We start from the raw sequence: 144,179 nt of genomic DNA on the forward strand, positions 1-144,179 counted from the left end.
TTAACAATTACACAGAGGTAAAAGAAAAAAAAGGGAAGGTGTGTGTATGTGTGTGTGTGGGGGGCGGGGGGAGGCAGACAACAATTGGGGTGGGGGTGGGGGTGGGGGAATAGGCATCGATTCTAATCAGACAAGTGGACCTATGATCCAAAAGAAGAAAAACAACACATGAAAACAATTCCAAACAATTCAACCAACATACAACACACAGAATAAAAAGGACTTCCATCAATTGTATGGTGCTTTAAACAGTATTTTCTAACTACATTTATCTCTCCTATCTTGTTTTCCTTAGATGTTATTACTGCTTCCTTTGCAGTTTAATCGGAGTCATTCATTTAGTCATTCGCTCTTATCTATTGTCTCTTCATATCATTATTTTGCAATTTTTGTTTTTTAGGCAATTTTTAATTTGTTCCCAATCTGTTTGTTTTTTGGCCTACCTTGGTTATGTGATAACAGATATGTTAGTTTATCCATGTTCATAACCTCTAGAATTTTATCTCGGGTCTGTTTTATCTCGGGTCCCTCCAATCTTTAGCGGATTTCATTCTCGTTGCCATTATTAAATAATTAAACAGAATTTCTTTATTTTTTGATTTTCTATATTGTATAGCCCTAGCAGGAAAATTTGGGGTCCAAATTAATTTTAATTTGTAGCATCTTTTGTCTCCTCTTGTGTATTTCCCTCCAGACATTTCTAGCCTTCTCACACGTCCACCAGCAGTGGAAGAAAGAACCCTCCTGTTCTCCACACTTCCAGCATTTGTTTGAGATTTTTTATAGTACCTTGATAATTTTTGGGGGGTCAAATACCATCTGTAAAACAAAATTATCCAGTTTTCTTTAAGGTCTGCCAAATATGTAAGTTTTAATCTATAATTCCATGCCTTTTCCCACTCTTCCATTCTTATTGGCTTCCCTATATTTTCTGCCCATTTGATCATGCACTCTTTTATTAATTCCTTTTCTGTCGCCCACTCTAATATATTTTTTTGTATATTTTGGTTATGATTTTAGTTTCCGATTTTATTATTTTATCCCAGAATGATTCTTTGTCCTCAAATCCTTCTTATCTGTATTAAAATAGTCCTTCAATTGTAAATATTGGAACCACCCTATGTTTTTGAATTTTTGGTTTATGTCTTCTTCTATTTTTAATTTGTAAGTTCCCTTTTCCTTAATCAGAATATCTTTGTATCTTTGGCCAATTTGCACCTCCAGTTTCCCTTTTATGGGAAGCCTCAAGAGGGGAGACCCATAACATAGTTTTTGTAAATAGATTTCCCTTGTATTTTTCCCAAATTTTTATTATTGAGGAGTGTATGAAGTGGTTTCCGAAGTTCTTTTCTACCCTTCTTTTCCCATACCATGCATATGTGTGCCATCCTGCTCTAAGATCTACTCCCTCTATTGTCAATAATCTGGTTTTTTGAAGCGTTGTCCAATCTCGAGTCCACATTAAACCGCAGACATTGTGATATAACTATAGATCAGAGAGGGCTAGTCCTCCTCTTCTCTTTTCGTCTATCATGTGAATTCTTTTTATTCTAGGTTTCTTATTTGTCCAAATGAATTTATTTATATCTTTATTCCAATTTTGAAATCTTTTTGCACTTCTAATTAATGGAATATTTTGAAAAGGAAATAGCACCTTAGGCAGAACTGACATTTGAATTACCGCAACTCTTCCTAGTAATGAAATTTTGAGTTTGATCCAATTTTCCAAATCTTTCTTAATGTCTTTCCATTTTGGATCATAATTGTTTTCAACCAATTGCAAATTTTTTGCCGTTAAAATTATTCGTAAATATCGAATTTTATTTCTAATTTGTATACCTGATATTTCTGCTAATTTGTCTTGTCTTTCCTTAGTCATATTTTCATTAATAACAAATTTTTATCTATATTTATTTTAAGTCCCGATATCTTTCCAAATTTTTTGAATTTGTCTAGCTAATTTCTTATTGTTTTTGTCAGTTTGTCAGTTCTTCTATTATGCAGATCATGTCATCTGCATAGCCCCATATTTTATAATTTTCTTTTTTTCTTTTTGTTCCTTTTAACTCTGGGTCTTCCCTAATAGTATTGAGACATTTTTCTAGTGCAAAAATAAATAATAATGGGGAGAGTGGGCAACCTTGCCTCGTTCCTTTTGAGATTTTAATAAATTTTGAATCTAATGTGTTTACCTTGATTTTTGCCTCTTCTTTTTCATAAATTCTGTTGATTGCATTGCTAAATTTATAACTCATATATAATTCTTTAATTAATAATTTGAAAAAAAAATCTCAATTTAAGTTGTCAAATGCTTTTTCCAATTATGCCGGCCACATGACCTTGGAGGTGTCTACGGACAGTGCTGGCTCTTCGGCTTAGAAATGGAGATGAGCACCACACCCCAGAGTCAGACATGATTGGACTTAACATCAGAAGAAAACCTTTACCTTTACTATATGATTGAGTAGCATTTTAATTCCACGATTTAACCATGGCTTTCGTTTTCTTCATCCAAGCTCCCCAATTCTGGGGGTCGGAATTTGGTCATAATCTCTGTCTTTTCAGGGGATATTGTTCTTGCTCTTTTTCTCTCCCTATCGATCTCTTCTTTTGTCTGTTCTGGTGTTTCAGCATCTCTCATTAGTCTTTTGCAGAATTCTTTTGCCTTTTCTTCAGATGTTATCCAGTATCTTTCTTGTTTGTAGGTCATCATAATTCCTTCTTTTCTTTCCCATCTAAAGGAATCATAAAGGAATCATAAAGGCCTCAACAACTATTGAGTAGTCTTGTGCATTTTGGGTGAATTGCTATCCATTTCTGCTTGTTTGATACTGGAAGCCCCCCATATCTGTTTTGCAGTGCCTCCTGAAAATGGGTGCACTGAAGAATGGGCGTTTTCATTCCGCATCCAAAAAAAGGTTCTTTTTGGCCCATTGGTGGCAATTGAGAACTTACAAAGCTCCCCTTTCACCTGGGAGTTTTTCCTTTCTTCCCTTCAAGGGAGCCTGGGTGTCAGCAAAGGGATTATGAAAGCACTTTATCCTGTCTGTTATGGGGGGGATGCCTTTCCACAGGCTCCCCTTCCATATCCTTCATTAAGACCTGAATTTGAAAAAGCATCAGAGTTGCCACTCTTTCTGGATCATTTCACTTTGTAGAAGAGATCAGATTTAATGCTTCTTAAAGCTGTTCTACTTTAGAGGAAAGGCAAGTGTGTGTCCCAGCAACAGCACCATGCCGCACAGCTTTCCAAGGCATTTTATGGAGGCCCAGGGAAGGAAGAACTATGACTTAGAGCTAAATGGAGTTATCCTCCCTGGACTACCTTAAAAATCCCTTATCTTGCCTGCAATCTCCTTTCTGCTTGAGGTTTTGCTTCCTTAAAGCTGTTTCTAATTTATACTCTAGAGGAGAGGTAGGCTTCTCTTTTTGTTTGCTGGGATTACTATTATTGGTAACAATAATTATTATCTTTTAGAAGTATTTTCTGAAGGAGAGGAAGGAAGGAGAAAAAGAAGCTAAAAGGGTGAAAGCCCCCAAGCGAACACATACCCCACCCACCGTCCCTCATGTTCCCAACTCCCAATCAGGAAAATAAAGGAAAATTTTTAAAAAGATTCAACTATGATGCCAAATAGGAGAGGAGGAGGTGAGATCGGCTCCTGCTTACTTTACTTGTGGGTGGGTTTTCATACTGGGAGAGCTCTTACCATTACATGCTCCTGGTGGTACAGAAGGTTCTGAAGGTACCGGAAGAAAATGAATCTGTGCACAAGTCTACTATCATGTCTAATGTCTTGTTCCATGTAGTAAATCTAGCTAGATCTTCTCTAGCAGATGGTTGTCCTGCCTCTTTTTGAAGCTGTCTCTGGGTACTTTTTTTGATTACCAAACTGCTTTTACCATCAATAGGTTCCTTCTAATGTGTAATTGAAATCTATTCTTTTGTAATTTTAAACCATTAAATCCAATTCTACCTTCTGGAGACAGCAGTTAATAGACCTATATCCTCTTCCATGTGACAGCTTTAAATATTTAGAGAATGCAATCATACCATCCCTCAATCTTCTCTTCGCCAGTCTGAACATGTCCAACCCCTTCAATCTTTCCACATCTTTCCACATATGTTTTCATACTTCTTATCATTATTGTCTCTGAATCCATTCCAGCATCAAAATGAATTCGGAGCTCAAAATAGTGTGCATACACTATGGTCCAACCATCCCATGGATTTTAGAAAATATCTGAAAAGAGCTAGTTTTTACTGTACTCCAAAAATGTTACACTCACAACACTGGATGATTATAGAACATAATAAGACAAGTAATTTTGTAAAATTGAGCACTCTACTAAAAGGATGTTGACATTTTCCATTGTGGTAGCACATTTCTAATGGGGCCACCAACCACTTATATAGCCCTAGAAATGGCAGAACAATATTGGCACCTATATATCTAGCAGTCTCTATCAAAAGTAATGATATGGTTGAATCTGAATGGACTTTGCCTAAAAACAAAAGCACGCAAAGGCCAATATACTCTCAACCTTACACATTGTTGTTTCCTGCATTTTTGTTTCTCATATCCACACCGGGAACACTCCCTTCAGTTTTCTTTTTCATTTGAAAATGAGCAAAAAAGAAAGAGGAAAAGCATCTTATGATACTTTTGTGACTAACATAATAACTTGTGGATTAGAATCCACTTCTTCAGGTGTACTAATGCCATATATTCTATCAGTGTACCTGAAGAAAGAAACTTTGCAGTGGTTCTCAACTTAGGGTCCCCAAATGTTTTTGGCCTACAACTCCCAGAAATCCCTGCCAGTTTACCAGCTGTTGGGATTTCTGGGAATTGAAGGCCAAAAACATCTGGGGACCCCAGGTTGAGAACCACAGCGAGTCTAACCCATCAAATATTGTGCTAAAATAAATCTGCTAGTCATAAAGAGCTCTTTCCCCTTATTTTTCTTTCTATGCTGAAACAGACTAGCATGGCTATGTATTAGAGCAGGGGTCCCCAAACTAAGGCCCGGGGGCCGGATGCGGCCCTCCAAGGTCATTAACCTGGCCCCCACCCTCAGTTTTATAATATAATATTTTATATCATTTTAAATAATGTAATATATTGTATATACATATAATATTGATAATAATATTATAATGTTATATGATATAATACTAATAATACCATATAATAATATTAATTATATGATGTATATTACATATAATATTACAGTATAGTGGTATAGTTCAATATAGTAATATATAATGCTAATATTTTGCTATGCTAATAATATAATATATTGTATGTACATACAGCTGCTCTGAGTCCCCTTCGGGGTGAGAAGGGCGGGATATAAATGTAATAAATAAATGTAGTAAATGAATAAATAAATAATTTTAGACAGGCTCGCCCAAAGTCTGAAATGACTTGAAGGCACACAACAACAACAACAACAACAACAATCCTAATTAACTTGACTATCTCATTGGCCAGAAGCAGGCCCACACTTCCCATTGAAATCCTGATAGGTTTATGTTGGTTACAATTGTTTTCATTTTTAAATATTGTATTGTATTGTTCTTTCATTGTTGTTATTGTTTTGCACTACAAATAAGACATGTGCAGTGTGCATAGGAATTTGTTCGGTTTTTTTTTTCTCCAAATGATAATTCGGCCCCTCCACAGTCTGAAGGATTGTGGACCGGCCCTCTGCTTTAAAAGTTTGAGGACCCCTGTATTAGAGGGTGATTACTTTGTTATTACCCTTACTATATCCTTGCTATAATGATGTATTTCTTTAACAATGTTTTCTTTTCCATCTACTCTTTAATCTTCTGTTTAATAATTTGTGTACTTATACCTGCCTTGGATGTTTTACTTTGCTTTGGGCAAAGTATTCCTGTTTGTTTTATAGCTCTGCTTTTTTGATGTAAGCAATCATAATTTCATCAAGCTCCTGTATAATGATTCTGTACAACTAGCTTCTATACTCCTGCACATTTGCTGATCTATTCTAGAAGCATTCATAATTTTTGTTGTTGCATGTCTTCATGTCATTTCTGATTTCGGTGTGACCTAAGGGGTTTTCTTTGCAGAATTTATTCAGAGGGGATTTGCCCTTGCCTTCTTTGGAGGCCAAAAGAGTGTGACTTTCTCAAAGTCACCCAAATGGGTTTCTGAGTCTGAGTGGAGATTCAAACTCTGGTCCTCCAGTGTCCTAAACTTGTATTCAAAACTATAACACACTGTCTTTTTTCGTTATTTTTATTTCCCATAAATGATTCAGATTCCTTCCATGATGAAATATAACTTTTTTGAAATTAAACAGCAAACTGGAAAAAAAGTCTACCATAAAAAACTATTGGCTCTCATACCAGTGGGCCAGTGAATCTTCCTAAGGTATTAGACAGAATTTAAAGGCACTATCCAGAGTAGTGAGCCAGCACGGCATAATGGTTTGAGAATAGGACTGCAAATCTGGAAACTAGGGTTCTAATCTCCACTTGACCATGAAATCTGTGGCAAATCACACTCTCTCAGCCTTATGGAAAGACAAATGTAAACCTTTTCTGAACAAATCTTGCCTGGAAAATCCTATGATAGGTTCACATCAGAGTCAAAATAAGCCAGAAAAGACATGAAGGCACACAGCAACATCCAAAGTAGTGATCTTATTGTGGGAATAGACACCTTGGTCTAAACTGCCGAGCAAATTCACATCTCTACAGATAGCCACTACTTATTAGTGCCCCTTCCCTTTACTGGGTTATATCTTCTATAAGAAGCAAGGATTGTGTTCAGGGTGTTTATATGTCATCTAATAGAAGGGCTGTTCTGAACAGAAGGCAGTCATCAATTGCACTGTTTTCCTGGATATTCTCCAAGAGCCAACATCTTAATGCTTAGGACCAATTCCTGAGTCTTTAGCTGTTGGTCCCTGGAGAATATCCAGGAAAGGCATAATTGCAAGCAATGACTATGCTATCAATATCTGGGCAATGCAAGTATCCTACAAGCAGGCCTTTAGCAAGGGGGGGGGGGGGTTAGGGGTTCAACCGCCCCCCCCCCCCCCGAAATTTTTCAAGTTATAAAAAAAAATCTCGTTTACTCATGAATTTTAACTGGTTAACCAAATCCCCATGCTAAGTCTATGAGATGCAAAACATTAAGAGTCCCTCCAGGCACTATCTCAAGCAGATATTGACAGGTTTGTAGCGGGGAGGGGTATGTGCTAGGGGTTCACCCCCCCCCCCCCGAAATTTTCAAAACCCCTCCCGAAATTTTTTTCTGGCTACGGCCCTGCCTACAAGAGATAGCTAAAGCACCGATCTATTGAAAATGCTGTTCAGTCAAGTTTTAAGGATAAAGAATGGATAGGAATGTGAGAACAAAGAGTGTTTATAGTTACCAGTGAATTTTCATTAGCAATTATGTCACTTGATTTGTTTACACTATACATTTATTCACTCATAGTATTCAAAGCATATATTTCCCTTTAAAATTACCCCCTACATACCGAGTCCCGAATGTTTGGCAACATCAATATATTGGCCATGGTGCATGGAAGGAGTGGGGAAGGTTTAGCTGTAGTCTTAATTGTAATGGATTTTTAATGTTTATTTTTATGCTTCATGACACACAGATGTAATTATTTTTAACTTTGTACTCATATTTACCTGCATTTGCTTTGTTTTTAATTTGTATTGTGTCATGTTTTCTGTTAGCTGCATTAAATCCTTATATCAAGAGAAAGGCAAGCAAAAATGAGGCAAATACATAAATAAACAAATGAAAGGAGAATCCTCCCATCCATACCTGCTTATTTCCATACTAAACTAGCAGAGGAATTTCATAAAGTTTAGGAACATTGGAGGAAAAAAAAGTACTGTGGCATTCTTTTGGCAAAGCTGGGTCAAATAAAATAGTCGTTTTTGCCTTTTTGTAAGCTAGAAAGAAGGGAGGGAGATATTTTATTGTGAAGTCTGCAAGCAGTGAATGGAATAAAGAAGATCTCAGTCTCATCAAAGATTCTCTGTACATATTTTTTACGTCCAGGTAAATCTTTGTCTTTTACCAGAATGGATTGAACTATGCCCTTGGCAACAATTGGCACATGAACTGTCCAAACTCGTCTCAGGAGAACAAGGTTCTGACTATGCAAAGGGATGATCTATATTTACAAATTATGTACTTAACCAAATCAATTGAAAGTGGTACCATGTTGAGACATTAGGCATCAGATAGACTTAAAGCAATTTCTTTGTACTGGACAAGGAGATTTTCCAGGAGGAAGTCATTTCCTGATCTTACCTCTCATTCCTGGTATTGCTCACTGTGAAATAGAAGGCTGTCAGCAGGTCTTTATTACCTGCCATTGCTGGTAATATTTTGGCCCACAGAACCAATGTATTAGGTGATTCTAGTGGAGCCTGCCAAGCGCCATCACATGACAGAGACCATGGCCCTACCCCATTCCTTCTTTGCCTTAGTCTTCTCAGAAAAAGAAAGTTGTCCACAACCTCAGCAACATGGAGTGGACAAAGGATTAGGGGAAATCCAACCCCAAATAGGGAAAGAAGTCATCTAGGAATACCTGGCAGCTCTAAATGAATTCAAGTCCCCGGGACCAGATCAACTACATCCAAGAGTATTGAAGGAACTAGCGGAAGTTATTTCGGAACCACTAGAATCATCTTTGAGAGTTTTGAATTTATCGAAAACAAATCATGCCAGACTAATCTGATCTCTTTTTGCAATAGAGTTACAAGCTGGGTAGATGCGGGGAACGCTGTGGATGTAGTGTATCTGTATTTCAGTAAAGCCTTCAACAAGGTCCCCCATGACCTTCTCGCAAACAAGCTAGTCAAATGTGGGCTAGGCAAAACTACGGTTAGGTGGATCTGTAATTGGTTAATCGAACAAACCCAAAGGGTGCTCACCAGTGCGTTTTCTTCATCCTGGAAAGAAGTCATGAGTGGAGTGCCATAAGAAGGGTTCCCTCCTGGGCCCAGTTCTGTTCAACATCTTTATTAATGACTTAGATGAAGGGTTAGAAGGCATGATCATCAAGTTTGCAGATGACACCTAACTGGGAGGGATAGCTAATATTCCAGAAGACAGGAACAGAATTCAAAACAATCTTAACACATTAGAGAGATGGGCTGAAACTAACAAAATGAAGTTCAACAGGGACAAATGCAAGATACTCCACTTAGGCAGAAAAAATGAAATACAAAGATACAGAATGGGGGATGCCTGGCTCAACAGCAGTATGTGTGAAAAAGACCTTGGAATCCTCGTGGACAACAAGTTAAACATGAGCCTACAATGTGATGCGGCGGCAAAAAAAGCCAATGGGATTTTGGACTGCATCAATAGGAGTATAGTGTCTAGATCTAGGGAAGTCATGCTATTCTGCCTTGGTCAGACCACACCTGGAATACTGTGTCCAATTCTGGACACCACAATTGAAGGGAGATGTTGACAAACTGGAATGTGTCCAGAGGAGGGCAACTAAAATGATTAAGGGTCTGGAGAACAAGCCCTATGAGGAGCAGCTTAAAGAGCTGGGTATGTTTAGCCTGCAGAAGAGAAGGCTGAGAGGAGACATGATAGCCATGTATAAATATGTGAGGGGAAGTCATAGGGAGGAGGGAGCAAGCTTGTTTTCTGCTGCCCTGCAGACTAGGACGTGGAACAATGGCTTCAAACTACAGGAAAGGAGATTCCACCTGAACATCAGGAAGAACTTCCTGACTGTGAGAGCTGTTTGGCAGTGGAACTCTCTCCCCCAGGCCGTGGTGGAGGCTCCTTCTTTGGAGGCTTTTAAGCAGAGGCTGGATGGCCATCTGTCGGGGGTGCTTTGAATGCGATTTCCTGCTTCTTAGCAGGGGGTTGGACTGGATGGCCCATGAGGTCTCTTCCAACTCTACTATTCTATGATTCTATGATTCTATAACATGAGACCTGAATATTATCTACTTGGAATGTTGAATAGAGAAATCATTCCCGATCGTAATGAAGAAAAATTATTTACCTCTCCTGCCACAGCGGCAAGAATGGTCTTTGCGAAAAGATGGAAGAGTGACAAAACTCCAGATACGAAGGACTGGTTACTTAAAGTCTTTGAAATAAAGGACATGGACAAAGAGTGTAGTGGGGGCTCCTTCTTTCGAGGCTTTTAAGCAGAGGCTGGGTGGCCATCTGTCAGGATGCTTTGAATGTAATTTTCCTGCTTCTTAGCAGAGGTTGGATGGCCCGTGAGGTCTCTTCCAACTTTAGGATTCTATGGCTGAAATGGCCATCACCAACAACGGAAGGTAAGTTGACTTTTGGTTAGTTCCATTGGAGCTACGCGCTGTTTTTGCCCCTTTCGGGGAAATGGCAATGCGGCAACTAGCACTTCCATTTCACTGGTGATTGAAATGGGGGGGGGGGGAGCATCTATATGATGAGATCTGTAATTTCTCTATTAATGGCATTACTATCATTTTAGCTTTTGTTTTGCACAGTTGTTTAATTTCTTTAATGGTGCAGTAAATATGAGAGTAAGCATTGACTGATACTCTTCATGGGCTGTTCCCAGATCAAAGTCCTTTAAAAGTATACATCCAATCACTGTTTAGAAACTTTACGGCACAATCCTAAATATGTCTTCTTTGAAGTATGTCCCAGTGAATTCAATGAGATATGTTTTCAGAGAGAGGGAGGGATAGGAGAAGAGAGAAGCAGCCTCAGGACCTTATCCCACTGAAAAGGCCAGAGTAGTCATCCCATTGCGTTCAGTGGTAATATTGTGCTGTAATCGGATGCTAGGAGCAGTTCCTTCCCTGTCTGTAATTTACTAGTGTGGATTTCCTGGTATCACACATTCCATGGCTGATTCGACTGTTTCAGATGGTGACTTCCTCTCAGCCTCACTCCTTTTATTGTAATGGCAGCCATGGAAGACTCTGAGCTGGAAGTTTAGTCTGTCTGTGACACATCCCCGCCCCCCTCCACAGATGTCATTGGGGAAAGCGATGAAATGAAGGTGGGAGAACAGAATGGGACCCATCAAACTACAAAGTGGAGGATTTGGCTGTGCCCCATTGCACTGAAGTTGATTACTGCCCATGTTTCTACAGGATGAGCAGTAGATAATTTCAAACAGGATTAGATAGGATGCCTACAGAAATGAAGGCTATCATTTGATCCTGTTTGAAAGAGCCCAAATTAGGACTTGTTAAAGCCATGATATAACATCCTTAGATTGATATTTAGGTCACTGTAGCCACTTCTTATAATCAATGAGGCAAGTGTTTATCAGCTGTATTTGGAAACTCAATTAACTTCACTAAATAGATTACTTTTGCCAATTTCATGGTGCTATTGCTGAAGCCACAGCCCCAGTCCTATCATCCTGTTTCCGTTCAACTCCATTAACACCATCATCATCCTTTGTAATCCGAATCTGAACAGGTCTTAGTTTCCCCTTCCTGAAGTCACCTTGGTACAAAGGGAATGTCTGGCATATTCACATGTTCACTGTATCATGTTATTTTGAGTCACACAACTGCAGCAGCTGCAGGGTTTTTTGGCTTCTTTCTGGCACACATACACCTGAATTTCCAAATTGACCAATAATCTTGCCACTTACTTGCTCTCCCATTAAATTGTTTCCTTATCCCCCATGTACAGAATGTAAAAAAATGGTGACACCATGTTTGTGATGACAAGGTAACCACCCACCAACCGGTCCCACCCACCAACTATACTACCTCAATTCCAATTGGGGGTGCAGGATGCAAGTTGCAACAACCCCCTGGTTTTCCTTGTACCATATATACTTAAGCCAAGTTTTTCAGCTCTTTTTTAGGGCTGAAAAAGCCCCCCTCATCTTATACTCGAGTGAGGGTCCTGGCCAGCTTATATTTGGGTTGGCTTATACTCTAGTATATAAGTAATCAGAGATGGACAGTCTTATTGAAGTCTTATTATTATCTTAAATTACAGTTTTACAGTATGTAAATATTCAAAAACATTTAACCTACTGATGCCTCACTTAATGTAATTTTATTGTTATCTATTTTTATTTTCATTTTTGAAATTGACCAGTAGCTGCTGCATTTCCCACCCTCGTCTTATACTCAAGTCAATACATTTTCTCTGTTTTTTGTGGTAAAATTAGGTGCCTCGGCTTATATTCAGGTCAGCTTATACTCAAGTACATACGTTAATTGAGAAGTTAAAAGGGACATTTTTATTCACTTCAAAGCCCTGCATTCACTTAAAAACCAAATGAACATTGTGGATTCAGCCTGGACCTCTTAAGGACAATTGATTTCATAGCTCTACTAATACATACATCCCAGATAGAAAAAGAGCAAAAGATAGGAATCTGTCATTAAAATTTACAAGCGAAAAGGAGATGCTTAAATGGCAGACTTTTATTAATATATTATCACTTTGGCGCCATCAGTGCTTTTATGTTTTTGTAAACATGTTTTTCATCTTCAACTAGAAGAGACTTGGCATTTTTGCAACATTAGGGGAGTTTTTATCCAACAAAATCTCATTTAGATGTGACTAAAGATAGATTTTTGTAAGAGGTAAACCTAGTAATTTACTGTTCGCATATTCTTCAGCGTTATCTACACAGTGTCAGTTAAGGGGGTTATTACTAGTTCTCATTGAATTTGAGTTGTCAAAGTGTTTATTAATAACAGTATACTTTTCATCTATATGTTTTCCTATCATTTTCTAAATGGATGAATATTGAATAACAATATTTTTGAAGACTGCATCCCTTCCAGTGAGAACACTCACATTTGAAAAGGGAAAGTGTAACGAAGTGTGATTCTTTATTTACAGATGCCATGTTTAACTGTGTTTTAAAAAGGGTTAATATTTCAGTTACTCAGCACTCAGAGGCTGGTTGCCATGGAGAAGTAGGTGGAGCCAACTGGGTTAGCTGAAGAGAGAGTAGAATTTGGAGGGAAAGTCAGTCAGTGTCGGTGGTCAGAGAACCACAGGGAAGGTTGATTTTAGTCTGGGCTCTGGTGATGTGATGTCTCATGGGCCATGTAGTCCTGTTCCTAGTACTGTTGTGACAGATGAAGAGGAAAACTTGGGTTTCCCACCGTTTCTGCCAGATTTGGAGCCCTTGCAGCTGCAGGATGTTTGCCCACAGGAAGACAGCCAAACAAGCCTTGAGTCGAAATCTCCCCCATTTTCTCGCCGCCTTTATTATAATCAAGATAAGACACGCGCGAGAGGCGACTCGCAGAAGCGCTCGGATAGCTGCCAGACAATTAGATGATTAAGTCTATTTCCCTTGGGAAAGTTTAAGGAGTCTTGCATCTGGACAGTATAGGTTTCGGTTCTTGTTCCCCAGAGAAAGTGTGCTTTGGCGGGAAAACAAGATCCTATATAGATGTTGGCCACAAAGAATTCCTTGCGGAGTCAATTCGTCAGCTCGTGGAGTGAGATCGCGTGTAGACTACGTACTCCAGTTCCCAGCTCCTGAATCAAGTTCCCAGCCCTGCCTTGTTCCACGGATCTCTATGGACTCAGTTCTTGTTCCACGAATGCCTTGTTTCTAGTTGGACCTTGCCAAGCCTCAAGTTTTGTCTTGCCTTGCATTTTAAACCCACGGACCCTGTTTCCCGGATTCCAGCCTTGTTTCCCTTGATCCGGATTTACCTTAAGCCTCAAAGACTATGGACAGTTCCCCACACTATTGCTTGCAAAATAGTGTGTGTTTCGGTAAAGTGGATTATAACTTTGGACTTTAATATATATTGGACATTGTTTTTCTGGACTATATTTGACCTTTCCTGAAAGGTCTACTTCTGAACTATATTCTACACTTATTTTTACTGACTTTATATATTTCTTTAATAAAGATATTAGATAGAATCTGGCCTCTGTGTATGGTTATTGGTGCTCTGCAGCCTGGGTCCTGACAGGTGAAGCTCAGGGAAGGCTGATCCTAAGTTAGGGGATCATGGATAAAATAAGTTTGGTGACTTATTTTAAGGTAGTTTGTAATTGGAGGAATTGCAGTTAAAACTGATTCTCAGTTGGAGAATCAGGGTGGCTCAAAGGTTGGATTTTGAGTCAAGTTTAAAATAAGTTTGGTGACTTATTTTAAGATAGTCTGTTTCCAGATAAGGAACAGATAGTCTGTGACTGAAATTTACAGGGTGACTGCAGGTTAAAGAAGTGGAGAAAAAATTGACATTTTAGGAAGTTTGAATCACCTCATTCTGTTATTGCAACTGTTAATCTAAGTGCCTCAAACAAGAAGAGAAGTTATTGTAACCATTAAGCTTGTGCCTCAATAAACATGTTATTGTTTTTCAAACATCTCAGTCTCTGTCATATACACATATTCATTAAGAATAAACAACAAGAAGAAAGAAAACCAAAATTTGAAAGCCTCCTCTCTAAGTAGCCAGTGGCTAAATCTTCCAATAGTGGTGGCAAGAGTTGATAATCCCCTTAATATCTGGTGGCCGCATTATAAACATCTTTACCTCTGGTGGCAGCTTTTAAATGAAAACATCTTTATACTGGTGGCAGCGGATATATAATATAAATATAATTAATTAATAGGAACTCCTCCACATCTCCGCAATTGGTGTCAGAGGTGGGATTTTAAAAATAAGATTTCTCCCCCTTTCTGACATCTTTACAATTGGTGGCAGCGGTGGGATTAAAAGGATCCCCCCCTGCCTGAGTTATTTGCAGAAAGGAAAGGAAGAAAAGCCCCAGGGAGATAGAAATATAAACACAGTTCATATTCTACCAAAACAGATAAAAAGATTTTAAAAGAGCTTGATAGAAAAGATCTCCATGAGCGGGGCTGGGAGCTGGAGTGGGGGTGGGGATAAGTTAATTGGGAGGAATTCAGAAAAATGCAGCTCTTATGCATAAGAGACAGAGAAATGTAGGAATATTCAAGACTAGGAGTTTTTCATCATATTTATTATGGTCTCTACATCCATGGGGACTTCATGCGACTGTGTGAAACTGCAAATAATAGTGAACCCTATGTTTTCAATGGGATGAATGAGGGAGGTATTAGGTAATGAAAAGAGGGCCTCACTTGTACAGGATGCACTCAGTGAATAAGTGAAGTTATGAATAAGCGAAATCATGTATATTATTTCATGAATACAAAGGTTATTTTAATGTAGGGGTGTGATAAGAAATATGTGAAATAGCCATGGCAGGATGATTCAGTCATTTTCTTCTTGTAAATGCAATCTGGATCAAATTGTTCTCAAGTAACACCTTTTCTTTATAACTGAGAACCTATCTGATGAATTAATAGAAACACTATAGGAAGAAGAGAATGTGCTCAAGTCACTGAAATAACACATTTAACATACCGCTGTTCTTATTTTCCTTATTCCTAGTTTTAAGCTGTCTTAAAGGAGCTGATTCAGGCCCATAGATTACAAAAATAAACCAAGTTGGGCCTACCCATGAGTATTCATCAGCAGTTAATCTAGATTACCCAGTCAAGGCTATTCTTGGCCACCCAGAAACTGAGAGGTGGACCTCTAGCAAGATGGGTCTTTCTCTCCAAAAACTGAGTTAAGGCCCCACATCTTCACTCTACCTGTCCCAGGCCATCAGAAACAAAGCAGAAACTCCTTTTGGCATGGCATTACAGTATTGCTTCCAGGAAACTTGAGCAAGTTCTGGGGAACGATAGAAAGAGTAGAGTAAGGACTTTGGTTTGACTCACAGAGCAATGGCTTTATCTTCTAATCATAATTGGACTCTTAGTTGCTGCTGCTGAGTATGTCAGATCATAAACCCATTCTGCCAAGTCTGTAGTCTCTTTCCTATAACTATAACACTAGTGACCACACTTCATGCAACCTTGCCAAGCAGGATTTTTTTTCAGTAGCTTTGGGGTTTCACTGCTATTGTAAAAACACGCACCTCCGGACAGAAGGAGCCAACCGGAGGGCCAGAAGGGAGCAATTGAATCCCCCTGCGAAGGACCAGTTGGTTCTGACTGGCATTCCTGCCAGGGGAGGGGCTAAAGAAACCTTGCTGCAGGTAGCCCCCTCCTCTCTGCATTCACTTCCCTGCAGCACAACCCACCCTCCCACCCTCAGTTCAATATGAGTTAAGCTGGTCGCATTAGGTCCGGGTAGGTTTTTCGCCTACCCCATATTGAAGCTGCTGGGAGTAAGGAATTTAAATGGGTGAGGGCTATATAAATAGGTGTCACTGGCAGGAAGTGGGGGAGAACTTGGATCGGCGTACACCTTGGCACCCTTCCATACTGGGATGAAAGGGGGGATTTTGGGTTATCTCTGTAGGCTCTATGGTTTAGGGGGTTCCCCAAAATATCTCCCTTAGGGCTTACCTTGGAGGGTTTGCCTCTCTCCTAGGGGGCTTTATGGTCCGGGGAAGAGGTGCCCAGGGATGGCCTTCCAATAATGACTGGCTGGGACAGCAAACCATCAATGTGGGGTACCCCCATGGTCAGGTGTTTCGCCCAGTGATTGGCTTGGCAGGTGGTCCCAAAAGATGCCTGGCCTCACCATTACCCATGTCGCAGTGCTCTCTCTCAGAGCCTCCGGTGGCGTAGTGGACTAAAGCCTCGTGACTTGGAGGTTGGGTTGCTGACCTGAAGCTGCCAGGTTCGAATCCCACCCAGGGAGAGCGCGGATGAGCTCCCTCTAATCAGCTCCAGCTCCATGCGGGGACATGAGAGAAGCCCCCCACAAGGAAGGTAAAAACATCAAAACATCCAAATGTCCCCTAAGCAACGTCCTTGCAGACGGTAAATTCTCTCACTCCTGAAGCGACTAAGGTTGCTACTGACACGAAAAAAAAGTGCTCTCCCCCACAACTAGTCAATTATCTCAATTAACAGTTTTATAAGTAGGTCAATAAATGACCCAATTATTTCTCCACATCTTGTGTCTGGTCTCTTTATTTCGCGGTGGGGATTCAAAATCTATATTTTCAACTATTTTAGTTTCCCAACAAGACAGATTCCAAAGCAGGACCGAATGAGGAGGTCTTGACTGCTGTGGGTGCATATTCAAAAGGAAAAATACTGACACTGGGATGCTATGTAGCTGTATTTAATGTGAGAAGGGGAGAATTTAATATGGGACACTGGACTTTTTAAAATGTTTAGTACAGATAATGATAAAGTTCAGACATCGATGGATTCCCAGTCAGCCAGACAGGTCTTATCTCTTTGCAGCTGCTTGCTTTTTTCATCTCTTGTGCCTGACATGGCAGAGAGAACTTCTCTGTCTCTCCAGCCAAGCTAGAGAAGTATTAGGTGCCTAGGCTTCAGTAAAGTTGGGAACCATGTCTGAGTGGGCACAGGACTGATAAGGATTTACCCCTTGTTGTAGTCCAGATATGGACCAGCACACTGTAGCTGCAAGTTACATAGTCCCATTTCAGTGAGACCTCTTATATCAATATCTTTTTCTTGTGTACATTCACTTCATTTCTGATTTACGGTGGCCCTAAAGTGAATCCATCACAGAATTTCCTTGCCAAGATTGTTCAGAGGGGGATGGCTGTCATCTCTGAGGCTAACAATGTAAAACTTGTCCACAGCTGAGCAGGTACTCAAACCCTGATCTCCAGCAGCATTGTCCATTGGTGGTGCAATGGGTTAAACCCTTGTGAACTGCTGACCTGAAGGTTGGGTTGCTGATCTGAAGGTTGCTGGTTTGAATCTGCGAGATGGAGTGAGCTTCTGTCTATCAGCTCTAGCTTGTGGGGACATGAGAGAAGCCTCTCAGTAATACATCTGGAGTCCCCTGGGCAACATCTCTGTAGATGGCCAATTCTCTCACACCAAGTCTCTTCTGACATGATAAAAATTGTCCAATGCCCAAACCACTACACCTTCCTTCCTTCCTCTGCATATATAAATTTTGGGGAGAACTAATCTGAGTTGGAATTTATCTGGGTTACTACATGTTTCTTTAGGAATCCAGTAAACCTGCCACATTTGCCATATTTAACTTTTGGAGATTTGATTATTTGTGGATTTGATTAATATAATCTCCCTAAGAATCTCTAGCTCCTCTTGTGTGACTCTATGATCTATAAAGTCATAGTTGGGAGGGGGGCTAGGGGTTCCTAGAGAAGTGTTCTCTCAGGCAATTCTTGTTTTTTAACTTTCAGAGTGGTCCTGCACCCGTGAATGTGGAGGACTGTCTGCACTTCTTGCTCCCATATTTGTGTATGCTGCTCATGAGTGCTTTGTTTGAACATGAAAAGATTATTCTTGAGTTAAAAATTGATTTGATGTTTGCTTTTCAAATATGCTAACTATATGATTTTCAAAAGCTTTTTCCATTTTATTAAAAATGCATTTCAACAGAGTAAACATGATTTAGGATAACAAGCATCCATTTATTGAGAACACAGTATTTCTAAAACACTGTAATTGCTCTAATAGTAGACAGATGAAGAAATAAATACTGATCTGCAGGTGTTTCCAATAAGCAATTGATGTTTTAGGAAGCATAGACACTATTTAGATCTTATACACCAAACAACAGTGGATGTCATAATGTCTTTAAGAAATTGTCTTTGGAACAAAGTGAGATATATTGTAACTCCAATGTAGAGTGACTGGACACTGCAAGGTCAGTGGGGCAATGAATCCATTTCAGGTTTAGGTCTATACTTTCAAGGAGTTGTCTAAGACTGGATCTAAACTGCCATATAATCTAGATTGTCAAATCAGATAATCCACATTATTATCTTTGAATTGATATGAGTCTACACTGCCATATAATCCAAATCAAAGATAATCTGGATTTTATATGGCAGTGTAGATCCAGCCTAAGTTTCCCAATCTAGCTGGAGGAATAGGGACCAGAATCTTGGATAGCGCTTTAGTTTAAACCAGAACACACACCAGACCCACTGACACTGTCTGACCAGTCCTACTGAGTGAAGAACTGTTATAGTCTGGCAAACTATGTGGGATGTTTCTTACTCTGAAATTCCCAGGAAAAGTGTTGTGATGGAGTCTTTGAGTAATGATACTAGTAGGTGCACTAGAAGAGGAAGAAAGACTACTCGTGAGCAAGACTCTGATGAGGAGCAACAAAGGAAGCGGATTCGGGAAATACTTATGGAGCCTACTGATGATGACACATTTGAGGGCTTTGAGGGGGATGATGGGGTTGAGAATCAGGAGGATGGGATGACAAGTTCAGAGGATGAGGTAATGGACTGGACTAAGGTGCGGGAGATCCAGGACATCTTTAGAGAACCCACAAGTAGCGACACGTTTGAGGGTTGGCACAGTGAGGATCCAGCTGGGTCTTGGGGAATTATGGGTTTGGATAAAAGATGGACTGGGTGGAGGGATCAGCAAGGGACTTCAGCTGAAAGGAGGTCTGGTGGGGCATTGTCTGATTCTAGCTCTGAGGAGGAATTGAGGCAACAGGCTGCAGCTGCTAGCAGGGTGTTGGCTGATTCTAGTTCTGAGGATGATTTGTGAATAAAAGTGGGTTTGGGAAAAGGATCACCTTTGCAGTCGGCAAAGTTTTGTGGGTGTTCGTGTGTTCACGTGAGCTGTTTGGGAAGACGTGCCTTGGAAAGACTTCTGTGAACGTAAGTTTAATCTGGATTATCCATGGCTGTGGGGGTTGGAACTGTGAGGGTTTTCTCTGGACTGCTTTGTGTTGATCTTATGCATTAGTTGCCGTGCTGCATTCTACGCTTTGGCTCTGTGTATGACCTGGACTGGATTTCGTATTGCTGACCCGGATTGGACTCAACAACATCAACATTGTGTTTGGGTGACTTCAACAGACGTCTTCGGGCCCTTGCTGGTCTTCAATTCCTTCCTGCTGACGTCCTGCTGGGAATTGGAGTGCCTTCTTTGTTGTTTTACAAAGTTTGTTTTTAAACTGGATTATACTCCAGTTTAATCTGGGTTATTTTCCAGGGTCTGGGTTTTGTATTGTTTGCTAGGAATTCTGTGTTTCACACTAAAGATTAAGTGTTTTGAGCCTTTTAAGTTTGTTTTTGGGCTCCTTTTGGTTGTGAACTAATAAACTGTATTTTTACTAACGTTTGGTCTGGCGCTTTAAGGAGTCTGTGTTGCAACAAATAGACTGTCATACATACAGATTCAGAGTCTGAAATTTGGCACGTAATGTACTTATAACAATAACAACTGCTAATATTAGTGGTCCTTCTGAGAAAGACCAATTATTCAGCATTCTAGATGCAAACAAATAGCTAAGCAGAAAATGTCAATAGGTGGTTGAAATTGGTAATACAGTGCTCCCTCACTTTTTGTGGGGGTTAGGTTCCAGGCCTGCCCGTGAAAACTGAAAAACCATGAAGTAGCGGCACTCTACTTATTTTAATATATAAACATTATTTGAATAGTTAAGTGGCTTTTCTCCCCTTGCAAACCCTGGAGGGAGTGAAGCCTTTCTTACCAGCACCGGCGGGCCCCTTGCTTTGTGGCTGCCATGTTGTCCTGGCTGCCTTTGCTCCTGAAGCCAGGGAAGAAGGAAGGCCGCTCCGCCCAGTAAGCGAGCGAGCAAGCAAAGGAGGGAGGGTGAGAGAGAGGGGGGGCAGGTGACAGCAGAGGCTCTACCTCACTCTACCTTTTTGTGCCACCCCCCAGCACCACCTCAGACTGAGGCACGAGCACTTTCAGACACGCAGGGGGCTCCTAACCTCACTTCGGGGTTCGCCCTGGCGGTGGCCATTTTTGGGCGTACAATTTCAGAGTCTCGCAAGAGCGCCCTGTGCGCAAGCCACACCTCCGAGGCATGGGGCGCTGTCATGATACTCTGAAATCGCATGTCCAAAAATGCCTGCTGCTGGGGCGAACCCAGAAGTGAGGGTAGGAGCTTCCCCCGCCACTATTAAAAGCAGCAATGGGGTGGGTAAGCAAACAAACAAATAAATAAATAATTCTGCGATAGCGCAAATCCGCGGAAAGCGAACCGCGAGATTGCGAGGGAACACTGTAATATCAATTTTGGTCGAGATCATTTGCTAACTGGAAGACTTGATGGAAATGAAGTCTGCTGAACTACACTGATAGATCCAGGATAGATTCAGGAGTGATGGTCCAAATTGTCTACTAGGAGACATGGGTTGCATTTCCCCTCTGCATATTGTGGACACCATGGGCTAATTTAGACCCAGGAGAGTTCTCTTTTGAAACATGGTGAAAATACTCCTACATTCCCAAGAGGCAATTGGGGGCAAACATTTACTTTTCCCTTTTTAATTTTTTTTACAGGACCAGATGTAACCCTCCAAAGTCTCCAAGGAAATTAATGTCATTTCACAGTCTTCCGCAATTCCCCACCTCTGTTGTAGGTGTTGCAGGTCCTATTTAAACACTGAAGCCATACAAAGTGTAGTATGTCTTCAGTCTATGGGCATCAAGACACCGGCAGTATACAGAATGACTAGAGGGACATTTGGTAACTTGGACAAATTCGTTCTCATTATGAGTCTTGAAATGTTATTTTGTTGACTGCATCTTCCAGGATCCTCAAAGTAGTCCTCTAGTCTTGCTGGCTATGGGATTCTAGGAGATTCAGCCTCCTAGTATTTGAATAGTTCAAATACTTTATATTGTTTTTAAATTTTGTATATTGTATATTGCTAATTTGTTTAACTGTTTTAACTCTTTTATTTTATTGTACTGTGGTGCATTGGCATCGAATTCTGCCAAACTTGTAAGTTGCCCTGAGTCCCCTCAGGTGAGAAGGGTGGGACAGAAATGATGGAAATGAATGAATGAATGAATGAATGAATAAACCTCCCTCCCCCCCTCAAAAAATCTTTCCCAAGCTTTGATCCTGGGTAGGCATGGTTAGATTTTTATTCAGGCTTAGCAATACAGAAATTTTACACATTTAACTTTTCATGCTAGGTCAATAGTTCAGCACGTAAGAGAACAGCAGTCCTCTTACAGAAATTCAGTCTGAGTTACACTGACAGCATGCTGTTCATACTACATAAAGAAGCTCTTTGGTTCATGAAATATCTGTATTTTTGTATGTTGGAGCCACACATCATATATAAATTTGCCCTGCTAAACTAAGAATGAAAAATAGCACCATCTACAAGCTAATTTGTTTATATAAACTAGAGTTATGCTCAATCAACATGCCCAACTCAATGATTCCGCCAGTTGTGAATTACTTTATGGGAAAATGGATAATATTGCACCAACCAAATTTTATTCACTGATCATACCATAAACCTTAATGGAATTAGAAATAAATTTTCTCGATGAATTCTGTTAATTTGTGAAAGAAAATCAACTACTTTTTCTGGCCTGATAAAGTAGAAACACAAATTAAGTGCTAATAAGCAAAACCTCTAAATTATGTGTTTGCTTCTTTGTGCAGGAAATCTTGGATTGATGTAAAATATGATGCTATATAATACCTAATATTCCTAATTGCCTTGTAGTAAATGTGATATACCCAAGCGTAAGCGTTTTTCAATGATTGATGAGACAGAGCTAAAAACATTCTTTATCTCAATTAATGTAAGATATTTTAAAGTGCTTGATATTATCCGTATACACCTATCATTAGCATGCCAGACAATTAGAAATATAATTTGATTTTTTTTTAAAAAAAATGTGGTCTACTTGTAATTTTGCATTTAATATTGGCTCCTTATAAAAATAATCTTGTAAGGTAAGAAAACAGCATTCACTTTGAAAGCTTTTAAAATATACATTCAAGTTATATTTCTAAAATGTCCCCAAAGACCTGTTAGGCCAAAAAATAATAATAGGAAGAAGCAAATGATATATGGTACTTATTACACATAAAAAGTCACAATGCTGCCAAATGTTAGGTTTCCACACAAAAACCACATGCTTATGCCCAATTACCATCATTAACTGCAAAGCTCAGATTACAAACCATTTGGGATCCTTAACCTCATATTATCGGTAATAGATATGTTATCATATATCCACATTTTCCACTACCAATAAACAAAACAAAGAAAGAATCCTGAATAATCCTGAACATCTAAACCCACTGTTGATGTTGCTTAGCATGACCTACCCACATTGTTATCATTCCCAGACCCAGGAAGAAGAGATCAGCTCTGTACAATGATCATGCCTCTTCTGACCATGGCAGGTTTGCATTGCTGAGACCTGAGTGGAAGATTTGGGAGGAGCTAGTTTCTCATACCTGTCCCCCTTTTGGGCATTTTGCACCATGTTAACATTGAAGAGAGGAGAACGTTGCCACTTGTATGAGTTACATTTTCCCTTTTTGATCTCTGGTCCAAGTGAGTACTTATTTGTAATGATGATATATTACTTCAGGCTATTGAAATAGACTGGAAATTCTGCTGGTACACTGTCTTTCCCACACTTCATTGGGAAATATGATAATGCTTGGTATAGGAAGAAGCTGGCATGGTATGCTTCACAGAAACTTGGCTGGGAGATAATAGTGGCCCAATATGGGCTCAATGTCTCCCACCAGGTAACTGTGCTAGTAAGGAGATGAGGGAAAGTGAGTGGGAGTGGTGGTGAAATAGCTATGGTTTATAAATATCATTTGACATTACCAGACTACGTATTTGGGAACCAAATCACATTGAATCTGAAGACCAGGGATAGACTGGAGATTCTGTTAAAGTATGAGCCATCCCACTGCTTATATCAGATTTTTCTGCCCAAACTCACTGAACTGGTTTCAGACTTCATGCTGTATTCAGTCATCCAGACTCCTGGTCTTGAGTGACCTTAACATTCTTTTTAAGGCCAGTCTGTCAAGGTTGGCTAAGTAGTTCATGACAAACATGGGCCCATTCTACTTGATCTCAGAGCCCACACACTAAGCAGGACATAACTTTAATAGTGGTCTCATTTCTAAACATATGGGTCTGTGGGTGGAGTAATTAACATCACAGTTACAGTGGTTGCTGGTTCTTGAATCTGTTCACCTTTTTGGCTAAATAATACTACTAAAATTGAGGTGTGCATTAGATTTAATGGCAAGTTAGAATCATGTACCTGAACCTGACTGCACTGTAAGGGCAAGGGAGATCCCAGCTGGGGAGAGAGGAGGGAGAGACACTGGTGGCCACAAAAAGGCTGGTGGGAAGGCCCGTCAGAGGAGTGCCCATACCTTCCTCTCCTTTTTGCCGTGTGATGGCAGAAAGGGCAGCGGGGCAACATGTGTTGCTGCATGTTGTCGCCTTTTCTGCCATCTGATGGGGAAGGGAAGGGGGGCCAAAAGGAAGGAAAGAGGTCACATGGGGCGCCACGAGCTGCCCCATGCATCTTCCCTTTCACCAGTGATTGCCGGCACAGTGGCACAGTCTGAAAGGGCTACATGAAGACATTCCTAGACACAATATAGAAAACATCTCTGTTCCTCTTAGGTGACAACATATGCAGTGAAGAAAGCCTTATTCTATAAGCATACTGTATCTGTAAATTCACATCCTGCTGAACTATTCAGGGTGGTGACAGTCTAATTCAGCCTCCTCCCTGCCAAATCAAGTTCTAGAATATTCTGTCATTCACTGTGGTGCTTTTAACAAGATAAAAACTATTCGATATGAGCCAAGTGAGATGCCATCATTATAAAAGAAGTGACAATGAGGTGTCCAGCACCTCTGTGAGTAGGAGTTTCAGTTGGTGAGAATCAAAGATATGAACTAACTGCTAGGATGAATGTGGAGGATAACCTGACCCTTTAATTTCTGTTCATGGCTGGTTGTCCAGGATGTAGCTGCAGTTCCTTCCAACTTCAGGCAGTTTGGAAGATGATTCAGGTTTCCTACTCCATTTCAAAGCAGCGTCAGAGAAATATATGAAGTTGGGACTGCTATGATTGTCTTAGTGGATTCTTTGTCTCAGCATTGACAGGGGGAGTACTCTTGGTACTTTTGCACCTCTCAGTGGCATTTAGAACTATCAACCATGGGTTCCTCCTGAAAAGCTTGTGGGATTTGGGAATTAGACGCACCGTGTTTCAGTAGTTTCAATCTATTTCTTGAGTAGGTTACATATGTTGATGGTGCTCGATGACAGCTAATCCTCAAAAAGCAGATGTTATGTGACATGCCAAAAGGTGTCATTTTCTCCCAATGCTGCTTGGCATTATACTGTCTTTAGAAGACTATGTGTGCAGCTTGAGAGTGTTTTTCAAAGTCCAGGAGCTCTATTTAAGAAAATAGATTTATTCACACCACAACTAATGTTGTTAGATCTGAAGAGGGACTAACTGCATCATGTATTTATATTTTTCCACTGGCTTTTATCCCATTTGTCAATAAGCAATACTGGTTCCTCTTGTGTGAGTTTTCCCCTCATTGGTTCATTAATTCAAACATCTCAAATACTCCTCTTTCTTCCATTCATCTGAGAACAACCTTGTAGCTATTGGCAGTTGTAAACGTCCATAAATATAAGAGGTGAAAATAAACAGCTCCAAGCTAATGGGAGAAAATGGCATTCTCCAGCAGCCTCAATATACCAGTATGATAGCATGATAAAAGATAATAACACACATCATCCAGCACACATAATACCTAGCCAAATGCAAGCATTGTACATGCAATAAATTGAGAAGAAACATGGTAGGGCTCATGTCTCTTATTAAGCTTGTACACGGATTCATTTTGGTCGATTCTCTTTGGCTAATTCGTCTTAACCATCTTGGTTGTCGGTAACAGCAAAGGCTCAGCTGCCACATTTTTTCTGTCTGGGATGGACCACATGGCAGCCGGTCTCAGCTCCTTCTCTCCTATTTAGCACCATGCAGCGTGCAAAAAGACTGCCGCACAGGGTTTCCCTGTGAGCCCTGCCCATTGGGCCAAACCGAATAGAAGAACGTCATGATGTGTCTTACACAAACTGTGTCTATTTAATGGGGTGATTGCCTTACCTAATGCCTTGCCTTGCTGCTCACTCGCAGCTCTGCTTTAGCTTTTTGCTTGGCTTCTAGCACTGAATCTTTTTTGATTTTCCTTTATTTTCTTGATTCTTTTTATTTAGTGGGATTGGGAGTTGGGCAAGTGCAGGACAAGTGGGTGGAGTGCACGTGTGCATTTGGGGACTTGGGAGAAAGAAAGAGCATCTCTTTGCTCTTTGTGTGCTTTTCTTTGAAAATATTTGGGTGGCTCTGAGAGCCTTGAGTCACACTTTAGCTTCTTTTTCTCCTCCCCTCCTCTCCTTCAGAAAATACTTTTAAAAGATGATGATGATGATGATAATAATAATAATAATAATAATAATAATAATAGCAAACAAACAAAAGCCTTATTCTCAGAAAAGTATGATCAGTTACCTAGATAAAGGTAAGGGTGTTCCCCTGACATTAAGTCTAGTCGTGTCTGACTCTGGGGGTTGGTGCTCATTTCCATTTCTAAGCCGAAGAGCCGGCATTATCAGTAGACACCTCCAAGTTCATGTGGCTGCATGGAGCGCTGTTACTTTTCTACCAGAGCTGTACCTATTGATCTACTCACATTTGCATGTTTTCGAACTGCTAAGTTGGCAGAAGTTGGGGCTAATAGTGGGAGCTCACCCCGCTCCCTGGATTCGAACTGCCAACCTTTTGGTCAGCAAGTTCTTCAGCTCAGAGGTTTAACACACTGTGCCACCAGGGGCTCACAGTTACCTTCCTACATATAATTTCATTCCTTTGAAAACAACTTATCTCTGCTTATATATCTCTGTGTGCTCTGCCTTCTGAATTTCAAATAATAATACAGTAGAGTCTTGCTTATCCAACCTTCGCTTATCCAACATTCTGTATTATCCAATGCAGTCTGCCTTTTAGTAGTCAATGTTTTTGTAGTCAATGTTTTCAATATATTGCAATATTTTGCTGCTAAATTCATAAATACAGTCATTACTACATAACGTTACCATGTACTGAACTGCTTTTTCTGTCTATTTGTTGTAAAACATGATGTTTTGCTGCTTAATTTGTAAAATCATAACGTAATTTGACTTTAATAAGCTTTTCCTTAATCCCTTGCTATTATCCAACATTTTCACTTATCCAGCGTTCTGCCGGCCCATTTATGTTGGATAAGCGAGAGACTACCGTAATACTAAAAATAAGTATTGGCTGCTGTTTGCCAGTAGTATTACTAAGAACAACGGCAAAACTTAATTTTGGGTATCAATCTGTGGGGAAACTTTGCCAGAACCCATCATTTCCCTTCCCCTCCTTAAGAAAATACTTTTAAATGCTGCTGCTGCTGCTGCTGCTGCTGATGATGATGATGATGATGATGATGATAATTGGAAACAATAGACATTGACAAAATTACGATCTGTCAACTGCAAAAGGCCACCCTACTGGGATCTGCACGCATCATCTGAAAATACATCACACAGTCCTAGACACTTGGGAAGTGTTCAACTTGTGATTTTGTGAAACGAAATCCAGCATATCTATCTTGTTTGCTGTGTCATACAATAAAATAATAATAATGATAATAATAATAATAATAATAATAATAATAATAATAATAATCCCAGCAAACAAAAAATAAGCCTAATTCTCAGAAAACTACTACCTAGTTACCTACCTACATATAATTTCATTCCTTTGTAAAAGGCAGGGTGGCCAGCCAACAACTCTGCCCCTGACCTGCTCTGAACCATTAAGACTCAAAATAATATGTTCCAAAAACGTGTTTCCCCCCAAATATGACTAGATTTCCCACAATATATTTTGAATTTTTTTCCCCCAGTGGATCATATAGGACTGTTTTTCTAATAACTGCTGCTGCTGGCTTCTTCTAGTGTGTTTTGTGAGAACAAGAAATGCAAAAGCTTTGTAAGAAGTTGTTTTTTATTAGTAAAGAAGAAAGTGTAATAGTGGAGGGGCACTGGTCTGTGTGATGTAGAAGTGCATCTCACATTTAGCAGGAAGGAATGGTGTCCTGCTGCTGCTTCTGGAGAAGGCACAGGGCAGGGCCAGTGGAGGGTAACTTTTGGAGAATTTTTTAAAGGAGATTTTATTTCTAAAAATAAAAGAAATTACTAAAAATCAGGGGATGATCCAAACGTTATGAAACTTGGTGGGCTAACAGTGTTATATGTGTCCTCCAAGTGTGGTCATTTTCATCTTGATAGCCCTAAAAATCACAGGAAGGGGAGCCCATGAGTCCCCCGATTGCTGTATTTTTCAGCTGTGGACCGAAAGAAGAAAAAATGTGGGTTGATTTTTATTATACTTGGAAGGGAAAGTCAAATTTGCTCATCAACTAGATTTGCATTCCTCCCTGTGATTTCTTTTCTAAAAAAGGAAAAGTACAGTGTTCCCCTGCTACTTTGCGGTTCGCTTATCGCAGACTCGCTGTTTAGCGGGAAAATTTATTTATTTATTTATTTATTCACCCGATTGCTGCTGCTTCTCCTCCTCAGGGCTGCCATACTGATAGAAATGGATTTCCTAATGTGACAAGGTCCCGAGTCTAACTAGCTCTATACAGACCCACACATTTGCATGATTTTGAATTGTTTTAAGGAGTTTTGATTGTTTATAATCTGTCTTTAAAAAAAAAGGTTGTTTAATATGTATTTAGCCTTCTAAAATCATTTTATTGTCTATATGACTTGAAACCATTCAGGTTGATTTTATTGTATGTTTTCCTGAAATCTTTAGATAGAGGGCTGGATAAATTAAAATTACAGTAGGAGGGTTGCAAGTTCAGGAAGATCTGTACCAATCTATAAAGGTCAAATGCAGACGTATGCTTTATTGAAAATGATCAGATCTCAGTGTTCCAACAACATGGCATGCAGGAGATTTCTGTGAAATGTGAGCTAGGTTTTGCCATGGCAGTTAATTCTTTGCTTCCTCTGTCTGTAAATTGATTAGAGGGGATGGATTTAATTAACCATGCTCATACACACAGAGAGCATTTGGCAACATCCTCCTTCTCAGCTTGGAGAAAAGCAGAGAGATAAAGAGATTAGTGTCTTCACCAACTGAGTGGGGAGAGATAGCAAACCTCAGATAAGCAAACTCATTTGGTAAGCAGTCGGCCCAATATTGACTATATTTATTCCCCAGTAATTGTGCTAAGAAAACAAAGATGAGGATCATTGCCTCACTTAAAGGTGAATAACTGGCAGCCATTTAGATGCTGTTAGACTCAGCTCCCATGGTTCATTGGTATTTGCTAAACTGGCTAGGGTCAATGGGAAATACAGTCCAACATCATTTGGAAAACTGCATGCTTTCCTACTCCTTGTCTAAGAGATTCCCCTATGCATTTTGTTGCAATAGTGAATGAGATGGATTCCTAATAGATACATATAAATCTTCCTGATGGTAAGACCTGTTTGGCAGTGGAATATGCCTTCAACGAGTATGATGGAGTCTTGCTTTCTTGAGGTTTTTAAAGGAGAAGCTGGATGGCCATCTGCTTTGATTGTGTATTTCTGCATGGTCAAAGAGGGTTGGACTGGATGGCCTTATTGGTATATCTCTATGATTCTATGATTTTTGGTGCACATTTACTTAAATGTAAGATCCTTTAATTTAGTAAGTCATATATCTGAGCAAATGGTTCAAACACTATACAATGGATGCAAGAATAGGAAAGATAGAGCTACTCCTTCGAAAAGAACATTTATCATTTTCTTATTATTTCAAACCACTTTTCAGAAATCTAAGATTAGTCGCAAGGATGTATCCACTTCAATAACCAATCAATGTCAGGTTTTCTTCAGGCAAAACATTCTTAAATACCAATCATTTTATTATGGCATTAACACAAGTGCTTTTCAGAGTAAGATTCCCCATTACAGTATTTGTTCCTCTGGCTAGATGTTATTTCTTCCTGTTTGCATGATAGCTCAGTAAAAACAGATCTCAACTGCTGGGACATGATCCACCAAATTGTGAGTGGGTTACCCTGCAGTTCAAATCTTTTTGATGCTGCGAAACGTCCTCACAGGCAGACCTTTATTTGGCAAGATAGTATGATAGCTCATCATGCGCCATATCTTGGTTTCCAGGAGGGCGAGCTTATTTACTTTGTTTTTGTTTTTAAGTAAACTTGAAACTAGTGGCAGTTAGTGGTTCAATCAGCTATTGAGTTGCATACCTTGAAACTATAAAATCTGACTTGCAAGTTGATGCAACAATCCTACACTTGATGGTCAGCAAATATCTGATGAATTGTATCTTTCTTCTCTCATAAAAATATGCCAAGGGTCAACAAAAATACAAAAAGTTTGTTTCTTATTTTTATTTTTGGATTGAAAATTTCCAGAAACTTAGACAAAATCTGCCTGGAAGTCCAAATGCTTGCTTGGAGCTCTGGATATATCTATTGGATGCCTGTCCATTTCCTGTATAGCAATTCCTTTGAAGGTTCACATTTGTGAATCCCCATTTCATGTTAAATCTATATGTATGTGCAAATAAAGGTTGTTATTGTAAAAATGCCATAAATCCCTAGTGCTGTACTTCTAAGAAACCAGAATCCTTGGAAATGCTTGTACCTCTGGAGTTCTCAACACTTTGAAGTACTGTGCATATGTATAAGAATATACTAATTTGGCATTCTATAAAAGCAAAGTAGAGTTTTCATATGCTCTTTCCTTCTCACGAAAGGCCAAAAAGGTATCCAGCTGTGTTGATCTACATCATGTTTCCATCTTTGTCAGAAGCAGGTCTTTTATGCAGCTAATACTCCTTTACAACCTTCTTTTTTCACCTGAGAGAGTGACATGCTTATTGGAAGAATGCGAAACCTTTATTTCTCCATAGGTTTTGCCTATAATTCTTATCAACCTCACCCGGCATGGCCTATTGTGAAGGACTGTGGAAGTTACCAATCAAATCATTTGGAAACAGAAGGTACATCTACACTGTAGCATCAATGCAGTTTGACCCCACTTCAGCAGCCACGGCTTAATGCTATAAAATTCTGGGATTTCTATTTGGTGAGACACCAGCCCTCTGTAGCAGAAAAGGCTAAAGACCTTGTAATGCTACAAGTCTCGTGATTCTACAGCATTTAATCATGGCAGTAAAAGTGGTGCCAAACTACAGTGCAGATGTGCACAGAGAAGTATGTTTTCTAGGCTGTATGGCCATATTCCAGAAGAGATGATTAGTTTGTTCAGGGTATTCACAGGGAAGCACTTTGTTGTCCTCTCTCTATGTTTTCTGTTCTTTGAGAAAACACTGGATAGTGGATACTCAAAATATATGTGAATTAGAAATCTTTTTTAAAAGACTCTTATGTTTACCCATTCATATAGTCATTTCAGGAGCATAAGTCTGATGTTTTGTGCTAGAGAATAGGGGCAATGAGTTTTTAATGACTAATCACTGCACATTGTCATGACAGTACAGACCTGGAAAATTAAAAAAATCTATATTTACTTTACATTTGTTCTTTGTACTTAAATATTTCTAGTGTTCAGTTTGAAATAATAGACATCTTTCAATCTGGGGCTTGAAGAGACAGACTGAATATTTTGAAAGTGTTGTGCTTTGTCCCACCCACTAGCCTACTTCATAATTTGGCAAATGCACAGACTTGTAAACATAGTTAAACTCACATTTAGGACCTCATCAAAGGGGGGGGGCAGGGTTCTTCGTTTTAGCATGCTGCTTGGATGGAGCCAGGACAGAGTCCGCCAGAGCCCATCACATGATGTAGGGCTATTTCCAGGGGAGCTCCATTGGGCTCCGTCCTGGCAGCATGCTAAAAGGAAGAAAAGAGGATATGGGTGACTACCCATATCCACATTGAAGAACCTGAGGACAGCGCAGGAGGAAGCCAGGGACAGGCAGAAAACATCGTGGAATGGAGCCCAAAACCCACAACAGTAAGAGGATAAAGCTGGGCACTACCCCACAGTTTTCTTCACTGTCCCATGGCTTCTGGACCTCCATCTAATGAGGTTCTTATTGAAAAAGCATCACTTTTCACATTGAAACAGTATACAACTGTACATGCTGCTGATTTCAGAAGGGGCCTGCCAAAGCCCCAGTAAACACAACTCTCTTCACATCTTTGAACAACATAAATTAATACTGCAATAAAAATTCTCAAGTTTCTTGGCTAGTCCAGTCGATGCTGACCTGCCTTTCTCTATCTCTCGCTCTTAGGCTCCTTTTCAAATGGTAGTGCTATGGCTTCACTTTAAATGCTCTCACAACATTCTACGGAATGCTGAGATTTGCAGTCAAGGGAAGAGCATGTGCAATTTTTACCTAGAGAACTCCTCTGGTGCCTGTTACTGAATTAAAAACCTCAGAATTCCCAGGGAGATGGCCTTGTCAGTTAAAACGTGCTATACACATTTTCAGGTTTAACTTTTGCAGAGTTAATTGGAGATTTGGTTAGTCTACCAAAGTGTGCTGGTGTCTCACCAAACTTCACGAAATTCCATAACATTTAACTAGGGCAGTTAAAGTGTTGTCATACTGCATTAATTCTACAATATAAATGCACTTTCAGACTTTTTTTTTTAAAAAAAGAATGTTCCACAGACTTTGAAAGGATCAAGGACAGCATGGGAAAGGTTACATGTGGTCCCAGGGCTATACTTGATCCATCACTGCCTTAGTGTGAGATCATAAAATTGTTTTATGTACCATAGTTGGAGCCAAGGACTGTATGGAGTTTGAGACTAAAGCAAGCTTATCTTTTTCCCAAGAGTTGGAAAAGCAACTTTTTTTGGGACAATTCCTCCTTTTAGGGAATTGAAAGTCTAGTTTCCCAGAGTCTTACTCCAACACAGAAACCAAGACACCACATCAACTCTCTGTGGTTGGCTGACCAGAGTAAAAATCACACGGTTCTCTGGAACTTGTTGAAGTGTACTTTTCTAGCATCCCTTCTTGGATATTCTGCTAAGGACTCCTGGACACGGTAGTTCAACAATATTTGGAGGGCTACACAAAAACAGCAGTCTATCTCTACTGCACAATTATAGCCTTTAGATACCACTTTAACCACCTCTGTTCACCTTATGGAATCATGAAGCTGTTGAGAAACTCATATATCCATCAAAGTGCAATATTAGATCTCCTGGCTCTGAGTTACTCTGATACTACAAAATCCCAGGATTCCCTAGATTGGAGATGTGACAGGTAAAGTGGTATCAAAGCACTATAATTGGGCAGCATGGATAAGCTGCAGCCACTTGCAATTCCAGTAACAAAGATGGGTTCAGGAATGTCCCTAAGCTCCTTCAAAGAGAGGTTATATCGGCACCTTTCAAGAATGCTTTAGCTGTATATACTTTCCTAGCAGGGGATCGGACTACTTGGCCCTTGTGGTCCCTTCCATCCCTAAACTCCTATGATTCTATGACTGCCCCAAGTGTACTGCAGTTCTGCCTTGGCCACTAGACTTTTCCAATTTGTATAGGCATTTCCCACTTTAGGAAGATGATATGGACATCCTTCCATGGCAGGAGTGTTTAGGAAATGGCAGTGGACAGCAAAGCAGGACAGCTGGACCTACATTGGATCCAAGGGGAGCAGGATGGCCACATTTAAAAGAGACAAAACTCATGTACCTTAAAGAACAAATTATACAAACTTCATCCCAACCTTTACTGGGACAATAGCACTCTCTTCTTTTTAGTGCTGCCTCACAATGAGAGGCAAATTTAATCCAGGACTGAATAAAATGAGGTCAGCTCATCTGCGGAAGCTCCACCTATCAAGAAAATCTGTAATTCCTTTACATTCTTCTGACTGAGCTACCACAGGGTTGTGGATCTTGGGAAAACATATTTTTGGATTATAGCTGTCAGCTATTCTCATGCTAACAGGACCTGTTTACTTATACACTGACTGGTTCACCACACTTAATTAAAGGCTGCAATACCATCAATACACAATTAAAAGGGTTTGACATATTACAATGAAAGTCCCTAAAAAGAAAGTGCAGGTATGGGCAGGTGTCTTCAAGTCTTCATTAAACCTTGCTCAATCACTTGTTTACATGCTTTATATCAGAGATGGGAAGCATGCAACCCTCTTGGTGTTTTGTGATTGTGGTTCCCAACAGCCCCAGCCAGCATAGCCAATAAAAGAAGTAGAAGTCCAATAAAACCTCAAGGACTACATGAATTCCATCCATTTTGTGGCCACTCTCTCAGGCACCTCTCTCTCTCTCTCTCTCTCTCTCTCTCTCTCTCTCTCTCTCTCTCTCTCTTTGCATTACCTTTATTACTTGCTAGCACAACCACTAAGCAGAGAGCAATGGATGGGCATGACTGATTTCAGTATGTGGTGCATCATGGCAAAAGTTGGTTACCATTGATAAAACTGAATGTGACCATTGACTGGTTGGTGCTCTTGAGGGAGGCCACCCGTGTGGTGCTTCTGCCCGTGCTCTGGGACCGAATGAGAGGCCGGCCTTTGCAACATATGAGCTGGTGATTAAACTGTTTCCGAAAGCTCTTGCTGAGCAGGTAGAGGGCAAAAGGATTGATGCAAGAGTTAGCGAATGCCAGGATTCGAGCACAGAGGGAGGTGATAAAGTGCAGGACAGAAGTGTCCACTTCAGAGTAATGGTATGACCGGTATATGTAGATGATGTGGTTAGGGAGCCAACAGATAGCAAAGATACAGACAAAAACCAGCACAGTCTTGGCTAGGCGTTTCCGGGATTCCATCTGAAAAGAACAAAGGGGATTTTATGTTAATAGCATGTAACATGGGAAGCTTGCTTTACTTTCCAATTATCTGAAGAAAATATAGGTGTCCTTGCACTATGTTAGCCATTATTGAAAATATAGTAGTGCTATATTTTTATAGTATATTGGAAAGAAAATGGTTTCTCTCAAAACAGATCCATTTCAAATACATCTACAAACAATTTCAAAACTGTGTTATACTGATAAGAAGCAGAGCTGCATGTAATTTACTCCCACATAAAGCTGCCCAGGACTGCAGCTTCAGAATCCACTGAACGTTATGATAGTCCCTATCAATGACAAAATATAGTGGGAAAATAATGAGACAGTATCTACATACTGGTGGCACAGTGTGTTAAAGCACTGAGCTGCTGAACTTGTTGACCAAAAGGTGCCAGGTTCAAATCCTGGGAGCGGAATGAGCGCCCGCTGTTAGCCCCAGCTCCTGCCAACCTAGCAGTTTGAAAACATGCAAATGTGAGTAGATCAATAGGTACCGCTCCGGCGGGAAGGTAACGGTGCTCCATGCAGTCATGCCGGCCACATGACCTTGGAGGTGTCTATGGACAACGCTGGCTCTTCGGCTTAGAAATGGAGATGAGCACCAACCCCCAGAGTCGATCATGATTGGACTTAACGTCAGAGAAAACCTTTACCTTTTATCTACATACCAATAATGCGCAGCTGCAAACGTTTGTCTATTGACTTGTCTATTTCAAACTAAGGGCAATGTGCCTCATAGTACTCACTGTCTTTCAGTATTGATAGTTTGAAAATTGTACAATGTAAGTGTAAGGTGGGCCAAGTCTGGAAAGTTATTTTATTTGAAGTCATTCATTAAATTAATAGTTTTCAAAAAACACCAAAGAAGCAATTAATTTGAAAACTGTATCAACAAAAGTATTGAGGTAGTAGCAAAGCTTGGAATCTTAATGTTAGGAAGTAATTAATTACAGTTATAGTTTAAAGCCCACAAAGTAGTTACGCTTTACCTTCTCAATTCTAAAAAGTAACAAGATCATTTCTTCTAGTTACTTTTTAAAAATCAGAATTGTTTACCTATAGAACAAATCACACACTTCTCTCTTCTACTTTGTTATTGTCTCTGTTCCAAGAAGAGAGTAAGACTGTAGTATGAGGAAAAGCATAAGATGCCCTTGAACTATGCCTTCCAGCTTTGGGGGATGGCACGTGTACCTTAGAATTTACTTGTGATCCCCATACAAATCATAATTGAGGCATACTTAATACTCTGGCCCTAGAAATGGTGAGGAATGTAAGGAGCTACAGTCCCAAAAACATCTGGATGGCCACTTGATTCCTATTCTTGAGCTAACAGTTCATCACAATGGTCAGCTATGAGTGCATTCAAAGCACAGTTCCACCCCCTGTTCATATATAATCATATCTCACCTAATTATTTTACTATTATTATTTGGGTCAAGCAGTCACTCTGCCCATCTCCTTTTTTATTCTCTGCTTGTTTTTTTCCTGATGTCTGCTTGTATGCATCTTCCAGTACCATTTCAGACAAGCTCTCTTATTTCTTTCTTTATTTATTTCTATCATTTCTACCCTGCCCTTCTCATCCAAGGAGACTCAGGGTGACTTACAAAAATGGCAGTTAATGCCAGTACACCAATATACAATAAAATAACATTTAAACAGTTAAAAAGTTTAAATAGTATCATAATTCCTTGCACATCCCCATCCTGTAATATATTCTGCTTCCAAAAAGAGGTTGGTCAATGTACCCTCAGATGTTGTTGAACTGCAACTCCATTATCTCTAACATTGGCTCTGCTAGCTAGCATTATTGGGAGGTGTATTGCAACAGCTTGTAGAGGTCCCTTGCTCTCCCTGTCTACTCCAAGTAGATCTTCCTTGAACCTACACAGCCTCAAAACACAATTTCAACCAGGACTTTCCCTTTGGCTTGCTATGGGCTAGTATGACAAATATCCAAATTTGCTCCCCGCAAATATGTGATGGTGGCACCCCAGGCCATTTTAGGCCCAGAAAAGGCTTGTTAAAAAGGAGCTGATGCCAAAATAAAATGGTTGTGATTCCTGGGTGTGTATATCACATACAGCCTATGGACACATTTTATCTCAATCCTGGTGGCAAGACTTAGGAACAGCAAGGAACTGTGTACAGGTAGGTGGGTTGGTGGTGAAATCACAGATGCATCATGACCTCATCACATGGCGCCGGTAGTGCTCCATTTCGTAGAGGGGAGTGGGGAACCCAAGGCCCCAGAGCCCATATTGGCCAGCTCCAGTGGAGGGCGATCAGATGGTGGAAGAGTGAGCACACGTGGTGTGCGCAGCTCCCCCCCCCCCCAATGCATTGCAATGGCAACATGGGACCCCTCCTGTGTTGCCCTGGTGGCTGCATGCAGCATCTCTGCCCTCCTTCACCCACGGAGCATTGCCAGCATGTTGTGATGGGAGCTGGCCAGCTCAGTGGGCAACTGGGGCTAAATCAATGCATGTTGCCAAATTTAGCCTGTGTGAAGAGGTCGTACGGCAATGATGTGTTTAAAATCTCAAAAAGTTGCTGTTCCACTTCGAAAGAGACAAGCAAGGTTATAATAAAGCCATATCAATGTACCAATGTCACTTTGAATCCTGCATGGAGTTGACCAAAAGATGAAGAAAAAGAAATGATTGGCAAGAACCTGCTGGCAACAAAGTATCATCAAGAGCTAATTAAAAATCAATCTCTGTGACCAGAGTTTTCTGCGAAAGGAAATTGCATGAGCTTTGAGCAGTAGTCTCTTAATTCAATGCTTGCCCTTCCACCACCTGTATCTACAATACTCGAAAGCCAGAAGGAAGGGCTCTGACAGAAACTGTAGGCAGTGTATAAACAGCACAAGTATTATGGCTGCAGGAAAACAAGTGCTACTCTGATTGCTGGGAAATCGTGTTTTCTTTTTTCAATACATGATATATTCAAACACAATGGACAAAATGCTTTACAAAAAGGATGCAAACTGCTTTGAGAAATGCCCACTAATTTTTTCAGTGTGAAGCTTTTATTTCTCTTATTTCACTTTCCTGTTTTTTAAACATATTCACAAAAGAACCAGCAATATATGCAGCAACTTCAAGTGCTATGGGTAAGCGAGGGAAACAAACTAGTTGACTGTTTCTAAAATCCTGCTGGCTCACACAACCCACAGGATGAGATGAGCTGGCTTTTGTTTTAAAGGTTTTCACAATTTCCCCTTAGGTTGGCCCATCCCTGGGACTTTTCAGGACAGCGGGACTTTTATCCAGTGGACCTAGAATGCTGGTTGCAGTTATACTTATGTAGGTAGGCAGGAGTCACTGGGACCATTGCTGGTGTGTGTGTGCCCCACCAGTTGGATTCCTCTTTCACTGTGGGAAGTCACCTATCCCAGGGGGTCCTGTCATACTACACAATTATAAGACCATCATTCCACTTTAACTACTATGGTTCCATCTCAGTGAATCATGATATTTGTGCCTAGGTAGAGGTATTTGGAATTCACATCCACACCAAACTACAAATCTCAGGATGTTGCCATAGCAGTTAATGTGAAATTATAGCATACTATCTTGATCTGGCAAGGACAGTCCTGCCATCATGCTTTTTTCGCTACTTTTAAAATGTTCCTGTTTCTCTTTTCTTCTGTCCTCCTGTGTCTTCCGTTTACTTCAGTTGCTTCAAACTGAATACAAAAATAAGCTGAACTCAGTTAAATCAGCAGGTTTATCAGAAGAGGCAGAATTGCTGCTTCAAAAAAGCAAAATCAAAGTTCTTCAGCATTTTCCCCATTAATAACTTTTATTATCTTGACCACACTCCAATGTTGCTTAGTCACACTTGTCCAGTTTTCACCTGTGGCATGTAATATAACCGTGTTGTTATTATGTAGAGTAGATAGGGGCAAGATAATGTCTGGCCTGGCACAAAAGTTTCTGGCTCCTGTCTATTCAGATACTTGTGGCCAAGGGGTGGGTTTTTCCTTTCTTGTGCTGGACTCAGCCATTCTAAGTCTATTTACTTACTTACTTACTTACTTACTTCCTTACAACATTTCTACCCCGCCTTTCTCATCCGAGGGGACTCAAGGCGGCTTACAAAACTGTCAAAATTCAATGCCGATAAAACAAACCACAGTAATAAAATAAAACTTATACATTTAAACACCTAAATATTATCAAATAAAAATAGTATACAAAATTTAAAACATAATATTGCTTAAGTCCATTTGTCTAATAACCGTGTGCGTCTAAACTACACATTTATGTCAGTCAAATCCCACTTTAATTGTTCCATCCTAATCAATCACGCAAACTGTTGTTTAATGGGGCACTTGTAATTCTCTGTTAGAGATTTCCACTGTGCTTTTTTGAACTTTGAGACCCAAGGTATCCTAATTTAACTCTCAATCCTTCTTCTTGCTAAAATTAAAACACAGAATATTGTTGGATGGAACATGGGGCACCTTTTGTTTCCTTGACACAATTTCTAGTGTTGAATTCTAATGTCACGGTAATTACCTGCCCGACATCCTGTAGATCTTTTGACTAGTAACTCTGCCCATCTGTAACTGAAGGACATTTTTAAGTTGTGCTATTCTCACTTCAGCACTTGGCAATTTTGCAAATAAAATTAGTCATACCTGTTTCCTAACATGCACATTCCCTTCCACTGGTAGGTTGTAGGCACTCCGGATCAGATTTTTGGCAATGAAATAATAATAGACCGAAATCACTGATAGGGGAATGACATAGTAGACAAGAAAGGAAGCCATTGATTGAATTTTGGGGTGCAGCTCATTGGTAAGAGGATAAGGTGTGCAACTGATGAATGTTTTATTAGTGCCTTTGTCATAAATAGGACGCAAGTCTGAAAACACGGCTTCAGGAACAGCAAGCAGCATGGAAAAAATCCAAATGAGAACAGCTTTCACACAAATCTTCAGCAGTGCATGGGATGCTTGGATGTCCATTGGTCTCACTATGGCTTTGTACCTAAGGGCAAGATAAATAATTGCATTAGGGATCATAGGGATGAATTTATTAAGATACAATCATTTTTGATGAGTCTCCTCACTGCACAAAAGAGATGTTTGGTCATCAAAGCTGTGTCTCATTTTCCTCCTCTCTAACCCTCTTCTTATATTGCAAGGCTCCACAAGACATTATGTTACATAAAATTCATTTTTTAAAAAGTCCTCATACAGGAGAGGGATTTGTAAATAAAATCAGAGGGAGGAGAGGCTTTAAAACTCTTTGACTGTGCCTGATGGTTCTTGCCTATTTCAGGATCACATGCATTTACTCATGTCAAAATGAAAATGATTACAGAACCTATCTGGAACACCATGTCAACAAGTTGGAACATGTCCACATAATGACAACCAAATATTATGCAGAAGAACTGCCCTGGTAGCAGTGGTCAGCATTTCTGAAATAGAAAGCCACATTGTCATATGGTAACCCCAATGATAGCATTAATTATCATGGAATTGTGATTGAAATTTATTTACTACTTTAAATATACTTACCATTTTTATTTAGAGTTCTATAGTGGTTATTATTATATTTGCCTCACTTATAAAGCATGGGCCCCACAAGAAGGTGTAATACATTCCCTTGTTGATAAATTGTAAATTTCCCAAGGTATACTCATATTATTATTATATTTTTAGCAATTTCTTAGTGATTTCTTCCTCAGTACTTCAGTTGTCCTTTTACTTTTTTATTTCTCTCTTTCACAGAAGCCATATTCTTTGGAAGCTTGTTTAGACCAAGTTAATGGTATTTTTTTGCCAGAGTATTGCCACAGAAATATTGTGATGTAGGCCTTTTCAGAGCTGGAGAAGGGAGAAAGCTGGTGGGCAGTACCCCTCTGACACCCGACCAACACTGGGTATACGTGCGAGTATAACTCCAAAAAGTTTTAAAGGAGAAAGGAGTGAAGAATATTTTAATTCCAATATTTCTTGAAATTAAAGGCACCCATTTAAGAGTAAGAAAATATTGCAGCTGATGGCAATCTGGATCAAATAAAGTATCATTTGCATGTGCAATCATGCATGCACAGAAACAAATTACAGTGACAGGTTCTGTTACCAAACACCAATACCCCTTCTTAATATAAAATGGGAAACTCAGTATCCATGGGAGTTATAGTTTCCCAGGGGCAAGGGACCTCCATGAGTTATTTATTTATTTATTTGCAGTATTTATATACTGTACCGCCCTTCTCAACCCTGAAGGGGACTCAGAGTGGTTCACAGTGTTGGCAACAATTCAATGCCCTCGATAAAAAACAGTATAAAACATCAAAGTTGGCCCTCCCCTAATAAAACATTAAACATTAATAAACACATCACATGAAATAACATCATATGTCACACAAAGAAAAAGCCATTGTCCTTAAACAGTCCTGGATCATTGCACTTTCAACTTTCACTTTAACTTTCAAGTGAGTTATCACGGCCCTCACCCCACTGAGTCTCCCCAGTCACACCAAGCACCACTGACCAGCAACACTAAGCCCCTTCTTTCTCCCCCAAACCCTATCACCCACACCACAGGCACCGACCTGATCAGCTGCTTTCCTAGGATGTTTCCACAGCAGCAAACGTTCAGAGCCCAGGAAAGATAGCCATGACCAGTGCCACAAAGTATCTATTGCACTCCCTAACCACAGATACAATGTAGCTGCCTATAACTATTTTATTTCTATTATTCATCCTGAATCAGCGCACATGCGCATCTTATAAAAAAACAATAAGATACAGCAATCAACTCTTTCCCAGCACAGGAGGGCTCGGACCCAAAACCTCCTTGTGGGTGATCACAGCCATCCCAGGGACAATGACCTGAGAGGAGACCCAGATGATCCATTCAAGTCTCCTGTTGACGCACCAGGGCTTGTTATTGTCCCTCTCCTGGGAGAGTACTTGGGTCTGGCAAGTCACCTTTGTTCGTGATTCCCAGACCCAATTCCAACATAATCCACTCATTCCGCTTTCCAAACTTTCTTTGTCTCGGGCCTAACATCATCATAATCTGCTGGGTGGACTTGACTCTACCACCCAAGCCCTCCCTTGCTCCCCCATTGGAGGCTCCAGGGCATCCCTGCACAGCTGGGTGTGGAATCCCGGCTTCGTCACCGACTGTGGATCTGTAATTGGTTAAGCGAACGAACCCAAAGGGTGCTCACCAATGCATCTTCTTCCTCTTGGAAAGAAGTCACGAGGGGTTAGAAGGCACGATCATCAAGTTTGCAGACAACACCAAACTGGGAGGGATAGCCAACACTCCAGAAGACAGGAGCAGCATTCAAAATGATCTTGGCAGACTAGAGAGATGGGCCGAAACTAACAAAATGAAGTTCAACAGGGACAAATGCAGGATACTCCATTTCAGCAGAAAAAATGGAATGCAAAGATACAGAATGAGGGATGCCTGGCTCGACAACAGTACCTGTGAAAAAGATCTTGGAGTCCTTGTGGACAACAAGTTAAACATGAGCCTACAATGTGATGCGGCTGCTAAAAAAGCCAATGGGATTTTGGCCTGCATCAATAGAAGTATAGTGTCTAGTGAAGCCATGCTCCCCCTCTATTCTGCCTTGGTCAGACCACACCTGGAATACTGTGTCCAATTCTGGGCACCTCAATTGAAGGGAGATGTCAACAAGCTAGAATGTGTCCAGAGGAGGGCAACTAAAATGATCAAGGGTCTGGAGAACAAGCCCTATGAGGAGCGGCTTAAAGAACTGGGCATGTTTAGCCTGCAGAAGAGAAGGCTGAGAGGAGACATGATAGCCATGTACAAATATGTGAGGTGAAGTCATAGAGAGGAGGGAGCAAACTTGTTTTCTGCTGCCCTTCAGACTAGGACACGGAACAATGGCTTCAAACTTCAGGAAAGGAGATTCCACCTGAACATCAGGAAGAATTTCCTCACTGTGAAGGCTGTTCGGCAGTGGAACTCTCTGCCCCGGAGTGTGGTGGAGGCTCCTTCTTTGGAGGCTTTTAAGCAGAGGCTGGATGGCCATCTGTCAGGGGTGCTTTGAATGTGATTTCCTGCTTCTTGGCAGGGGGTTGGACTGGATGGCCCATGAGGTCTCTTCCAACTCTACTATTCTGTGATTCTATTATTCTAACTCCAAGGCCAATCAGCAAGCGAACTGCCAGGATCCCGCCTCCTGACCAAGCAGGAGCCAGGAGGATGCCAGCTGACTTTTCTGCATGGATCAATGGGGATACAGGGAGGGAATTTCAAGCGACTGTCAATGTTAGTCTATGGAATATCCTGTGTAGAATGATGCCTGGCTTTTCCAAGCATCTTGTACACTTTTAGCCTTTGTTGCTGCGTGGGCGTCCCTTCTGCAGATTGAATAAAAACTTGTTTGCCTTTGCACTGGTGAGATCACGATTTCTTATATCGGAACATTCACGGTTAGCAGAATTCACCCAGCTTCTTCCCTCGGTATCTGTGAAGTAGCTAAAAACTTCAAATTTTCTGGCTTCAATTCCACAATTTTCCAACCCACTTGTCTTTTAATGGAAGAACTAATTAAAAACATAAATGTATATACTTGTCTGTGTGGCTTTGAGAAGATCTAGTTTTATCTGTCCCCATAGAATTGCTGAAACCTTGCTAAATTCAATGTTAAAGACTGAACTAATTCCTTTTTAAGGCCTTTTTGGAATATCCAATATGTTATTTTTAATTTATTTCCTAACTTGGCCATGAGCCTTTTAGATATGTAAGCTCTTCCTAGGAGTTCTGCTGCTTGGCGCAAGATTGCCACAGGTTTTTGTAGCAATAGAGCAGCTGAGCGGCTATTGGTCCTCTCTGTATTTCCCTTTAATGACATTACAGAAAATCAGATATTGAGAAAGTAGCAGAAAGACTAAAATGTTTAGAAGGGGAAGAGAGAAATTTGGAATGATTGGGGGATATTCCAAAAGCACTCAAGTTTTCACTTTGAAAGATCACATATGCGGTCTCCTATTTTCATAAAAGAAAGAAGGAAAAATAATAATGAGTCCCGTTGAACATCAACACATTTTTAAAGGTAAGATTAAATCCAAATTCATCTAGATACCAGTTCCTACTTGCATCAAAATACATAATATACCAAATCAAGAGCTAGCTAAATCTATTAAAATAAGAGTGTAACAACAGAAATCCTTTTGGAGACATTCTCATATTGGGGTCCTTTTTTGGTAACAGTGTATAATGCAGGGCATTTGTTTGACAAGTAATATTAGTCTGTACTGGACAAAATTATAGAGAACTCTAGGAAAATTGCCCAGGTCATTTTGTATACAGGATTATAATTGTATAAATTTGTAAATTATAAGACAGACAGCATGCTGTAATTTGTTAATTAAATGGCAGATGATTAATCAAATAAAACATCTGCTATCAGTGGATGTTTTATACCAGAGGACAAGTGTATAGCTGCAGATATAGTGGGCCAGGTCTGGCAAAATTACTTGCACTGGAAGAAAAAATTGCTTCCAGGTCCAATTCTTATTTGTTAGTGTTTCACTAATTCAGGAAGCCCTCAGTTTATCACCATATCTAGAAAGAAAAGGCAACATTCAAAAATGGTTTTAAGTCCCAGAAGAAGAAGAAGAAGAAGAAGAAGAAGAAGAAGAAGAAGAAGAAGAAGAAGAAGAAGAAGAAGAAGAAGAAGAAGAAGAAGATTTCCTGCTATTTATTCTGAGTTTTTACTAAACTTGGATTGTAATAGTGTTTTAAAATACATTTTATTGAATAAAATCTACAGAAAACCAAATAACAAAACAAACTACAACAGATACATTACAGAATAAAAGGAAAAAGGAAAAATGAGGTATACAATTTATCACACAAAGCTAAGCTACCAAAATATATAACCAAAACTATAACTGACAAAAGAGAAAAAATAGCTTCCAAATATCCTTTCTGAAGTTATAGTTTTACTTTTTGACCTCTACCTCTCTTTAATTTAGCTCTAAGTTAGAATTCATCTGTACCTTTAACTCATACTAATGAACAAAACCAGACAAAATCACCATAATTTTTCTTCAAAAAGCCAATCAGAAGTTTCCAGTCATGCATAAACATTGCTAATGATTTTTCTTAAATCTTTTTTCTATTTCTGAGAGTATGATAATTTTGCAGCTGTCAAGTATGGAAGTATTCTTTCATGGTTCCTTGATTATTTGTCAATCCAAAAAGAAAAAAGTTCAGATTTTAATTGGATATTGATCTTTCTGTTGTTGTTTTAAAAGTGTTCCTTTTGAGATAATTGGTATTGTTTAGAACAGGAAAAACTTTATATCAGTGGTTCTCAATGTGTGGGTCCCCAGGTGTTTTGGCCTACAACTTCCAGAAATCCCAGCCAGTTTACCGGCTATTACGATTTCTGGGAGTTGAAAAACAAAACATCTGGGGACCCACATGTTGAGATCCACTGCTTTGTAGGTAACACATTCATTTTTACTAACATGATTCTCCTTAACAGAGACAGATTTAAACTTTTTCATCTCTGCATATCATTCGAAATTTAGTTTTACTTCTTAATATAATTATTTTGATATAGCATACAATTTGAACATGACATTAAAATACCTTAATATTTTGCCTTTTCTCTTGTATAACTTTTTCATTAATTCAGTTTGCTCTTTTGAGTTCCTATTTTTAACATTAGTTTTGTTTATTCATTTTGAAATCTGCCAAATACCCAAGATTGCAGTAGCATTTTTTAAATCAATTAAGCAATCATACGGAGGACAGAAATCCTACAATTATAACTGTGCTTTCAACTCTGTATGGGAATTTCAGTTATTTAATTTATTGATTACTCTGCAAAAATGAAACTCTGTATCATCTCCACCACTTTCTCCACCATAAAGAGGGGATGGGGAGCATTAGAGAAGAATCATTCATGAGTACTTGTCGCACCTCAGGTTAGCTTCACCTTGCTAAAATACACCAAGCAGTACACAGGTTATAGTCTTTTGTAGTTTATTGGAAATAGGGAAAAGGATAGTTCTTAAAAGGCAAAAGTTCAGTTCCAAAAAATAGTTGCAAAACAAGGCTGTAAGAAATAATCCAAAGAAACACTTGGCATGAAATGAAGTCCTTTCAGTACATGACAAAGTCCCATGAGCGAGAATACATAAAGACTACAAGACAACCCAGGAAAGCAGAACTTGCTTCTTGATTCAAAGAGACATTGCTTTGACAAAGATTCCTCTCTCAGCAGACTGTTTTAATAGCATAACATGAAGGCATTCCTTTGCCCTTTGACCTCTCTTATTTGCTATTCTAAGACTTCTGCGAACCCCCCTAAATTCCAAGCGGCTGGCCCAGTCCAGTGATGCTGTATTGTCGTCAAGGCCAAACTGCTCGTTAGTGTTATCAGGCTGGGAGCTGCTCTCCCTTCCTGCTTCTTGCACCTTGAAACATCAGCATCAACAACACCATTTCCTCCTGTGGGAAAGCCTCCCTGTTCCCCATTTTCTACAGAGGGAACACCCCGCACCTGAATCCCATAATTCCCATCAGAGTCATCTTGAAACTCATCCTGAACCTGAATCCCAAAATCCTCATTAGAGTCACTCTGAGGCTGAGTCACAACAGTACTAGGCATGTGCGATCCATGAAAAAAAATGGTTCACTACCCGCTTCAAAAGTAGGGGGCGCTGGCACTTCGTTTCTAAAGTCATTTCCAAATTTTGAAGAAAAACATTCAAAACTTTCCGAAACTTCGTATGTACTTCGTTAATGGCAGATGTGCATGTGCATGAAAGAAAACATTATCGTCAATGGGGAAAATGGAAAGACCTCTATCTCCCTCATTTCTGAGCTATCCTAATGAAATTTGCTACAGTGGTAGAACACAAAAACCACTGTTAGCTCACCAAATCTAAGAACATTTGACTTATCCTCAGATTTTTGGCAAATTTTCAAATTTTTAATAAAAAACATTTTTTAATAATAACAAAAATCTGTTCCTGGTTTGAAAGTGTTATTTCCTGTTTCAATGGGTTGTCTTTACTTTGAAAGTCATTGTTCTACTTCAGAAACTTTGTTTTTGTGGCTGAAACATTGTTAAATTGGTGGACAGTGTCCCAGGAAACCATAATGTGCTATCATAGCACCATGTCCCTTGTACAAAGACAAAGTTTTGGCAGTGTAAAGCTTTGCCATGCTTCTATGACAGAACCAATTGGGAAATGACATTTATCCCAGGAACAGAAATCATCATACACCATCAAATCACTCCTGAGAGATGGTCATCAGCCCCTGAATAAGGAAATCTGTTCCTGGTTTGAAACTGTTTCATTGGATTTTCTGGGGCTGAGAGTGTGTGACTTGCCCAAGATCATCCAGTGGGTTTACATGGCTGAGTGGTTAATGAAGCCGCAATCGTAGTCCAACTCTCAAACTACTACACTACACCATGCTGTCCCAAAATGGGCCGCTGTTTCTTCCTATGAGGCTTAGCCCTCTTCTACTGGCTTTCTTACTTATGAGGCTTAGCCCGCTTCCGTTGTTACACTATGTTTTAGGGAACAACCTAAGTCTTTTGTTTTTTATGAATGCTCCCATGAGAAAATGTATAAGGATGTGGGTGAACTACAGTTCCCAAAAGTCTTGGGTCAACCCTCCCAAAACTCCCACAGGATTCACAACTGGCCATGTGCCAAGCTTGGTCCAAATCCATCACTTTTATTCTTATCTCAGATTATATGGTAGTGGGGACTCATATAATCCAGTTTAAATCAGATAATCTGGGATCAGATCCTGAGATATAGGGTGGTATCTCCAGCCTGATTACTCTTCCACACTCTATCGCAGGATCTGATACCAGATTATCTGCTTTGAACTGGATTATATGAATCCACACTGCCAGATAATCTGGGATAAGAAGATAATCTAGGAGTGGGTTTCTTCTAATGGGGTTTAGCCAGCTTCTAACCAGGAGTGGATGGGGCTTACACATGTCACATACACACAAATATAGAGTGAATTTTAAAAGGAATACTACTAAAACATAGATTTAAAATGCAACCTTTTCCCTTCCCAGAATGATAGTATTATATATATTTTAACATGAGTCCCTTTCCATCTAAAATCTAGAGAGAAAAGTGGGGTGCTAATAATAATAATAATAATAATAATAATAATAATAATAATAATAATAACCCCCCCGCAGGTGCCACCTTCACGTGGTGGGGGGGCTTAACTGCTCCAATGATGACTGAGGGCTGTGCTGGCGGTAGTGTAACTACCGGCAGGTCCAACCAAGCCAGAGAGGCCTCAGCTGAGGAGCAGAACCAAGAGCACCTAACCCATTAGCATTATGGAGAATCAAACCCAAACAAAGTCTATACTGGCTCGGTCGTCGCCCAGGATAAAAAGGACCGCGGTGGATGCTGCTGATTCTGGACATCCATCGACAAGTGGGCTACGGAATCATCAAAACCCAAATGAACAGTCACAGAAGCGGCAGAAATATACAATGCCAGAAAACCACACAATTATGAAGTGCTACTACAAATCTGAACCTCAAAGGCGTGGCTACCAAAAAAGGATGCATCAACTGTGGAAACAAGAGTACCCTGACTCACAGATAACAGAACCCCGACTGGCTGACCAACAAAGATTCATAATCAGAAACAAAGTGTTCAGTGAAGTTGAACTCGAAGAAATCCAGAAAATTTGCAAAGTAAATTACCATCAGACCACAGCACAGACAGCAGCAGAGACTCAAAGAACACTTGGAATGGTGGAACAGATTGAACCAGAAGGAAGTGTGGAGCTTTTGCAAGAATTTGAAAAACCAGCACTTGAAACATCTGCTGAACCACCAAGAACCTTGACAGCAAGACAACAAGAGCTCAAAGATAAGATCATGGCTCATGCTGCAGCAAATGCCATAAGAAAACGGCTCCCAACTCTAAAAACAGTGCCCAAGAGACACCTGGCGCCTCTCATGAAAGATGTGAATACAGTACTCTCCACTGTCCAAATAACATCAATTGAACAAACAAACCAGTATGCCTACAGTGCAGCAGTGATAGTAACAGAAGAGCTTGGGCTCCTACAACCTAGGCAGCCCCAAAGAAAATCGACTGGAAAACCAAAGTGGAAGGTCAGGCTAGAGTTGAAAATCAAAAAGCTTAGATCAGATGCAAGTAACCTGAAAAATATGAAAGAGAAGAAACTGAAGAATGACAAAATCAAGCAATACCTGATCCGAAAGTACTGGCTGAACACCAGAAAAATTGAAGAAGCTTTGGAAATCGTGAAAGAACAAATTACAGCAACAGCCAGAAAAATTGAAAGGTATGAAGCCAGAATCATCCAGTACAGACAAAATCAACTGTTTCAATCAGACCAAAGACGGTTCTACCAGAGCCTGAACCAAACAACAGACACAGTAACCATAAAGCTAGAGAAAACTGCAACAACGAAGTTCTGGAAAGAGCTTTGGGAAAATAATAAGAACTACAACAAAAACGCTGGGTGGATAAAGGAGTTTGAAGGAAAATTCTCACAGAACAAAATGGAACAGATGGAAATAACAACTGAAATGATCAGCAAACGAATGCAAAAAGTCAAGAACTGGACATCGCCTGGTAGTGATCAACTTCATGGATTTTGGCTCAAACATCTGATTAGTTTACATGAAAAAATGGCCCAACAATTCAATGAGATGCTGCAGAAAGGAAGTATCAGTGAATGGCTAACAACTGGAAGAACATACCTGATACAAAAGGATCCAGCAAAAGGAGCAGCACCAGGAAACTACAGGCCAATAACGTGTCTGCCCACTATGTTTAAACTACTGACTGGCATCATAGCTGACAGAATTCAAGACTATCTTGAAGAAAAAAACATCTTGCCAGATGAACAGAAAGGCAACAAACGGAAAAGCAGGGGCACAAAAGACCAGTTATTGATTGACAAAATGATTCTGGAGAACTGTAAGAGCCGAAAAGCTAATCTTCACATGACGTGGATTGACTACAAAAAGGCCTTTGACTCACTCCCACACAGCTGGATCATCAAGTGCCTGGACGCCATCGGGATTAGTAAAAACGTTGGCACCTTCATTGAAAACATGATGGAGCACTGGAAAACTGAACTGTTTGTTGGAAATGAAAGCTATGGACTTGTCAACATCAGGAGAGGAATTTTCCAGGGAGATTCATTGTCCCCTCTGCTTTTCATTATTGCCATGATCCCTCTGTCAACAATCTTACAAAAAACAAATCTCGGCTACCAAACATCTAAGAATTCTCACAAAATTTCACATTTGATGTACATGGATGACCTGAAGCTATATGGGAAAACGGAAACTGAAATCCAGTCTCTGACCAACACTGTCCGAATTTTTAGCACTGATATCAACATGGAGTTTGGTTTGGACAAATGTTCAACAGTGGCATTGAAGAAGGGAAAAATCATTGAAAGTGAGGACATAAATATGCCCAATGGCCAAACAATAAAGTGTCACCAGCCAGAGGCCTATAAATATCTGGGCATATTACAGCTGGACAACATCAAGCATGAACATGTGAAAACTGTGGCCAGCAAAGAATACATACAAAGGGTCAGAAAAATTCTCAAAAGCAAGCTCAATGGAGGCAACACCATCAAGGCCATAAACACCTGGGCCATACCTGTCATAAGATATACTGCTGGCATTATAAATTGGAGACAGGCGGAACTGGACAATTTGGACAGAAAAACAAGAAAACTCATGACCATTCATCATTCACTGCACCCTCGCAGTGATGTTGACCGGCTATATCTGCCTAGAAGATCAGGGGGCAGAGGACTCTTACAAGTAAAGCAAGCAGTCAAAGAAGAAGAACATGCCCTGGCAGAATATGTAAAGCAAAGTGAAGAACCTGCTTTGATTGAAGTCAAAAATCAGAAACTCCTCAAAGCACAGCAGACAAAAAACCAGTACAAGAAAACCACACTACAAACTAGAGCTGACAGCTGGCACAACAAAACATTGCATGGAAAGTTCCTTGACAAAATTGAAGGAAAAGCTGATAAGGAGAAGACCTGGCTATGGCTCACGAATGGGACCCTGAAGAAGGAAACAGAAGGCCTGATCCTTGCAGCCCAGGAGCAAGCCATCAGGACAAAGGCAATTAAGGCCAAGATCGAAAAATCAGCTGATGACCCAAAATGCAGACTGTGCAAGGAAGCTGACGAAACCATTGATCATATCCTCAGCTGCTGTAAGAAAATCGCACAGACAGACTACAAATAGAGGCACAACTGTGTGGCCCAAATGATCCATTGGAACTTATGCCTCAAATACCACCTCCCAGCAGAAAAGAACTGGTGGGATCACAAACCAGCAAAGGTCGTGGAAAATGAACACGCAAAGATACTGTGGGACTTCCGAATCCAGACTGACAAAGTTCTGGAACACAACACACCAGACATCACAGTTGTGGAAAAGAACAAGGTTTGGATAATTGATGTTGCCATCCCAGGTGACAGTCGCATTGATGAAAAACAACAGGAAAAACTCAGCCGCTATCAGGACCTCAAGATTGAACTTCAAAGACTCTGGCAGAAACCAGTGCAGGTGGTCCCGGTGGTGATGTGCACACTGGGTGCCGTCCCAAAAGATCTCAGCCGGCATTTGGAAACAATAGACATTGACAAAATCACGATCTGCCAACTGCAAAAGGCCATCCTACTGGGATCTGCACGCATCATCCGAAAATACATCACACAGTCCTAGACACTTGGGAAGTGTTCGACTTGTGATTTTGTGATATGAAATCCAGCATATCTTTCTTGTTTGCTGTGTCATGATAAAATAATAATCAGGGTAATTTAAAATAATAGAGGGGAGTTGTGGAAAATCCTTAGCAGGGTGATAGTTTGCTTTCCCTGTCCATTTCCAATTTTCTTCTCCCCCTGAAGTGGAAAGTCAGTCTCACACCAACCTGGGTGGAGAGTTCTAGTTTGGGGTTTTGCCAGCACATTGCAAGGGAGATACTGCAGAGGTTACAAAGCCAGGTTCCCTCCACTTCTGCAAGCTGGTTTAAGAGCCCCATAGAAATCTACCAGTCCAGGACAGGAAGGGGATTTCTCTTCTAATAGCAACAGCAGCCAGCCAACTATCAATGCCCTTTGCAAATGAGAGAGGCTTCCCTCCACTTGCAACCCTTTGCAAGCCACTTGCTCTGCTTCTGAAAGCTGATTTAAGAGCCCCATAGCAACCAACCACTCCAGGCCGGGAAGGGGATTTCTCTCCTAATAGCGACAGCAGCCAGCCAACCACCAATGCCCTTTGTAAACGAGAGAGGCTTCCCTCCGCTTGCAGCCCTTTGCAAGCCGTTTGCTCCGCTTCTGCAAGCCGATTTAAGAGTCACATAGCAACCAACCATTCCAGGATGGGAAGGGGATTTCTCTCCTGAATAGCAATGGTTGGTTGAATTAAAACACTTTCTCATATATCCGAAGGTTATCCAAAGGTATTTCGAGGCACGGGCACCAACACGTCGAATTGGAAGGTTAATTCCAAAGCGCCAAACTACCTCAGAACCCAGTTCAATATTAATACAATTAATGAATTTATTACGATTAACGACTTTTACGATTTTTTCGCTCAACCCTAGTGAGTACAGTTTCAGCAAGGAGAAATCTCTTTTTTAAAAAATGGCATGATTATCACTTGCTTCCCCCTGAGTTCTGTTTGCAATGCTTCTCTAGGGACCTCATCACCTTTTTGGCTGGAATTGCCACACATTGTGGTGAATCCAGTGGTGCCTGGTGGGGTGCATGGGGAACCCATCGCCCCACGCTCTGTATTGCTCGGCTTCCCCCTTATCTCATCCCACGTGGGGAAGCGTCCACTGCCCAGCTTCCCACGTTGATCTGTTTGCTCCTTCCCTTTTAGCACGGAGCCCCACCGAAAGTAGTTGTGTATTGTGGGATGGGAACCAGCAGGGTCTATGGCAAAAGGGAAGGAGAACCTGCATTGCTGCTGAATTCAGCCCTGTTTGATGAGGTTGCCCAGAGTGTGGTGGAGGCTCCTTCTTTAGAAGCTTTTAAACAGAGGCTGGATGGCCGTCATTTGGGGGTACTTTGAATGCAATTTTCCTGCTTCTTTGCAGGGGGTTGGACTGGATGGCCCACATGGTCTCTTCCAACTCTATGATTCTATGAGTAAAAACTATATTGAACTGCAACTTTAAACATAGCTCACCTTTTGCTATGCCGGCTAGGATAGTGAGACTGTTAGTGCAACAATATCTGGAGATCCAGGCGGTTCCCACTCCTGGCCTAAACAGGTGTACTCAAGATTCCAGCCAGGCAGCTCAATTGGTTTTGTTATGGCACTGGCAGTTCCATCAGGCACCCTTTCCCTTGATATTACAGAAATCCAATCAGGAATCTAGAATGGATTGCATGAAGAATCTGAGTGTGTTTCTTAGACATTCCTTCAGATTCCTCATTGAAATGTTAAGAATAATGAATGAAGGAACATGTTGCTCCTGAGATCTACAATTCTACTCAGAGACCAGTTTTTTGAGGAAGAAGAATTTTTCAATTTGGAAACAAAAATATCTTTAAAAAAGAAAGAAAAGTAGAGTAGTGGTTGGACTACTATTCTGGAGACCAGGGTTTGAATCTCCATTCAGCCATAAAATCCATTGGTGACCTTGGACAAGTCAACTCTCTTGATCTAAGAGGAAGGTAAGCGCAACCTTTTTCTGAACAAATGTTATCAAGAAAATTCCATTCTAAGTGATTGGGAGGAAATTTGGGAGAAGAAATATATATATATATATATATATATATATATATATATATATATATATATATATATACGGCCGCTACAGACATTCGAGAAAACTGGTACAAAATGCAATTCAGATGGTACCTCACTCCAGAAAAATTGGCAAAAATCAATAAAAATAATTCTAAATTATGTTGGAAATGTGGAGAAAAAATAGGAACTTTTTATCATTTATGGTGGTCCTGTGGGAAAATAAAAAAATACTGGACAACAATACACCAACTCATACAGGAAATATTTGGTAAGAAATTTAAAATTGAGCCAGAGATGTACCTACTAGGATTCACAAATCCTTTATTAAACAAAAGTCAAGATAGGCTTCTATTTTACATAAGCACGGCTGCAAGATTAACATTGGCAAAAGTATGGAAAGGGAAGGAAATCCCTACCATGGAAGACTGAATACTGAAAGTATTGGATATAATACAAACAGATAACCTAACTCAAAAGATAAGAGAAGGGAAAAACAGAACGGACTGGTCCAGTTTCATAGAATGGATTTTAAGATAGATCTGACTCATATACAAAGAAGTTCTTTTTTGGACTTTTTTTTTACTTCTGGGCAGAGAGAAATGGAAAATATGAATCTTCAAAAGAACAAAAGAAGAAATCCTAAAGTGCTGATGGGAAGTCTTCCACTGTTTTGTTTTTGTTTTTGTTTTGTCTCTCTTTCTCTCTCCCCCACTCACCCACCTCCCACTACCCCAACATTTCCCAGTTCACATGATCCTATTCTCCAACTGTGTCTTTATCCCTTTTTAATTATTTATTATCACTACCACTGTACTTGTGATTCACAAAAGAAATAAAAATTATTTACAAAAAAAAAGAAACAAAATTCCATTCATATTAGGGACACCATAAGAGAGAGAAAAATGAAGATACACAACAACAACAAATTCCATTAACTGTTATTTGTTTTCATACTGTATCTGAACCTGAAGATGGATTCAATCTGAGGATGGTGCAATATAACACACTCCGGACTCATGCTCAATCATTTTCTTTTTGCTCTAAAATCACTAAGGCAATAGTCTTAAGACCCACAGTAATTGCCAAGATTGATTTGTAGCGAAAGCCATCAGCTGGTTCACCCCAGAGAGTAGTGATTTAGCGAGTGAGGTCCCAGCCAACTGGACTGAAACAAGAAGTTACTACAGCAACCATTTATTTGAAGAAAACTGAAAGTGTATCTAGAATTGAACTATGTTGTGTAATAAGAAGCAAAGGAAACTTATCCAAGAAAGAGACACATTGTTTTGCTGACCCAAAACTGGCCAACAAAAAAAAGCAGATACATATGAATGTGTATAATGCAATTGTTTAAAATTAAGTCACCAATATTGTTTCTATGGAAAGATATTTTGGTGCCTATTTCTACCATGTACAAATTGTACTGAATTATTTGCAGGCAGAACTTGTGGTTTTCCAAGAAACCTGTGATTGACGTTGAGGGCTGAGAGCCAATGTGGTTTGAATTTTGGGCTGAGAGACTAGGGTTCAAATTCCCACTCAGCCATGGAAATTCCCACTTGTTTAGTAAAAGTCCAACATGGCCCACACTTTGGGCCCTGTCTGGATGGGTCTCATTTAAGAAAAGAAACCAGAGTATAAATATCATCATCATCATCATCATCAATAGATCTAAGAATGTTAGAAATTATGACAAGTTATTAATAAACATGACTTCATGAAACTTTTCCCTCCGTGGAACAACAAAGCATCTGAAGGGAATTTTTTTAAAAGACTAGGGCGCATCTATTACATTGTAGAATTTATGCACTTTGGCACCATTTTACCTGTCCTGGCTCAGTGCAATAGAATTTTAGGAGTTGTAGTTTTGCAAGGTCTTCAGTCTTCCCTGCCAAAGGGTGCTGGTGCGTCACCAAACTATAGATCACAGGATTCTATAGCCTTGAGCAATTAAAGTGGTGTAAAATTGCATTAATTCTACACTGTAGAGATACACCTTGAGATAGAGCCATAAGTAAGGATGTTGTACTCTTGGGACATACACTTGATGAATTATGAACTGCACGTGTACGATTATAAAGCCAATAAAGACATAGGTAGGGATGTATCACTCTCCAGGTAGGAGTGCCATCATCATAATTACTTCTCAGAAGAAGCCTCATTTGGCAAAGTGCCTGCTCTCAACAGCATGTTTACCATAATGATGAATCTAGTCTCAGACCCAGATACATGAGCTAAAAACACAGCAGTTTTTCTTCATAAGACTCCCAAATAATTGGCCTGTCAAAATGGATAATCTTATGGTATCACATCAATTAATCCTGTTCAAGGAGTTCCTTTTGCTTTTTTAAAAATATTGAGAGGCAAATCCCCTGAGATATGCCATGAAATGGAGTATGCTATAGAATCAATGCAGCGTGACACCACTTTAACTGACATGCTTAATGCTATGGGAGAATGAGAGTTACAGTAGAGTCTCACTTATCCAAGCTAAAGGGGCCGGCAGAAGCTTGGATAAGTGAATATCTTGGATAATAAGGAGGGATTAAGGAAAAGCCTATTAAACATCAAATTAGGTTATGATTTTACAAATTAAGCACCAAAACATCATGTTATACAACAAATTTGACAGAAAAAGTAGTTCAATACGCAGTAATCTTATGTTGTAACGACTGTATTTATGAATTTAGCACCAAAATATCACAATATATTGAAAACATTGACTACAAAAACGGCTTGGATAATCTAGAGGCTTGGATAAGTGAGGTTTGGAGAAGTGAGACTCTACTGTATCATTTTACAGGCTCTTTAGCCTTCTCTGCCAAAGAGTGCTGGTGGGTCACCAAACTACAACTCCCAATATTCCATAGCATTGACCCATGGCAGTTAAAGTGGTGTCAAACTGCGTTAATTCTGAAATGAAGGCTGTGTGCACCCTTTGTTTCACCCAAAAGAATGTCTCATTTTCTCATAAGTGAATAAACAGTAAACTAGAAAGGAGACCTCTCGGAGAACTAGGGTGTTGGTTTAAGAAGAATGGGTATAAGGCATGCTTATTCAAAAAAGCAAGTGCTGCTATGAACAAATTACCATATATTCTCGAGTATAAGCCGACCCGAATATAAACCGAGGCACCTAATTTTACCACAAAAAACTGGGAAAACTTATTGACTCGAGTATAAGCCGAGGGTGGGAAATGCAGCAGCTACTGGTAAATTTCAAAAATAAAATTAGATACCAATAAAATTACATTAATTGAGGCATCAGTGGGTTAAATGTTTTGAATATTTACTGTATTTCAAAGAAAAACAGTAAACTAACTCTATAAGTAGAAAAGCAACAATAACTTTATAATAATAATCATCATCATCAACATCATCTTCATTTGTACCCTGCCCTATCTATCTCCCCCTGGGGAACTCAGGCCAGCTTCCAACATGGTAACAGGCAAACATATAATGCCTACATAAACAATGCAGACCTAGATATAGATCTATCATTACAGTAGAGTCTCACTTATCCAACATAAACGGGCCGGCAGAATGTTGGATAAGCGAATATGTTGGATAATAAGGAGGCATTAAGGAAAAGCATATTAAACATCAAATTAGGTTATGATTTTACAAATTAAGCACCAGAACATCATGTTATACAACAAATTTGACAGAAAAAGCAGTTCAGTACGCAGTAATGTTATGTTGTAATTACTGTATTTACAAATTTAGCACCAAAATATCACGATGTATTGAAAACATTGACTACAAATATGCGTTGGATAATCCAGAACGTTGGATAAGTGAGTGTTGGATAAGTGAGACTCTACTGTATATATACTAATTTCACATGTGTATTTCCCCCTGAAACCTTTGCAAATCCTCTCTCTATGTGAATTTTCCTCCTGCAATATTTGTAAGCCATATTTATCAATGTTTATATCTATCTAGACATCTATGTGTGTGTGTGTGTATGCGCGCACGCATTTTCCCTCTGCACTTGCAAGCATGTGAGGGTAAAATTCATATAAAATTCATATATAAAATTAATGTATACATATAGGAACAGATATACAGGTACATGGAAATCTCTATCTATATTTACATAGGATTTGCAAAGACCTGTAAACATATGAGGGGAAAATTCATATATTAATGTATTTGTAGGGGGAACATCTATATAAATATTTAGAAGCTTTGGGGCATGCATTTACACAAGAAAGAAATGCAAGCAAAGCCCCCCTAAAAACAACTTTGTCCTCTATTCTCCTGCCCTTTCCCACCTCTTTTCTTTCTCCCTTTTTCAAACTCTAAAAGTAGCCAGAAAAGGCTTTTTAAAACTTCTCTCCTCCTCCCAAAAAAACCCACCTCATTTTTGTTTCCTTAGGAATAAAAAGAAATACACACCTTCTGTTGCTCTCTTTTCCCTCCTTCCCTCCCTTTGGACTCAAATGTTCTTGCAATAGTAGTAGTAGTAGTAGTAGTAGTAGTAATTTGCAAGAATATCTTTTTTCCTTCCCCTTCTACCCATGCAATCTGGCTTGCAAGGGTTTTCTCACATTCTCCTTTCGCTTTTGAAAACATTCACTTCTTGTCTCTGTCAGTCTCTCTTAAAAAAATAAGATAACCAGCCTGGAAGGAGAAGCGAAGAAGGGAGATTTTGGAAAAGAAAACATACTGTGGCCTCCAGGCTCCAGCTGCTGGCTTGACCTTGACCTGAATATAAGCCGGGGGAGGCTTTTTCAGCTCATAAATAAGGGCTGGAAAAGTCGGCTTATCTTTGAGTATATACGGTAATAAGTCCTGCAAATGGAAAATGGATAGAGAGACAAATGTTTTTTCCCCAGGTTTTTTTATTTACTCAAAAAGACAAAAACGCAGTTCTAGGTAAAACAGTCTTGTGGAAGCAGTTATAAACATTATAGTTCATATGTTTCCTAGATCAGGAGAGTTCTTTGTATGATTGGGGGAAAATGTCTTCTTGACAGATGCCTCTTACAAAAATATCTCAGTGAATGGAAAATATTCTTTTAACTTAGCCAGATTCCTTTGTTAAGACTCTACAGACTCTTGGAGTTTCAATGCAGTCTCTGCCTCCCTACTTATTAAATGGGATTATCTTTAAAGGATGGAATAGAGCTTAGAAATGTTACTATATTCAATTATAACTTTCAATATCTTCAGTTATTTATTTGTATAACTCCCTTTGCCCCTGTGGTAATTACAGAGCAATAGAGGCTGGGTCCTATCTCCAAAAAGTTTACAGTATTAAATATGACACAGAAGTAATACAGGTTGAGTATTTCTTGTCCAAAATCCATAGAACTAGAAATATTCTATATTTTAGTGTGCAGGTTGTTTTTTGGGGGTTTTTTAATTTTGGAATTCTTACATATACATAATTGATTGGTTTAAATAGCTGATTTTAAATTAGATATAACTGATTTTAATGTCTGTGTATATTTATAATTAATTTATGTCCCAGCATGGAGTGTTTGCCATATATATGTTGTGCTCCACCCTGAATCTCCTTTGGGGTGAGAAGGGCAGAATATATATGTTTTAAATAAATGAATCAACAAAAGATCAGCTTCAGCAATGTGAAAATATATTTTTGTAAAGGTGAGAGAAAGGAAAAGGGTCTGCTAGAATTGCCTGCATAAACAAGAGAATGTGAGGAAGAGGTACATGTGGGAATAAATGACATTACACCTGATAATATAAGTCTGTGGGTAAGGAACCAACAGAGCAGTACAGATATGTCATTGTGGTTTCCCATTGCTTCCATTTCAACACTTCTGAACACTTTTATGATAGTCTACAAATGTAACCAGATATGGTAATTAAAAGAGAAAAATATGAATGAGTCTGTATTGAAGGGAATATTTTGTGGAAACAAACTAGCGGAAGGCATACCAACAGTCAACTGAAATAAAATGATCACTTATCTGGAAAGGAGGATGGAAGTCACTTGAATTTCCTTAGAAGAGCCATTTGCTTTGCTTTTGGTGGGCTTTGCTTTTGGTGGAAACTATACTACACATTAACCCTCAATATCTGGACTAGTTCTCATCATCAGATAGGGGAGGGGAGGCAGATGCTTCTATTCTGGTTGTGTATAGTACATTGATTCCTAAAGAAGATCCATTCATTCTAATAACAAAAGGAACAATCTTGTTCAGTTGCTTGGAGATTACAGTTGGGCCTCCACTTTCACAGATCCTATATCCATGGATTCAACCACCCATGCTTCAACATATTTTTTAAAAATACAAAAGGTAAACTTTGATTTTGCTCATTTTATATGAGAGACACCATATTACTATGTCACTGTACAGTATATGATGAACCTCCAGCAACCACAAGTTTTGGATTCCATGTGGGGACCTGTGGTATCAAGAAATCATATCCCCTGAATTATGAATTATATAAAACTCAAATGAAGTTATATAAAATAATAACTACAGCCCCCAAGATCCAGCAGGTCGCTCCTTTTGTCTTTCTTTAGCCTTTGCCATAAAATCACCTTTAGAATGTTGGCCAGCCACACCTAGGACCCATTTCCCCATCTGCATAATCCATTCACAATAGACAGGGAGACAGGGGCAGGGGAAGAGTTTCAGCATATATATATGTCAGAGCGCTTCCCAAACCCATTGACAAATCTCATAGTCTCCACTGAGAAATATTTTACTACCATTGTTAAACCCCATGTCCCATTGATGAATTTCCTGTTTTCATTGAAAGGTTTTCCTGCTCCCATTGATAAAATCTAGACTATACACACTGGGGCTTAGCCTTTGGGCTTTGTGCTAGCCTTTCCTATTGTTTTGGTTATCACTTGCAATATTTATTATGTACACTGGACTTACCGTTTTGTGTTTGCCCTGGCTAAATCTTTAAGCCCATCTTGGACTCTTTTACGTATTGCCATACCGCATTCCTTCTGATAGTGCCCCTCTTGAGGATGGACCATTAAATGGACTGACACTTCAAATCTATGAATAACAGTTTATGAATTTCCCACCACCACCAAAGAGCCAATCACCAGAGCCATTTCACAGAGCTCCCAACCAACAGAAGTCCGGATCCTTGCCATCAGAAGCTGGTGCAAGTTTGCCAAAGTGAATAAAATGCTCTGTTTTTTCTATTGAGTTATGTCAGTACATTGAGTGCTTGTTCTGCTGACATCCTCACTGGCCATTGAGAATAAAAACATCTGCTTTTGCCTTCTAACCATATTTCTTTTGACCTTCAGAATGCTTGACATTCAGGGCCTCTGGGCCCACAGTTTTGCAGAGCTGAAATCACCTGAAACCAACCTCAGCAAATGTTAATGTATTCTTTCCCACTGTAAGTTAATAGTGAACTGGATCCTTTCAAATTGTCTTGGCCAAGTATTGCTTCATATAGACTTTATGCAATGTTCTAAGCCTTGCTCCAGATGTTGTTGGTAATCATCTATTAATATCCCTCACCATCCACTATGATAACTAGGTCTGGTAAGAGTTACAACTGAACAATATCTGGAGGACCACATAGGTTAGCTGATTCCCTAGGTACCAATCTGTTAAGAATTACACCATAATGTGAAACATCCCCTTGACACATACAGTGTGTAATTTTCTCCATCACAAAAAATATATTGAAAGAAAGCATTTCAGAGTATTCTGGAAATGAGATAGATAGACTGATTGATCGATAGACATGAGATGACAGACAGACAGACTGACTGACAGACAATAATGCCAACATAGTAACAGCTATCAGCTGTCAGTCCCCAAGCACTGCTATTTCTACTGTCCTGCCAGTTTTAGTTGATTGTGGCCGGGCTGTGGCGCAGGCTGGTTAGTAGCCAGCTGCAATAAATCACTATGACCAAGAGGTCATGAGTTCAAGGCCAGCCCGTGTTGGAGTGAGCACCCGACCATTAAAATAAAAAATAGCCCTGCTTGTTGTTGACCTAAGCAACCCAAAAAATAGTTGCATCTATCAAGTAGGAAATTTAGGTATCACTATGTAGGGAGGCTAATTTAACTAATTTACGACACCATAAAAATCATCCAGCAGCGTTTGGAATGAGGAAGTTGGCATCACAGTGAATGATGAAGCAGCTGCTCCCCCTGTGGCCGGAATCGAGCATACCCTCAGGAAGCTGGAAGCTGGAGAAGGTTAAATTGCCTCTGTGTCTCTGTCTCTGTCTCTATGTTCATATGGCATTGAATGTTTGCCTTGTATGTGTACATTGTGATCCGCCCTGAGTCCCCTTTGGGGTGAGAGGGGCGGAATATAACTACTGTAAATAAATAAATAAATAAATAATAGTGTAGGAGTGGGAAGTTGCAAAGAAAGAGGATATTTTCCTTTTTCAATCACCAGTAGGCTCCACATTTTGCCTTACTAGAAGCAATCCTGCATCACTTGTACTGGTCCTTTTAACAAATGATTGGTGTTTTGTTTTGTTTTGTTTGGAGGGGGCTCTGGAGGTTAGAAAAAGTAAAACACCCAATATCCAGCTGATTTGATTGTGATTTGACTGGTTTTGTGGGCGTGGGGAAAAAGGACTTCAGGGGCCACATGTTTTGGATCCTAAGGATGTATGTATTCATCGGCTACATTTTGCCCACTTGTGCGCTAAACTATTTAAGAACTTAGGAAAAAGATTCCTTTTCTGTATGTGCAGAAATATACAAATTATCTATTCTGATTACAACTGGTTTTTTTTTTTTTTTTTTAAAAAAAGGTTTTGACCTTTCATAAAGACAAAAGAAGGATAGCCATTATAAAAAATAAAATGGGAATATAAATGTATGCTCTATGATTATTAGGTGGAAGTATAAATATCTGTTAAGTAGAATTAAGGAAGTACAGTAGAGTCTCACTTATCCAACATAAACGGGCCGGCAGAACGTTGGATAAGCGAATATGTTGGATAATAAGGAGGGTTTAAGGAAAAGCCTATTGAATGTCAAATTACATTATGGTTTTACAAATTAAGCACCAAAACATCCTGTTTGAAATACAAAACCCCTGGAAGCTGGGAACACACTAATATACTGTAGATTAATCATCTCTAGAATCCCATATTGAGCAGAGCAATGGCAACACTGGGAAACAAAAATTTGCTAAATTGTCTCCAGAATCTCACCTGGAGCTGGGTGGCTCTGTGTTGGGAGGAGGGCTTGGCTTGTGCCTTCCAGCCTGGCAGAACGGGGCTGGGCTGGAGAGCCTCTGAAGGGAGGAGGGGGTCTCTTGTGTTTCTAGGGTGCTATGCCTCTAATGATTCTTGCTTGGGTTAAAAGAGGAGGAGGAGGAGGAAGACAGAAGTGCAAGTTGCTGCAAGGCTGACAGGGGTAAAAGAGGGAGAAGAGGGAGGAGGAGGAGGAGGAGGAAGAAGAGTGCGTGGGGGAGAAAAAGGAAGGAGAGAGAGAGGGGGGATCTGGAGCAAAATGTGTGTGTGTGTGCAGGAGGAAAGGGGGGTCCTCCGCCCACCCACCCAGGTAAGGAGATTACAGAAGGCAGCCAGCTGCTTTGGCTTCTCTCCCTCCCCATTCTTTCCTTCCAATCACGAGCCATTGATTTGGAAACAAGGCCGGTTTGGAGACACGAGGCTCTGCCTGCACCAAGAGAAAGAGGGAGGAAGAGCCATGCGTTTCCTTTTTTCCCCCTCCTCCCTCCCTCCCTCGCATATAAATGGCCCCCCATGGGATGATTCACCCCCCTTCCCTCCCTTCCCTTCGGAGATGCGCTTTTCTCCTTCCAGTTTTTTCGAAAGGGAAAGAGCCACAGCTCTCACCTTGGATTGAGTGAAGGATGCAATGTTTCCAATTGGCCACTAGATGGCGTCGGATAATACGGAGTGTCGGATAAGCGGAAGTCGGATAAGTGAGACTCTACTGTAAATGATATTTTAGTATCCTTGGTTTGGAAGGCAGGAAATCCATTTTTTAATTTCTTTTCATTTTTGTGCGTGGTGGGGTAGCGATAGTAGTAGTTTATAGGGAAGTTTGGATAGTGTTTTTCTTTTGTTCCTTTTTCTTATGTCTTTGTGTTTCGTGGATATTTTATATGTTGATAGAATGTAGTGTAGCATACTGTTTTTTCTTTTGTGTATTTTTTATATTTGTGTGTGTGAGTGTCAAGGACAGAACGCCACAAGATCAAAGATAACAGAGTTTATTGGATTTACAGAACTCAAAATGCCCGTAAAAGACAAGGGCTAGGCAACATTAGCCTTAAAAAGCAAAAAGGGGCAAGAAAAACGTTCAAAAGATAAACCGGATTAAACCGGAGTTTAATCCGGGTAAAATCAAAACAGCTTGCTTCAGCCTGGGAATAAACAAAACAGAAGCTGGGGAACAAAGAGTTCAAAAGAATGTAACTAATTGGCAGCAGATGCCTCTCTGCTGCCAGCACTATGTTTTGAGTAACTTAGAAGTCACTCCTCCACACAGCAGGCAAATTCCCAATACAAACACAACAGCCGAGGATTGAAGCAGTAGCGTAGTCCCAGTTCTTTCCGAAGGTCGATAGGCAGAAGCAGACGTTTGTAGTTCACCAAGTCCAGGTAGGAGAATCCGAGCCCGTAGTCAGTTCAGTCCGTAAATCCAGAGTAGCAGATGGCGTCCGTCAAGAAGACGACGGAAGGTCAAAGCTATTGAGATTAAGCAGAGGTTGCACAAACAAAAGCCCACACAATTCCTCCCGCCGTCTGAACCCAAATTCCAAAACAACTTACGTAATCAGCACACGAAACACACCCGTCTTCAGGAAAACGTCCCACACAGATCCCAAGCGTTTGTCCAGATTACCTTGCCCAACGCAATTTGCTATTGCTCCCAAACCCCATTTTATGCCAGTTACAAGTCCTCATCACTATCAGCTGTTCTCCTTAACCCGGGCGTTTCCTCATCACTTTCCTCATCAGAACTGGAACACCTCTGACTACGCCCCACAGCATCCCCAGCTGTGGATCCCGTCCCATCCCTCCAGCTTGTCCATGGGTCTAGTCCTGAAGGTCCCCAATCATCTTCCATCCCATCATTGCCAGTGGCACCCAATTCCTCCCTTACCCGAGTCCAATCCATCTCATCCTCTTCCGAGCTAACCAGCTCTTCCTCCATTCTCTCCGTAAACCCCTCAAAAGACTCCTCGTCAGATGGTTCTGCAAAGATATCTCGCAGCCTCTTTCTTTCTCGCTCCTCGAGAGTATCTGACTCTCGAGGAGTCTTACGCCCACGTCTGCCAGTAGCAGAGCCATGAGGCTCAATCATAACACTATCCCCTCTCACAAAGGCCTCCTCCCCCGAAGGCGGAGAGGTGGCAGTGATATCCTCCGCTATAGTACCACGACGACTGGAGGTATCTAATTTCAACAGCGAACGATGGAAAACTGGATGGACCTTTAAACTAGACGGTAAACGCAAACGAAACGCAACGGAAGAAATCTTTTTAACTATAGGAAAGGGACCCAAATACCGAGGCGCAAACTTTCCCCCAGCCTGTTTAATGTGCTTGGAAGACAACCACACCAAATCCCCTTCTTCCAACTCCTCCCCTGCCTGCCTGCGGCGGTCGGCCTGAGTCTTTTGCGTTGCCTTAGCTTCCAACAGTAAGCGACGGGCAACATCATGCAACGCAGCCATTTCCGAGGAGCGGTACACAGGGTCAGAGGAGACCACATTGGTCGACGGCGCCACACCTCCCCGTGGGTGAAAACCATAAGTCAGTTCAAATGGCGTATGCTGACTAGACGTGTGCACCGCATTGTTGTAAGCGAACTCCGCCACCGGTAGCCATTTCACCCAAGCAGTGGGTTGATCTAAACAAAAACAACGTAAATATTGCTCTAAGAGCCCATTAACCCGTTCCGACTGGCCATCCGTTTGCGGATGAAATGCTGAAGAGACGTTTAACTTGGTACCTAAGCACTCATGGAAGTGTTTCCAAAAGCGTGACACAAATTGTGGAGCCCTATCCGAAATAATCACCTCAGGAGCTCCGTGCAAACGATAGATGTGCTTAGTAAACAATAACGCCAACGTAGGGGCCGCCGGAATGGTCGAACAAGGAATAAAATGAGCCAGTTTGCTAAATAAATCCACCACCACCCAAATACAAGTACAACCCCCAGACTTAGGCAAATCCGAAATGAAATCCATGGAAATGATTTGCCATGGCCTCTCAGGAACAGGTAGAGACGACAACAACCCTCTAGGGCGCCCAACAGGCGTCTTACTCTGCTGGCAAACAGCGCAGCTGTCACAAAAGCGCAGAATGTCTTGCCGCATCTTCGGCCACCAGTAGCTCCTGGTGATGAGCTGCACGGTCTTGAATCTGCCAAAGTGCCCAGCCATGGGTTCGTCATGGTGGGCTCTAATCACCTCCAACCTGAGGGCCCCCACTGGTACATAGACCTGCCCCCTGCGTACCAATACTCCGTTTTGATCTTGCAGGTGAGGCAGTATTGTACGGTTACCTGCTGACAACAGCATGAGTTGTTCCTGAGTCCACACATCTTCTCTCTGAGCCTCAATGATCTGGTCATGTAACCCGAGCTCATTGTCTACAACACACAGAGAGGCAGTAGGCAAGATGGTCTGACATACTACCTGCTCATTGGTTTTAAACTCCGGCTTGCGGGACAAGGCATCGGCCCGCAAGTTTGCCTTCCCTTCCACGAATTGCACTTTGAAGTTAAACCTGGAGAAAAACAAAGCCCATCGGATTTGACGCTGGTTTAACTTTTTAGCTGTTTGCAAGTGCTCCAAATTCTTGTGATCAGACCTGACCACGATTTGGTGCCGCGCCCCTTCTAGCCAGTGCCGCCACACCTCAAACGCCACCTTAATCGCCAATAACTCCTTCTCCCATATGGTATAGTTCTGCTCAAATGGTGTTAGTTGCCGCGAGTAAAATCCACAGGGACGCAAGGTCCCTGAGGAATCTCTTTGAGACAATACAGCCCCCAACGCGTAGCTAGAAGCGTCCGCTTCTACCACAAACGGTTTGTCTACATCAGGATGTGTTAGTATGTTGTCTGACTGAAAGCTAGACTTTAGTTGCAAAAACGCGTCGTGAGCTTCCCGCCCCCACACAAATGGCTGTTTCTTACGCAGGAGCTGCGTCAAAGGCACCGTGAGCTTGGCAAAATTTGGGATAAACTCCCGGTAGTAATTAGCGAATCCTAAGAACCTTTGCACATCCTTCTTAGTCTTGAGCTCCTGCCATGAGTTGACTGCGTCAACCTTATGTGGGTCCATTTTAAGTTCCCTACCTGACACTACATGACCTAGGAACTCCACTTCAGGCACATGAAAGACGCACTTGGAAGCCTTGGCGAAGAGCCCATTAGCCCGCAGACGGTGCAGAACCTGCTTGACATGCTGACGATGTTCTTTCTCGTCCTTAGAAAAAATCAAGATATCATCCAAATAGATCACCACAAATTGGTCAATTAGGTCCCTAAACACATCGTTTATGAACCTCTGGAAGACCGCAGGTGCATTGCAAAGCCCAAAAGGCATGACTCGGAACTCGTGGCATCCGAAACACGTGTTAAATGCCGTCTTCCATTCATCACCTTCCCGTATTCTGATTAAGTTATACGCCCCCTGCAGGTCAAGCTTGGTAAAGACCTTAGCCCCTTGCACCCTTGATAGTAGTTCCGAGATTAAAGGTAGCAGGTACCTATCCCGAATTGTGTATTTGTTAAGGATCCGATAGTCGCAAACCAACCTGAGGTCCCCAGTCTTTTTGGCAACAAAGAATACCGGCGCCGCAGTTGGAGAGCTAGATGGACGAATAAACCCCTTGGCTAAATTCTCATCTAGGAACTCACGTAAAGCTTGCCTTTCCGGTACAGTCAAGGCGTACAGCCTTCCTGCTGGCAATCTCGCACCTTCCGCTAGTTTAATGGCGCAATCATACGGCCTGTGCGGCGGTAACTTGTCCGCTTCCTTTTTACAGAATACATCAGAAAACTCCCCATACTCAGCAGGCACTCCCTCCATATCAGGCTGAGTAGTGTTCAGAGTACAACATTCCTGCCTCTTTAAGGTCAGCTTACGCGTCACCCAGTCTACTTGTGGGTTTACTACAGCAAGCCAATCCATCCCCAGGATCACATCGTATCTGGGCAAACTGGTAATATCCCACACAAACGTCCCCGTTAGTCCCTGTACTTCCCACATTACTGCTGAGGTCTCATGGTTAACCACCCCAGTCTCCAGCAGTCTCCCATCCGCTCCTTCCACCCACACGTCGCATGCCTTGCGCACTATAGGAATGCCATGCTTCCTAGCAAACTCAATATCCACGTAAGAGACCGTAGCCCCTGAGTCCAGCAGTGCCAAAGTAGAAACAAGTTCCTTTCCCCCAACAGATAACGTAATGGGTACGAAAACATGCTTCTTCCCCTCAGTTGACTGCTTTAAAAGCCCTAATGCGTTGGACTCACGTCGCACTAAGGCTGGCCTTTTCCCGAAAGCTGGGAAGGTTTCACATTACAGTTTTTGGCAAAATGCCCAGCATTCCCACAGTACAAACACAACCCCAGCTGCCTCCTACGGTTCTTTTCTTCTGTAGACAGCTTTTTAAAGACCCCAAGCTCCATAGGCTCTTCCCCCATTACCACAGGTGCCTTGGTTACATGCATAGGTGGCGCACACATTGCTTTCGAGTGCTTACGGGACTCGAACCTGGCGTCCAAACGCAGCACTTTAGCTACTAAGGCATCCCAATTTTCGGCCGGCTCCAAGCGTGCCAATTCGTCCTGGAGATAATCACTTAAACCAGCAGTAAACAAAAGCATGAATGCATTTTCCCCCCAGTCCAGCTGGTGACGGTACAAATTAAACTTATTTAAGTAATCCAAAACAGTCCCCTTTCCCTGTTTCAGCCGATACAGAGCCCACCCAGCATTCTCCGTACGGAGGGGATCCCCAAAAGTGTCAGTTAGTAGCTTCTTGAAATTATTCAAATTGTCCTTGACTGGGTCATTTCCCAAAATCAAATTGGTGGCCCATTGTCCTGCGGGACCAGTCAACAAACTCAAAATAAATGCCACCTTGCTAGTGTCCGTAGGGTAAGCTTGAGCACTGAGCTGGGAAAAATAAAGCTCAACTTGTGCCAAAAAAGTTGGCAGTTTGCACCTGGATCCGTCAAAGCGTTCAGGGGTCAAAACATGTCCTTTAACAGAATGAGCTACTTGAGTAGCATTAAAGGCCATTTGTAATTGCTCAAATCTAGCCTTTAACTCATCCATCGTCTTCTTGACGAGATTTATTACTGCAGTAAAACTTTTTTATGGGCGTTGGGCAATCTGTCAAGGACAGAACGCCACAAAATCAAAGATAACAGAGTTTATTGGATTTACAGAACTCAAAATGTCCGTAAAAGACAAGGGCTAGGCAACATTAGCCTTAAAAAGCAAAAAGGGGCAAGAAAAACGTTCAAAAGATAAACCGGATTAAACCGGAGTTTAATCCGGGTAAAATCAAAACAGCTTGCTTCAGCCTGGGAATAAACAAAACAGAAGCTGGGGAACAAAGAGTTCAAAAGAATGTAACTAATTGGCAGCAGATGCCTCTCTGCTGCCAGCACTATGTTTTGAGTAACTTAGAAGTCACTCCTCCACACAGCAGGCAAATTCCCAATACAAACACAACAGCCGAGGATTGAAGCAGTAGCGTAGTCCCAGTTCTTTCCGAAGGTCGATAGGCAGAAGCAGACGTTTGTAGTTCACCAAGTCCAGGTAGGAGAATCCGAGCCCGTAGTCAGTTCAGTCCGTAAATCCAGAGTAGCAGATGGCGTCCGTCAAGAAGACGACGGAAGGTCAAAGCTATTGAGATTAAGCAGAGGTTGCACAAACAAAAGCCCACACAATTCCTCCCGCCGTCTGAACCCAAATTCCAAAACAACTTACGTAATCAGCACACGAAACACACCCGTCTTCAGGAAAACGTCCCACACAGATCCCAAGCGTTTGTCCAGATTACCTTGCCCAACGCAATTTGCTATTGCTCCCAAACCCCATTTTATGCCAGTTACAAGTCCTCATCACTATCAGCTGTTCTCCTTAACCCGGGCGTTTCCTCATCACTTTCCTCATCAGAACTGGAACACCTCTGACTACGCCCCACAGCATCCCCAGCTGTGGATCCCGTCCCATCCCTCCAGCTTGTCCATGGGTCTAGTCCTGAAGGTCCCCAATCATCTTCCATCCCATCATTGCCAGTGGCACCCAATTCCTCCCTTACCCGAGTCCAATCCATCTCATCCTCTTCCGAGCTAACCAGCTCTTCCTCCATTCTCTCCGTAAACCCCTCAAAAACTCCTCGTCAGATGGTTCTGCAAAGATATCTCGCAGCCTCTTTCTTTCTCGCTCCTCGAGAGTATCTGACTCTCGAGGAGTCTTACGCCCACGTCTGCCAGTAGCAGAGCCATGAGGCTCAATCATAACACTGAGAGAGAACAATACTTCTTTGGACTTCAGCACAGCAGCTGAGCTATGTGAGACATATAGCTCTGTGCCTTTATGGACCTTTTCACATGGTCCAAAATTTGGCGGGAGAGAGGGTTGCCTTTTTGCCATGGAGCCCACCGGCTCCCATCACACCCAGTAAAAGTACTTTCGAGGCAGCTCTGTGGCGGAACTGTCGCAAAAACCCTGCTGCTGCTGAAAAATTGCCAGTAGTACACAACGGGAAGCTCACCTTCTTTCCATTAGGAAAGATGTGTTGAGCCGGCTTGCTGAGGCTTCCCCCCCATGTGATGAGGTCAGGGCCGGCCGGAGATAAATTTTAATGTTAAGCGGGGGTGCTGAAAAGCGCCCCCCCCACCGGCGCCGCCTCCTGCGCCCTGGCCCCGCCTCCCACGCTGTGTGGGAGGCGGGGCCAGAGTTGGCCCTGCCCCCCCCGCCCAGCGTGCCCTGGCCCCGCCTCCCACGCAGCATGGGAGGCGGGGCCAGGGCGCGGGAGGCGGCGCCGGTGGGAGGCGGGGCAGCGTGGAGGGACCTCCGCTGCAGTCTGGCCAGCTAGAAAAGGCCAGACGGGCGAGGGCGAATAGCGCAGGAGGCGGGGCCAACTCTGGCCCCGCCTCCCACGCTATTCACCCTGGCCTCGCCTCCCACGCAGCGTGGGAGGCGGGGCCAGGGCACGCTGGGCGGGGGGGGCAGGGCACTGCCCTGATGGTGCCCCGCCTCGCGCCCAGTGAGCCCTGGCCTTGTGGCAGCTGGCCGGGCAAGCCTTGTGGCCTGGCTGGCCTTACCCAGCCGGCAGCCAGCCGGGCAAGGCCAGCCAGGCCAGGGCACACTGGGCGGGAGGTGGGGCACCGTCAGGGCAGTGCCCCGCCTCCCGCCCGGCCTGACGGCGCCCCCCCCGGACCTGCGCCCGAGGCGGCGGCCTCACGGGCCTCCATGGTGGGGCCGGCCCTGGATGAGGTAATGGGAAGCTGGGATGGTGTGGGCTGTGGGGTGAATGTCCCTACACCTCCTGGACGAGCACTGCCAAAATCACTGCAATCCATTGTGATATTGGGTGATTCCGACAGTGAGTTGACAAGATCCCAAGTGTGTAGTGAAAGCTGAGTCATAGTACTGGAATAATTTGAATAATTGGTAGACATTTCAAACAATCAATTCATAATCATATGGCCACTGATTTTTTGAGCTTGAATATTTATTCCCCTCAGATCGGGGCAATCCCTGCAGCTCCTTGGATCAAGAGCGCACAACAGCCTTTCTTTAGTTTTGGATTCACATGCTTCTCATGATGATTCTGTTGTTCTTTAAATCATCTGCTCTCACATATTTAGGAATGCTTTAGGAAGTTTTTTTTTTGTTTCTGAATGGAGATGGGCAAACTAGGCATAGAAATGTACATACACATTGGAAACACGGATGCTATGACGCCTAAAGCTGTATTGACAGACAATGGCAGGCAGTACATTCCTGCAAATCAATCACCTCTCACTACAGGCACAGAATACAATGGACTCTATTCAAAGCCAATCACAGGAAGTAACTTTCTAAGTGCTTGCATCACATATCTTTAAAGTTATTGTGAGAGGTACTATTTTTTAAAACTCAAAACCAATTGGCCTGGAATACACAGGAAATATGTTATTTGTTTGGAAGGAAAGTTTCAATAACTCCTGCCATTAATACCATCATTGTTTATGTGGTGCTTTTCCTCCAAAGAGTTCAAGATGATCATATGGCTCTCTTTATTTTTCCTTGTCTAAGAATCCTAAGGGAATATGAAAGTCGCCCACAATCCTGCAGACAACTCCATGACAAAGTGGGGCTAGAAACCTGGGGTGCCCTAGCCTAATACTTCAACTACTTCACTACAAAACACAGTTGACAAAAGGCAGAGTGTGATGGGAAGCTTTACCTACTTACATCATCATGCATGCAAAAGCTGACTCCTCCAAGTGAAACTTACATCTTTCAGCCTTATCCCATGAGGCAATTGCAGCTTGATAACAACAAGACTTAATGCATTATGTTGTTGCTCTTATGTTGTTGTCCCAATGGGAGATTGTTGGAAGGTGGTTCTTTTAGAAAAAGAGACTATTAACAGATTATTTGTGTTTGTAAAGGTTTTCCAGGCTGTCTTCCACTGGGAAAGTGACAAGAATATAGTGACATCATGTAATAAGCCCCTGCAAAAGATGTCCTACTATAATTGTGATTTGCCCTTTATAAGGGTGCACAGTACATGCCATATGTGACTCGGCCCCCCGTGCTGTGTCCTCCTTTCACACAAAACCTTGATATTTATTTTTTTATTTACTGTATTTATATAATGCTTTTCTCACCCTGGGGGGAGGGGGGGACTCAAAGCGGTTTACAATTTGCTATTAGCAAATTGCTCACAACAACTGAGTGAGTTGAAACAACCAAGATAACAGTATCTGTGTCACTCATGGTGGCAGGAAGCAGGGATCCCAGTTGGCATCAAGGAAAGAAGGAGGGTTAAAGCTCTGCATTGCACACAGACAATCAGATCCTAACTTGGGTATTTGTATGACAGAACTTGGAAAAGAACATGTGTGCACATACATACAGAGACCTACTAGGCACACAGATGCTGGGTGATCCGCAGCTTTACACATGGGCCCTTAAAAACACTTTAAGAATAATCAAAACAGTAAAGAAACCTGAAGTAATCAGATTGGTATTTGCTGTTGCTTGTTGACATTTTACAGCTTCATAATATTGATTCCATGCTGTGTGTCCACCATAAAACAGATGGTCCATGTCAGAGCCTCAATATTGATTGCCCGTTGAGATGTTTAAATGTGACAGGTGTCATTATGCATGTTTGCAGCTGCAGGTGACCAGTTGTCTACAGCTGGATGGGTGGACAGCCCATTATCCACAAGGATACTTCCTAGGCAGAGTTCACTGCATACAACAAGGACAGAATACTTTATATACATCAGAGAATTCAAAATGTATGTCAACAATATTTTTATGGGGAAACGCCTAACTGGTTGTGAGTTCCTGGCTTAATAAAAAAAAGAAAACAGAGAGGTGAACAAGGCAAAAAAAAGTATATGTGTATCCTGGGAGAGAAGCTGGAAGAACTTGTCTGAGCTCTTGAACTGTTATAATAATATTTATTTATTTATTTATTTTGTGTCAAAAGCATTGCAAAATAAATAAATTTAAAAGTGATGAAATAAGGGAAATCACAAGCAGCTAAATAGTTTTAGACCAAAAGCGGGCAACAGCGACTGTGTTGTCTATAGCTTTAAACAACTCCTCCTCCGTACATGAGGCAGGACAGTATGGGCAAACATACATATGCAGAGTTGCTTGTTCTGCTCCACAGTCACACAAGGTGGAGGATTCCTCCAGGTAGTGCCACCTTGCCAAGTTGTCTTTTGATCTGCCCACTCCGCTTCTGAGTCTGTTTAGGGACTTCCAAGTTGCCCATTCTTGGTTTGCCCCTGGAGGAAGACCCTCTTGGGGGGCCATCCAGTTAGAATTGCCAGGTTTAGCTGCCCAGAGGGACACCCTTGCTGTTGCTGGAGGAACCTCAAGAGGAGTGGTGGTTCTCATGAAGCCCTTCCTTGATTTGAGTCTGGTGGGAGGAGGCTAATAGTCATGCAGTGGGTGGCTTTCACAATGTTCGACCTTATTTCTCTCACAGTAAGTAGCAACTTCCCGTCGCACATCAGGAGGATCAATGCCAGCTAACTTGTACAGTTTATCAACAGGTGTAGGTTTAAGGCATCCTGTGATTATTCTACATGTTTCGTTCAGTGCTATGTCCACCTGCTTCACATGGGCAGACTTGTGCCAGACAGGACAGGCGTACTCTGCAGTTGAGAAAGACAAGGCCAGGGCTGGTGTTCTCATTAATTGTGGGTCTGCACCTCATGCGCTGCCAGTAAGTTTCCGCAGGATGTTATTGCATGCAGCTACTTTGTGCTTGGTGTTCATGCAGTGTTTCCTATATGTTAGTGTTCGATCTAAGGTGACACCGAGGTATATAATAATAATAATAATAATAATAATAATAATAATAATAATAATAATAATAATAGACTTTATTTATATCTCAGGGCAGTTTCCAACAAGTAATAGCAAACATCTAATGACATAATAATAAAGACATTGCAATAAAAATTAAATAATGACATTACAAAAATTACAAAAAAAGACAAGACATAGGGTTAAAAACTAGTGACAATATAAAATTAAAAAGTCAACTTAGCTTATTTCATAATGGAAGTATTTATTTATTTATTTATTTACAGCATTTATATTCTGCCCTTCTCACCCCGAAGGGGACTCAGGGTGGATCACATTACACATATAGGCAAACATTCAATGCCTTTTAACATAGAACAAAGACAGACAAACATAGGCTCCGAGCGGGCCTCGAACTCATGACCTCCTGGTCAGAGTGATTCATTGCAGTGATTTATTGCAGCTGCTCTCCAGCCTGCGCCACAGCCCGATTATGTATTTTTAATTATGGAAGATCATTCAAGAATAAGATGCACCACCTTCCGTCTGAACTGACTTGGGGGTGTTCTAATTTATTCTGTTCAATGTGTCAATGGCTCCATGTCTTCATCAAGCTATCACCTCTCTCCTTCCCTCCACCTTTGCAGTAGAATTTATGTACAGGGCTCTTGTTTTCAAGAATATGATAAGTACTGGAATAATATTGATCCATGCTCTTAGGTATTTTCTTAGTCTGGGTCCATTCTATTCCCATTCATGCAAGCTACTAGAGCACTATTGCTATATATACTGTTTGTATAACTTGCAATCCAGTTTATCTGCTTATTCACATGCTCTTTAATAAGCAAAACAAGCTAACAATTTTAAAAAGACACTCAGCTGGCTTTTGTATAAAGATGTGAGATGCCACATTTCATGGTCATGCTTCTTATTATGCAAATCTTCAATAATGGACTGTAGCTTCTTGAGCTTTAGTGAACTGACAATAGGAATGTCAGACTAATATAGACATGCCAGTGAGAAATAGATTCAATTATAAGAGACTGCTGTTGTATCTAATTAGCTAAATTGTCTGCCATCTATATGAAGAAGGCAATAAAATGAATTAGTTGGTTGTTCCTGTCCAGTGAATTAGTTATTTATATTCATGCATATCTATCTATATCTATCTATATATATCCCTTGTAAACTGTAGAAATATGACCTGCGAAAATCTTTCTCCAAAGTTCTGCCAGCACTTGTTTATCCAGCCATGTATATCTCTCACAGGTACACATAACGTGACTACATTTTAGTGTATGAAAAATCAAAAACTACGCTTAATATAGGATACCAACCCTTTTGTTTCGTGCCATTCATTCTAAATATATTGTGGGATATGATTTAATAATGTACTAAAGGCTATAACTATATACTCAAGGGACATTACTTTGATGAAATAGCTATCCCTGCCGCCGCCGCCACCATTCATTGAATGCTCTTACGTTAAGTTGTAATATTGATTTGTCACAACAGGGAGAGCAAATTAACTGCTCTTACAGTTTCCAAACTGGTTTGCCTAGAAGGAAATCTCACTTCTTCCCACAGAATTTGCTTCCAAAGAAATCATCTTGGAAACTTAGCTCGAAGATGGGGAAATGGAAAAGATAAACCACAAGACAATTGCCTCATCTTCATTTCTCGATATCACATCTATTTTCAAGTGTTATTTTACTTCATTCAGAGGAGCTTTTATTAAAAACAATTTTAAAACTCAAATCCTATAGAAACTTATTTAGAACTAGATTGTACTGAACTCAGTGAGAAGGCATGCATAGGACTGTACTCATCTCTAGCCAAGGGAAAATGCAAAAAAAGCTCTGAAAGTCTTTTATCATATGTTCTGCATAACATTAGATACTGATTTTAAGCATTCTAGTAAGATGAATTTGTCTCCTATTTCACACTTGTTAAACAGAGATATATACTTTTAAATAAGCTTCAAACATACACTCAAAACGAATGTGATCCATGAAAAAGCAAAGGTGTATAACAGGCTGTCCTGTACTTCTAGATTACTAACAGAAAGCATCTTACCTGTCTGCAGAAAGAGCTGTGAGTGTGAAGACAGAGACCCCCACCGAAGTGAGTTGTATGAAAGGAATAAGTTTACATCCAACCCGACCAAACAGCCATTCAGGAGACAGGTACCTGCTGGCATCCACCGGAACGCAGGTGAGCAAAAGAAGCAAGTCTCCAAAAGCCAAGCTGGAGATGAACAAATTAGGGACATTTCTCATGGACTTCACACTACAGAAGATTTTGATCAGTGTGATGTTGCCAACAAGCCCTATCAAAATGATGATCCCATAAATAGTTGGAATTGCATATAGGAATTTATAGTAAAAGAAGTCCTCACCCACCAGAGAGAGATTAGCATATTGAGCAGTTGAGATGTTGCAGAGAAGAAAATCATCCATTTCCACATTGAGAAAAATGCACTCCTCAGATGCCATTGTCAGGAGCCGACTTCTTAGAAAAGGCTTGTTTAGTAATAACAATGCCAAGCAGCTCACATAAATTCTGTGGAGCTGATTTTGTTCCTCCTCTGTCGTTCTCGATAGAAGTGGAATATGCAGCGTGCAATTTAGCATAACAGGAAACACACACATAATAAATACAATCCATTCAAACAAGGAAACATTGACGCCATTTCAGTTTCCAACTTTTATCTTTGTCATTTTTGCTAATCTCTTGAATGAGAACTTGAAAAAGACCAACAGGCAAAGTCTGTGTGGAAAAATACCTCCCAGAGTCTAGTGTTGATACTCTAGTGAGATTTCACTGTCGAAACCAAGAGATTCCATTCCACCAGAACTATTACTAACAGCTACTCTTGCCCAATCTTTTCAGGTCCTGGACTTGAAGGCTACATTTAGCACAAAGGCAAGGAGCAGCCCTCTTAAATACACAGCAATTCCTAGAGGCAGGATCTTGGGAACGTCAGCTCTCTCCCTGCTTCAGCCCATCTCGCAGGCTTATTTCAATGTGTACAGTGGTTGTAGGAAAGGGCTGCCTGTTTTTGGAGAATGCCAGCCACCTGCTGGACAATTTTATCACTGCTTGACTAAATACATTTTAATGTGCTGCTCACACCCTTGTGATATGTTTGATTGAAACAAGCTTTTTAACAATCATGAGATTATCACTCTGCTGGTTCCTCGTTTCTTTTACTATGAATTCACAATTATGATTCTTAATGTGTTTTTATATGGCTTGCTGATAATCTCACACTGATCAAACTGTTCTGCATAATGAAGGACCTGAGAAATGTCCCCAACTTCAGCTTGACTTTTATGGAGCCCCCTATGGTGCAGTGGGATAAACCCTTGTGCTGGGAGAGTGTGGATGAGCTCCCTCTGTTAGCTCCAGCTCCATGCTGGAGAGAAGCCTCCCACAAGGATGGTAAAACATCAAAAACACCCGGGCGTCCCCTGGGCAATGTCCTTGCAGACAGCTTCACACCAGAAGCTCCTGACACGAAAAAAACTTGACAACTTCTTTTGTTCACCTGTATTCATATGAATGCCTGCTATTACTGAATGCTGTTTGTACACTCATCCCATAAATTTACCCCATTCTCATAAAAATGACTTATGTATAAATGACAACAGTTTCCTATTTACTGCAATATCAAGGTGGAGGGTGAGAAAGAGAGAAAGTCATTTTATGGTTTGTCCTATAAATGTGATTTACACTTGAGTTCTGCACTAAAATCACAGCTACTCAAATTGTTTGCTCCATTTCCAGGTGGGATTCTCTTAGAATAAATAATGCAAATTTAGAATGTTTGGTTATACTTGGAGTAGAGAAACTGTAGCCTCCCAGATGTTTTTGGACTCCAGCAAAGGCAATGACTACAGATGGTGGGGGTTGTAGGCTACAAACAATTAAAACATGTGGTTGGCCACATGGCAACATGGGAAGTATGTGCCGACTCTGCCCTAGATAATCCACAGAACCCTGCTGGAAGTTCCTGTGCATTGTTTGATGGGAACCAGTGGTCTCCGTGGATTGACCTAGGGCTTAACCGGCATATGCCACCAGAAAAAAACCCTGTCTGGTGAAGTAGTAAGGAAAATGCAGAGGCTTTAAAAGTTCACAACGTTTTTCCTGATAACTTTTCAAGCCCCATTTTTCTAAATACAAAATAGAACTATTAAATATTGGCTCAATCAACAGTGACATATAATGCGGTTTCACACTGAATTATATGGCAGTGTAGATGGGGCCATTACACTATGTAACACAATTTTTGTTCCTGGGTTATGAATGTCATTTCCTAATTGGTTCTACCATAAAAACATGGCAAAAGTGTATTAAACTGTAAAAACTGCAGCACATTTTGCTATAGGTTTTCAATGAATATCTCCTATCTCATAGAGTCTCAATCTATTCAATATAGTTTGTGGCAGCCGTAAAAACTGCACAATTAAACAGGAAATAACACTTTCAAACCAGGAATGGAAACTTTTTCAATTTTTTTTTTACTTAGTGTTATTAATTTTTAAAAGACTAATATCATTTCCATGCTGGAAATGGCTTGTGAAGTGAACTTTATATTCACATAGATAAATGGATTTTTATTCTTCTCAAACTCCAGGTTCGTACATTACAGTATTTCCTTTATATGTGAAAAAGTACACTCTTATGGTGTGTTTTTTTAATCCAACAAAGATCCAAATTAATCCATAAAGAAACTATGCTTTATTTAATGTCATATTGATAGTTCAATACATTTGGTTAATAAAACCATAAATCTCTACATATTAACACTTTGCCATAAACTTAAGAGGCCTTTCAAAACTATTGATTAAGATAGTATGGAAAGAATATTGTCACCATTTAAATTGAACACTATCCATTTTTTCATCCTGCAACACTGATATGAAAGTATTACATTCTGCACTTTATTTACATTAAGATTAATTGTATACACATACAATAAATGTATCAATGGACACAATAATCGGTATTTTGAAAAGGCATTGCATTTTGCAAACACATTTTGCAAACCCTTAATAGAACAGCACTTTGTATTTGCAAGTTTAAATAAGGCTACTGAGAAAGAAAGAAATCTCATTCATGAATAACTGTTATTACTGTCCTACTATAATATCAAGTGAAAATAATCTTGTACGCCCATTTCACCAGTCATGAAATGTCACTGATGTATGTTCTGGCTTTAAAGCAGTACGTTGGTGTTGTGAGAGGTCTTCTGCAAGGAGGTAATCAATATCTCCACGAACATCAAATTCGAAACCTAACATTAAATGTACATATCATCAACAACAGGACATATGCTTTCTTACCACAAAACAATGACAACTGTATTTGATTTGTCCTTGCTTTGACTGACCTTCCAACAAATAACCATCTATCTAGAAAAAGGAAAGAACATGGCAGGATACCCTATAATTCGCCTTGCTTTCTTTAGCAACATGCTTGAGTGTGTGTATGTGTATTGATCTATCTGTCTGTGTATCTACCTCACCTTTGATTAATTATAACCCCTTCTGAAGCAGTGCACTTGAACATCTCTTCCTTGTAAAAGAAGAATTTGTTGATCTCTACCATGAAAAAGCAGAGAAAATATACTTTTTAGGGCTACAATTTCCCAAATTTCCCAGCCAGTAGGTTTGTTTGGTAGAGCAATAGCTATTGGAATGTGGCTACTTACAGGTCCATCCTCAACCAAAAGGGTCATCAATTGGCCATGATGACATGCCAGGAGACGTTCCTTATGGAATCGCCAGACTATCCATTTCTATCTTCCCTCCCTGAAAGACCAATGTAAATAAGATGATAGAACTTTACCCTGTTGTTGTTAACTGTGGTCAAGTCAACTTTGATTTATCATGATGCTGTGAAAGAGAGACCTCCAAGTCACCCTGTCATGAACGGTCTTGAAGATGTAGGGCTGTGGCTTCCTTGAATGGGTTTATCCATTTGGAATGTGGTCTTCCTGGGTTTTTTTTTACTGCCTTTTACCTTACCAAGCATTACTTTCTTTTCTAGTGAGTTATGTCATCTCATGATATGACCAAATTATAAGCCAACAAATCAATTTGTCTTTTCAGCACAGTATCAGTAGAACTCCAACACCACATTTCAAATGAGTGGACTTTTTCCTATTAGCTTTCTTTACTGTCTAGCTTTCACAAACATACCTAGAAAAGGGAAATTCAATGGCCTGGACAACTTACCTTCTACCAGCTCTATATAGGATCATAGCCAATGAGACTCCCTTCAGAGTAAGCATGTATAAGATAGGGCTTTTCACATTTTAATAAGTCTCCAAGTGGCACATTTATCAAGAGAAATACATCCAGATTGGCCCTGAAGAAACTGTACTAACACCATTTATGTCTGTTCAAATCTTACATTACCATCTGCAATCATGGCCTCCAATTCTATTTCTGCAGAGACAGAGATTATTCCTTAATGAAAGGTGACTGTTCAATACCAAACTTGATGTGTAACATACCATGCACTATTTCTGTTCTTAATTACAATTTACAGAAACATCAGTATAGTTCTCAAGGGGCTTAAAAGATCCGGAGGTTAATGGAAGCCAAACATTGTAATGCGTTTCCTGCAGTTCATGGGAAAAATAAATAAATAAATAAATAAATAAATAAAAGAAAATGGATTTGATTAAGGATACAAACCAGTGGGGCAAAAATAATTAAATAATTAATAAACATGCAACTATCAAGGAAATCATTACAGACATCCTTTAAATGAGAAAAAAGAAACAAACGGCACTTTATGAAATCTATGAAGGATAATAAAAGAAAGAAAGTCTTCATAAAATTCTCTGTTTGATGTCTTCATTCATTTAGCCTGCCCTTGAATGGTCCCTTAAGAGACCATCCCAGATCTTCTCAGAGAGTGTAGCATGAAGTTCAACCCTTGAGCAAGACCAGATATCCATCCTAAGATAGTTCTTCTCAGCTCCTCTAGAAAGCTCTGTGGCCCTTTCTCTCCAACAGTGGAAGAGACAAGGAGGTACTATAATGTTGGGTATAACAGAGAGGCTTGGAAGAAGCTTTGGATCTACTGCAGTGGATCTCAACCTGTGGATCCCCAGATGTTTTGGCCTTCAACTCCCGGAAATCCTAACAGCTGGTAAACTGGCTCGGATTTCTGGGAGTTGTAGGCCAAAACACCTGGGGACCCACAGATTGAGAACCACTGATCTATTGAATCAAAAAGCCTTCCAAAATGAGATCCCATAGGACAACTAGTAGAGTGTAAGTTTGTCTTGTATCCTTCGTATTTGGGATATGCATGACCCCAGCTTCCCAAACAGAAATCCCAGCAACAGTGGGATATATCTGTCTTTGTTTCACCCCAATTTCCAACCCACATCATTAGAATTACTGTGCCATGGTTAATGATGAAAGATACATTCAATGCAAATACTGGAGACATGCCTACATAGCCTCTGCTTGAAAATAAATTACTTCTAGAGAGTAACAAGAGAAAATAATAGAACCTCGTTGGACAGGAATTCTGGATATGACATTTGTTTATTTGTTTATATATTTATGATGAAGGAAATTATACTTGTTCAGGTCTAGGTGGTGAGTCTAAGTGTTTGTAAAATGCACATTATTTTGTACACTGTTTATATTGAATGTTGTTAATGTAAGTGTAAGAAAGCAAATATAATTTTAAAAATAAAAAAATTACTTCTGCATGTTTGGTCATGTATGACCTAATGAAGCAACATGAATCCACTTTGCATCTGATTTGGCAATTCTAATTCATCAGTATTGTAAATAGTATCCTGCATTTTCCCCAGAGGTCTGATACACGCACCCATTTAAAGCAAACACGGGGCACCATTTTGGCTTTAGCTGAGTCAGGAATGAAAACAACATTTGCTTCCCAGCTTTCATAGTTAAAAACCAAAAACAGACTAAAAAGCAAAAACCATTGAAACTGAACAAAGTAAGTATGAGTTAGGCTGATTTATAAATATGGCCCTGGCATAAAAAGTGCTAGGTAAATATATATATTTAAAACATTGGACTATTTCTTTGTAAAACCTAAATACCCGAAAGATACCCTATGAAATTCATGATGTCATTGTAAGACAACAGGCAACTTGAAGGCACACATACAAAAACACACACGTCCTAGTTCTTTTTACAAAATCTTGGAAATATTACTTTTTGAATTAGAACTGACTTCTCTAGCCAACATTGCCACTGCCAGGCTTGTTTGAGCAGTCCAAATAACAAATTTTCCCTGAGCCCTGCTTTATAATAAACTTTAGAGAAATTGTGGCATGTGTCATCACACACTCTTAAGTTGCATTTACACTATAGAATTAATGTCGTTTGACACAACTTTAACTGCCACGGCTCAATGCTATGAAATCCTGGAATTCATAGTTTGGTGAGGCACCAATACTCTTAGGAAGAGAAGAATAAAGATCTTGTAAAACTACAATTCCCATGACTCCACAGCAATGAACAAGAGCAATTAAAGTAATCAAACTGCATTAACACTACTGGATACGTACATTCTTAGTAGGAATGGTAATGCAACTAACCAAGGGCCCTTCCACATGGCCATATAACCCAGAATATCAAGGCAGAGAATCCAACAATTTTTGCTTTGAACTGTGTTATCTGAGTTCACACTGCCATATATTCCAGTTCAAAGCAGATAATGTGGGATTTTTTCAGCTGTGTGGAAGGGACCTACCTTGCTGAATCTATTGGTGAGGAGGGATGCATTTCAGTACCATGAATAGCTCCCTGAAAGAGAACATTCACTGCCTCACTCACATGAATGAAGGCCACCATCTAACACTGCTTTAGGGAAAAGGAAAGGCCGCTCCTTTGCAATCTCAGGGTGACTTTTTATTTGGAGGGAAGGGCCTTCGTAGCCTCAACTGGCTTGGAACAGAAATGAGTGAGCTGCTCCTTTAAAAAAAAAAAAGACCTTCAGCAAACCATGAAGGAATGCAATGATCCCTAACATGATAACTGAATCAGCCTCTCACAGGATAACTGAAATTTCCAAGTCTATGAATTGCTATGGCAATAATGTCCTCTTGTAATGTGAACGTCACTGCAAATTCATCAGGCAACTCGGGAATCTCCCTTTTTTGCTGTATCCCATTTGTGAGGCTGTTTGGCCTGAACAAATGTCTTCCTTGAGATTATCCAGTTTTTCCCCATTTCTAATATTTACAGGCTCTTTTGAATAAAACCCATCCTTGGCCTTTGCACAGATTGAATTACAAGAGTAATCACCATCCAACTGCCAGTTCCTGGTGGACTGAACTTTCCTACCAGTTGCTGGGAAACCACCACAGAAGAATGTACTTTACTGGGTACTTTTGCCTAATTCAGCACAGTTGTTGCTCTATGGCAGGGAGTCTATCAATATAAATAAACAGCACAAGCAGAATCAGGAAATAAACTTGAGCCTGCCTATTTACAGATTTGCTTGTTTTGCCTTTATTGGTATCTCTTTGAACTCAGTTCAAGGAGAGCTTGTACAAGAAATTGTAAGGAGCTGTTAATAGCTGTGAATGAAACTGTGAAAGCAGAAATAAGCCCAACTGGGTTTAACTGATCTCATCTTGGATTGCTCCCATCTGCTAGAGGCTATGTATATATCATTCTTTAGACATATCTGCATTTTTCTGCAGTTATCTGCAGCAACTACTATTATTGGAGAAAACAAATGTTTTCTGAACACTAGAAAACATATGCACAGCCCATATGCTCAGAAACTGACTTGCTTTGTTTATATTCATTTGTTAATTTATTTAATATGATCCAAGGTGGCTTACAAAGAGTTAAAAAAAGGTAAGCTTAAAACCTGATAATAAAAATGATAAAATACAATGAAACAATAATTGGGGCTTGTTTGTTTTTAACAGTTGTCAAGTTGACTTCACATTATGGTGATCCTATGAATGAGAGACTTACAAGTCACTCTACCCTCAACAGCCTGGCCCAAGTCTTGCAGACTCACAACTATAACCTGCTTGCTTGAGTCTTTCTCAACTCAAGAGAACTCAGTGATACATTTGTCTTAGGGTTGCTAAAATCTGGAAATTACTTGAAGGTGTGCAACAATAATAGCAGCAGCAACAACAATAATGGCACTCCTTCATATCTAAACTGAAGCAAAACATGATTCAAAATACTGAAGCAGGCTCCAATGTGATTTTCCCTTCATGCGCATCTCCAGTTGAACAGGCAAGAAGCTCATATCCAAATATTTATAAAGCAATATTCCATTAAAACCATCCTGGAGAGATGTTCTCTTCCTGCATTTTATCTGCTGCTGCTTTTTTAATTGACATACTGTTGTTAATTGTGTTTAAATTGCACTATTCCTTTAGGAAATTTCCATTCCTGTTTACATGGGGAGTGACATTTCTGAGCAGGTGCAGAGTATATTTGCTATGAACAATTATTTTGATTGCAGCTAGCATTTGATTCTATCCGTTGTTTGCAGACTATGTTGTTTTTAACGCTGCATGGGTCTATATATATATATATATATATATATATATATATATATATATAAAAGAGTGATGGCATCACGGCGATTCACAAAACAACAAAAGTACAGGCCCCCCAACCTCAAAATTTGACAACACAACCCATCATCCACGCCTCAAGGTTGATACAACAAAAAGAAAAGAAAAATAAAGTCCTAATTAGAGGGAGAGCAATATTTTTTTATCCAATTGCTGACAGTTTAAAGGGCTAATCTCTGCCCACTTGGTTGCCTAGCAACCAAGGGACAGCCAGGTTTCAGTTAGGGGACAGGCAGATTTAGGCCTCACTTAGACTTCTTCCACAGATTATCTAATTTGCACTGGATTATATGGCAGTGTAGACTCAAGGCCCTTCAACACAGCTATATAACCCATTTATAATCTTATATTATCTGCTTTGCACTGGATTATCTTGACTCCACACTACCATATAATCCACTTCAGTGTGCATTTTATACAGCTGTGAAGAAGGAGCCTCATATAATCCAGTTCTGAGCAGATAATATAAGATTAGAACTATACAGTAGAGTCTCACTTATCCAACGTAAACAGGCCGGCAGGATAAGTGAATATGTTGGATAATAAGAAGGGATTCAGGAAAAGCCAATTAAACATCAAATTAGGTAATCGTTATACAAATTAAGCACCAAAACATCATATTATACAACAAATTTGACCGAAAAAGTAGTTCCATGCGCAGTAATGCTATGTAGTATTTACAGTAGAGTCTCACTTATCCAACACTCGCTTATCCAACGTTCTGGATTATCCAACGCATTTTTGTAGTCAATGCTTTCAATATATCGTGATATTTTGGTGCTAAATTCATAAATACAGTAATTACTATATAGCATTACTGTGTACTGAACTACTTTTTCTGACAAATTTGTTGTCTAACATGATGTTTTGGTGCTTAATTTGTAAAATCATAACTTAATTTGATGTTTAATAGGGTTATCCTTAATTCCTCATTATCCAACATATTTGCTTATCCAACGTTCTGCCGGCCCGTTTATGTTGGATAAGTGAGACTCTACTATACTGTATTTACAAATTTACCACTAAAATATCACAATGAATTTAAAACACTGACTACAAAAACATTGATTATGAAAAGGCAAATTGCGTTGGATAATCCAGAACATTGTATAAGCGAATGTTGGATAAGTGAGATTCTTCTTTAATATGAAATATTTACTGGGATAGAATAATGCAGAACAATATAATCTCTAAAACCAGGACAGTAAATAAACAGGGGAATTCCATACAGGAAACAATCAGGGCCAGCTAACACCTCCCAACAAAGTATTCCCATCATCAAAGTCTGGCAAATCCTGTTTTCTCAGGGCCACAGACAGTAGAAGCACATAAAATATCGCAAACAACACCACTCTGAAAACAAGGGAATTCCAGACAGGAAATAATCAGGGCCAGCTAACACCTCCCAACATAGTATTCCCATCATCAAAGTCTGGAAAAACCTCTGTTTTCTCAAGGCCACAGACAGTAGAAGCACATAAAATATCGCAAACAACACCACTCTGAAAACAAGGGAATTCCAGACAGGAAACAGTCAGGGCCAGCTAACACCTCCCAACAAAAAATTCACTCAGGGAGGAAACAGCCAGGCTTTAAAGCTGCAAGGCCATTACATCCTAATCATTTTTCCTAATTGCAGCATTCATACTTGCCTCCAACAAACAAAAAAAACCAATCAGAAATATAGTATATTCACAACCTTTAGGAAATAATATCCCCTGATGGCGCAGCGTGTTAAAGCGCTGAGCTGCTGAACTTCTGGACCGAAAGGCCACAGGTTTGAATTGGGGGGGGGCGAAGAGAGCCCCCACTGTTAGCCCCAGCTTCTGTCAACCCAGAAGTTCGAAAACATGCAAAGTTGAACGCATCAATAGGTACTGCTCCGGCGGGAAGGTAACGCCGCTCCATGTAGTCATCCCACATGACCTTGGAGGAGTCTACGGACAACGCCGGCTCTTCGGCTTAGAAATGGAGATGAGACCAACCCCCAGAGTCAGACATGACTGGACTTAATGTCTGGGGAAAACCTTTACCCTTGACCTTAACTACCACCAATTCCTCAATACTTTATTTCCCATACCACCATACTTCGCCACAGCAACGCGTGGCCAGGCACAGCTAGTATATATATAAAAGAGTGATGGCATCAGGGCAGCGGACAAAACAACAAAACTACAGGCCCCCCAACCTCGAAATTTGACAACACAACCTATCATCCACGGCTCTAGGTTGATACAACAAAAAGAAAAGAAAAATAAAGTCCTAATTACAGGGAGAGGAATAATAGTTTTTATCCAATTGCTGCCAGTTTGAAGGCTAAGCACCGCCCACTTGATCTCCTAGCAACCTACTCAGCCCAGGGGACAGGCACAGTTAGGCCTCACTTAGGCCACTTCCACAGATTATCAGATTTTAACTGGATTATATGGCAGTGTAGACTCAAGGCCCTTCCACACAGCTATATAACCCATTTAGAATCTTATATTATCTGCTTGGAACTGGATTATCTTTACTCCACACTGCCATATAATCCACTTCAGTGTGCATACTAAACATAAAGACAACCATACAAGACATTCAATACCACCACTACCTCAACAATTTCTCACCAACACCACCAGACAACACCACAGCAACGTGTGGCCGGGCACAGTTATATATATATATATAATTTATTTATTTACTACATTTATATCCCGCTCTTCTCACCCCGAAGGGGACTCAGAGCGGCTTACAAATCAAATCTATATATATAAAAGGGTAATGACATTTCAGCCTAGGACAAAACAACAAAACTACATATCCCAGAAACACTAAACTTGGCAGCACAACCACTCATCCATGCCTCTACGTTCATACAACAAAAAGAAAAGTAAAATAAAGTCCTAATTAGAGGGAGAGGAATAATTGTTTTCATCCAATTGCTGCCAGTTAGAAGGCTAAGCTCCTCCCACTTGGTCACCTAGCAACCCACTCAGCCCAGGGGACAGGCAGAGTTAGGCCTCACTTAGGCCTCTTCCCCACTGCCTATAAAATACAGATTATCTCATTTTAACTGGATTATATGGCAGTGTAGACTCAAGGCCCTTCCACACAGCTATATAACCCATTTATAATGGACTTAATGTCAGGGGAAAATCTTTACCCTTTACCTTAACTACCACCAATTCCTCAATACTTTATTTCCCATATCACCAGACTTCGCCACAGCAATGCGTGGCCGGGCACAGCTAGTATATATATATAATGTTAAAATTGATTGCACTTTAAAAATAATTTCAATTGCATCACTGGCAGTTCTTGACATTTACTTATTTGACTCAGAAAGACTGAAGATTTAGCCTGTTGAAGTTGACCTAGTAACAAGAATTGACACCATAGCAAGAATATATATTTTAATATTATTGACTGGACCTAAGAAATATTGGCTTGTATGTTTCTATGAAATGAAAATCCAAAATAGCTGTTTGCTCTTTTTGTTAGAAAATAATGAAATTTTGGACTCTGTTAGATAAACGACTTACAAAAGTGTAGACAAATAGAGGCAAAAAGTTGTGGGACCTACTTGCCTTTAAGGATCGTCAGTCTTTTAAAAACAGAACTAAGAATAACTTTTTGTATATTTGGCAGGATTAGAAGTGCATTTTGTGTGGATTGGGTTGTGGATTTACGAATGGTTGTTCTCTATTGTGTTTTGTTATGGTAAACTCCTATATTAATTAAAAGAAATTTTAAAAGGATTAGAAATGCATCAAGGTTATTTGCCACCTCATCAGATGAGGCGGAAATTAGTGATTTGCCTTCTGCTTTACGATGGAGCCCACGTTATTGTCCCATCCCAGAATGCACTGCAACTTCCGGTGGGGCTCTGTCATGAAGGAGAAGGCAAACCGGCTCATGCTGTTGTGGCGCCAACACAGGAGGCTTCCCATGTTGGGGGGGATCAATGGGGGAGGCTGAGTGATGGATGCTTCCTCCTGTGGGACGGGGACATCGGTGAGACGGGTGATGCAGGGTGTGAGGTGACGAGTTCCCCTCGCCCCCGGGAAGACACCACTGGAATCTCCATGATCTGTGGCAATTCCGGCGGCATGTGTGAAGAGGTTCTAAGTTTCAGAAGAAGGGCAATTTTAGAAAAAGTTTGCAAAATGTTTGTTTTTAGTTACTTTAAAAAACATGCTGGTGTGAATTTTAATGTCTTTTCCCTATTTGTTGGATCTAAGTGTGTCTGTTGTTGACTGATTGTAGTCAGTTCCAACACTTCCCTGCTTCTTTCTCCCTTTTGCATACTGCAAAGATGTCATTTTAATTATTGGAGAAGAGAACATAAGGATAGCAAACACATTACCAATTTCAATGATTATTCCATTAGTTTTGGTGGCTAGTACATCATCTTCTCCACTGAAGAAGTCTCTAAGGCTGCATATACACTGTAAAAGTAATGTGACTAGGGTGTCACATTCTCTCAGCCTCAGAGGAATACAAAGAAACCCCCTCTGACTAAATCTTGATAAGAAAACTCTGTGATAGGGTTGCCTTAGGGCCGCCCTAAGTTTTGAAGGCACACAACAACAATGAACAACAACAGCAATCCTAATTTATCATACCTTACCTCGAAAATGAGGTTCTAAAAATATATTTGTAGCCCCAAGAGGCTTAGCCTATCTAATTTCAGCCCCTTACTAACCAAGTTGTGTAGGCCTGTTCTACTAGGACTAAGGTGTTTCTTGCCCATTCAGGACCATTTGACTTTGTATTATAAAAGGGATGGCCCAAAAGAGTATACTGTTCCAGATTAGAATGTATTTACTACATCTAAAGTTTGGAATTGGAGTAGTAGTTTGGGAATTGCTTTAGATCATTGGAAGATTAGGGTCCAAAACCCTCTGGGTAACCCTGGGCAACTCACATTTCTCAGCCTTACGAACTTATCACATGTACTGCAGAAAATGCCTTTTCAGTAGGTGACCCATGGTTTAAGTTGACACGATGCAGACTGGATACATCCTGGATACCCCACCATAATTGCGTTTTTCCGGATCAAATAAAATAATGTGCCTTGACTCATCACACAGATTACTCCTGTGCACTTACATCATTGCCTTCTCTTTAAAAGAAATGGTCGAACCTTGCGGCAATTACTGAGCCCAATTGAAACATTATACTCTATATATATAAAAGAGTGATGGCATCACGGCAATTCACAAAACAACAAAAGTACAGGCCCCCCAACCTCAAAATTTGACAACACAACCCATCATCCATGCCTCAAGGTTGATACAACAAAAAGAAAAGAAAAATAAAGTCCTAATTAGAGGGAGAGCAATAATTTTTTTTATCCAATTGCTGACAGTTTAGAGGGCTAATCTCTGCCCACTTGGTTGCCTAGCAACCAAGGGACAGCCAGGTTTCAGTTAGGGGACAGGCAGATTTAGGCCTCACTTAGACTTCTTCCACAGATTATCTAATTTGCACTGGATTATATGGCAGTGTAGACTCAAGGCCCTTCCACACAGCTATATAACCCATTTATAATCTTATATTATCTGCTTTGCACTGGATTATCTTGACTCCACACTACCATATAATCCACTTCAGTGTGCATTTTATACAGCTGTGAAGAAGGAGCCTCATATAATCCAGTTCTGAGCAGATAATATAAGATTATCAATACACAGTAGAGTCTCACTTATCCAACGTAAACAGGCCGGCAGGATAAGTGAATATGTTGGATAATAAGAAGGGATTCAGGAAAAGCCAATTAAACATCAAATTAGGTAATCGTTATACAAATTAAGCACCAAAACATATTATACAACAAATTTGACAGAAAAAGTAGTTCCATGTGCAGTAATGCTATGTAGTATTTACAGTAGAGTCTCACTTATCCAACACTCGCTTATCCAACATTCTGGATTATCCAATGCATTTTTGTAGTCAATGCTTTCAATATATCGTGATATTTTGGTGCTAAATTCATAAATACAGTAATTACTATATAGCATTACTGCGTATTGAACTACTTTTTCTACCAAATTTGTTGTCTAACATGATGTTTTGGTGGACTTCCGGTGGCGCGAGCATGGCGACAGGTCGGGTTCGCTAAGGGCTCTTGGCGATCCAACCGCGAGGGGAGGATCTGGTAGAGCGTCAGCTCCCTCTCACCCCCACTGATCGAGTTGGAGGGGGACGCCTATACCGTCTGACTTTCGAAGGCCCCAAAGAGCTTCGCCCCTCAAGGGCGAGGATCGAGTGGGTCCGAAAGCGGCGGCTGGCGGATCGCCCCGCGGGAAGCGAGCTAGACTCGTATCTACTGCCAGCCACTCGCGCCAGCCAAAACGGACAGAATTAAGAAGAGGGAGGTAGGTGACCACCCCCCTGTGAAATAGTAATCCGGGAAGGAGATTGTTTCTCTCCCATGCCACTAGAGGACTAAGTAGTCATAGATAAAACCTCCGCTAGCGATAAAATAGAAAGGTGCGGCAAAGACTCAGGACACACGGAAGAAGCGGAGCAAGGGTTAAGCTGAACAACTATACCCAACAAACAAATAAGTACAGAGCTTTATAAGGTTGGTGATTTGCTGATCTTGGCCGCCATGCTGGTTGGGCTTGTTATGTCTACGAACTGCTTCTTGTAAACAATTGGAGAAGGAGGAGCCCCGGCAGGCGGAGCTAGCAGCGACCGGAAGAGGGAGAAAGGTATGCGCTAGGAACGCCAGGGACGAGCGCTGCTTCGTGGAGGGACGGCAATTCTGTAGCACACAACCTGTTAGCAGTGGCCGGAGGACAGACTAAGGAGGACCCAGTGAAAGGAAAAAGAACTATCAGCCTAAAAGAACACCGCAGGTGGCAACATCAAGCAAGGGGTAAGGAAGCAAACAAACTTGACGGTTGGACGGGAAGGGTCAGCATATACGGAGTGTATGCGGCAAAGGCAAAGTGGAACTCCTAGAGAATTGTTAATCCGAATAGAACTCGGAGAAGAGTCACATCTCGGCTGTATAAGATCAAGGCAGGCTAGGGTATTAATTGAAATAAATTAAATGAATTACAAGACGGTGATCCGACGGGATGTGTGCAATGTACTAAATGAACTTAAATGGTATTACTCTCATGGGAATTAATGGAAAATCCCTGCATTAATTGCTAAGGATCTGTGTGAATTACCTTCTACCGCACCGCATAGGAGCCACTGATAGAGAAGGTTACGCAGTGACTGGACCTAGGGCTCTTTTTACATTGTGTTCAAAAGATCCATAGGGAATATCAATTTCATATCAAATCCAAAAAGGAATCAAACGCTAGTCGACATCCCTCTAACCCCCAGTATCTCCCAAAGGGAACTGAGGGGTTGGTGGAGGGAGTGAAGAAGACATAGGGCTGAGGCCCAACCCAACCCACCTAATACACCAAGGCAGAACAGTAGCTAAGACCAAATTAATAACTACAGTCAATACACCAACTTAGATAGGAGAACTTGACTGTTCACTGGACTTCCCAGACAAACTGATAAGATGGCGATGTCAAAATGGAAATCGGAGAAAGAGGTCAAGGACATGAAAACCATCCCGAACACTCGTAGAGGATCTTTACCGGACGAAGGATATATGAAAGATATTTTACGAGAGGTACAGAAAATTTCTGAAAAGCAGGATCTACTACAAAGAGAAGTACAAGCTATGGCTAGGAAACAAGAACAGCAAAACAGAACACTTCAAGAGGAAATGTCTGAAATGAAAAGAGAACTGAGAGAGGAGATTGGATCAATGAAAAAAGAATCCTTGAAAAATTCAAATGATATAAATGATTTGAGATTGGAAAATAGGAAAATTGACAAAATTCAAACAAAATTACAGAACAAAATTGACAACCTAGAGGAGAAAAATAAGAAGTTAGAGAAAATTCAAGAAAGAATGGAGTTTCGGGAGCTAGAATATCAACTGAAATTCAGGAATGTCCAGGAGGAGGTGAACGAAAATACTGGGTGGGTGATAACCCAGCTAACGGCAAAGCTGCTGAACTGCACTGAACAGGAAGCATGCGGGCAAATAGACCGGGTCTACAGAATCCAAACAAACTACACAAAAAAAAACAGAGCAATCAAAGATGTGGTAGTACACTTCTTAAAGAAAAGCACAAGGGACGAAGTCCTGAGGAGAAGTGTCACCAATCCAGTGACATATAAGGATAGGAGACTAGTGGTTTTGAAAGAAATTCCAAAAACCATTATGAATAGAAGGAAAAAATATTATTTCCTGACGGATGTGTTAAAGGCGATGCAAATAAGGTACAGATGGGACAAATTTGAAGGATTAATGGCAACATACAAAGAGGAAAAGATATGGATATCCACAGAAGAAGAGGCGAAGGAATTTTATAGATCACTGAAGAGAGACACGATCCCTGGCAAACAAACTCCGCAAACAGAGTCGGGGAAATACCCCACCTCATCAAAAAAAAGAAGATTCTTTTCTCCGAGAAGCGAGGAATCTGTAATAGCTCAGCTGGAATTGGCTACGGATCAAGACAATGAAGACTTGGAGGTTGAGAGGGCCCTGGAAGACGTCGCAGACAACCCCAATGATGAGTAAAGTTAGTCTTTCTTGTTATTCTAACAATGTGAACGGGTTGAACTCACCCAGTAAACGGAAGAGTTTATTTAATAAATTACGGAAAGGGAAATATAGTGTCATAGCCCTGCAGGAGACGCATATTGACCAAAATCATACAAAATATTTGGAAAATATCCAGTTGGGGAAGGTTTTTGCTTCAGCGGATGTACAAAAAAAAAGAGGGGTAGCGTTATATATAGATTGTAATATCAAAGCAGAAGAACAGTTTAAAGATAAAGAGGGCAGAGTAATTGCAGCCAGGTTAGAAACAGAGGGGGAGAAAACCCTCGTCGTCAATATTTATGCCCCCAACGGGCCGAAATCAAAATTCATCAAAAGTCTAAAAGATAACATTAACAAAACAGAGTTTGATCATTTAATATTATTTGGTGACTTTAATGGGGTGGTGGACAAGACGATGGATAAAACCTTTAAGGCAAAGAACAGCAAAGTAGCTAGCTCCCTACCAAAAAATTTTGTGGCGCTGATGGATGAGTATGATCTGGTAGACTCGTGGAGAGAATATAATCCTGATGTAAAAGACTACACGTATTACTCTAGTAGACACCAGGCGTGGTCTAGAATAGACATGATCTGGTGCTCTAGATCAGTTTTGATAAAGATAAACAAAATCCAAATTCTTACCAGAGACTTATCAGACCACTGCCCTCTAACTTTAGAAATTAACAGGAGGTACACGACAAGGAAGTGGAGATTAGAGGGAAACCTCATAAAGCAAGAAGAGGATATAGTTAAAATTAAGGCCATGACCAAGGAATACTTTAAATTTAACAATACTTATGGGATGAAACCACAAATAGTTTGGGATGCCTACAAAGCGGTGGCAAGAGGTTTTTTGATAAATCTAAAAGCAGAAAAGAGGAAACAGAAGGAAGCACTCTGGTATAAGCTAATTAAAGACATAGAGACAAAAGAAAAAGAATTGAAAGCCAACCCCAAAAATCCAAAAATCAAAAGAAGTTTAGAATTGCTAGTGAGACAGAAAAAAAGCAGGGAGCTGGATAATTTGGCAAGACAGATGAGATGGATCAAACAAAACAATTTTGAAAACGCAAATAAACCGGGGAAGTGGTTAGCAAGATTAGTGAGGAAAAAGAAATATAGCCAGCAGATCACCAAAATTAAAGTACAAGATAGGGTTATTCTGTCAGACGAACAAATTAGAGAAGAGTTCAAAATTTTTTATGGGAAACTATATACCAAAGATTCAATAGATGTAGGGAATATAATGGAATATCTAGGGAACCAAAAACTAGACAAAATCACAGACGAACAAAGATCACAATTGAATAGAGACATTACAGAGACGGAAATAATTGAGGTTATTAAGAAATTGGATAACAATAAAGCTCCAGGGCCAGATGGCTTTATATCAGAATTTTATAAGTTACAACAAGAAGAAGTGATTCAATCGTTGAAAGGAATAATGAATCAAGCCCTCCACAATAAGATTATCCCTGATTCTTGGAAGGAAGCAACAATGATAATGATCCCAAAAGAGGGATCAGATCAAATGGAGGTGAAAAATTTTAGACCCATTTCTTTATTGAACAATGACTATAAAATCTTTGCGAAAATTATGGCCAATAGATTAAAAGACTTTTTAGAAGGATGGATAGGAGAAGAACAAACTGGTTTTCTTCCCTCCAGGAATATAAAGGACAATGTTAGGGTCATTATCGATTCAATTGAATATTACGAACAAAATAACCAGAAAGAGGTGGGCCTTCTCTCATTGGACGCGGAGAAGGCCTTCGACAATCTTAATTGGGATTTTTTTAAATTGGTAATCCGGGAATTAGATTTGGGATACTATTTTCAAAATGGAATTGAAAGCATCTATAATGATCAATGGGCTAAAATCCAAATCAATGGGCAAGACACAGGGAGAATCACAATTAGCAAGGGTACTAGACAGGGTTGCCCCCTGTCACCCTTAATTTTTATCATGGCTTTGGAAATTTTGTTAAAAGCAATTAAAAAAGATGACAAACTTCAAGGGATCAGGATTGACAGACAGAATTATAAATACCGAGCCTTCGTGGACGACCTGATATGCATTGTAGATAGTCCGAAACAAAATATTAAAAATTGGCTTAGGAAAATTGAGGATTTTGGGGCAGTGGCGGGTTTTAGAATAAACAAAAACAAAACGGTGATTCTCACGAAAAACATATCAAAAGAGAATCAAGATGCGTTAAGAACCATTTCAGGTCTTGAAACACCGTCAAAGATCAAATATCTGGGGATTTGGCTCTCCGCAAAGAATAATCAATTATTGCATTTAAATTATATAACAAAATGGAAGGAAATCAAGCAAGACCTAGGGAAATGGGAAAATCTGAAACTCTCGCTGATGGGTAGAATAGCGATTATAAAAATGAATATCCTCCCCAAATTAATATACCTGTTCCAAAACATTCCGATTATTAGGAAAGCAACAATTTTTAAGGGCTGGCAAAAGGAGATTACAAAATTTATATGGGGGAAAAAGAGGCCGAGGATAAAATATTCGACTATGATATTATCCAAATCGCAAGGGGGTTTTGGCCTTCCAGATTTTAAATTATACCATGAAGCCTGTGCGCTTCACTGGGTAAAAGATTGGATCAAATTAGAGAAAATTAAAATCTTGACTCAGGAAGGTCATGACCTGAGAAGGGGCTGGCACAGTTATCTATGGTATGACAAAATAAAAGTTGAAAAAAACTTTGGGAATCATTTTATAAGATCTACACTATTTAGGACCTGGGATAAATACAAAAAACGCTTCCACACAAAAACTCCCCTTTGGCTTTCCCCAGTAGAAGCACATCACAGAAGGCTTTTGGGTTGGTCCAACTGACCCACCTACAAAGAAATCTTAAGTATTACACCAAATACCAAAGATAACCCCCAACTGAAAGACTTAACAGAGATTCAATCTTTATATAAAAATGTCTCGTGGTACCAATTTCTGCAAATTAAAGAGACATTTAAAGCAGACAGAACGACAGGTTTTGACATAGACCCGAACTTTTGGGATAAGTTTCTTCAAATAGACAAGAAGAATATTTCAATACTATATAAGAAATTATTAATGTGGGCCACTGAAACAGAAGAAATAACTAGCTCAATGATCCAGTGGGCTCAAAACATAGGCAGACCAATATACCAGCACGAATGGGAATCAATTTGGAGAAGGAAAATGAAATTTACATACTCAACTGATATGAAAGAAAACTGGTTAAAAGTTATTCACAAGTGGTATTTGACCCCAAAAAAATTAGGCTTGATGTATAGAAACGCCAGCAATAAATGTTGGAGGTGTAAAGATCAAACAGGCTCCTACCACCACATGTGGTGGAGCTGTAGAAAAATACAAAAATTCTGGGCGAACATTTTAGAGGAATGTAATAAAATTTTAAAAACTAGCTTTGAATTTAAGGCAGAGCTTCTCCTGTTAGGGCTTTATGACCCACAGACTAAAATCAATAATAATACAGACAAATTGTTTACCTTTTTTATTACGGCAGCCAGAATGGTGCTAGCAAAAGATTGGAAATCCGATAAAGCCCCTTCTAAAGAATCTTGGATAGACAAAGTGATGGACATAAAGGATATGGACTACTTAACTCTTTTGATCAGAAGAAGCAATGGGAAGATAACGAAGGCAACAGACTGGTCCTGCTTTGAGGATTACTTGAAGTCAAGAAAATGAATATGATGTGGTATAAGAAAAATAATGATTGAAGTCAGCTGGAAGTCAACGCCCCCCTCCCCCTCTGCACCCCAATGTACTTTTCCCTTCATGCCCCCACCTACCCCTCCCTCAAATTTCACTACCCATATCCCTTTACCCTTTACCCCATACCATTCCACTCTCCTCCCCCCATCCTGTCTGTCTTGACACACCTGGAAATTATTTGCAATAAAAATATTATTAAAAAAAAACATGATGTTTTGGTGCTTAATTTGTAAAATCATAACTTAATTTGATGTTTAATAGGGTTATCCTTAATTCCTCATTATCCAACGTATTCGCTTATCCAACGTTCTGCCGGCCTGTTTATGTTGGATAAGTGAGAGTCTACTGTACTGTATTTACAAATTTACCACTAAAATATCACAATGAATTTAAAACACTGACTACAAAAACATTGGATAATCCAGAACATTGTATAAGCGAATGTTGGATAAGTGAGATTCTTCTTTAATATGAAATAATTACTGGGATAGAATAATGCAGAACAATATAATCTCTAAAACCAGGACAGTAAATAAACAGGGGAATTCCACACAGGAAACAATCAGGGCCAGCTAACACCTCCCAACAAAGTATTCCCATCATCAAAGTCTGGAAAATCCTCTGTTTTCTCAGGGCCACAGACAGTAGAAGCACATAAAATATCACAAACAACACCACTCTAAAAACAAGGGAATTTCAGACAGGAAACAATCAGGGCCAGCCAACACCTCCCAACAAAAAATTCACTCAGGGAGGAAACAGCCATGCTTTAAAGCTGCAAGGCCATTACATCCTAATCATTTTTCCTAATTGCAGCATTCATACTTGCCTCCAACAAACAAACAAAACCAATCAGAAATATTGTATATTCACAACCTTTAGGAAATAATATCCCCTGATGGCTGCTGAACTTCTGGACCGAAAGGCCACAGGTTTGAATTGGGGGAGCGGAGAGAGCCCCCACTGTTAGCCCCAGCTTCTGCCAACCCAGAAGTTCGAAAACATGCAAATGTGAGTGCATCAATAGGTACTGCTCCGGCGGGAAGGTAATGCCACTCCATGTAGTCATCCCACATGACCTTGGAGGAGTCTACGGACAACGCCGGCTCTTCGGCTTAGAAATGGAGATGAGCACCAACCTCCAGAGTAAGACACGACTGGACTTAATCTCTGGAGAAAACCTTTACCCTTGACGTTAACTACCACCAATTCCTCAATACTTTATTTCCCATACCACCAGACTTCGCCACAGCAACGCGTGGCCGGGCGCAGCTAGTTCTCTTATTAAAAGAGATGCCATAGATAAAAGCACTAACGTTTCACAGTTCCATTTACCTCTCATCCAGCTTCCCTCCTCAATCTCCTCTCAACCAGTTCCTCCCATCTCCTCTCATCAAGTTCCCCCAATTCCTCTCACTCGGTTTTTCTCGATTTCCTCTTATCTAGCTTCCTCTGTTCTCCCCTCATCCAGTTCCACCCCAATCTCTTCTCACCCAGTCCTTCCCATCTCTTCTCATCCAGTTCCATTTTGATTTTTTCTCATCCAGCTCCCCCCCCTCCCCCCCCCCCGGCGATCTCCTCTCGTTCAGCTTCCCCATCTTCTCTTATCCGCTTTTCAAGCTATTCATAGAGAATTCCAGCCAATTCAACAGAGGATACCCGAGTCGTGAGAGAAAACAGCCCCCAAAGCATACCTCAAAATACACATCACTGGGACAGCCAATAACATGCATACGACCTACAGACGGGTGTATGATCACACAGAAAAAGCCATGCTACTGATGCATGTAGAGAGAAAAAGGACAGGAGAAGGTTCTTTTAAACCCATCTTACAAAAGATACTTGCTGCATACTCTTTGCATACGTGTCCCTACAAGTTGTAGACAGCAGTGGGCAGTGCATAATGTGAGGGGCTTGTATGCAAAGGAAGTTAGAGACAGGTTATTCCCTCTGTGACAAGGTCTTTGGAAGAAGACAATGACAAAATCCCTCCGAATATACTTTGCAAAGAAATCCCCATTGTTGTCGAACACAGACCCCTCCCTAGGTGGAAATATATTAAATTGTATTGCTGGGGTCATGGCGGAGACAAGCCGCGGCTAGCAAGGACCCTTTATTTGGCCATTTTCCCTTTTGTGGATGATTGAAGGTCTGGAGGAATTCAACAGCAGTTATCGGTGCCCAGGATACTTTTTGCAGCAATCTTTCCTTCTTTTTATAGTTACATTGTCTCTAACCCCCAAATAAACATGCACCCTGGTGCATTATCTTGGCTTCTTTGTATTCTCTCTTGTCTCCCTGAGTCTATTTCTCCTGATATTGCCTTTTGCAGCTGTTCCCGATGGCCACTGGGCCACGTGGCCCTCACGACCCCGTGGCCCTCCATGGCACTCAGAGAGGGGTTTCTTCTCTCCCTCTCCCCCACACTAACCACCCCCTTTGCCTCCTTGAGCCCCTTCCCCCACCTCAGTGGGTGCTCCAGTTCCCTCTGTGAGAGCCCTCTATCCACGGATCCCCATATTACCCATTTAATGTGTATGCTTTATATCTTCATGTATGCAAATACCTTTGAAGAAGTATGCTACCAATCAAGACCTTTTGCTGACATTTCAACATCCCTTCCAGCCGTTTTCCTGGGCATCATCTCAATCATAAAAGATTTAATCACCCATCATCTTCAGGGCCAGTCCATATCTACTGGCCCTATAATTCCAGCTGTGCAGAGGACAACAGAAATCCAGGGTTCAGGCCACTTGTCCTTTGTGCAACTACTTAGACACACAAAGACACTCATCACTGGCATGACAGTTCCCAACGGTGGGAAGGTCATGTCCCGTTTTCCACAGTGCCATTTCCCCTTTTTCCCAGGACTGGATTCTTAATCTCATCATTATGGACAATATTCTGCAGGAAATACTATGGACATGGGCTCCGTGGGTGCTGGACCCACCTTGATGGGTCAGTCATTCAAGCAAAAGAACTTCATAAAATGTATGGGACCTGATGGTCCTCTTTGTTCTGTCCCTCAGTGGGTCAAAGGCTGTTCTTTCAACTGTACTTTGCAACCCTTTGTCTCTCAGACCAGCCACCCCCATCAGCCATTGGAGAGCAAGAATATACATTGGAAGTTGGGAATGCTTTTCTGTTGGCCGGTGGGTGCCGCAGTTCTACCTCTGCAAGGAATCCTCCCTCAACTGTTCGTGACATTAACCAAGTTCAGCCAATCACAATGAAGCTGGGTCCAGCTGGAATACGAGCAGGAAATTCAAAAGGTTTCTGTCTATAAAAATGCATGTTTCGAACTGTATGGCATCTCAGCTTCCTTTGGTGGATTACCATGAGCTAGCATCACTTCAGTGATTTGAATAAATACCTTGGTGGCTTCTTCTTTAACTTGGTGAGATTTATTTGAGAACATTGGATAGCTTCTTTGTCTCGCCAGGCACATGGATCCACAGGGAGCCTGCGGCCGGTACTGGTATCAACTTATTGGGACTCATTATCTGCGCTTCAGGTGTCACTATCTGCGGTTGCTTTAAATTGCTCTATTTCACGATGGGCACACTAAAGCTAGTCATAGTAGTGAGGTATAAAAACCTATGTTGGAATCAATTTGATGGAATATAGAAATAAATAACAGCAATTAGGATTGCATTTGTCTTCACAGGGTGCAGGCAAGTCTGGATGGCTGGTGATATAATAATCCTTGCTAATCAAATTGGTCGAACACTTCTACCCTGTGGCCCTTGGTTCTGTTGCAACACTTACAGTGCCTATGCTAGAAAAATTATTTGAAGTTTTGAAATTTGATCTTGCATTCCCTTCTGTGATAGCCTAAGGCCCTTTCTGTACCTTTTCCTTTGCTACCAACTGACTCTGAAAAGTTTCTGATAAACCTGATTGCAGTATTTTAAGTTGTTTTTTTTTACCTAACTCCTATATCAAGTTCTAGTTCTATTATTACTTATTTTCAGAATGCCCATTTAAAAATATTTTACATTAACCTACAGTGATCCATCATATGTTCTATGAAAAAAAAATCCCTTGAGCAATTTTTTGCAAGTACTAGCAGGCATTGCTAAACAATATGTGACTATTTTAAGCATGTCTTTAAAGCCTGAAAATTGATTCAGTCTCACAAAGAATGTCGGCCTTCAAAATAATCACAGAAAATATTACGAAAGCCTAATCTAAAAGCAACCTATCTCAGTCTTTATGACCATTGCCCACATACCATTTACTTCTATAATCTCAAGGGTGGAAGGGTTCATCAGCCTGATAGATTGATAGCAGCCTAGAGTACTATATGTACTTATATTGTCAAGTATATTCTCCACCCAGAGACTTCTAATCAGTGAGATACATTCCTAAATTAAAATCCTTGACTTAGAGAACTCTTAGGCTATCTACAGACACCCTGACAATATATTTTCATGACGGTAAGCCTATACCAAGGGAAAGAAGGGATATTTTTAGGACTTCTAAACAGTGGGGAAATATGTAGATTGAATCAGTCAGCTAAAATAAAGAAAAACATCTGGTATATTAGCAAGAAAACCAGCCTATTTTGAATCTTATGTCTGAGTAGTTTCTTGTTACTTTTGCTAGGGAATTGAAACATGGAAAGTTATACATGTCAATGACTACCATATATACAAGTTGACCTTGTGCATAATTCGAGGGCAGGTTTGGGGCCAAAATTAGGGATTTTGAGATGACTTGTGGATAAATTGAGGGTCACTTCACAGAGAAGGGAAAAAAATCAGCATTGCCTCAAGGGCCCAGTTAACTAAACCTGGCTGCTGCTGTCATTTTCCTCCCTAGGCAATCAAAATGTCACTTTACTCAAAGAAAAAGGTAGGTTCCTTTTGGAACAAAAAGTTAAAATGAAATATTAAGTCTTATCAAAAAAAGAACCATCTCTTCTCTGAGTAAAGTGGTAAAAGGAGAGAACTTAGTCCTTTCTGGGAGAGCTGAAAAGAAGTACTGACTCCCTATACTCTCTCAGCGGTCCTTTGAGGGGAGATACCAAAGAGAAATAATTTTCCTGCCCATGCATTCAAAAAGGCCAGAAATGGTGTATGACAATGAGAGTAAAGGGGGATAGTGCTTATTTTATGGTCTTCTGGAACTAAGCTCAGAGAAAGAGGGTTCCCTTTTTTTTTATAAGAGTTAAGGTGCAGTACTGATTTTCTACCTCATCACATTTAGCTTGGGAAGCATGCTATGATGCTTCCTCTCCAGCTGGAAGACTGATGGGTTCGCTGCCCATCAGACGATGCAAGGGAGCTTCCTGTGGAAGCCCCTCCTCCAACGACACTTCCTTCTTAACACGGGAGTCTTCTGGGGAGGGCAACGCTTTCCCCATGTGATGGGGAAAGTGCTGGCAAGAGTGAGCTGTGCACAGGGTGACAGATTTGCCCTGCTGCTCCATCTTTTCTCCCGGATGCCAGAAAATGCAGGACACTCTGCCTTGCTAATATGATGTCTCCTTAGACCCATGGATAAGTCAAACCAGTTTTTAAGGTCAATTTTAAACTAACATTTGCAGACTGATACATAATATAAACAGTATTTAATGTGCTGCCCATTGAGTTTTTCTGGATTCTCAAACACAATCTATCATGATAATAACCAAAATCTAAACATGCTGCCATGTTGTGGACTACTCTTCTACTTCTGAGGAGGAGGTAGAACAGGAGGCTGAAAAGGTAGTGCACGGGAGATCCAACCACAGTCCGGGGACATACTCCACTGGGAAATTTATTGTTGTGTTTTCTTTTCGCATCTTGTGGGAGGGCGGAGGAGACCTTGCGTTCCCGGTTACTGACCGTTGACCGTCCGGGGGTGCCGGCCAGGGTCTACTCCACATACCACAATGGGTGGGAAAGAATCAAAAGGATCAAAAGGAGCAGAAGGGTCAATGACCCCTCTCCAATGCATGTTAGATAATTTTGATAAGTTTTCTAAGTACACATATGAGAAAGGAATGAGGCCAAATAAGTTGCGTACGCTGTGTGAGCTAGAGTGGCCCTCATTCCCCCTCACTCCCCAGTGGCCTTCTGAAGGGTCACTCGATCTTGCTTTGACTTTAAGTGTTTATAGATTCATTGCCGATGTACACCCTGATCAGTTCAAATACATTTCAGCTTGGTATGATATTGTACGAAAGCCGCCTGACTGGTTGAAAGAGTGCAAATGCATGGTGGTTGAAGAGGTGATGCCTGGGAGGAATAGAGGACTTGCCTCAGGTAATTCCCAAAGGGGAATTGGCACCCCAATGGGAAAGAGAGGGGGAGGGCAAATTGCCAAACCTCCCCCTTATCAAGATTCGGGGAATCCGGCTGATGAACCCATGCCGGCTCCCCCATATATACCTACCCTCTATACCCCACTGGCATCACATGGAGGGGCGGGTGCGATGGGGGGGCTTGACCTCACGGCAGCGGCAAGCGCTCCCAAGCAGGAGCAGCCTGCGGTGAGTTCTGACCCCCGATTGCTCTACCCCTCTGAAGAGATGAAACGGACAGAGAGGCAAGCGAAAATAGATGCCCGTCAGAAGCTGACAGAGTTGAAACAGGCCCATTGTTATAGTGAATCAAGTGAGGATGAGGCAACATTGTGCCCCATAAGGGAAGTGCCACAGTTGGTACCACGGTCTTTTGATGACCACGGGCGCCCCACATTTGAGACTAGGACTCTGTTTCAACACGTTCCTTTTACTTCTTCGGATATTTTGAACTGGCGGACAAACCGTCCCGCCTGGTCAGAAGATCCGAGAGGCATGGCGAACCTGGTTGAAGGTATCATTCAGACACACAATCCTAGTTGGGTGGATTTGAAACAGTTGTTAGAAGCTCTGTTGACAGCAGAGGAGAGAGTACTGTTGACGCAAGTGGGTAGACAAGAGGCTGCGAAGGAGCATGCAAACTCTCATAGTAGGGATGCTGTGGATGTGTACCAGGAAAGGGTATTCCCAGTGAGGGAAGACCCACAATGGGATTTGAATGAACCAGATGGTCCTGGTAAGGATGCACTGAGGTTGTACCAGAACTTGATTGTGCGTGCCCTGAGAAGAGGGGTTCCGAGGGTCCCAAATTTGAAAAAGATTTACCAGCTGGAGCAGGAGAAGAATGAAAGTCCGGTAGCCTTTCTGGAAAGACTCAGGGAAGCGTTTGAGAAGTTTTCTCCATATGACATGGATGATCAGAGGGATCAAGCTGCAGGAAAGATAGTGTTGAAGAGTGTTTTCTCCAGCCAGTGTAGCCCAGACATACGGAGAAAGTTACAGAAAGATGCTGGGTTGGCCCACTTGACTTTAGAAAGGATTTTGGAGATTGCAAATCAGGTTTACTTGTCTCGTGAGGTTGTACAAGCGAAGAAAGAAGAAACAGCGGTGGCCCGCAGGGCCAAGGTCATAGCTGCTGTGTTCCAAGGGGGACAGGCGCAAAGACCCAGAGGATCAGGCTGGAAAGGAAAAGGCCAAGGAAAGAAAGAACCAGAGGGCAAGCCACTGGGAAAGAATGAATGTGCAAGGTGCCACAAGCATGGGCATTGGGCAGCTGATTGCAAAGTGGACCTTGGGAAAGGACAGAATAGAAAAGTGCAGAGTGGAAGTGGAAATTGGAGAGGGAAAAGGCCGAACCGTGGAGCTGCCGGCCAGCCCAGGTGGGCTCCGGTGGCAGCCGGGTTGGCTGACCCTGCTTTAGATGTGCATGGATTGGCCTCCGTGAGAGAGGAGGATGAGTATGAGCAATAGGACAGACCGGCTCCCGGATCCCCGGGTAGCCATGGAATGGTTAGGATTGAACCAGGGGAGCCAATGGTCGATATGAGAGTTGGAAATCAATCCGTTGAGTTTATGCTTGATTCCGGGGCTTCTAAGTCTGTGGTGAACACGGCTGTGTCTCACCCAACTGGAGAAGATGTAAATATTGTAGCAGCTACAGGAAAACGAAAAGCTTGTCCTTTGTTGGCAGAGAGAGAATGTTTGTTAGGGAGGCATCTGGTCAGGCATAGATTCATTTATATGCCTGAATGTCCTGTGCCTCTAATGGGAAGAGATCTTTTGTGCAAAATGAGAGCTGCTTTGCTTTTTGAGGAAGATGGTTCATTGTTGGCTGGATTTAGGGTAGGTCAAGATAGACAACTAGTGGAACAGCAGTTAAAAATGGCTTTGGAACTACCTATGGAGGAAGAGTGGAGATTGTACTCTGTATTGGAAGAAAGAACTGACTGGGAAGCATTCAATGTCCCAGAGGTATGGGCAGAAGATAACCCTCCGGGGTTGGCAAAGGATGTTCCACCAGTCATAATTGAATTAAAGCCCTTCGCCAATCCGGTGGCAATCCGACAGTATCGGCTCCCTCGGGAGGCGATCGTTGGAATTGCGGCCTATTTGGAGAAGTTGGAAAAGTACGGAATACTGGTTCCTTGCCAGTCTCCATGGAACACACCCTTGTTGCCAATCAGGAAACCGGATGGGTCTTATCGCCCTGTCCAAGATTTGAGGGCTGTAAATAAATTAGTAGTCCCTCTCCACCCGGTAGTTCCAAACCCATACACCCTGCTCAGCCTGATTCCACCTCAACACCAATGGTTTACTGTCCTGGACCTCAAAGATGCTTTCTTTTGCATCAGACTGGCCGAGGAGAGCCAGAAGATTTTTGCCTTTCAAAAGGAGGATCCTGGGACAGGGGCCAAGGGTCAACTCGTTTGGTCAAGATTGCCACAGGGGTTCTGTAATTCCCCGACCATTTTCGGACAAGCCCTGGCGCAGGACTTGCTGCCAATGGTCAAAAATGACAAAGGATGGACCATTCTCCAATATGTAGACGATATCCTCCTCTGTGCAGACAGTAGAGAGGAATGTTTAGAAGGGACTCAGACCTTGTTGCAGTTCTTGGCAGAAAAAGGTTACAAAGTTTCGAAAAAGAAGGCTCAGCTAGTTCAGCAGGAAGTGAAGTACTTGGGTTTTCGTTTGGCTAAAGGTGTTCGGAGGCTAGAGGTGGAGCGCAAGGAAGCCATCTGCTCCCTACCCCCCAAACTCGGAAACAGGTCAGAGAATTCCTAGGAGTGGCAGGGTTTTGTCGTATATGGATTCCGAATTTCGGACTATATGCCAAACCCCTCCATGAGGCCACAAAAGGGAAGTCAGGAGACCCCTTGGTGTGGGGAACGGAACAGCAGGATGCATTTGAGCAATTGAAGAAAGCCTTGATGTCTGCCCCCGCTTTGGGGTTGCCTGATTTGGACAAAACTTTCTACTTGTATGTAGGAGAACGGAAAGGAGTGGCTGTAGGAGTATTGACTCAGTTGGTAGGTGATTGGCCCCGGCCGGTGGCTTATCTGTCTAAACAACTGGACAATGTGGCCTGTGGATGGCCCCCGTGCTTGAGAGCTGTAGCGGCTGCTGCAGTTCTTGTGGAAGAGGCGAACAAGCTGACCTTAGGGCAGCCTGTGATTTTAAAGTGTCCCCATGCAGTAGTGACTTTAATGGAACATAGGGGACACCATTGGCTCACCAATAGCCGAATGCTTAAGTACGAGAGCATGTTGGTGGATAATCCACAGGTCAAATTGTCAGTGTGTGCCACTTTAAACCCAGCTACCTTGTTGCCAGTAGAAGAAGGAGAATTGATGCAGCATGATTGTTTGGAAGTGATGGATGAAGTGTATTCAAGTAGGCCAGATCTCAAAGACCTGCCACTTCAGGTTCCAGAATGGGTGCTTTTCACAGATGGGTCAAGTCGTGTGGTTGGTTCCGAAAGGAAGGCGGGGTATGCAGTGGTGAATAGCAATGGGGAGACCCTAGAGGCAAAGGGGTTGCCTCCGGGGACTTCCGCACAGCGGGCCGAGTTGATTGCTCTGACAAGGGCCCTCCAATTGGCTAAAGGAAAAAGAGTTAATATTTATACTGACTCAAAATATGCCTTCACCACTTTGCATGCCCACGGTGCCATTTACAAGGAAAGAGGACTGCTGACCTCTGCTGGACAGCAGATCAAGAATGCAACAGAAATTTTGCAGCTTTTAGATGCAGTTTGGGAACCAGAGGAGGTAGCAGTCATGCATTGTAAGGGACATCAGTATGGTGAGGATCAGGTAACCCAGGGAAATCGCCTGGCAGATCAACAGGCTAGGAAAGCAGCAGATGAAAGCACATCGGAGGATTCAGTTTTGCAGTTGGATGTTACACCCACAGTAGAGTCCATGACTTACTCTGCACAAGAGAAGGAGTGGGCCCTAGCAGAAGGGGCAAAGTGGAGGGGTAATATTCTCATATTACCCAATGGAAAAATTTACGTCCCAAAAGCTTTGGGATGGGAATTGGTGAAGGAGGTCCATAGACAAACCCATTTAGGTGCAACAGGAATGGCTTCACTCTTGGAACGGCAAATCTGGATGGACGGCTTGCATGCCTTGGCCAGAACCGCTGCTCTAAGATGTGAAATTTGTGCCAAGAACAACCCCAGGATGGGGCCACTGCTCCCGCCTGGAGTTCAGTACTTGGGAACGACACCCTTTGAGTCTCTAGTGGTTGATTTCACTGAAATGCCAAAAGTCCAAAGATTTCATTACATGTTGGTAATGGTATGCACATTCTCAGGGTGGGTGGAAGCATATCCTACCCCCTCTGAGAAGGCTGTAGAGGTCAGCCGTGCCATGATGAGGGATATAATCCCTAGGTACGGAATACCTTTACACATTGGGAGTGACAACGGCCCGGCCTTTGTTCACCAAGTCTTAGGGTGCCTAGCCCAGTTGTTAGGAACCGTTTGGAAATTGCATTGTGCTTACCGGCCCCAATCTTCGGGGAAAGTGGAAAGAATGAATAGGACTTTGAAAGGAACAATCTCAAAGATGTGTCAAGAGACTGGGATGACATGGGTTCAAATATTGCCAATGGCATTACTAAAGGTCAGATGCACCCCCACCAGGGTTTTGGGTTTGTCACCTTATGAATTGTTGTATGGAAGACCCCCTCTGAAAATTAGACCTCTGCAGGGAGACATACATGAATTAGGAAAGCAAGAACTGATAAAAGAGGTCCAAGCTTTGGATATAGTGTTAAACAAACTGTATAAATACACTGGCATGCTGCGTTACCCCTTTCCCGTTACTGCGTTACATTCTTTCTCACCAGGAGACTTTGTTTGGCTGAAAGATTGGAAGTGCGATCCCCTCGGCCCAAGGTGGAAGGGACCACTGGAGGTGTTACTCACAACTCCTACTGCTGTGAAGTTGAAGGGTATAAAACCGTGGGTACATTACACTCGCATCAAGAAGGACTACACCACCAAAGATCCTGATTACTGGAAGGTAAACCTACACAAGGACAATCCACTCAAATTCACACTCACCCGCCCTAAGGGTCAAGCTACCAAGAGCTGCCTTGAAGAGGAGGGGTCCGAAGCTACCTAGAGCTAGCCCCAGAGGTCAGGTTACCAAGAACCGCCTTGAAGAAGGAAGGAGGGTACACTTCCGAGAGTGTCCCAAAAGACCGAATGGACACTTGGTTTTGGGTGTGGGGAATTGTGGGTTCCTGTGTGGGTTGTATTCTGTTTTTCTGTTGGCTGAAATTTTGTGATAGTGAGGACAAACACCAGTGTAAAAATGAGGACACAATTATACTTATTGATATTGATAATGATGCCATTGGTGCAGACTCAGATGGGTTGGGACAAGAACATGTTCCACAAATTAATTAAAGATATAGTCAAAGAAGCAGAGGTCAAAGACTGCTGGATTTGTGCCCATAGCCCTCACTCTCAATATGAGGGTTGGGTCATGACCGCAGGACCCCTGCTGGATGTATCCGGATGGAAACTGTTTACTCCTTGGACATATGAAGATGAAGAGGGGTTGACTGATTCGGCTCAATTCTTATTGGCCCTTGATGATTCTGCACCAGCCGCATCAGCCTGTCTGACACGATCAAAAGAAGGGATCTCAGAAATTGATCATAAGAACTTCCCCCAAGCCAATCTCATAGAAGTAGGAGATTACCCCCGTTGTAATCTCACTCTCCCTGTATATTATGACAACATACACTTTGGAGTTGAACAGCCACAGCCACAACGAGATGGTCACTCGCAGAGATTGAGAAGGCAAGCGGCCTCACCAGAGGGGGGTGACAAGAAACCGCCCTCTCGTCCGGCACGTAATGGGAAAGCTAACACGCCCCCAAAAATATATGTGGTTAAGCCCGGGTCGGAGCTGCCTCGTGCAGCAACTCAGCCACCCGTGGCGGGAGCGGCGGCTCCACCACAACCGCCTGTGGGTGGTGCTGCACCTTCACCACGATCACCAGTGGTGAGAGCTGCACCCCCACCGCGGCAAGATCTGGTCCGGACGCGAGGAAACTTCCCAATGGAATACCAAATTCCTGGAAGGCCAAGGCCCGGTATATTGCTTGATAACCATGCTATGGGAGGATTGCCTCCGGGGTATTTCTGGATATGTGGGAAGTGGGGAGGTAAAGTCTTACCCCCACTATGGGTTGGTACCTGCACCATTGGTACCCTAGTCCCCACTAATATTGGGATACACCCACGAGAGCAGCCCCTGCATGCATTGGAAGCAGCTGACCGGTGGAACAGGCCTAAAAGATCATATGATGAAAAACGTGGCTACGATCCTGATAATACGTACCTAACAGAGGGAGAAAGATTTGGAGCAATCCTGTTCCCTTGGGTGGGAGTTGCCCTAAATGTCAAACAACTGAGGAGGCTCTCCGCACAGCTGGAAATTTTGGCTAATCAGACTGTCATAGGCATGAAAGCACTCCAGACTGAAATTGATTCACTGGCAGGAGTCCTTATGCAACACAAGATGGCATTAGATTACCTTCTGGCAGCAGAGGGTGGCTTATGTGTATGGTTAAATGTAACTTGCTGCCATTATGTCAATGAGTCTGGACTTATTGAATCTGATGTGGCCAAAATCAACAGTGTTGTCTCCACAATAAGGGCTACTTACACCCCCAAGGGAACCGGCTGGTTTGATTGGCTTTTTAATTGGTTGCCGAATCTTAATTGGTTACGAGACCTCATCAAAGTATTGTTTGTAATCTTGCTAATTATACTTCTTGCTTTGCTCTTTTTGCCCTGTATTATGTCGTGCTTGAGAAACATGATGGCGAGACTGATCACTGCTACTTTCAGCCAGCACAGGGAAGTTCAGCATGTCATGTACATGCAGTTAAACACCATGGAGCAAGAAACCACCCCACTGTAATGGAATGACCTGTGTAACCAAGAAAATGTCTTTCCTGGTTACAAGAAAAAACGGGGGAATGAAGGGGTCACTGAACCAAAGTGACTCCATTTTAGAAATGCCTGTCTGCTTGGAAATTAGAGGATCAGTCTCCCCTCTGAAGTAAAGATAAAAGTTTGCAACTTGCTGTTTTGCGAAAGATAGCATGTGTTCTAAGTTTAGCAAGAATCAGTTTCGGTCAAGCTTGTGGTTAAGCCGATTCTGAGAAATGTATGCAATATATATACGTTACATGTGTTTAGCTTGCACCTGTTGAAATGTTGTGGTTAGCTATATCCTGGACTTGTTGACAACGCAGGATGTTCTAGCTAACCACAAACTGAACTGGGGGATTTCCAGTAAATTCCAGTTCAGAAAGAGGAACTAGAAATGTGATAAACAACTGCCCTATAAAATGCCCTGAATGGAAACATTCTGGGCAGACGATCTTTTGCTGGCCCCACTGTGGTCATCGTCTGTCTGTAGCTACAATAAAGGTGTTTTGTCCTCAACTATTTTTGGTCTCTTGAGTGGACTCATAACGGCTTGGCAAACTCGGGTATCTTCAGTGATTGGGGTAGTTCCCAAATCACCCCTTTCAGTAGCACTTGGGGATTTAGGACCTAGTATTGAAGAAGGAGAAGGTGAAGAGGGCATACTACAAGCACCTACATTTTTAGAGCAGCAAAGGGCAAAAGAAGAAAGGAGAAAGTCAGCTGGAATCACAGCAAAAATGCTGAGCAATCAGACCTCTACCTAGGAACATCTGTGCTGGGAGCTCAGGGCTATACATTAGCAACAAAGCCAGTAGTTAAGTGCTGGCTGCAACTGACTTACTTGGTGTGTTTGTGTTCCGTTCTCCATGCTACAGCTACAGCGTTGGCTTTGCAAAAGACTTCTTGCCACAGACTCTTGTTCCAGTATATTGTAAGCCTTTTTTGCCAAAGACTCTTGCCCCTATCTGCTGTCAAGACTTGTGCCAAAGACTTTTGTTTCACACCTGCTGTAAGACCTTGCATTGCTTTTGAACTTTATCTTCTGTTTCCTTTACTGCTGTTTTCATTATTATTATTATTTTACTGAAGTAAAACTTATTTGGTTATCTTCGCTCGTGTTGTAAGGCTGTTTCTGGAGCAAAACAGGAAATGCCACACAGATTTTGAAGACCTTTGCATGTTTTTTCTGATTCCCTGGATGACCTGCAAAATCACCAGTGATCTCTGTGTCACTGAAGCTCACAGTGGAGAGACAGAGGAAAGTGAATTGGCTGAAGAAATATAAGGAAATTGTGTCAAACTATATTTCCTTTCCTTTCAAGATTCTTATGGACTTACATTGTCTTTTAAAGTGTTTGTTGCACTATGGTATAATTTAATATTGCTGCTTTGTGCGTCAAAGGAGGAAAAATAGAAATTGAATCTTATACAAATTAACATTTCAAAAATTGAATTGCCCTGATCACCATTTTGAAAGGACAACTGGCCATATTTCAAAAAAGGGAGAGTACTTGAGACAAAATCAGTTTGATATTTAGGTATTATAACCTGCCTATTTTTGTTTTTAAAACAAAATTTAATTTAATTTAATTTAATAAGCATCTTTGGTTTGTGTGCAGTGTTATTGCATTGTTAAAGTTCATGTCCGTGTCTATGTTTATTGTCAACCTATGGTGTCCCAATGAATTTCATAGTTTTTTTTTCTTCAGGCAAGAAATAATCAGAGGTGCTTTGCAATTACTTCCCCTTCAAAAATAGCCAAGGCCATAGCCAGGGAGGGGGGGTTAAAGAGTCCCCCCCCCAAAAAAACCTTGTTTACTCATGAATTTTAACTGGTTATCCAATTTATCAGTAAACCAGTTTTTTTTAACCTGACACATTTGGGGGGTTGAACTTTTATCCCCACCCCCTCTGGTTACGGCCCTGAATACAGCCTATGGTATATGGCATTCCACCAACCAACAGCTAACCAGGCCTTGCCTTGCATAGCTTCTAAGATCACCTGGGACCTGGTGTCTTCAATGTATTTGCCATCCTCTTAATACTTAAAATTTACTATTCTAAACACACTGACCATGAGTGGTCTGAACTTCACTAAGTAATTCACACAGTGTCTCCTGAATGAAATGAGGATATGGTCCTCAGTAGACCGTGCTATCAAAAGGAGATTTTACAGTGCATTATCTTCATAAATGTACTGCTACTTTATTTCATCAGCTTTGTTTTTAGACTGGGGTATCTAATGCTGGTATCCTACAATATGCTTGCACTTTTTCGAAGTTCACTCAGTAATGGTGAAGGAAGGCAGATATATTCTTGCATCCTATGTGGCTCAGCATAGCGTAGCAATTCTGAGTGGAAACATACTCCACTCGATAGGGTTGCAGAAGCATGCATGCTGTGAACAATACAAAAGGTCTTGAGATGGGAAAGTCTCTGATTCCACTTTAGTGGATCCCATTGTAGCTCTTTGTGCCTTCCTACAAAAGGCAAGCAAAACAGCAACTCCCTTCAGGATACTTTTATTGAGAATTTATTAACAGCAAAGCAAACAGATAAGCCAGATGTACCTGTTACCTGCTAAAACAGCTCAGTCCTGTAAGTTTGGCCACCAAATGAAAATCGTAAGAAAATTAAGGCTGCTGAAAAAAAACCTCTGCGTATATTTTGGAAAAGACTTTCAATTGGTCCCTGGAAGGTTCAACCATTTTAAAGGATTTTTTAAAAGCATACTTCTTTAATGGTTACATGATTCGGTTTGTCTTATTTCACATGTGCATAGTGTTGATTTTGAATTTTAAAAATTTTCTGAAATACACTGCTCTTCCTTTTTTCTGGTGTAGGAACCTATTCTTCTTTCCATATGATTTTTACCTTGGGTACCAAGGACTAGTGCGGAGCTTTGGCATAGAGTGCTACCAGTATGCAGATGATACCCAGCTACTCTTGCGTCTCGAACCTGGGACAACCACGATTCCTGAGAACTTTAAGCTGTGTTTGGAAGCAGATCCAAATAGTCCAAAATGTGGCGGCCAGGCTGCTAGCGGGATCATCTATAAGATCCCATATTACACCAATTCTAAAACAATTGCATTGGCTACCAATAGAACATCGAATCTTTTATAAGATACTGATCCTAACATTTAAAGCTCAAAATGGCCAAGGACCATTATATCTTAGGGACCGCCTCATTTCTTTTATTCATCAGTGGTCACCTCGATCCTCCCAGGAAAATCTCCTATACGTACTGGGCCCTAGGGAGGTACACCTGGAAGCTACAAGGCATAGAGCCTTTTCGATCTATGCTCCAATTTTGTGGAACTCATTGCCTCCATATGTTAGAGCAATGTTGGAGTTGCGACCTTTTGGAAAAGCGCTCAAGACTTGGCTGTTTGGTTGTGCATTTAAGTAAATCAGATCTAATTTGCCAAATAGTCACTGTTGAATGTTTTTATGTTGAATGTTTTTATATTGTGGAATGATATTTTAAATTGTAAGTCACTCGGAGCCCTCTGGTGGAGAGCGACTAATTAAGAAATAAAGTGAAGTGAAGTGAAGTGAAAGATGTAATCCTCACCAACACATGTACTTCATTAATGTAGGTATATCTGTATAGGCAACTCAAATAGGATATGTAGGCATGTGCTCAAGTATATGATAAACTAAGCTAGAGTTCCCCTCTCTTTTGCCATTATTTAATTCATATTTTTTAAAATAAGGCCAGGGATACAGTGAAAATAAATGGGTTATTCATATTGATCACTATTTTCAATTATGTTGAGAGGAACCTAATTGAAATTTCAGATCAACACAAGTCAGAAATATGTGTATTAATAAGAGTAGAGCATGATTTCCTAAGTCCAAGACAAAGCTTAAAGGGTGTGGTAAATTTGGAAGACTTTTATAAAAGAAAATTGGGGGGGGGGGGTGATTATATTTTCCCTTGACGAATCTGAGCAACAAATAGCATCAATCAGTTATTAGTTGCCACCATCTGGACTGTTCAATTGTTTTTTGTTCTAAGTACAGAAGGAAAAACACAATTGTGTTCTCTAAGCATATTATACTTTGCCATTTCATGCTAGGACAGAACCCTCAGATTGATATTTTCTGTAACATTTACAATTTTTTATTATTACGTTTATTTTGCCCTATGGCAAAAGTGCGTTATAAAAGTTTGTATCCATTTAGCTGCTATAAATCCACATTTTCAGATGGAATTGAAATAAAGCTTTTACAAACGATATAATAGCAACTATCTAGAAAGTCCAAACTCTGAAAGTAATCATTTGAAGACTAATGCAAGCATTCTTTCAGCAGTGCACAGACTATAGATGTCAAAAGCAGAATTCTTTCATAAATGTTGTTAGTCTTATCTCAATTTGAATGATGTCTTGTGTGCAGTCTATTTTAAAAAGGTGATAATACCTTTTCCCCCCTGTAGTGAATTGCATTAATGCAGCAGATATTATTTGGCTGAATTTAAATTCTGACCAATGCAACCTTCCTTCTGGTGAGGAGGCATGTAACCTATTACTTAACTTGAGGATTTACAGGAGTTCAGTACTTGGAAAGTTTCCCCTTTTGAACGGCAGTATTTTCATGAGAATGGAATAGGAGCTCATCTCACTGTTATGTGAAGATGGTATGAAGAGGACATTTTCATTTGGTTCCTGTTCCCTAAGTGATATTGAAAGAGAATATACCCATCTGTTGAAAAATAAACTAGTCTTTCTGTCTAGAATACACAAAACTGGAAAGTATAACTATGATGGCCATGCATTGGAACTCTACACAAATGGAGTCCCTTTGACAATATTGTGTAGCTTGTTATACATTATTGTCTTCCTATATGAGTGATGCCTTCTCATGATATGACCAAAGTAGAAAAACTTAGTCATCTTGGCTTCTAGAAAAATGTTAGGTTTGATTTGCTCTAGGATCCACTTACTTGTCTTTTAAGCACTCCATTGTATTCATAGGCATTCATAAAACATTTTATTTCTCAAATAATAATAGTGGCCACAAATTGCAGCAGTAAAAAGGGGGAAAGATTTCTGAATAATGATACCCTTAGGGCCTCTAACATTTGAGATGAGATCAGTTAAACCCAGTTGCAGGATTACGTTTGTGTTCCTATAATTCATTAACAGCTTTTAACAGCTCCTTACAATTCCCATGCTACTATGTCATTGAACTGAATTCAAAAGAATACCAGCAAAGACAAACAAAGAAATCTGTAAATTGGCAGACTGAAGTGTCCTTCCTGATTCTGCTTGTGCTCTTTGTTTACATGAGTAGGAAAAAGGAGACCACATTCCATATGGATAAACTCAATCTGAGAACCAAGAGAGCTCTTGAGAGTTGACTCAAGAGTTGATGATAGGGTGACATAGAGGTCTCTCATTTATGGGGGTCAAAGTCAACTTGATAGCAGTCAATTAGCAGAATCTGTTGTTTATTAGTTCAGTCGCTTCCAACTCTTTGTGACCTCATGGACCAGCCCATGCCAGAACTCCCTGTCAGCCGTCCCCACCCCCAGCTCCTTCAAGGTCAAGCCAGTCACTTCAAGGATACCATCCATCTTGCCGTGGTCAGCCCCTCTTCCTTTTTCCTTCCATTTTCCCCAACATCAGTATCTTCTCCAAGCTTTCCTGTCTTCTCATTATGTGGCCAAAGTACTTCATCTTTGCCTCTAATATCCTTCCCTCCAGTGAGCAGCCGGGCATTATTTACTGGAGTATGGACTAGTTGGATCTTCTTGCGGTCCAAGGCACTCTCAGAATTTTCCTCCAACATATCAAGAAATGGAATCTATTCAGCAATTGGCACTTTTGAATGTCATCAAGAGAGAAAAGATAGTTATGTCTATCTACCAAAAGTAATTCAGCATAGGTCCTATATTTTAGAAGTGCAACCAATCTACACATAGGTCAAATGGAACATCTGCTTTGAGTACAATTCATGGTGACTCAGGACTGACATTTTTTTAGCTCAGAAAGTGCTTTGCAGTTGCTAAGTAACTACATGACATGATGTTAAATCAATAGAAAGTTGTAACCAATTCTGTATGATGCACATGTATTGAATGTACATATCTTAACTTAATACCCAATAAATGTGCATTAAAACAACTGCCATTTCTACACACAAGATATGATGATGATGATTTTTTTGCATGAGTCTTATTTGGCATGAGTATTGTTAGAGATAATGACCAACCCACTACAGACAAGACAATGGGAAATTAATTAAGAGGAGTCATATATTATTGTGCATGCAATGGCAGGCTACAAAAATAAAACCTGTAGAGAAGCAAACTGAGCAGAGAAAGAGGTAGTTATCTCTAAAAGCTTGCTAATTACAGACTGTACTTCTCTTCTCTTATGTACTTATATGAATCAAAATGTTTCTCTAGCTGTTTCACTAAAACTAAGTCACATTAGATTACAAAGTGGACTGAAACAAAAGCTCATGCTTGAGATTGTGGCTTGTCCAGGAGTCCCTAAGTGAATAAGCGAAACCATGGATATCATTCACTGAGAATGTGAGTCATCTCTTCTAACTTTCCATTCAATACACTATTTTCCCCCCCAAAATTGCACACAAATGCATTTGGAGAGAACTGCTTTTGTCATTGCTGATCTCAAAATGTCTATGCTTGAGAATTGTGATGCAGTGCCTTAGTTTAGATGCTTTACATGTTAGAAATTTGAAACCATTTGAAGGTTTTATGCTTTGAATGCGATATCCTGCTTCTTGGCAGGGGGTTGGACTGGATGGTCAATGAGGTCTCTTCCGATTCTATGATTCTATGATACTTTACTCACCTTCCATCCCAATTTCCGAATATCTTAATGCAGTATGATGCCCATATCCACAGAAATGAAATCCATGGTTTCACTTATTCACTTAGGAATTCCTGTACAAGCCACATCTTCTTCTCGGTATCTCATTCGTTCCATTGAAAATAATAGGATTTGGTTTTATATGAGATTAATCTCTGCAGATATGAGGCGGTTATCCTATATAATAGTCAGGACTTCCACGCTGTCAATCCATTGCCTGAGCAGGGGCCATCTCACTCTGAAACTGCAAGAGAAAGGACACTTCCAAACCATTGACAGTTAGTGCCTGAAGAGGGCACCAAATACAGAATAAGGCTGCATGACTGTACAGGCAGTTTCTGACTTACAAACGACTCATAGTTAAGAATGGGGGTGAGACAACAGGAAATGAGAGAAATCTACTCATAGGAAGGGAAATTCATCCTGAAAAAGTTATCATGGGAAAAAGATGTCTCAACCAAAGCTTTAGCACCAAACATTGTTTTCACAATGAGTAACATTTTTCAAAAGCTAATTATTACAGAGACAGAATATATCTGCAGTTAGACTTAAAAATGTATCTCCCACTATTATCATTGGCATATGATTCTTGAGAAGTTATATCTAATCTTTGATGGCTGTCTTTCTAGTTCTAAATTTAAATCTCTGATTTTGTCCTGGCCAAACTACTTTTGCTAACATTCCCAGTCTTGCTATTAAAATCAAGCAAGGAAGGCGAGAAACGAATAACAGCAATTAAAAATGGGAATGAAAATGACAAATGACATGATCTTTTGTCAGGGTAGGCTAGCACCAGGGCTGTAGCCAGAAATGTTTTTTGGAGGGGGTGGGGGTGAAACATTGTTTTAGCGAATCATGAAAAGTAGTTCCCTAGCGCAAAATAATTTAGAAATTAGGCTCCATTGATAAACTTCAGTGGACACTCAAGACAGATAAACTTCAGTGGACATTCATGGGGATTTGGTTAACCAGTTTAAATTCATGAATAAATCAGTTTTTAAAAAAACCCTGAAATTTGGGGGGGGGGGGGTGAACCCTACCCCCCCCCCCTTGGCTACAGCCTTGGCTAGCACAATGTCTATTGCCTTCATTTTTAACAAGAGGTTTTAAACAGTACTTTCTTTGATTTCATAACAGGTAATTTAGTGAGGTGAGGCTAGATATTTTCTCCAGAATCCTTCATGAGTTGCACCAGGCCCAGAGGTTTTAAATAATGTTTTTAAACTTGTGGGAAATGGAAACCAGTAGTGACTGGGTAGCCACTTCTAGTTTTGGTTGAATCCCAAACCATAAATTCCAAATCCCTGATAATTCCAGTAGCAGTGATTTTTCCTCAATGCTGTGGAACATTGAGAGGGGGATCTTAGAGTCTGTGGGATGTAAAACAGGCCATTGGTGCTGTGATTTATGCTTACCTTGATGAATAAAACACCTATTAACTTACATTCTTGCCTAGATATGGTAAATCTTGCCTAGATACTGGAATTGACTTCAGCCTGCTGGTTGTGGCAAATCTTCTCATTTTTCTATAAGGTTATTTATCAGTTTCTAGATGTTTGTACCCACTGACCCATTGATAAATGTATACTATGTGTTTATGTTTGTATTGCTTCCTTCTATTATTTCTTTAATTTATATAAAACCTTTCCCCTGACAAATGGTGGCTTGTAACAAGTTAAAATAACATGCATCTAATGTCTTTTATACACAAACTAGAGAAAAAATTACATTAAAATATTAAAAGCTCAAAGTTAAAACATTTTAGAAATACATTTCAAGCATATCAAAGGAAGAAAAGCACAGCATTAGAATTCTTCTGTCAAATGAGTAAAGACACAAAGCTTTGGTTTCATAAAAAGGTCTTTTCCTTTAAAAAGAGGAGTGTCAACTGAATTTCCAATGGAAAAAAGTTCCACAGCCTGGGAGTGGCCACGGAGAAGGCTCTCTATGATATTCTCACCAACAGTACATAGGTCTTTGAATTCTGCCCGGAAGCTGACTGATAGAGCCGTGTATCTCACACTGTATCTTCCACATTCTCTTTTTCCCTTTCTCTCCCACCACATGAATGGTCACACCCAGGTCCCACAAAGCAATGCTTGCATGAAACAGCCAATGTTGCTTTTAACAATGCACATGTTGGTCAACAACTGTTTCTATAATCACTAGCTGAGGGCAAGGTGTAGGGAGAGGCATGTTGAGGTAGGAGGAAGGGGGCAATAATAGTATGGTGGCTCTTTTCCTTCTGTATCAGGTACTGGGATGGTCAAGATCATGCTAGCCTCCCCCTGCTTCAATAATGGCACCAGGATTAATGAGAGCGGAAAGTGCTGGCTTCATGACATCATCTGCCATCAGACCATTCCCCAACATCCCTTCAGACCTCTTGGCCCCTTTCTTGGGCATGTGGATGGCTTTGGAGAAAGTCCCTTCATGGTTGCTGGTGTAATAAAAGTTGTTTTTGTTATTGTTTGTTTCCAAGTCATTTCCAACTTGTAGTGACTCTAAAACAAACCTATCATGGAGTTTTCATGGCAAGATTTGTTGCCACTGCCTTTCTCAGAGGTTGCGGGAGCACAACTTGCCCAGGATCACCAAGTAAGTTTTTCATGGAGGAATGGCAATATGAACCTCACTCTCAAACCCAAAATCAAAGGCACTATACCATGCTGGTACCTTAACAGCCAAATTTTACCCCAATAAAGCTGTGAGGAAAAAATTGCCTGACTTTTCTTTCTTTTTTTCTAGTCCTTAGAGGGAGAGATATTTGAGAACATTTTCCAGAATCAAAGCTTAATCATTCTTTATTCATATTCTGAACTTAAAGATACTTCTTATAGTACTTTCCCTTCGTTTCCGAGTTTAAGAGAATTGACAGAAAGCTGAGTGGATAACAATAAGGTCAGCCCTCTTCCTTTCATAGCCCCTTTCTTTCTGTAGTTGTTTCCCAGTTCTCAATGACTTTCATCTTCACTGTGTGATAGCAAAAGAAAGGAAAAGTGTCCTGTCAGCTTTATAGGAGGGATTAAACAGGAGGCCAAAATATTTCTATTATAAGCATCTGCTTTATCCCACATAGTTTGGCAGCATCTTGGATCTCCAGGTAGTTTTGGAGTAGGACTGCATACAGGAAGAATAGATTTTAACCTTTCCATCATTTTCCTTAGTTTTACTCCTTTAAAGAACCAAGCATGTACATGTAAGAACTTTAGGATATTAAAACCCTAAACCCACCATTTGTAGACATATTCAGTTCTCAGAAGCCTACGCCATCAGTTTAACACAGACATATTTTTACAGATATGTTGTATGATGAATTCAACAATATATCTTTCTAAATTAAGATATATTACCCTTAAAAAATAACAATTATAAATGTCTGTATGGGCATATTAGATTTTATATGTTGTTGTTGAATGCCTTCAAGACATTTCCAGCTTATGACAGCCCTAAGATAAAACTACCACAGGGTTTCCTTGGCAATAGTTGTTCAAAGAGGTTTTTGTCTTTACCTTCTTATGGAGTTCAGAGAGTATGACTTTTCCAAGTGAGTTTTCATGGCTGAGCAGTGATTTGAACCCTAATCTCCAGCGTCTCAGTCCAATGTTCAAACTGTCAGAGCGCGCGGTTTGGATAAACACACATGCAGCGGAAGATCAACGAAGAATCACTGGCACCAATAAAGAGACTGAAGCCTATTTGGCTATCTACAAAAAGTTTACTAACAAACGGAAAACTCTCAAGACAATATATACAGACAGAGTGCAGAGAAGGCAGAGAGCAGAGAGCAGAGAGATAACACAAGGAGCTATTTATAACCACCTCTGTTGTCTGATGCAATACACAGTTAACTCTTTACACACTCTCATAGTGGACAGCAGACAGTGCATGATGCTATCCCCAGCTCACATTGCAACACTATAACTCAATTACATTTAAACAACTCTATATACAATCATTCCCACTTCAACACAAACCACTATAGCATGCTAATTCTCATAAAAGTTTCTATATGATGCATATTCCTGCACAAATAATATACTTGTAAAAAACTAAAGCATAGATTCTCAGGTAACACACTCTCTGAATAAATGTGAATATAGTAATGGTATATTGAAGGGATCCTCAAACATTTTAAGTGGAGGTCCGGTTCAGGGGCCCTTAGACTGTTGGGAGTGCATACTTGCGTCAGGTGTATGTGCAATGTGCATTGGCTGTGCCACACATGTACTGCCGCATGCACTTGCCGCCACCACTGCCACATATCCAGCGCCACAGCTCACACTCACTCGCCCTCAAAACACACCCACTGCCAGCACAACACACGTGCTACTGCTGCCGCTCAACTCACTCGCCCTCAACAACACACATGTGTGACGGTAGCAGTGGGGGCTGGGAAAAAGACCTTGGCAGGCTGGGTTTGGGCTGCAGGCCTTAATATGAGGACCCCTGCCATATAGTAACATGGGCAAACATGGTACAGCTCTGAAGGGATTGCACTTTAAGGTGCTTTGTATCATTGGAGACATATCTATTTCATTCAGAGTTCTGTACATATAATTTCATAATTTAGGAAGCGTCATTTAGGCTATCTGCATAGCTTTGTTCACCCGAGTCTCTAAAGGATACTTTTTTCACATCTAAGCCAAATTATCTCTTTTAGCAACCCACTGCTCTCTTTCTGATTGCCTAACCTTATGATAATGTCTTTCATTTACTTATTTGTTTCATCCGTTAATTTGGTCATTTATCCTTAGAAATGGAGTCTAGCTTCTCCCACTTAATTTGTTCTTTAATTTGTTTGTCCCTTTCTACTGATGAATGGCTTAATTAACTTGTATTACCAGTGTACAAATGACCAATTTCCATCACACCAAAGATCATCTTTCTTCATTATACTAAGCATGCAAAATAGATCGCAATTTTAAAATTTCAGGTCTCATTTTCTGAGAGAATGTTCTGCCCACCCATTTTCTTCCCCCTACACAAAATGGATTGATATCTGTGTGAAAGGAACACTGTCAGCTGAAAACTTAAGGCCAAAATGAGAACATGACCCCAAAATGATCTTGAGGGAGGGGGGAGAGGCATTTAAAACTATTGTCATGGCTTCTTGGAGTAGTTCTGAACTTTTTAATAATTATAGCTTTATTTCAGAGAAGATATATCATCCTGAAACAGTGAGGTGGTGAATCTACTCAGGATTTTAGTGTGAATGCTAAAGGAGCTATAATTCAGGACCTCTTTTAAAGTTTGTATTTCTCTCTGCACTTAAATTACTAGAATGTTGGTGACAAAAATCTGTACTACATGCACAGTACTGCATGTGATCAAAAACATGTATAGTTAGAATTTTTATCTTGAAGTACCTTTTTTTCTTTCATTTGTTTAAATATATGAACCGACGAGGGGAGATCTAACTGAAGTCTCTGTTGATAAAAGAAGTCCAAACAAGGTTGTTGTATGTTTTCTGGGCTGTTTGGCCATGTTCTAGAAGTATTCTCTTCTGACGTTTCACCCACATCTATGGCAGGCATCCTCAGAGGTTGTGAGGTAGGTCCAAACAGATATGAGAGAATATAGGCAGCAGCCTTATATACTGAGTAGGCCTTTGATCCAGTATTGTCCAGAAATAACTGGCAACTGATCTACAGGGCTTCAGACTGAAGTTTTGCCAGTAACGAACCTGGAATCTTCTATGCACACGACCTGCTATTCCAACTGAGCTGTCTCCCTGGGTAGCAACATCTGGTAGAAGTGGAAACTATAGTTGGGAAGGGGTTTGGGGACTTCAGTAAATTACAATATATCTAAACCATAAACATAATATTAGAACATATTCTTAGAAGTTTTATCTCAAAGTACTGATGGTTTGGGATGATTGACATTGTAGTCCCAGCTATTGGGTCCAGCTAGATTAAAGGCAGTTGTAAAATGGTGAATCAATGCTTACATACATCCCATCTTTTCCATGGGTCTTTTCTATTTGAGTCTAGCAATAGGATTCAGGCCCAACACAACAGGACAGCACCAGTTTGAGCAGGACTACAGGACTATTCATAAAGAAGTCATAAAAAGTGTATAACTAGTTTACAGAGCAACATTGCCTTTTGTTTGTTTTCATGTGATGTTGGCCATCCACATTTGTGTTTTCCATGTACTGTTGACTGTCCACTTTTTGGATTTGATTCTTTGTGGATTTGATTAATATAGCCTCTCTAGGAATCTCTAGGAAATTGACCCTTGAGGTATGCTGGCAGATGTAGATATTCCTACAGTGGTGTTTTCTCAGTTTTCCTACTTCTGCAGTAGTCTTGTTTCCTAACATCAGTGAATATGGAGAGTGGACGGCATTTCAAAAGGAAATAATTTGGAGAAAATGTGCAAAATATAAAATAATTAATGATGTTGATGTTGTAGGAGAATACTGTAAATAGGCTAATTCAAAAATAACTACCTTTATGGTTGATGAACTCTTGACATACTAAAGTGCCCCTCACTTCTTCTGTGCATGGGATATTTTATTATAAATCTCATAAATGAGGTTTGGTAACCGTTCTGATTATTTATTTTTCCCGTCTGTGGTAAATATAGCCCCCACTTGTATACACACACCATTTAATGATAGACCTGAACATTATGAGTTGCTTAGGGAAGAAAGGTATCTGAATCTGACACTTGAAATATAAGGGGCACCACTTATAATGGTATTGTGCTGCTAACCCAGAAGATTGGAATTTGTTTGTATGCATTTTGTTGTCTTCTTTGCTGGTATATTCAATTACTTTCCACCACCTCTTGACAGTTTACCCCACAGGGAGAATAGCATATTGCTTATTATATTTAATTTTAAATCCAACAGTCTAAGGAAAAGACCTGCTGCAATTGTAAACAGCTCTCTCCTATGTTCAATGTCCTTCATGCAAAACATTTCTTTTTGTTACCAGTGAGTTACATTCATGTTTTTATCCCCCATATATTTTATTTTTTCCTTTATTGTTTTCAGATGTCAGAAGAATACAAGAGGAAAAGGTTTAGTTCATGTAAATATTAAGACTGGGGGCAGGAGTGCAGTACAATCGCCCTTTATGTATGGGAAATATATCCCCTGGGTATATGAAACCATGAAAAATAGCAACCCCTATTGAAATGAAGGGATTTTTTTTGTCTAGTAATAGTACAGGGTCATGCTTTAGAGCCTAAAAAATGCCCAGAGATGCCATACTGTATTGTGTCAGACATGGATAAATGAAATTGTGGATGCACTCCAATGAGCTGTACTTTATGGCTCATAATTCTAACTACAATATATACAAGGCCGATTAGTGCACAGACTAAAATGTTATAGTGTCAGCTCACCACAGCCGCTCCTGAATGAACACACAAGACTCTCTGTGATATCACCAGAAACTTTTACTGTAGGAAACATGAACATCAGAAAAGCCAAGAATGGGAGGCTCCGGCCAACCCTCCTTTATATACCCTCCCCCTCATTTGAACAGTCTCTTCCCGCTCAGTAAAACCCCGCGCAAATTCCCCGCCAAGTCCATCAGCCGTTTCTCCTCCGAGTCCTGGGACGCAGGTGTCTTATCAATGTCAGTGACCCTGAAACTCAGAGCCACATCCAGGCTCTAGTAGCAGGGTTCTGACATGGCGTCCTCCTCCCCTTCGTCCTGGAAGGAAAAGATTAAACACAACTATTGTTCTCCGCTGTCCAGAGTTCCTTTATACTTTTTTAACAGGCTGCAATGGAATACCGGGTGTACCTTTCCTAGGTCCTTTGGTAGCCTCAGCTCATAGGTCACTTCGTTTATTCTTTTTGCTACCCTGAATGGCCCTATATAGCGTGGAGCCAATTTCTTGGATGGGAACCCCAATTTCAGGTTTTTTGTGCTCAGCCAAACCAGATCTCCTTCGCCCAATTTGTCCCCCTCTCGGCGCCTACGATCCGCAAAGAGCTTGTACTTCTTTTGTGTTTCCCGCAATGCCTCTACCACGGTTTGCCACCCTTGCTTGATTTTGGCCGGCCATTCCTCGTCGGTCTGGCCCTCCCCTTCCTTCCACTCGGGTAGCCTGGGGAAAGGTGCCACCTCCTGTCCGTATACTATTTCGAATGGGGCACGACCTGTGGCCGAATGTACAGCCCCGTTAAAAGCCATCTCAGCAAACGGAAGAAGGTCCGCCCAATCATCCTGTCTATAATTGGTGTACATCCTTAAGAATTGGCACAGTGTCTGTTGGGTACGTTCGACCCCCCCGTTGGTCGCGGGATGAAAGGCAGAGCTCAGGTTCCTTTCTGCTCCTAACAGCTGTAAGAATTTTCCCCAAAATTTTGCAGTAAATTGGACTCCCCGGTCACTAATTATCTTGTCGGGACACCCATGTAGGCGATATACATGCTTCACATACAAATCAGCAAGTTTTTCAGCTGAAGGAAGTTTTGGCAGAGCCACAAAGTGTGCCTGTTTTGAGAATAGGTCCAATATTGTCCAAATGTATCTGTGGCCTCTGCTGGGGGGTAGTTCGCCTACAAAATCCATGGCTACGCATTCCCATGGCCTCATGGGCTCCACCACCTTCTGCAATAGCCCCTGGGGCTTCCCCGGTGGTGTTTTTCCCTCTGCACATAATTCACACTGCGTGACGTATCCCCTGGCGTCTTTCCTCATTCCGGGCCACCAGCATTGTTTGGCCAACAGTTTAATAGTCCTGGTGGGGCCTAGATGACCCGCACCCTTGTTATCATGGTACTTCCTTAACATTTCTCGTCTTAAACATTCAGGAATATACAATTTCTTATTTACAAACACCAAATCCCCACACAATTCTCCCTTTTCTTTGTTTATTTGTAACCATTTGTCCATTCCATACGCTCGCTTCAACTCTTCCTCCCATATTTCTCCTCCCCCCGTGGAAATGGCAGTACGTTTGTTTTCTTTGGCCGCTTGTGCTCGAGTAAGTACTGCCAGGCCCCATTGCTTATCAAGAAAAATACTCCCTTCAGATTCCTGAATTCCTCCCCCGTGCTGAGGCATTCGAGAGAGAGCGTCAGCGAGTATATTATGTTTCCCCTGGAAGAATCTGAGTCTGAAATCAAAACGGCTGAAATATTGGGCCCATCTAATTTGCTTCGCTGATAGTTTACGAGGGGATCTTAGATACTGTAAATTTCTATGGTCAGTCCACACCTCAAACGGTGTTCCACTTCCTTCCAGGAAGTGTCTCCAGCACTCTAGTGCTTTTAGAATCGCTAAGGCTTCTCTCTCCCAAATCGGCCAGTTTTTTTCTGTATCGCTAAACTTTTTTGACAGATAGCCACATGGCTTCAGGTTCCCCCCCTCGTCTTTCTGCAGCAGAACTGCCCCATATGCCCGGTCTGACGCATCGCAATGTAATACAAAGGCTTTAGACATATCAGGGTGCTGTAGGACAGGCTCCTCAGTAAAACGCTTTTTAAGGGCTTCGAAAGCTTCCTGGCATTCTATTGTCCAGGTCAGTTTGGCCCCTGGGGCCTTCACTTTGGCTGTTTCTCCCCTGCCTTTAGTCTTTAACAAATCCGTTAATGGCAAAGTGAGGCGCGCAAAGTCCTTGATAAATGTTCTATAGAAGTTTGCGAACCCTAGGAAGGATTGCAGCTGCTTCCGTGTTTTGGGGGCTTCCCACCCCCTCACGTCTTCTACCTTCGCAGGGTCCATCGCCACTCCCTGGGAGGAAATCCTATACCCCAGAAAGTCTATCTGGTCTTTATTGAACTCGCACTTGGCAAGCTTCGCATACAGTTTTGCTTCTCTCAACTTTTGCAGGACTTCCCTGACTAGTTCTATGTGTTGCTCCTTAGTCCGAGATACTAACAATATGTCATCTAAGAAAACAAAGACTCCCTTGTACAACAGTGGATGCAACACTTCGTTGATTAATTGCATGAACGCGGCGCCTCCGCCGCACAAACCGAAAGGGAGCACACGATAATTGAATAATCCGAATGCACAGGAGAAGGCCGTCTTCCACCTGTCCTCTGGCTTAATCTGCAATTTATGGTACGCTTCAATTAAGTCCAATTTAGTGAATATCTGTCCCTCCGATAACTGGGCGATCAAGTCCTTCACTAAAGGTAGGGGGTATTTATTTCCAGAACTGATTGCATTCAGGCCCCTGTAGTCAATGCAGAGCCTCAGCGTTTGGTCCTTTTTGCGCCTGAACAACACAGGCGCCCCTAGAGGGGAATTTGAAGGCTCTATGAAACCCCTCGCTAGGTTTTTATCAATGTATTTTCTCAGTTCCTCCTTTTCCCTAGCCGACATTGGGTATATTTTTGCCTTAGGAAGCTCTGCTCCTGGGACTAGCTCTATCTTCACTTCAACTCTCCGCTTCGGTGGGAAACTGTCTGCTTCCTTCTCATCAAATACGTCCACAAAATCCCGATACTCTGGGGGTAATTTATCTGCCAGTTCTGCTATCCTGATAGAGTCTTCCTCCCCCCTTTTCCCCGGCTCCCTTTCCACTTCCTGGCTCCCTCCTTCCAACTTCATCCTGAAAATCATGCTCTTATCCTCCCAGTTGATTTGCGGGTTGGCCTGCCCCAGCCATGGCATGCCTAGTATAACATTATAGCTGGCTATTTGTGATATCACAAATGACACCTTTCCTTCCCAACTCCCTATCTTACACTTTACATCTTCGGCACTGTACTTAGCTAATGATCCCGATGCTGTGGATCCGTCCAACTGCGAAAAAGCTATTGGGGATTCTAGGTTCGTTCTTTCGCATCCCAATCCCTCGGCTAATTCAGGGGAGATGATGTTCCTGGAACATCCACAATCCACAAATGCTTTGCAGGTTGCTTGTTTGCTGCCACTTTCCAGCTGAATGGGGACCACTATCATGGCTTTGTCCTGACTTACCAACCCCCCCGAGTGGTGCCTCATCGGTGGTTCTTCCTCGGCGCGTTTCCCTGCCACGGCTCTTGGTTTGGGCGGGCCTCCGCCTTCCCCTTTTCTCTGCCAGCACTCGGCAGCCCTGTGGCCCAAACGGCCGCACACGAAGCAGCCCCTCCTGCTGGTGCTCACGTTCCCTGTCGGCTCCGTTCTCCTCCCGGCTGGGGTTGATCCCTCCTTCCGGCTCCCCTCTTTCATCTGCGGCCGCTGCTGTAGCCCTCCTCGGTGCCTCCTCGCCTGGGCCAGCGATGTCTCGATGCGCCCCGCCAGCTGAATCCATCCGCGCAGTGTGTCGGGCTCATCACGATGCACCGCCCAGGAGAGGATCTCCCGCCTGAGCCCCTCTTTGAAGAGTTCTATCTTTGTCACTGCAGACCATTCCGGCACCTTTTCAGCGAGGCATTGGAACTCCTCCGCATACTCAGATACCGACCTCTGCCCCTGGGAGACGGTCTTCAACTCCTCCCTCGCCCGGATCTGCTCCAGTGGATCTCGGAAACGGGTCTCCAGGGCCCCCATAAAGCGCCGGAGTGATCCCAGACATGGGTCGCGCCGCGCGTGCAGTTGAACGTACCAGCTGGCCGCTCCCCTCTTCAACACTGCACCAATGGCCCGTACCCGGCTGGATTCCGTTCTAAAAGTGTGGGCATTGTCCTCCATATAGCCCCTCACCGTGGTCAGGAAAAAATCCAGTTCAGAGGACTCTCCCCCAAACTCGATCCTTAGTTCCTCTCGTCTCGGTAGGGGTCCCTGTGGTGGCAATCCCCAATCCTCCGCCCGTCGCAAGCCCCCTTGCGGGCCAGTGGGCCCCGCTGCTGCTTCCCTTTGTCCTGTGCCACGCCCGGCATTCGCCAGGGGCACCAGGGTCTCAGTTGGGAGCGTAGCCGGGATTCTCGGAGGCTTTTCCCCTTCGTCGTCACTCTCCTCTACCCGCGTCAGGCTCGTTTGGATCTTGGGCCGGGCGCCGGGCTCCTTTCGCATTTCCCTTCCCTTCGGTGCTGGGAGGTCTGCAAAGCCCTGGCTGCTTCCCATGCTCACGTCCCACATTGAGCTAGCCCGGAGTTCCCTTCCTCGCTCCGGCTCCGCCAAAACCGCCAGGCGCTCCATCGCCCTCGACATCACTGCCAGGGTGGTCTCCATCGCCGACATCCTCTCCTCCAGAAACACCATCTTTTGCGGGCCTGGGGAAGGTGAACCTTCCTCTCCTCCGGTGCTATCTCCCCGCACCACTCCGCGCCTCTGGGTTACCCCATTTGGCTGGGCATAAGCGGTGGATGACGCCAGGGCCGCCAGCTGGTGGAACTCAGCGTCCGTCTCGGGAGTGGCCCTTTCCGACCTTCCTCCTCCGGCGCCCAAGAGCTCTTCATCCTCCACTTGCATGTTACACCTCACCGCTACAGCGGGATGGTGTCCGTATTCTTGGCTTAGTGTCAGCTCACCACAGCCGCTCCTGAATGAACACACAAGACTCTCTGTGATATCACCAGAAACTTTTACTGTAGGAAACATGAACATCAGAAAAGCCAAGAATGGGAGGCTCCGGCCAACCCTCCTTTATATACCCTCCCCCTCATTTGAACAGTCTCTTCCCGCTCAGTAAAACCCCGCGCAAATTCCCCGCCAAGTCCATCAGCCGTTTCTCCTCCGAGTCCTGGGACGCAGGTGTCTTATCAATGTCAGTGACCCTGAAACTCAGAGCCACATCCAGGCTCTAGTAGCAGGGTTCTGACATTATGGTACAGGAAAGTGCAGTTTGATTTGAATTTTAGGGATTCCCCCCCCCCCTCACCTTGTTTTAAAAGGAATATTATTTCACATAATTAATTTTTTCACAACTCTCTAAATGTTAGCTTTTGTATGAAGTTCTGTTACTTAAATTTTCTTGCATCAGCTTTTGAACCTTTGGTTCTATTTTTATCCTGGAGATGGAATTACAATCTAAAATTCATTGTTATTTTATATATTCACTGTATATACATAGCCTGAAGACAATAGTATACACAATATAATTGAACCATCAGAAAGTAAAAGTGCCACTGTCTCAGCCACCAATGTGGATTATTTTGGTTTGCAGAGTTTTTGGATTTTGGAAAAAAAATCATGTCAGGAGTGACTTGAGAAACTGCAAGACACTTCTGGAGTAAGAGAATTGGCCGTCTGCAAGGATGTTACCCAGGGGACGACCCAGATGTTAAATGTTTTACCATCCTTGTGGGAGGCTTCTCATGTCCTCATGTGGAGAGCTGGAGCTGATAGAGGGAGCTCATCTGTGCTCTCCCTGGATTCAAACCAGCAACCTTCAGGTCAGCAACCCAACCATCAAGTCAGCAGTCCTGCCAGCACAAGGGTTTAGCCCATTGCGCCACTGGGGGCTCCATATTTTGGAATGATAGATAAGGAATACTCAAACTGTATTAAGTGCTATTGTAAAACATCCCAATGGAAGATTAGAATCAACTTCATTAAGAACATAATTGGAATCCTTAAAGCTCTTTGTGCATCCTTTATATAATTTTACAGAATGGAAGCAAGATGTGAGTCACTGGTTTTGCAGGCAATTTCAATAATACAGCTCACCTGTGAGAAGAGATTAAGTGGTAGTGGTAGAAAAAGACTTATTTGTACTGTACATTGTGACTTTTCACAGCTTCTGACAGTCAGACTAATTGATTAATTACATAAACTTCCTTAGAACATTTTTGACCTAATGCAGAAACTGGCTAATGGCAACAGAGAAGGAGTCCTGTCTGAAGCCAAATGGATGCTTGAAACAGTAAATGGACTAGATTTAAAAATATGTCCAACCATTATGGAATATATCTAGTAAAACATGTTACCTTATTTTTAGAATGGGAAAAATACATAATCCTAAACTATTAAAATAACAATGTCCTATCATTTAAGAAGTGAATGTTGCATTTCTCTCCTTGGATCTTATGGATATGAAGTGAATGTTGCATTTCTCTCCTTGGATCTTACCAAAGAACTACTTAGAAAAAAAAGGGAAAATGTCAGATTAGTGGCGAGGAGAAAGTAGATCAGGATCGTCTGGAGTCACTTCCAGTAGATCAGGAAGGATTTCAGACTTCCAGATATTTTAACACAGCCAGTGGAGGCTTGTTCTGACGGCCAAAGGATTTACCAAACTCCAGCACTGCTTTCATTCTGAACTACTCACAGCACTGGTTGAGACAGATAAAGTTTATTTTGAGCCTCTGTATGTTATAAAATTTCAACATTATGTAAGCAAAGCCTACATGAATGATATCTAATGCCTACATGATAATCCTTATCTGATGTCTAGGTACCAGTACAGAATGGACTAAGAATTTGCTTGTTGATGAGGACATTTCTCGGGGTCTGGCACTATACACAGCCATAGCATCTAGTTTTGGCCTGTGCAGATAATATTGCAGCATTTCTAGCTTAACACAAATGATGGAGCTCAGCAAACAATATCAGCCATGGGGAAAGATAACAGTTCTTGTTAAGATGGCACTGGTCAACCTCAGCTAAACAGACTAGCATACAGATGAATCTTTCTTATTTTCAACCAACAAAGGGAGCAGATGTCATCCTTCTGGCATACCCTGCTTCATATCTTTGTAGTCATTTTATTTAGCAAGGACTTTTGTTCAGCAGCAGTCATTAGGGAGGTAGTGGTACTCTGGGCAAAGTAAATAGAAACTGTAATAAAGAAGGATGTTTGCGGGCTTCTAACACTTTTTTCATGATAGTTTGCATGTTTCATGCTTTCTGGGCATAAAACATGCAAACACATAATACAGGCAGTCTTCCATAAAACACTGAAACAAAACTCAACTGCCTTTGAATGTAATTGTACAGAGGCGCAGGAGAGCACAGAATCAATGAAATATATAAATACATCCCAGGAGATAATGGTCTGGGAAAGAAGCCACTCTTTGCATGAAGATGGAAAATGTAACTGACTTGCCTGCTTAAGTACTTTGGCTGAGCTCCCTGTTTCTCACTATTCAGGTTTGCTCTTCTAAAACAAAAGCCAAACAGCTTCAAATGAGCCATACAGGGGAATTACAGCCAGATCCATCACAGCCCTAAGTGGCCTGGGACAAGAATGATGTAATGATTGCTTTCTCCCATATCTATTTATTTAAACCATTTTATCCTACCTTTTGAGTAAAACAATATTCATATATTGATAAGAGGACCCAAAGTACTTTAAAAACACCAATTTCCTCCTGATTTTGGAAACTAAGTAGGGTCACCCATAGTTGTATTTGGATGAGAGGCCACAAAGAAATGCCAGATGCTGAAATATATTTTTCAGAGGAGGGCATTAGCAAAATCACCTCTTAGTACTCCTTGCCTAAGAAAACTCAACAAAATTAATGGAACTGCTATAAATCAATAGGAGACTAGAAGGCATATTCACACAAAGTAACCCATTTAAGAAACTATCTTATGACAAATTGTGCTGATCCATCTAGGCTCAATATTAGCTATATTGATTGGTAGAAGCAACCCAGAACTTCTGGGAGTATCTTTCAGGAGCTTCCAGCTTATCGGGAGATGCCAATAGTGGTATCTCCAAGCTTTTGTGTGTTTAGTTAGAATACTTTGCACACTCTGGACCATCAGAATTTCCTCTCCGAATGCCGATATGGTATAGAATAAAAAGGGGCGGTTCACCCATAAGGCAAACTAGGCAGTTGGCTGGAGCACCATTTTCTTTGGGGCGCAGTTTTGGAGATCCGCATGCGCACGCACACACACACACACACACACACCGCCAGAAGCCAGCTGGGCCATGGCTCTGGCGGCAAGAAGATAAAGGAGGGCGAAGGGCGGCAGACATAACACCACCCCCTTCCCAAAGGAGGGCCTTTCTGCTGCGAGAGTGACGGATGCACGTGGCCAATCACAGTGCGGGTGGGCAGTGCTGCAGAAGCACCCCCATGGAGCTTCCTGGAAAGGTGGGATTTCTATCTCCAGGCTGGAGGAATCCCCCCCCCCCCCGCTGCCGCCGCCGCACCGAGGAGCCTTGCATCGCGGGTTCCTTAGAGGGGCTTCCCCGCGGCGAAAGCGCTCTGAAGAAGGTCTGCATGCTCCCAGGTCTGCGAATATGGAGCAGGAGGAGGAGGCCATGCGGAAGGAGCCTCCCCCTGCTGGGCTCCGCATGCCCCACCCCCTCCTGGCCCCAAAAGCAAAGGCAATAGGTACCTCTCCAGCCAACCCGGAAGCCGCCCTGAGTTCCCTTCAAGGTTGAGATAGAGCAGGATAAAAATGCAGTAAATAAATAAATAAATAAATATAACCATTGTACGATACCATACAATCTATATATATAAAAGAGTGATGGCATCAGGGCAGTGGACAAAACAACAAAACTACAGGCCCCCCAACCTCGAAATTTGACAACACAACCCATCATCCACGCCTCTAGGTTGATACAAAAAAAGAAAAGAAAAATAAAGTCCTAATTAGAGGGAGAGCAATAATTGTTTTTATCCAATTGCTGCCAGTTTAGAGGGCTAATCTCTGCCCACTTCGTTGCCTAGCAACCAAGGGACAGCCAGGTTTCAGTTAGGGGACAGGCAGATTTAGGCCTCACTTAGACTTCTTCCAGAGATTATCTAATTTGCACTGGATTATATGGCAGTGTAGACTCAAGGCCCTTCCACACAGCTATATAACCTTGACTCCACACTGCCATATAAGCTATATAATCTTGACTCCACACTGCCATATAATCAACTTCAGTGTGCATTTTATACAACTGTGAAGAAAGGGCCTCATATAATCCAGTTCTGAGCAGATAATATAAGATTAGAAATATACAGTAGAGTCTCACTTCTCCAACATAAACAGGCCAGCAGGATAAGTAAATATATTGGATAATAAGAAGGGATTCAGGAAAAGCTGATTAAACATCAAATTAGGTAATCGTTATACAAATTAAGCACCAAAACATCATATTATACAACAAATTTGACAGAAAAGGTAGTTCCATGCGCAGTAATGCTATGTAGTAATTACAGTAGAGTCTCACTTATCCAACACTCGCTTATCCAACGTTCTGGATTATCCAACGCATTTTTGTAGTCAATGTTTTCAATATATCGTGATATTTTGGTGCTAAATTCATAAATACAGTAATTACTACATAGCATTACTGCGTATTGAACTACTTTTTCTGCCAAATTTGTTGTCTAACATGATGTTTTGGTGTTTCATTTGTAAAATCATAACCTAATTTGATATTTAATAGGCTTTTCCTTAACGCCTCCTTATTATCCAACATATTCGGTTATCCAACATTTTGCCAGCCCACTTATGTTGGATAAGTGAGACTCTACTGTACTGTATTTACAAATTTACCAGTAAAATATCACAATGAATTTGAAACACTGACTACAAAAACATTGATTATGAAAAGGCAGATTGTGTTGGATAATCCAGAACATTGTATAAGCGAATGTTGGATAAGTGAGATTCTACTTTGATATGAAATAATTTCTAGGATAGAATAATGCAGAACAATATAATCTCTAAAACCAGGACAGTAATAAAGAAATAAAGAAATAAAGAAAGTAAATAAAGCAAGGAAATTGGAAATTCCACAAAGGAAACAATCAGGGCCAGCTAACACCTCCCAAGAAAGGATTCTTCCAGAAAGGAAGCTGAGAAGGCAGTGAAGCACTATGTATTACCAAAGTCCTTATTATTACTATCCTTACTATTATTATTATTATTATTATTATTGTGTTGCGGTCAACCGTGAAAATGAATACAATCTGGCTCCAAGTATTCAAAAACACTAAAATCAGAATATAAAAAAATTAATGTGGTATAATAAAACAGAACAATACAATCTCTAAAATCAGAACACTAAATAAAGAACAACACTCTGAAAATAGGGGAATTCCACACAGAAAACAATCAGGGCCAGCTAACACCTCCCAACAAAGGATTCCCATCATCAAAGTCTGGCCAATCCTCTGTTTTCTCAGGGCCACAGACAGTAGAAGCATATAAAATATTGCAAACAACACCACTCTGAAAACAAGGTAATTCCAGACAGGAAACAATCAGGGCCAGCTAACACCTCCCAACAAACAAATCACTCAGGGAGGAAACAGCTAGGCTTTAAATCTGCAAGGCCATTACATCCTAATCATTTTTCCTAATTGCAGCATTCATACTTGCCTCCAACAGACAAAAAAAAAACAATCAGAAATATTGCATATTCACAACCTTTAGGAAATAATGTCCCCTGATGGCACAGCATGTTAAAGCGCTGAGCTGCTGAACTTCTGGACCGAAAGGCTGCAGGTTTGAATTGGGGGAACTGACAGAGCCCCCACTGTTAGCCCCAGCTTCTGCCAACCCAGAAGTTCAAAAACATGTAAATGTGAGTGCATCAATAGGTACTGCTCCGGTGGGAAGGTAACGCCGCTCCATGCAGTCATCCCACATGACCTTGGAGGAGTCTACGGACAACGACGGCTCTTCGGCTTAGCAATGGAGATGAGCACCAACCCCCAGAATCATACATGACTGGGCTTAATGTCTGAGGAAAACGTTTACCCTTTACCTTAACTACCACCAATTCCTCAATACTTTATTTCCCATACCACCATTCTTCGCCACAGCAACGCGTGGCCGGGCACAGCTAGTCTATATATATAAAAGAGTGATGGCATCAGGGCAGCGGACAAAACAACAAAACTACAGGCCCCCCAACCTCAAAATTTGACAACACAACCTATCATTCACGGCTCTAGGTTGATACAACAAAAAGGAAAAGAAAAATAAAGTCCTAATTACAGGGAGAGGAATAATAGTTTTTATCCAATTGCTGCCAGTTTGAAGGCTAAGCTCCACCCACTTGGTCTCCTAGCAACCTACTCAGCCCAGGGGACAGGCACAGTTAGGCCTCACTTAGGCCTCTTCCACAGATTATCTGATTTTAACTGGATTATATGGCAATGTAGACTCAAGGCCCTTCCACACAGCTATATAACCTATTTAGAATCTTATATTATCTGCTTTGAACTGGATTATCTTGACTCCACACTGCCATATCATCCACTTCAGTGTGCATACTAAACATAAAGACATTCAATACCACCACTACCTCAACAATTTCTCACCAACACCACCAGACAACACCACAGCAATGCGTGGCCGGGCACAGCTAGTGTATTATATTATTAGTGTAGCATAATATTAGCATTATATATTACTATATTGTACTATACCATACAATGTATTATATTATTAGCGTAGCACAATATTAACATTATATATTACTATATTGTACTATAGCACTAATATTATTAGTAATATTACATAAATAATATTTACGTATCTACATACAATGTATTATATTATTAGCGTAGCACAATATCAGCATTATATGTTACTATATTGTGCTATATCACTAATATTATTAGTAATATTACATAAATAATATTTACATATTTACATACAATGTATTATTAGCATGGCACAATTTTAGCATTATATATTACTATATTGTACTATACCACTAATATTATTAATAAAATTACATAATATATAATATATAATTAATATTATTGTATTGCATTATTATTATTAGTAGTATTATATGGTATTACATTGTAATTTTATATTATAGTATTACATTAAGTTTCAGTTTGATCTTTTAATGCGAATGTTTGGACCCTTCCACACAGCTGTATAACCTGGACACCAATGGCCTTCCTTCCAATGACACTGCAGGTTATAGCATGTTGCAGAAGCATTCTCTCTTGATGTTTTGCCCACATCTATGGCAGGCATCCTCAGACATAATGGGGTATGTTGGAAGCTAGGTAAGTGGGGTTTATATATATGTAGAAAGTCCAGGGTGGGAGAAAGAGCTCTTGTCTGTTTGAGGCTAGTGTGAATGTTGCAATTGGCCAGCTTGATTAGCATTTATTGCCCTTGCAAATTCAAAGCCTGGTTGCTTCCTCCCTGGGGACATCCTTGGTTGGGAGGTGTTAGGTGGCCCTGATTGTTTCCTGTCTGGATTCCCCCTGTTTTCAGAGTGTTGTTCTTTATTTAGGCTTTTCCTTAATCCTGCCTTAATATCCAACAGTTTCACTTATCTAACACTTTTATTTTTCAATGATTGGTTTGGGAGAGGGGCGCCAAAATTCTGTTTGCCTACACTTGAAAATTACCTTGGGCCGGCCCTGAGGATAAAAGAGGCTTCTTGGCCACAGCACAAGATTAAGGAACTTCCTCACAAGAGAGATTGATCTAGCTCACTCAGTAACGGGACTGGGATGGCAAGTCGAGATGCTGATGTTTCAAAGAGCATTTGGAACATGTGTTATCTGTATTATGTTACCTAATACTGGCACTCAGTATGCTTCTACTTAATAAACTTTGTGACATCATGTTTTACATAACCAGTTTGTTCTAGGTTGACTTCTCCAGTGGCCTTGAATACAAGATTCATTTCTGAGTAGAACTCCTTCAAAATAGTGTACTAATGGCACTTCGACATTTATATTCCCTCAGCTGGAAGTTTGCAAAAGCAGCAAGACACAAAGGGCATGGTTCAGAACAACCAAAAACACTCATAGAACTAGAGAATTATTTTTCCCATGTTGATCTTCAGAGAAAAACAAACACTCTCTCACTGTAATTTTATTCCATTTCTACATTTTCTTTCTTTTTTCCAAATTCAGAATGCAGTTTAACTGTTTCAACTTTCGACATTAGCCAGTGAGAGACAAGATGTGGCAATTTTAACCTTCTGAAGTACGTACATATCATGAGATATAACATGGCAATAACATATCGTGTTATTGCCAAAGAACAGAGTGTGCTAAAGCATGAATCAGAAGACATCACTTGGATCATAATGGCTGGTTATTCTCCATACATTTCTGAGAATTGTGGCCTCAGATATTACAACACATCCTTTGGGATGGCCAAAGTTAATGGCTAGAAGGGAGATGGCATTATAGAAATGTCAGTTCTCCCTTACTTTTTGTCTATTCAAATTGCCTAAGTGGGGGCTTTTGAAGTAAAAATTGTGTATGTTAGAAGCAATTCAAACTCATTCAAGGCTGGATATACGTATATACCATTTGCCTATGGTTCTTCCCATCCCTTGGTGGACTCTTATTGTTGGGAAACATTCTGTCAGAATAATGAACAATAATTCACAAAAGAGTATCAGCTGAATTCAGATGAAATGAAATCATCAAAAGTTTATCTGATTATGGTACAGCAGGAGAAGCCAGTCATCCACTGTGGAGCTTTCTCTGCAGTTACTCTGATTAGTGCTATGGGGTACATTTCTTTTCTGCCTTTAGCTGTAGATTGAATTAAAATTGATCTTTTTGAACCAGCAGGAACTATAGTGCCAGCAAGGACCAGAGTGCTGTTGACGTAGAAGCCTCCAGCCAGTACTGACTTTGAGACATGCAAAGATTAGAACCCTTTCAAATCAAAGAGAAATTGTGTATATTTGTCCCAGAGGCAGATCTTTAGTGGTCCAGCATTTTCCAAATGTGGATACTGCCTGTGGATAAGGAGAACTATAGTTGTTCCTACATTTTGCTGCTAGATAAATCAGCATTGTCAGACCTCAGCTCAGGAAAATTCTGGTTAATTAGTGAGATGGTGTCTGCTACCGGCAGACTGCGCAAAACAAATCTGCGAACCCCGCCTCCTCCAAGGTGAACTGAACCACCTGAACTGGACTCTACAGGCCAATGGACACTCCACTACAAACATCAGCTGCAAGGCCAAGAACAAGTCATGAGACAAAGATCCACCCAGAGGAATAGTGTTCTTACCATACATGAAGGGAACCACAGACCGCATAGGGAAGGTGATGAAGAAACACAACCTACAAACTATCTACTGACCCACTAACAAAATCCAACAAATGCTACGAGCAGTAAAGGACAAGAGGGATCCTCTCTCCTCTGCAGGAGTCTACCGTATACTATGAAGTTGTGAACAAGTCAACATAGGAACCACCAAACACAGCATTGCCCAAACACAAATTAAGGAACATGAAAGGCACTGCAGACTGATTCAATCAGAAAAGTCAGCCAAAGCAGGGCACTTGATGGACCAACGTGGACACTGCATATTATCTGAGAGCACGGAAATGCTGGGCCACTCTGACAACCACCATGTCAGACTACACAGAGAAGCTACTGAAATCCACAAGCATGTGGACAATTTCAACAGAAAGGAGGAAACCATGAAAATGAACAAATCTAGTTACCAGTATTAAAAACTCTAAAATCAGAAGAGTAAAAAAAGAACAACACTCTGAAAACAGGGGAATTCCAGACAGGAAACAATCAGGGCCAGGTAACACCTTCCAACAGATTACCCCAGACAGGAAGAAGTCAGGCCTTGAAGCTGCAAGGCCATTAAATGCTAATCAAGGTAATTAATTACAACATTTGCACTTGCCTCCAACAAACAACAATTCTTTCTCCCACCCTATACCTTCCACAGATAGATAAACCTCCCTTGCCCAGTTTCCAATATACCTCACAACCTCTGAGGATGCCTGCCATAGATGTGAGCGAACCGTCAGGAGAGAATGCTTCTCGAACATGGCCATGCAGCCCAGAAAACTCATAGCAACCCTGCATGTCAAAACTTTCTCTATGAGGAATAACTAAACTGGCACAGAACTGCCACCCCCTCTTTCTGAATGTATTGCATCATCTCTTCTATGCCCCTCACCCCCATACAGTAAGTTTAATCAGCATCTAAAAGGTTTACAAGGACATCTACTTGAACAGATAATGATGTAGTGTACAGTGGCACTGACAAAGCTTCATTTTGCCATAAAGTTGGTTGCAAAACTTTGTGGCTTCTGCCACAACTTGGGATTTTAGATATGAATATGAATTCAAGATGTTAAATGTTGGAATTTAGAGTTATTTGGTGCAAGTGAAGTGAAAGCTGGTAAACTGAAGCATGAGGTTTTTAGACAAATGGATCTAATTTACATATGTTTTAATTTTTATAATGTATTTTAATGATGTATTTTTATAGTTTTAATTGATTATATGTACTGTTTTTGTTTTATTATTATGTTCTTGGCATTAAATGTTGCCAACTGTTGTAAGCCGCCCTGAGTCCCCCCGGGTGAGAAGGGTGGGGTATAAATTCTGGAAATAAATAAACTGCTGCTGCTGCAGCAGCATGGGAAGCACCAACCGGGGTGGGGGTGGGGTGGGGTGGAGCTGAGCGGAAGACGTAGGGTTTTCTACCTCAGGTTCCCAAACAACATAATTGGCTTGCGGTATAATGAATCTGATCTGATTTCTACATACCACTTGTCAGAAAAATGAAATGGGCCATCCCTGTCCTATTTGAGCTCTGACAGCTATGATCTAACAGGCCTTTCTGAAGCTGTGATTAAGGAACTGTATAATGGCCTGACAGATGGTAGACTAGAATGTCTCTGTAATGAAATCTCATAAAATTGTACATATTCATAAGACCTGAGATAGCACTGCTTGTTGTTCTGATTTGGGAGAAAAGCGGGATAGAAATAAATAATAATAATACTTCTCATCTAGGGATATGGAGTGGGGGTGGAGAGGGAAAAACGAGGGAGGGGGAAGGGAAAATAATAACATTCTAAAGAGATGAATAGATAATGTAGAAATGTTCCATTATATGTAATGTGTATTTCCAAAAGCTGTCTATTACCTATTCACAGATTGTGTTGTTGTGTATTTAATAAAAATACTTTAAAAATACTATTGTACATCTTTTCCCAGTCTGGGCCTGAAGGCTAATTGCTATTTTCATTCCTATGACCCTTCACTGATGCTTGCTAGTTTGATAATTCACTTATGTCCCTTCTTTCCACCAAAACTGGTATTACTCATGACATCTTAAGGAAACTTTAAATGGACACATTGAAATAACATGCAAACACATACAGAAAAAAACATACAAACAGTGTGTAAAGTTACTAAGGAAACAAGAAAGGGCATCAGACTAATATGCTAAAAAAATTCATTGATAAAGTTTATGAAACTAATTGTTCCTCATGGCCTTTCTCAAAAGAATGGTTTTAAATTGGACTTAGGGTCCAATATGGGATGTCTTGTATTTGGCTTCATGAAGTCATAATCTGTTTTGGAATAAAACAAACCCAATTGCACAATATTCAATTGGAAATTAAAGAAAAGCAGCTTGAATATGTTAAATAACCAAAAGATAAAAACTAGCTGAAGAACTAAAACTATTAAGAATCCAAGCATCGATTGTTTTGGTGGAACAAATGGGCAAAATATTGAAATTTAGTAAGTAGAAATTTTTCCAACATGCAAATAAACCTGGAAGATGGCTATCAAATAAGTTAAAAACACAACATCAAAATAAATATACAATTTCATTGAAACATGAAGATAAAGAAATTAAAGAAGAACAAAAGAATCTGTTTTGGAATGTTATGAAATGCCTCAAATCCCATAAGTGAGAGAGGACACCAGTTGTACTCATTACAGATGGGGATACATTTGTTGGCATTGCTGCTTGCATGGAATTGATTTTCCACCTCTGTTTCTGGTTAGAATTATGCCAAGAAGCAGAGCAAAATCCTCATCTCACAACAACAGCTAGCTTGCCATTGAAACACATGAGTTTTGGAGTTCCCATGAGATTTGAAATAACGCTGCCTACCACATTCCATCCTTGAAGTGACTGGCTTGACCTTGAAGGAACTGGGGGCGGTGACGGCCGACAGGGAGCTCTGGTGTGGACTGGTCCATGCGGTCACAAAGAGTCGGAAACGACTAAACGACTGAGCAGCAGCAACCACATTCCATATTGCTCTCCAGAGAACTTTGCAAACCTAAATGGTCATCTTTTGCTTGGCTTTCGCCATATTTATATATTGTAATTTAGTGTTTGTGGAAGTCTTTCTTTAAAAGTGCCTCTTTTAGAACAGGAGTATGGTGGTAGGTTGAAGGTTTTCAGCCATTAGAACAGTTTGACAAAAACCAAAATCCACTGACTCAAAAGCTTTAAAATCATTGAAATACAATTCTGTTGTCAAAAATATTTAAAAATGTCTACATTTATTGTGTTTATATACATTTAAAACACAACAAATACTACTTCTTGAAATTACAGCTCTCAGAATCTTCCAGCAAGTTTGGAAATTTTCCAACTTCAGGTTTTTAGCCTGAAGTAGGAAAACCTTAAAAATATATACATTTTTGTTTAAACTGTGTGAATATTAAACTGGTAATTTAAAAGTATTTTATTATTTTGCTTCAGTTTTCAGCTAGCCCTGAAAAATTTGCCTTCAAATGATACCATTAAATGCTTTAATACTAGTAGGCTGTTGCTGTTGTTATTGTTATTTTCTGAGTGAAAATAACCTATAATTTTATACCATAATTTATTTATTTCAGGCAGCAGTATCCAGCTTTTGCAAGGGCAAAATCCAGTAAATTATCTCAGTTGTAATGCTGCAAGTACATATTCAGTGAAATAATTATTGTTAAAAATGTAAGCACGATGCCTAGTTGGTGCAGAAATGCTACGAAGAATGCCAAAGCCTAATAATTTACCTAATGTCACCCCCACTTAAAAAGAGTGGCTTTTGAAATAGAATAGTTCTGGAAATTGTTGGGTTTATATTCTAGAAGTTTGCTATGGGATGAAAGAGGACCACTGTGGTATTGTGGTTTGTGTTTGACTATGATTAAGCTGTAGGAACCCACTGGATGCCCCTGGACAAGTCACACTCCCTCTACCTCAGAGGAAAGCAAAAGCAATCCCATTCTGAACAATGGTTGCCAAGAAAACCCTGTGACAAGTTCCCCTTATGGTCATCATAAGGTGAAAATGATCTTGGAGTCCTCATGGGCAACAAGTTAAACATGAGCCAACAATGTGATGTGGTAGCTAAAAAAGTCAATGGGGTTTTGGCCTGCCTAAATAGGAGTCTAGTGTCTAGTCATGCTACCCCTCTATTTTGCCTTGGTCAGACCACACCTGGAATACTGTGTTCAATTCTGGGCACTGCAATTGAAGGGAGATATTGACAAGCTGGAAAGTGTCCAGAGGAGGGCGACTAAAATGATCAAGGGTCTGGAGAACAAGCCCTATGAGGAAAGAGATGAAAGAGATGGGCATGTTTAGCCTGCAAAAGAGAAGGCTGAGAGTAGACATGATAGCCATGTATAAAAGTCATAGGGAGGACGGAGCAAGCTTGTTTTCTGCTGCCCTCCAGGTGACTTGGAACAATGGCTTCAAACTACAGGAAAGGATATTCCACCTGAATATTAGGAAGAACTTCCTGACTGTGAGAGCTGTTTGGCAGTGGAACTCTTTTCCTTGGACAGTGGTGGAGGCTCCTTTGGAGACTTTTAAGCAGAGGCTGGATGGCCATCTGTCAGGAGTGCTTTGAATATGATTTCCTGCTTCTTGGCAGGGGGTTGAACTGGATGGTCCATGAGGTCTCTTCCAACTCTATGATTCTCTCATAAACTGGAAATGAATTGAAGGCACACAACAACTAATATGGAGTGAAACAAAGAAAAGGGCTGGAATAAAAAAATGAGAAGAGATAGGACAAAGACCCAGACAAGGACTCTTGTAGCCTGGACTTGTTCACAATGCGCTCAATCTGAATTGTTTCTAACAGAGAGCATGTGCGATTTAATGTTCCTCTAATTATTAACTTTTATGATTTAATGACCCTATAATGTTCTGCTCATAATTTCCAGTCCATATAAAATGAGTAGTTCTTTTGTATGCAGAGATTTCTTTCTTTCTAGAAGATGTGAACTCCATCCCCTAGAAATTCACGCCTCACTCAAGGAATAGACTAAAAACACCCTTTGTATATTTTTTTTACCTCTGAAGTGCAAGTCTTAATTTTTAAAAAATTAAAAGTGCAATAACACTTAGCAATGAAGAGCCAGGAATGCCTCAGAAAAGGCAGCAGTCATTGGCTACATTGGAGCCCCTGGTGGCGCAGTGGATTAAACTGCTGAGGGGCTAAACTTGCTGACTGAAAGGTCAGCGCTTTGAATCCAGGGAACAGGGTGAGCTCCCACTGTTAGCTCCAGCATCTGCCAACATGGAAATGTGAGTAGATCAATAGGTACTCCTCCGGCGGGAAGGTAATGGTGCTCCATGTAGTCATGCCCGCCACATGACCT

At 41.1% G+C, this 144,179-nt stretch overlaps 1 protein-coding gene across 2 annotated transcripts; it reads right to left on the reverse strand.

Annotated features, from left to right (window-relative positions):
• Positions 1-21,849: 21,849 nt before the first annotated feature.
• Positions 21,850-77,040, reverse strand: grpr (gastrin releasing peptide receptor). 2 transcript variants are annotated; one of them, XM_016992385.2, is made up of 3 exons: positions 76,377-77,040; positions 39,335-39,686; positions 21,850-34,656 (listed from the first exon to the last, which is right to left on the reverse strand). In XM_016992385.2, the coding sequence occupies exons 1-3, from the start codon at positions 76,439-76,441 to the stop codon at positions 34,276-34,278; spliced, it is 798 nt and encodes a 265-aa protein (XP_016847874.2). In that variant the 5' UTR covers positions 76,442-77,040; the 3' UTR covers positions 21,850-34,275. The 2 variants fall into 2 exon arrangements, with proteins under 2 accessions (XP_016847874.2, XP_003218910.3); XM_003218862.4 differs by having other exon boundaries at positions 76,051-77,040.
• Between the last annotated feature and the right edge of the window lie 67,139 nt (positions 77,041-144,179).

This window comes from Anolis carolinensis, chromosome 3 (genome assembly GCF_035594765.1).
Source record: "Anolis carolinensis isolate JA03-04 chromosome 3, rAnoCar3.1.pri, whole genome shotgun sequence".
NCBI lineage: Eukaryota > Metazoa > Chordata > Lepidosauria > Squamata > Dactyloidae > Anolis > Anolis carolinensis.

Bases quoted from the DNA above. Each gene is read 5' to 3' on its own strand.
- grpr (XM_003218862.4), bottom strand. From the start codon at position 76,625: ATGTGTGTGTTTCCTGTTATGCTAAATTGCACGCTGCATATTCCACTT. The intron at 39,687-76,050 runs GTAAGATGCTTT...TCTTGCCCTTAG, and splicing joins ACAGCTCTTTCTGCAGACAG to GTACAAAGCCATAGTGAGAC. The intron at 34,657-39,334 runs GTATGACTAATT...TGTTCTTTTCAG, and splicing joins ATGTGCATGTTAGGAAACAG to ATGGAATCCCGGAAACGCCT.